General features: G+C 29.0%; 2 protein-coding genes and 1 non-coding gene across 3 annotated transcripts; 2 read left to right on the plus strand and 1 right to left on the minus strand.

The window, feature by feature from the left end:
* The first annotated feature begins 10230 nt into the window (after nt 1-10230).
* On the plus strand, nt 10231-15413 carry LOC119662526 (homogentisate 1,2-dioxygenase). The gene is made up of 8 exons (XM_038072161.1): nt 10231-10307; nt 12375-12644; nt 12721-12904; nt 13295-13415; nt 13483-13613; nt 13690-13971; nt 15003-15184; nt 15266-15413. Exons 1-8 carry the CDS (start codon nt 10293-10295, stop codon nt 15392-15394), a joined length of 1314 nt encoding a protein of 437 aa, XP_037928089.1. The 5' UTR covers nt 10231-10292; the 3' UTR covers nt 15395-15413.
* A 396-nt stretch (nt 15414-15809) lies between these two features.
* LOC119688318 (guanylate cyclase 32E) lies at nt 15810-116335 on the minus strand. Its single transcript, XM_038102996.1, has 23 exons — nt 116183-116335; nt 88146-88279; nt 73540-73651; nt 52583-52657; nt 52406-52513; nt 52220-52343; nt 51534-51683; nt 51315-51423; nt 48898-48982; nt 48620-48772; nt 40600-40743; nt 36609-36790; nt 36255-36375; nt 36054-36120; nt 25977-26074; nt 23719-24029; nt 23408-23577; nt 23054-23237; nt 22699-22839; nt 20783-20975; nt 20333-20539; nt 20047-20199; nt 15810-16483 (listed from the first exon to the last, which is right to left on the minus strand). The coding sequence occupies exons 1-23, from the start codon at nt 116333-116335 to the stop codon at nt 15992-15994; spliced, it is 3666 nt and encodes a 1221-aa protein (XP_037958924.1). The 3' UTR covers nt 15810-15991.
* Trnag-ccc lies at nt 75614-75684 on the plus strand. The gene has a single exon. It is a non-coding gene; the product is annotated as a tRNA-Gly (tRNA).
* Nucleotides 116336-129210: the final 12875 nt, after the last annotated feature.

Here is a 129210-nt window from a genome sequence, read left to right on the forward strand (position 1 = left end):
TTTGTACAGTGAATGATAATGAGAAGGTCGATTAAAAAGGCTTCGTAGAAGACATGAAAAAAATAATAAAATATGAACCTAATTTTTAAACCCCAATATTAACGATTCACAAATTAAATTTAAGAATCGGGAGAAACCGAATAATTTCTCTGTTATATGCCAAACAGATCTTAACAGTTTACGCGTGAAATGAAAATTTATTATTTCCCTACCAGATTTCAAAATGGACCTATTAAAGTACAATAAGTACTAGATAAACACACGAACAAAAATATGATGGATGGGCTAAAAAATATTTATTGTGTCCTTATGTAAATTCATTATATCTCACAAATTCTTGTTCTTGTGAATAATAAAATATTCACAAATGGTTGAACCTATTAGACGGTAAAACTGTCACTCTTTAATATAAAATGTTTGCATTTTAATTCTTATTGCAAAGTTTTTCTTTTAATGAGATAGTATGAAAAATATGGTTCGGATTATAACCGAAATTTGCATCTACAAAATATAATAGTATATAATAATAGTATATAAAATTCTAAATAGTAAGTTTTGTTTCTTTTTTATTTTTAATTTTTTATAGAACTACATTAATATATATACTTATGCGCATATGGGTTATTCTTTTACAAATCGTTAAACCATTAAATAAGAAGATCCATATCTCAGGAAACAATTTTTAAATTTATTTTATGGACCCATATGGGGTTTAAGAATTAGTATTGAAGACACATTTTTAAACGGTCATATCCATATTGAAATTTATTTCGTTTTAAAGATAATTATCTTTAAACTTTTTAGATATAGTTTATACAATCAAGATTATTTAAGATTTAGTTTATGTATTACGAATATGGTGTTGATTATGAAAAGTTAATTGCTGTAGACCGATTAAAATTTTATTCATTTTATCTACGAGTAATATGCACTTATGAGAAAGTTTTTTTTAATAAATTTATTTATTATTGATACTACTCATGTAGATATTTTCGAAAACATATGTATAATTTATTATATTTTGGGAGTAAACATGGAATTTGTTAATTTCTGGTAGTCATCATTGAACCATTGCTTTTCGATTAAATTTTCGATAAAATTCTTAATCTTAACTAATAAAAATTTAATAAAATAAAAGATAGGTAAAATAAAAAATATAAAGTTCTTAAAATTTCTTCGTATTATTTGAAAAAAAAAATAAATATATATAGAAAATTTTTGATTTATTTTGATTTATTTCGTTAACGATTACTTTTATATAAAAATATATAGGTAATATAAAAAATATAAAGTTCTTAAAAGTTCTTCGTATTATTTGAAAAAAAATTAATAAATATATATAGAAAATTCCTTATTAATTGTATACAATTAATATATATATTTATTTATATATTCTTTAATTATTTCTGTTTAGTTTTAAAATTACAATTACTAAAATTTAGTTATAATAAATTCTAGTATATTTGTATTGATTACAAGTAAAATAAAGTTATTAATTAATTTGTACATATTTCATGTTTTTTAAAAATATTTAAATTATATGTGAAAAAATTTATATATATACTTTACATTAAGTATTAAATAAGTTAGTTCTTTAAATTAGTTTATTGAAAAAATATATATAATATATATATATGTAAATAAAAAACATTTATATAATTTACATTTACATTATTAAATTAGTTTGTGCATATTTCATGTTATTTGAAATAAAATTAATATGTATAAAATTTATTTATTTAATTACTTCTGTTTAGTTTTAAAATTACAATTACTAAATTTTAGTTATATTAATTTGATTACGAATTTACATTATTAAATTAGTTTGTGCATATTTCATGTTATTTGAAATAAAATTATATATATATAAAATTTATTTCTTTAATTACTTCTGTTTAGTTTTAAAACTACAATTACTAAATTTTAGTTATATTAAATTATATTTGATTACGAATTAAATAAAGTTATATTAAATTGATTTGTACATTCTTCATGTTATTTAAAAATATATAAGATATATAAAAATATATATAATGAATTTTTGAATTACAATTAATTTAACGAAGCTTAAAAAAAAATTTTAATTGAATTTATAAGTATAATAAGTATGAGTATTCCAACCATATTCCTCCATATCCAAACAATATGTAAAATTGAAATCTGTAGGTGCAGTCTCCATTAAGTTTTTTATGTCTTTGCCGATTTTTTTCAAACTGGTGTTTTTAGCTACGAGTTCCAAAAACATTGAAGGTCCACTTAATTTCATATGTATTTTTAATTTTTTGTTTTTTCTTCTGTCGTCCGATATTCTCAACAAATTTTTAGTGCGCTCGTAACCGATTTCCATCAATATTTCGTCAATTATTGTGAATATAACAGGAACGCCATGGCTGAGAATCTGCTGCTTTTCTAACAGAATTCCTATTTCATTATCCATGCGTTTTGATGAAACGCGTGAATATTCATGTTTAATCACTTCTTCTAATAATTTCAAAAGTGATAGATGATAGACAACTAAATTGGCTCTGGTGTCAGGCATTAGTCTTAGCATTGATTTATCATAGTTATAGTGACCACACATAAGCTTCAGTACCGTACTTAAGCTTCTACCGCATATAATACGGCCAAGTATGTTAAAAGCGCGTCTGACATCGACAAAGCTTTTGAACAATATTCGACCGTGTTGCATTCCGAAAGCGTTCAATATAAATGCACATCTTCTGGATTCTTTTCGTATTATTTCTTCCGCCAATTCATAAATGAACTTCATTCCATTTGTGAACATATCGTCCTGTAATTGCTTCTTCGCGAATTTACGCATTATATAGCGATCAACAGAGTATCGCATTATAGAATTTGTGCATCGCATTGCACTTAATTCAGGCACGGCCATTTTGTCGAAAATGACGTACAACAGATCAATTGGTAAAAGCTCGAACTGCATTCTGGAAGGATATATATAATATTAGATATTATTAAATACAATTTTTAAATTTAGAACTGTTAGTTTATATAAAACATTAATTCATTACCTTAGAATATGGAATATAGAATATATAGTACAATATAGTTTTATGGTAGAGAAAATTGGTAGTGATCTCTTAAGTAGTCGGTAGCTGTTTGTGATATGAAATTGTTTCAGAAAGTAGCTGCTCTTTTATGTAAAAATTTTTTAATGAAATTATAACATCGATATCCTTGACATAAAAATGTATAAAGTGTCCTTCAACATATTAAACATTTTTCTGGAATTCCGGGAAACTAAATCTAAAAAAACAAAAATACATGATAGCGACATATGTTTGTTTATCCAATCATTTTCAACAATCCTACTTTACCTATACCATTTTATGGATTAAAGAAAATGTAATTAGTTATGTTAAATTATATTTTTTTAAAATTATATTTATTCTGTATACCTGCTCAACATAAATGCAATAATCTATTTTATAGACTACATTATAGCACGGTACTACCTGTTTAAATCAAGACTTAAGCGAGTGTTACCATGGGTGAGTTTAATTATGACTCGAAATTATTTTTTAAATAATGGGTGTGTGCTTAAGCAGCACAATTAGCATGGGTAAGTTTAATTGTGACTCGAAATTATTTTTTAAATAGTTTATATTGAAGTCATAAACCAAAATAAATTACTATGTCAGTAATACATTTATTATGGTTCAATCCAAGTAAAGACAACCTTCACACAGATGGTTTCGTTACTATCGTAATTATCTATTTCCAGTCCATTTTACTACTTCTTCTTCAGGTTTAATAAACTTCGATTTTAATAACATATTTTTTCGTATTAATATGAAACCAATTATTTAATTACTTACTGTTATTAAAGAACTGTTTTTATAAAACCCATTTTTATATTATATTGTGTATAAGCTTATATTCAGTAATTTAATGAAAATCTGTAATAGATAAAAATCCATTTAAGTAGTTATGATATTGATTTTTAAGACGATTCCACACCGACAATTTTTCTAAATTTTATGTCAATAGAAAGCTTGTTTTAATGCCTCTCAGGCGTTTATGCCTGCAAATCGGTCCTTCTTTTGGTTGTTCTTTAATAATTTCAAAATTTAAACGCTTTTTATTTTAAAATTTAAATGAATGTTGACATCTTTGTAAAAACACGGTCTATGTCTTATGTTGGATCTCTTAGATACAGACCAAAGCTTATAAATCAATTTAATTGCTCGTTTAAAGCAACAAGTCTTATGAATCGGGATATGTCATTATAATATATAAATTATAAATTTGTCTAGTACAAGTAAACTGCTTTTTTTGTATATCATTAGTTAAGCGAAGTGCTTAAGTGGTGTTTAACTTATTTAATCATATAACACATCATTCAATAAGTCGTGTGACTAACTAAGAAAAACAAATTTTTCCTGCCAAAAATCGATTTTACTCATATAATTTCCTTTAAGGGCAATATAATCTTTCCAACGCTTCACTCACTTCTCGATACCGTGCTTGTAGAAGGATTTGTCTTTTACGGTGGATGAGAAAGCAATTCGAAGTGTAATTCGTGCAATTTTGCCACTATTTTTATTGACTTGTGACATGATGCATTGTCTTGATGAAACAAAATTTTTTTCTTCTCCATATGGGGTCGTTTTTTCACAATTTCTGCTTTTAAACGATCCAGTAATGCCGTGTAGTAGTTACTATTAATGGTTTTTCCCTTTTCGAGATAGTCAATGAAGATTATACCATGTGCATCCCAAAATACTGAAGCCATAACCTTCCCAGCTGACTGTTGTGCCTTTGAACGCTTCGGACGTGGTTCACCGGCTACAGTCCACTCAGATGATGGTCGTTTTGATTTCAGAGTGAAGTGATGAATCCATGTTTCATCCATTGTCACATATCGACGCAAGAAATTTAATTTATTACGTGTAAACATGGCCAAACACTGCTCTGAATCATCAACTCGTTGTTATTTTTGATCGACTGTGAATAAACGCGGCACCCACTTTGAAAAAGTTCATGCATAATTGTAAGCACACTGCCTTCTGATATCTTAATGGTCTCAGCTATCTCACGCAATTTCAATTTACGATCTGATATAATCAATTTCTGGAGTTGGTACTTCATAAACGTCATATGGATTTGACAATAGCAGCGCCATATGTATGTCAGTCACACGACTTATTTCGGTACATGTCAGTAAAAGCTTTTGGATAGTCATACAAAATTAATATATATATTAAAATTTTTATAGTACATTTTCAATAATTCATATTATGGCAATTTGTATATATACAATATTAGAACAGTTTTACTTATTAATAGTGCTATAGTATAGCTTACTGTTGATTTCCATTTGTACTTATAAAATTTTATTAATTACGAGCCGCATTGCCATAGCAAACATACTAGATTAAGCTCTACATAGGTTAGTAATTAATTTCGGAATATAATAGGAAAGTAATGTGAAATGATTATGGTTGTGGATATTATATAAAGATCCACTTCTACTCATGTAATAGTTCAAATAATAGTTTTTGTGCTGTATCCAGAAAAAATCCATTTTGAAATTGAATTGCTTTAAGTCTTAATTACAAGAAATAATGCAGGATTTTTTTTGGGGTTGGTTTTATTATATTATTTTGCGATGAAATAAGAGCATGTTTTTTTTTGAGAATGAATTAGCTTCATTTTTAAGTTTTATTTGTAATTTCAGTCGAAGCAAAATTAATATTAGATCATTTTCTAATCATTGCTATAGGGATATCTAAAATAACGGAGCATTCAAGCTATATTATTCGAACGCATGGTTGCTATCAAACGGGACATCCACTTGTTTGTCTGGAAAAGCTCCGTTTGACTTTGGTAGCTCCCAGCTTCGCAAAAGTGCCCTCGATCTCTTCTGCTTGATCTATCGAACAAGCAACATCGAATCACGGACAAAATTAAAATAATTTTTTACATGCACTACCTCTTCAACGTCTTTCTTACTAAAGTGCATAGATAGTAACTTTAAGCAATTTCACTTAATTTTTTTTTGGACAGTCAAGCTGCTATTAAATCTCTGGGAGACATTAGATTCACATCTCTAATAACACTCGAGAATGCCGAGTGGCATCCTCGAGCTAGCTTGGCGCATCAGTTTTCAACTTACTTAGGTTCCTGAACACAAAGACTCTCGGGCAATTGTAGGCTAGAGAGACTTAAACAAATATTTTTTTCTTTCTTCATGAATTTTTACAAAAAGTGATTTGTAAAAACTACTTTTATCGTTGTTGGAAAAATTAGCAGCAATTTGCTTTACCTATCAAAGCCACACTAAAAACAACAATTTCAAATGCATGTTTGGTTCTTATTGTGGTTAGTTTGGAGTGGTAGCCTTGTGCTCAAATAATGACCCTTTGTAGTGCCACAAGATCAACTTGTGTATATGCGCCAACTAGAGGTCAGCTAAAAGTTACGACTCTCCTATTGAGTTAAAAGAGAACCAGTCTGATAATTCTGTAAATTTCGCTGATTCCCTGATTTTGTAGGATGACAGCTTGGTTAGGTCAGAAGAAAAAAATCCGCGAAGATTTAAATTCTTCTCCTAGCCAACAATAGACACTGACATATGAGGTGGCGCACAATTTCCTCCTCGTCCACAGAGTTGCAAACACGCCAAAAGTCATTGCAGAGTATACCCAGTTTAATACCATAACTACCAAGTATGCAGTGACGCATGAGCACTGATACCGTAGTACTGAATAGGTTACTCCTTTAATAGGAGTTAAGTAGTACGTTCTTATACGAGCACAACTAATACGCCCAATTATCTAATTTAGCTGTGTTCGAATATTTTTGTTTAATTGCTAATTTTGCCATTGCAAGTATCTGAGAAATGTCTGAGAAATAAATGTCAGAAAGCTTCCTTGGCAAGTTTGTCTGCCTTACAGTTACTCAAGTTGTACATGTGTCCAGGAATCCATGTAAACTGAACAGTAACTCGCCTAGCTAGCTCGTTAAGAGAAGACCGGCTTTCTGGAATTGTTAGGGTTGTTGTGATGATGCCTACCATGAATTTAATGGTAGCTGGTTGTCTGTAAGTGGATAACATAAAAGGAATTACAAGACAATTACTGGATAAGTATTGGTTGCATTAGTTGTGAGAGAAAATGGTTTTAGGTATGAGTGGAATTTTAATTGAATACAAATAGGTTCATGATTGAGAAACCTGACCATTGCTTGGGGACTGCTTCACTTTAGTGAGTTGAATATGAAAACTCTTATTTTAAACTAATTTTGGTCTAAATTTCAATTATTTCATTATGTACTTGATTATTACATTATATAAAATTAGATCATCGAAACTGTGTATACCTTATAGAAATTCCTTATATTCCTTATAGAAACCATGCAGAGAAACTGTGTATTCCTTATAATTCTTAAAGCAGAAGTTATGGAAACCCGGAGAAAAAAGAACCATAATAGATTTTCTCTGTGAATGCCCGGCTTTGGTGTTCAGAAGAAATAGATTTTTAGGAAGATACTTCTTTGACATTTTTTCAAACTATTCATCGGTGAAGACGAGAGGCTTATTCTGTATTCGATAGGATGAATTTAGTCTCTACTCTTTTATATTAGGAGTTCATGCAAGCAAGCAAGGTACATAGAAGTTCGTCAATGGCCTGCCAATGCAACCAAACATTATATTACTAATAGTGCGTATAAATAATAATAATATCTATATTATATATGTAATGATAATTCCGATTTAGGGTGTTCTGCTCCACCGTATGCCGGTCTTAAAGACATTAAAGACATTCTTACCTCGCTTGGAAGTTGTATCTTTGAAAATATTTAAATCGTTATCAGTTTTTGGCTGCATATGTCTTACAGTTTACATAGCTTTTTCACATAAACATATATATATAAACATATATTCCAATTATAAATATGTATTGTGTGCATGGAAGTAAAATTCTTAAAATTTGTTGTTTTTATATGTAGATATATAAAAATATTTTGTTTTTATTTGTTGTTTATTTGATTTTAATCCAGTTTCACTGGTAAATAACAAGCCTGATAGTAACTGCGTGGCTATTAAAAATATCTGCTGATAGGTGAAATGTGTTGAGATACAAGTTAAACGCGCGGCGCTGAATATTTATAGAAAGTTTGCTTTAAGGGCTTTGAAGTTATTTATTTTTTCTTTTAAATATGATTTTGTGAGTTGTGCTGAGACTACAATGCTTGAACTATTAGAAAAATTTTAAAAGTGGTTTTAATAAAATCGTCTTACTTATGAGTTTTCCAAACAGTCAGACATTTTATTTTATTTATTTATTTGTTGTTTAAATGCAAATGAGAGTTTGTAATCAGTGCAGATAAACTAAAAACAAAAAACAAAAAAAAAAACAAAAATAACAGGTGTTGTTGTTGACAAAAATACCAAGCCAGTTTATTATTCGATTAGCCAGGCCAGGCCAAGCCGGCCAAGCTTCTCATTATGCCATGCTTCAGAAAAACACGATACACAAATGATTCTATTTGAATATCTAAGAAATGTTAGTCAGTAATATCATTTGTTGGGATAGAGTACATAAAATTTAATTTAATTTATATCACCAATTTCACAAAAATTGGTGAAAATGATGTACGTATTTTTCTAACTGTTAAGACATAATATTCATGATGTATCATTAAAAAAAAAAAGAAAAAAAAGGTAATGAGTGGCTTTTATCGTTCTCGTGTCAATACTTTAGTTATAATATAATTCAAAATTTCTTGGTGAAGGTGGAGATGAAGAAGCTGTTACTCATATTCCAAAAAACTTACATGACTAACCGAGTTAATAAATTCCTGACGCTAGCTGTGGGAAAGTTGACATAACATAGATCAACAATATAGTCTGAACTAACAGCTAAAGCTAACAGTGACATAATAAAGTTAAATGGGAGATATATTTAAGGCAATGTATCAATGCTCTGTAATATGAATAATTTAACTGAGCTTGAATACGTATACATTACAGATTTTCTTTACAGTGTTCTATTCTACAATAATTTCGGTTTGCTTACTTTACAAAAACTGTTTTATCTCTTGAAAATATTGCAACTTTGTTAACAAAAATATTTAAATTGATCAACGATGTTTCTTACAAAAGCGCATTATAAGCTACTGTATAAGCGATTACATATTCCGGGTTGATATATTAATAACGGAAGTCCTTTAAGATCGCATCATTTCCATTCTTCTCCATTCTTCGTGGTATACTATTTCCAATGTTGATTCCATTCACGCCAAATTACTGAAGCAGTATGATTTTTGACAAAGAGATTTTATAGTAATTCTACTGTTAACAGATTTTCACATAAGTTTTGAAATAACTTTTATTTATTGATGAATTAAATTTAAACAGTTTCATTTTACGAATTTTGAAAGGAATATCATAATGCTGTTTATTTGTTGATCTGTGCGATTTGTTGATCTGTGTAGCTCAAGTTGTTTTCAATATTCACATATTCCGCTTCTAAGTACACACTATTCCACACTGTACCAAATCTCATTATTTCATTATATCCCCAACTGTTATAATATTTCCAATTTATTAGTTTGGATGCACTATCTAACTGCTAGGCCTGTCTTGATCTTCTTACAAAGACAATATCATAATGTGTAAGGAATTGCAAGTTTACAAGTTAATTGATTGTCAGAAAATCTGTTAATTACTCAATCATTTGATTACGGCTATAATATTTTACACGATTAGTTGTAGTTTTAGATATTTTTCTATAATTTATTAAGAGACTGTTTGATGATATCATGTGTTGTAATAGTAATGTAAATATAATAAATTTATATTATATTATAATTGCGTTTAATAAAAATGCAAAATTCTTGAAATGTTTCCTAAATAGTTATTTAAAAAAATGTGGTTTTTTATATATATATAGGCATTGAAAACAGATATGTAGAACTGTAATCCACATATAAAAATCGCGCTATAATTAAAACATTTGAACAGAAATATTAACAATAAAAAAAATTTAGTTCTTAAAATTTGTAAATAACTTTCAATAACTTATTTATTGCAGATCATTTTATATAAACACAGTCTCAGGAACTAATTGCACTAACTTTAATTATATAGCGCATTTAGAAGCAATTAGCTAGATCAATTCTTTGACTGGTTATCTTAATCGTTCTTATCCTAGAAACAGCTAAGCAAACTGCTTTGTTTTAGGTATAAAAACAGTTGCACGTCTCACATTTAAGGTTTAATCAAAATAAGTCTTGAAATAAATCTAAAATCGGTTCTCGTCATTATGAGCGACTATAAGGTAATTAAGCCACAAATATCGTGCGTGCTTAAGTGTAAAATATAAAAAAAAAAATATATATGCAGAAAAGATTTACGAAATAATTAGGTCAACCGCTTATATTTTTAATGATTATAATAATGATAATTTTCTTAATATTAATATAATATAAAAATTTGTTTTAATAAAAGTATATGTATATTTATTAAATAAATATTATCGTGTGAAATTCCTAACTGACTTTAATGCGATTGTGTATAAAAATACATGGCTTTATGTTATTAAAAAACATAATTTTTATTTAACAAAAAAAATAAAATAATATTTAATAATATCTGAATACATACACACATAATCATAAAAATAATTTTATCTATAATTAATTTATAGTGTGTATGTATACAAATTTTTTTAATGTTTTGATTAAATTGAAAATAATTTTTTTTAAATCAAAAAAAAATATTGCATTATTATTACGTGACTTTAAAATTTTTGTATAGGACAAGATGTCTATTGCATATATAGTACATTTTGAAATGTGATCAGTTGACCTGTGCTTGGACTTTAAAAATTAATTATATAAATAGTAATATTCTATATAAAATTTATAAATAATAATAAAAATACAAGATTATCCATTTTATGAATCCGTAGGTCAACGTAAATACAACTCATTCGGTGATTGAGCTTTTTATACAATTTTCACTTTAATATATTATTTGAAGTTTGCACTTAAGTTGTGAAATACAAAATCAAACAAATATATTTCATAGAACGTCATATAGTACTGGATCTTTGTGATTTTTTCAATGGCTTGTCGGCCCGCATAAATATGATCACTTGCGTAGTCCTACAAAACTAAAGGTTCAATGATGAAAAATTGAGTAAACTTAGTGGTCAACTCAGAACATCAAAATGTGAACCACACGTCTGGGAAAAACATTTCTGGTTGAGTAGTTTGTGGCACAGTCTTGTTAAAATCACATTTCTTCCACATCTATATCTTCATTTCACGACAAAAAAATTGGTAATAATTTGATTTGATCATTTGAATCATCAGATTTTATCAGAATTGATGGCTTATTTCACACTTGGCTCATTTTCAAAAAAGTACGCATCTATCTATCTAATGTCTTGGGTGATAGTTCTTTTTGATATGTCACCGAAAAAGTGTTGATCATAAAATGGAAAAATTATATGTATTATATATATTATATATAATAGATTTTATTTTATTCCTGTACAGTGCAAAAAGTTCATATGTCTTTAGAAAATGTTTTAATGAATAAAAGTTGAACAACAGCTGATATATCTTATATTGAAATTAAGAGAATCTTTTTGTTTTTATATTTTGATTCGTATTTTGTAATGTAATTAATACTGTTAAACCAAAACTAAAATATAAGATACTATTAGTGATAATGTTGTGACCCGTAGAGGGATCTGTAAAGGAGAGATCATGAAAACAATTACAAGAGGAATACATGGGAAAATATGTGGTTGAGTATTGATTGTGTGAGAGTGAAAGGGATTATTTGAGAGTACGAGTGAATTGAGGTAGGGTGAAACTAAAATTGAAGTCAACCACCAACAAAATATAGATACTCGTCTAGAGCAGCAGCTTCAGTTTTTTACATAAAATAATGCGTTCCTTGCTTAATAATTCTTAATAATTGTCTTAGGCCTATGTTCCGTAAAGCGTTAAAACAGTTCCGTATGTATATATTTCTTTTAAAATGTAGGCACAATCAAAAAGTACACTGCATGACAATTTTAACGTAGTCGTTACACACTGCATAACATGGGCCTTATTAAATAAATATTTGTCAATCTATTAACATTATTAAGTAGTACTACTTAAATGTTTAGTACGAACTGGAATATATATAATAATACCATTACCCCTTTTCTTAATTTAATACAATGTTACTTTAGTTTGTCAATTATATTTTAAAACCAGTCCGACTCTTATATTTGCATAATGGGTGGTACGATAATCGTATAATATGATTCACAATTATCCGTGCCACACTTATTCTTTTAGATCCTATTTTATTACAATTATTTGCGTTAAATTCTATTTTGTAGTACATGAGTGGTTTTGACTCACATTTTTCTTCGGAAGATGAACGTTGTCCAAATGCCTTACCAGAAGCTCAAAATTCTCCACAGAAATGTCCATATGATTTATATGCCGAACAATTGTCTGGGACAGCATTTACTGCGCCACGAAAAGAGAATGCACGAACATGGCTATATAGAATACGTCCAAGTGCAGTGCACGAGCCATTTGTGCCATTTAAAAATAATAAGTTTTTGAGTCATAATTGGGATGAACACGAACCAAACCCAAATCAGGTAAACGAATATTTTCTTTAATGATATACATCCATAAATAGTCTAGTAAATAGTAAATTATTTTTATATTGATTAGATGCGTTGGAAGCCCTTTGATTTCCCCTCTTCAACGGCGAGAGTAAATATTGTGGAAGGTTTGCATACGATTTGCGGTGCAGGAGATGCACGCAGTCGTCATGGACTTGCCGTACACATTTATCTCTGTAATGCTTCAATGGAGAATGCAGCTTTTTATAATAGTGATGGAGATTTTCTTATTGGTAAGACCTTAAGGAAACGTCTCTTTATTATATATTTAATATAATAATAACAATGAATAATATTATTATAATATTATTAGAACAATTATAATACATTATGTTTCATAAAATAATTACATAAATAAATATATATTATAATTGATCGAATAGCCTATTTTGAAATAATTAAAGAACATTGGGTATAATTAAGTGAATAAATAAAGTGGAGAAGTCTTTATTTGACTGGTTAAAAGATTTATTCATTTTTTGTCTATAATTTTTTTAAATATATAATTTCAATATTTAGATTTTTATTGCATTTCAAAGGCGCATTTAATTACATATTTATTTATAACATAAAACAAATTTATTAAATCTAATATTTATAGTTAAACCTTTTCATATTTGTAGTACCTCAGGAAGGAATACTGGATATTGTTACTGAATTCGGTAAAATGAGCGTAGCACCTAATGAAATATGTGTCATTCCGCAGGGCATACGCTTCGCTGTTAATGTTGTAGGACCTACTAGGTAGTATAAAATGCAATTTACCATCTATAAAATTACACAATAATATACTTGTACATATATTTTGTAGAGGTTATATATTAGAAGTTTACGATAATCATTTTCATCTACCCGATCTCGGCCCAATTGGTGCCAATGGTTTAGCTAATCCACGTGATTTTCTTACACCAGTAGCATGGTTTGAAGATCGTGAAGTTAAAAGTAATTAAATTAATTTTTTTTTATTTATTTATTATTATCTTTTTATTTAAATTAAATAACAAATAACGTTTTTTAGATTTTCAGGTGTTAACAAAATATCAAGGGGTTTTATTTTCGGCTTCACAGAAACATTCTGCCTTTGATGTTGTTGCTTGGCATGGCAACTATGTTCCATATAAATATGATTTAGCTAAATTTAATGTCATTAATTCAGTGAGTTATGATCACTGCGATCCCAGTATATTCACAGTTCTTACATGTCCAAGTTCACGGTATGGAACAGCTATTGCCGATTTTGTTATATTTCCTCCAAGATGGTCTGTGCAGGAGCATACATTCCGTCCGCCATATTATCATCGTAAGTGTGGTTTATTATATTTCTGAATTATATTAATTTGCTTTTATCAAATTAATTTTTTAATTTTCTTTAAAATTAATAAACATTTAAATTAGATTAGTTAATAATAAATTTATAAGTAGCACTAAAATCATAAGTAATGCTTCACTATAAAATTATATTAAATAAATCGAAGGTTAGCCATAAATTAACGTCAGGTAAATTAACGTCAGTGACAGCACATTTCATAGAAAATGGGAACGCTTAAAACACAAACAAAAATTTTGAGGTATTATTATTGTCAAGTTAGGGAATTTTGCGCCGCGGTCTAGAGTTCTATTGTACCCACTGCAAGGATTTAGAGTATTTCTCTAAATCAAAATATAATAGATTGCCATAAAAAAAATATGAAAACAATTTAAAATTATTAACATAACATAATCCCGTAGAGATATCAGTCTTGTAGTAGGTTTACTAACAGGTCATTGTATTCTAGGTAATCATGCTAGGAGACTGAATCTACCGTTCAACCATTTTTGTCGCAGTTGTGGTGAGGATGACGAAAGTGCCTCTCACCTGCTTTCTTCGTGTCCGGCACATACACGGCGTCGCCTTAAATTTTTGGGGGCTTTCTTTTTTGAGGATCTTGACGAACTTCGAGAACTCCCTCTATGTAGCATTGTAAGCTTTGTTAAAGGTTCTGGATGGTTTTAGCCCATGGGTTTCTAAATAATACGGTATCACAATGGGCCTATGGGCCTAAGTGGATCCCCCTGGGATCGCCGGTTTAACCTAACCTAACCTAACATAACATAATTAAAAAGAAAGTATTTTTTGACCTATATGGGTCGACCTAATTAATAGTTTTCTATTACTACAGCTACTGTATAAAATAGTGAAAAGCGATCTAGTTCAGTCAGAATATATGTTAATAGATAATATAAAATAATAATAATAGATTTGCTTAATAATAACCATATTAATCCAAAACTATTCATATAATTAACAACAAATGTTTTTTCTTGCATAATTCGAATGGATTTTTTTTAAAGGTAATTGCATGAGTGAATTTATGGGCCTTATTTTGGGTAAATATGAAGCCAAAGAAGAAGGTTTCATGGCCGGAGGTGCTACTTTACATTCAATGATGACACCTCATGGACCTGATTACAAATGCTTTGATGGTGCGTCTAATGCAAAATTGGTACCTGAAAGAGTTGCTGAGGGAACACAGGTACGCAAAAGCCCGTTCTTCAACAAAATTTAATAATAATTTTTTATAATACAATTATTTAAATATATATCTTTATCTAAGGCATTTATGTTCGAGTCTTCGTTGAGTATGGCAGTTACAAAATGGGGTCAAGAAACTTGTCAAAAATTGGATGCTAAATATTATGAGTGCTGGCAGGCTTTAAAGAAAAATTTTAAAATATCAAATTAATATTATTTCTCATTATATATGTTTGCATTTATTCAATTAAAATATATAAATATATAAATTTTATTCATGGTAAATACAATTATAAATAAAGCAAATAACCTAATAAAAGAATATGTATTAAGTTAATTTAATATTGACCTCTACCAAAATTATTACTTCCGAAAATTAATTGATCTTGAAATTTCGCACAATTACAAACGGTTCACAACCTCAATATAATAAATAAAATCTATTCAATTTCTTTGTAAATATAATATATACGTATTTCGCTATACACATATATAAATTATAATATACATACATATATATATATATATGAATAATTATAAGTGTTTCATATTTTTGTATATAATAAAATTTCACATCAATGGGCTAACGTTAATTTTAAGCACACAGATATTTTAAAGCACAACAATACACATTAACAATTAAGACAATAAGAGAGTTACTGATGAAGTGCGTATTTTACTTAGAGAGCGTGTTAAAGAACGCAGCACTAAAAACACGAAAAACTTTAAAAGAGCTTATTTTTTTGTAAATTTTGACTTATAATCTATATTCCAACTCGAATTATTTGGTGTCCGAGTATTCATTCATTTAAAGTCTAAAATCAATAATTGGCGCTGAGCGCGGACCTCTGCTCGTAGTTCGGCTACTGCTGGCATTTAGTCTGCAAATACATAGTTGACTGGTTTCATCGGAGCGTATTCCATGATTATGACGGGTTACTATTTTTTCACGTATTCGTTGCATCTCGATGGTAACATTATCATCGGATCGACGATTATATAAACATTTTGTCTGACAATTACAGCAACTGATCCTAACGTACTTCATGCGTTGCGCATACGAGACATTCAACAAATTACAGGACCTTTGACTCTGACTGCTGTTGAAAGAAGTTAAAGAAACATCTTCGAATATTGTAGCAGATGTGCAAGATATGGGCGTTGCCATGGGTCTAGTTAGTACGCTTTCTATATCCATATTACTAATAAGATCTGGCGTAGAACTGTCTTTAAATGGCATGATTCGCTGATCAGCGTTAGTTAAACCGGTTAACCAATATGTTCGCATATCGCCTTTACCCTGTTTTAGAAAAGAAAATATAAGTTAAAATATTGTTAGCTATTTTTTAAATAGGTTATAAATACATATACTGTGCAATATATATCCGAAATAAAAAAACAAATTTTTAAATTATTTTTATGACTTATACATATATAAGAAAATGATTTATTAAATTTATGATGATATTTTATAAGATGTTGAACTAAACTATTACTCTATTACTCTAAAAAGTTGTCGCTCTTATAATAAACACATGGTTCCTCTAACAAATACTGAAAAGGTTCAAGATAATACTGATATTTTCTGGAATGTTAAAAAAATGCTAATTACGTTTATGGAAAAATATTATATTTTTAAATATTCATTAACCTATATTTATTAATGTTTTGATTGTGTTGAAATGTGTATCAAAGACATTAATAGAATCAAACTTCTGATATGTATCTCGACAGTAAAGCGTTGCATAGAAGCTCTTAAAAGCCTTAAACAAAAAACAACAGGAAACTTGTTTCGACCACCAAAAATAATAACTGTTGTGTCAGCCATGATGGTGCTAATGTGGTTCTAGATGCCTGCCACCCTGTCAAGTTAAGCATCTAGAACCACATTAACACCTTCAAGACTAGTACAATATAATAAATGCAGTCTTCATAAAAGAAGAGGCAAGAAAAGCAAATGAAGTAGGAGATTATGCTATCAGATATTCTACGTATGCAGGCAAGTGCACAAATCTAGTTACTAATCAGGATCCCATTTGTATTGTCAAACAATATAAATCCATACCTTCTCCAAATGATATCATTCTTTGGTGATAAAAATTCTAACTTATCACCAATAAAATCAAATCCTTTTTATTTGCTGGACTACAGAGATATTCTAACTTATGCACATTGATACATTGAAATTAATTATTAAATTAATTTATTAATTAAAAAATTAATTCTTAATAAATAAATTAATTTAATTCCTTAAATGAAATTAAATTTCCTTGATATTCAATGTTGTTAAAATTAATATGTATTTATCTGAAAAATAGAACATATACTATAAAAAAAGAACTTAATTACTTAAGTTCTTTTCTAAAATACATTCTCTTCTATAATAAGTAGAGAAAGAAAACTAATGTATCTATTTTTTTGAAGTGTATAGTAAATAAGTTTTGTGATTTTATTGTTCATTATGTTCATTATGCAAAATAATTTTCATCTACTGTTTTGGATGGATTTCCATATACTTTAACAAAACATATATGTTAGGTGCTGATGCAATGCAACAATTTATAGTCATTAAATGAATTTAATTGTGATATGTGCATTTATGGTGAAATGATGAATAAGATATTTTACTTAATATCCCTGATGAACAAATAATGTATAACAAACACCATTTGGATGCAATGGCATCTCGCATTGCATTCAGCCACGTCATCAGGATTGGAAAATCATACGAGTATCTAAATCATATTCCAAAGTCATTAATATTTAAATGAGAATTAAGTGCCGAAAAGGTGTCTTAAACAATAATAAGTAAATATTAGCTTTCATTTCTGCTTCTCGAAATAAATAAATTGATTTAACACCTATGAATTGGAAACAACTTTATTTGTTTTTGTCATTAAACCTGAAATTAACTTTCAGTGATAATTAAGCTGCCATAGATAATTTATATTACCGCTTTATGAATTTCTTCACATTAAGAAATATCATAATAATAGTAGCTATTGGTATTGAAGGAGAAATTAGCACTGAAATGAATTTTCAGTGATAATTTAGCTGCTATGAAAAATGTAAATAACTAAATTTATGCATTTCCTGACATTTGAGCTCATCATAATAATAGTATCCAGAATGACAGGGAAGGAGGACTATGTTGCTTATGAGTTCCCACTCAGAAGAATCCATTAAAGCGGAATTGCTATGATATGTAAACCTTTTCATTGTAAGCGTAACTGCAACTTAAGAGAAAACACTTGTTAGGACAGACAGACTCATCGTTTATAGCATGACCTCATCGAGGTAAGTTTCAAATTATCGTAGCGCAATTTCTCTCTTTCCCCTTCTTTCTACGTTAATGGTTTCACTTTACAATAGCCAGATTTATATTTGTTTGTTAAAAATGTTGGATGTACTTTTTAAGATTCCTTCATGATAGGATCTATTTAAATTTCAGATTAATATTTTAGAATGAAATATTCCCCAAAACAAACTTGATTTGTTTGCGTTATAAATTTGATCTTTAGTAAGATATGAAAAATTTCAACTCAATCTAAAAAATAGAGTTTTTTAAATATATTATCTGAAACTTAAAATTTAAATGGTTTTCAATTGAAATCATTTTTGCAATTTGGTTTCAGAAGTGAATCTAATGATTTATGTTCAATAAAATTCATTTCATTGGTTTTCACCTTCATCTGTGTAGCGATTCTCTTGCAATATATAGTATTTCTAGAATTGTATGAGCAAATAATGATACTGAGAGACAAAAATTGAGTATTTTTCTCAATTTTTAATGATTTTAGGTTAATTTGGGTTTGTTGCACTTAAATCTGCAGCCCATTATTTTTCTAGACATCTGGGTTTATGGCAAGAACGGCTTAAAGTTTAAATATAGAAGTTTTGAAAGGCTAATTAAAATGTTTAGTTTAAAAGATATGAATTTTATGATTTTAGTAAACTTGCTACGAATAAATATATAAACACTTTTGCATTAGACATTTTTCCCGAAATTCATTTCCTACTCAAAAAGGAATTTATTTTAAAATCCACATATGGAAAAGAGAAGTTTTGTGGAATATTTGAAAAATCCACATTTTGAAAAAAAGACGGCATTGAGTCTGAGTTTCAAATTTGGAAGGGCTCGAATTCGATCACTGATACTTGCAGTCTCAATAATTTATTTACGAATAATTAAATATGAGAACTATATCCAAGGCCACTGATGTTGGGTATTTGGCAATACTCGAAACAGGTGCATGGTCAGCCAAAAATTCAATTGATTAAAATAATATACAATGAATTTTTGTTGTTGTAGTTCATTACTGTTCCAAACTTTGGATTAATAGCTGTTCTAATAGAATGCTGGATCGTATATCCTGTAATACATGTCTATCGGCGCTTGAAATATTTGTTATGTCTATATCCAGATTTGTTTGGAACGAGGCTTAAGCTATTGGGTGCCCCATTTTTTAACACACTCTAAATTTATGGTCCAAATATTTGGTTTTATCAATACATCCGGCTAGCTCTAATATCACTCTCTTATCCACTATTACTAATTGAGGAAGATTCGTTCCGCTTTTCATTTCACCTACCTATCTACCTATGTGTTATTATTTTTGTGTTTCGTAAATATCTCAACGTTTCGTTGAGATATGTGGTATGTTATAATTGCTGGAAAAACTAAATTAAATAAAATAAAAAAATGTACAATTAAAGGTAAACAAAAAAAACACCGCGTTTAAATTTTAATAATTAAAATAGTACCAAAATAAACAGATGCTATTCTCTATAGGTATAAAGTTAATGGTCTATTCGCTCTGCTCTAGATCTTTTGAAAAGAATATTAAGAGAACAATAGCGTACCTTTATATTGATCACACCCCTTTCAACGCATTTATATTTTGATTCCAATAATATGTATGTTTCCTCCGAAATGTGTACTTTCATTGCTTCTCCGGTGCTCTCCATACGTGATGCGGTATTCACCGTATCGCCAAATAAACAATACCGCGGCATCTGTCAATAAAAGTGTGAAATGAAATTCAAAAAAAAAAAAAAAACTATAAATTTTCCACACAGCTCAGAGGAATGCAATCAAAATATGCAAATTCTATTGCAGTATTGTTAAAACACAACATACATATCTGACCTTCAAACCGACCACACCGGCCGCACATGGACCGGAATGTACGCCAATACGCAATTGCATCGTTTCGGTTGGTTTGTGACGTATTTTTAAATTCGCCACTTTTTCCAGCAAAAGCAGTGCTAAGGACGCAATTTCGCCTACGTGTCGGTTGCCATTTCGCAGTGGAAGTCCTGATACGACCATGTATGCGTCGCCAATGGTTTCCACCTGTGAATGAAATATGTATGAAACTAAATAAAAAATTACAAATGTAATTGTATTATTTTGTGTATGTGTGTGTTTGTGCCCGCACATGTTCTGAACCAAATTCGCGAAAAGTGCAAAATGTGTAAAATAACTTTTAATTATTCATTCAATTTATTTAAATGTGAACCAAGCCTTGCAGCGGAGGAACAATGCTTCAGATTATACCACTTTTTTCGTGTTCTACCATTCATTCACTATACTCACCTTATAGACATCGTAATTTGATATTATTGAGTCGCAACAAGTGTATAAATCATTTAACATGGCTACCACTTCAAAGGGTGTGCTCGTGGCGCAAAGTTCGGTGAAACCCACAATATCGCTGAATAATATAGTAACACAATCAAAACATTCCGCTTTCACAGGCTCTCCACGTTTCAGCGATTCTGCGACAGTACTGAAGGAGAAATTAAATAAATAAACTGTGAACAGTAGTCTCTACATAAATTATTTTGAATTTGCATTTTAAACGCCCTAAATCCGGTATAATGCATTTACTTTGATAACTTTAACTACACACATAAAAACATTTCCTTAATTAATAATATTTAATTATTTCAGTGTTTAGTATTTAAATTAGTATTAAATTAAAATACTTACTCTGTAAAGTAAGTTCTATACTACTTTTTATTGAGGCAACAGGGCTTAGAGACTTACTCTTAACCAAGAAGGCGGCACAACAGACCCGACGGCCGTATTGCCTCATCCCCAAACAATAATAATTATTATTGTATTATTTTATAATATTAAGTACCTCACTTTATGAAAAGATCGTATAAGTATAAAAAAACTGTTTACTGCGTTAGGTTTTTATGAAGCATTTATAGGTAAATTAAAATAATACAGACATATGTTATGTTAACTTGAAACTGGAGGTTTGATATTCTGTCCTTTCTATTGCGTATGTGATACAATTTGAAATGTGTTAGTATACCTGTTAAATTTGTCAAAACCGAACTGGCCAGTGATACAAAGTATTCCTAATAATAACGTTAGGTAGTTTCGGGACATATCAAAATACTTGAAATGATTAGCTGAAAAGGCCATACCCTTAGTTAAGTCTGGTCATCTTGAATTAAAATTTTATGAATAATTATACGAATATAATTATAAAATCTTAATCATAATTTTTCAATGGCAGAATATAAATTTAGCAATTAATAATATATTTTGATTAAAAAGTGTCAATAGCCTGTAGTACATAGTATAGTATATAGTGTTATCAATTTTTTTTTATTCTAAGTCGCAGTTAATGGAAACTAGCCTGTAGTATCGCATGTCATTAATAGGACATATTCTAAGTCGTAATTAATGGAAACTGTTTCAATAAAACCTGAACAACATATATATTTTTAGATTTATAAATGTTGTATAGCTTTGAGTATTATACCACTACGATGTATTACTGTTTTGGAAATTATTATGTTCACACTCCAGTTCAATTAAAAATATATATATGGATTTAGTCCCGATATTCGGTCTGGCAAAAACATGAGATTTTTCAGTTTAGTTCCAAGTGAATATTTTTCATATGTTTGTCCTATATATGAATATTAGGTTTATTTAATGATTAATATCATTTTATTTATTCTTTTAAAAATAACTAATGTTCATTCAGCGGCTATTTTAAGTTTATAAACGTCAGTAAACTATTTCATTCCTGTAGTTCAATATTTATATATTAGTTAAGAATCATATGACTTAGTTTATTTAAATTTCGTGTAAAAAATATATGTTTATAATTGAAATAATTGAAAGATTGGTATTATAAACGAAGTAAAAAATGGCAATTGAATAGAAATACCCATGAATCAAGTTGTATGAAAATTTGTTAACCGTGAATACTAATTTTTTCGATTCCGATTAAAAGTGTTTTTTTAAATATTACTAAGCAAGTATATTAGCAAACAGTGTAGCACATATTACATTATCAACATTGCCGACTTTATTTTTTACAAGCAATCTTTTTGTTTTCAATATAACTGCAAAAGTTGTAAGTTATAGGACATTGAAATGCAAAAATGTTTTAAATATTGAATTAAAATTATTATTTATCTGCATTGTCGTTTTTTAAAATATTACTATAATAAATATATTATCATTTTATATTATATTTTTACCGTGGTAGCATTTGATATAACAGCATATCGGTCTTCTTCTTTTCTTCGTATAATAAATTGGTTCGTTCTTGGACAAGACCCTCCAGATTATATGCATATTTTTCCATAATAGATAACATATTATCAAATATATTCGATTTTCTACAAAAATAAAATGGTACGTTATATTAACATATAAAAGATAAGTATAAGAAATGCTTGATTGAAATATATATATAAATATATATTCCGGATCATGTAAATTGAAAATGACAATGATGTGATATTTGCATGAATTGAAATATGACTTTAAATATTTTAGATAAGAAATTTTACTGAAATCATTAAGTTGATTTAAATATTATTAATTACTTACAGTCCACTTTGCAACTCCTTTAACTTGATGCGTATCAGGCGTATGTCGGGACGAGTTTCGGGATCCTCTTCCCAACATAAGCGCAATGTTTGTCGCACGTAATCTGGTATATCCAATTGTGTGATTGAGGGACGTAAGTAGCCATGATGCAGTAGCTCTGGTTGTTTAACAAACTTCACAATTTCTATTCAATAGTAAAAATAGTAAAAAATGAATTCATAAATTTTTTTATTATCATTATTCCATTCATTTGTGATTGTATTTATATCAATAAATACTTAATTTAAAAAAAAAACTGTTTGTGAAGGAAGTGTTAGGGAAATATAATAATTTCATTTAATTTTGTGGTTTTACCCTCGTGAGTGTAGTTGGTTTCTCCCCACGGTCCTTTTCTGCCAATTATTTCATATAAAACAATACCAAATGAATAGACATCGCCCTTTTGTGTTCCGCGTGGTAAATGCGTTGGATCTCGTAAAAGCTCTGGTGCTCTCCATAAAGCACGTTTCAAATTCAATTCTCTTCTTTCGTTCGTCAATATGATGTAGACATGTTAAATAAGAAATTGCAAGTTATTTTCATCATTATTGACATAGTTATTTGACTTAGAAAAAATATATATGTATATATTATAAAAGCAATGAATACATTTATTGCTTACGTACTTGCGTGGTTCATCTTGCCCGTTTTTAAATTCATGCAAACCGAAGTCACTTATTTGGCATACCCAGCGCGAATCAATTAAACAATTACTGGAACGCAAATTTCCATGCGATATTATATCGGAATCATGTAAATATATCATGCCTTTGAGTATGTCACTTACTAACGAAGACACAAACATGTGATCCAAATGTAAGTCGTCATTAGCCAATACATCTTCTAAGCTGCCTCGAGCACAATAAGTAGTAAATATAATAACTGAACCATGATCTATAGATACACCAATGAAATTAATTATATTCTCATGACGGATCTGTAAAAAATTTAAAATATTTCATCAAATTAGCAGAGACATTCGTAAGAAGATATAGAAGAAGGAATATGATTGATTTTAATCTTAAAAGTACCAATTAAAATGAATTTTAAATAGAAAAGTGCACAATATTTTTATATGCTAACAACATAAACTTATTTTAATTTAATTAAATTAATTTTAATTTAATCTAATTTAATTTAAGGCTAAAATATCAGCATGAACAACCGTGGCTTTATTAGGTAGCTTAAGAGAATTTTATATAGCTGCAGAAGACGAGAAGATTCCTGGTCCTACCTCGTAGTTCATTTTTGAGTCATCCATATAGGTTGAAATATTCTTTTCCATTCTATAAGTTGAATGGTTCAAAAGCTAACCATTTAAAATATTAACTTACAAATAATAGATTAGATAAAAAATAACGAGCTGTTATAGTGAATGAAATAATAGTGTTTTTGTCTATGTCCAGTAGTAAGTATTTTGATAGTTTTTAATTATATCAAAATAAAAAAAATGTCCAACGGCAAAAAATTTTGATAAAGTGTTACACGTCAGTAGGTTTGTTACAAAAAAAATTTACTTTTGAAGTAAAGAAAACTCGAAGCCTATTTTATAGCTATCAAAGCGCCCTTACTATACCGTCACTGGCCCTTCAGATTTATTCTTTTGAAAGTTATTTAAACTACACTGGATTGCTTTCGATTTTATAGTAAAGGTGCCACATGGTATACTGTAGGCACACTCTTTAAAGCAAGATGATTAAATTATCTCCAGAGTGCATCGGTCTTGATTAAGACGTCTTCATGAACGCAAACATTATCTATAGGTATAGGTATAGGTTGGAGTGGCGGCCTTGTATCCCAAAAAGCCCACTTAAGCACAAATAAAGGCCCGTTGTGGTACCACAGGAGTTACGTTATTTGTATATAGATTTTAATCAGTATACATTTAACGCCGAAAGAAAGGTAACGACTCCCCCATTATGCAAAGGAAAACCAACCTGACAGTTCTATGAACTTGGCTAGGTCCCTAACATTACAGGATGACAACTCAGTCAGGTCAGTTAGAAAAGGAGATCCAAGGATTTTTAATCTTCTTCTGGCTAGGGAAGGGCACTGACACATGAGATGGAGTACAGTCTCCTCCTCATCCTCAGAGCCACAGCCTCGACAAAAGTCGTTAAAGGGGAGACCCAGTCTCATAGCATGCCTTCCTATTACGCAGTGTCCCGTCAGCACAGATACCGTAGTGCTGAGCAGGTTCCGTCTTAGTTGAAGTAGCTGACGGGTTCTTTTCTTGTCAAAGTTCGGCCAAGTCAACCTAGAAATCTGACATTGAGGTTCGTCAGCCCAGTATTGCTTGGCTATACTCAGGTATTTTTGTATGATTACCAGTTTAACTGTAGCAAGTAGGACGCCTATATCAGAGAGGTTGATGTTAGGGAGAAGAGCACCTGCCTTGGTTAGATTGTCTGCCCTACAATTTCCTGTGATATCCTTGTGACCAGGAACCCAAATAAGTTTGACCCTAACAAACCTAGCTAGGTCATTTAGTGAAGCACGGCAGTCTTGAGTTGTGATTGATGTGGCTGAGGTGCTAATCAGTGATCTGATGGCAGCTTGGCTATCAGAAAAAATTGAGATTGGTAAATCGGATGTTCGATTGCATAGAACCCATTTTACAGCTTGGTGAATTGCCATCATTTCGCCATTATCTATAGACTTTAAAAAAATTGAACTAATTTGCTAAAATTGTATTTGTTTTTGAATTTGCGTATATTAACATTTTATATACTCGTATATCTTGACTAATAATATTTGTATATTTTTGTATTTATACTTTTTTTTTGATATTTAAAATCATATTGCCGAGAAGTGATATTAACTTTTAATTAAATTAATTGTTTTTTTTTAATAAAATGTAAAAGATGATGAATGAGAAACTCACCTCACGCATTTGTTTAAGTTCCTTTCTTATGGCTCGTGTTATATCTACACTTTTTTTATGAACCTTCTTCATGGCTACAATATTTCCACGATATAAACCTGTAATTAAAAAAATTTAAATAATTATAAAAATATATACCATTGCGTATACTAATAATTAATGGAATATTATTATATATATAGTATTATATATTATAAATATGTATTATTATATATTATAAATATATATTATTTATATTATTAATATATATGCTATAGTTCATAACAGTCTATACGGCTTAAAATAAGGAATAACTATTGTGTCTAAATATCTAGAACACAACCTAAAAAACTATTTTCTGTTACATAGAATACTTTCAACACAATAGACCAGAGTTTTTAAATTATGGTACTAAAATTGGGAAATACAATAGACTTTAAATGTAATGAACCTCAATTTTACGAAAGTTCAATTTTACTAATGTCCACTAATGTTACTATTACTATTGTTATTATTAATATTTTTAATAAAAATATTAATAATAATAAAATTTTTATTATATAAAAAAAAATTAATAATAAATAATCAAAAAAAAAACAATATTCAATTCTGCTTTATATAGAATAGTCAATTATTTAATGAACTGTAACTTAAGAGAACAAGCAAAACAAATGGATCTTGTCGAAATTAGAAAAAATAAAGTTTTTTTGGTTAATAAAAAAATTTTCTCAATGCCTTGGGAACTACGTCAACAATTGTAAGTTTTAATTACTGAAAGACTGTGTTGGGAACCAGCATAACTATCAAAAGTGACGTCAACCTTAAGTCTTCACGAAGACTTATATCTTTTGTCAAGAGATGTTATTTCGGGTAAAATAGGCAATTGAGATATAAAGCTATTTCTCGACAAGCTGTATGGTACAGAAGCTAGGGTAAAAATCAATAGAGAACAGAAAGTATCAGGAGCTTTCGAAAGAAAATTTTTTTGAGAGATCTGTGGTCCCTAACGAGTTGGTAACTAGTATTGAATTTTATGAAGCGATGACCTATATGAGCTATACCATGACATTGCAATAGTTAAGGATATAATTATTCAGCAGCTTCGCTGCTTAGTTATGTCGTACGAATTAAAAAGGCTCCGATTACAAGTGGTGTTTGATTTAGTAGTCGTTGGCATTGGACACAATCAACTGACGATACAGCAGGCCATTGATCGGGTTGGTTGGAGGAGGTTACTGTACGATTCACGTCTGTAATGGCCAATTAAGTAAGTAAAAAAAAAACAAATGTAAAAGGGAATCTCTCGCTGAAATAACATTTTAAATGTTCGACAAAAATGTTGTGGGGGTCTTAAGGCTTTAACACTTCTACATTATTTAAACAGAATTATAACTGAACAGCTGAGAGGTATACCATATATTTAATTTGTTTGAAAGTATTTGTTTGTTGTATAGCAAATCTCGAAGTTCTACTTATCTCTCCGTTGCAATTACTTTTAACACAAAACTATTATCTCCTTAATAAAAAAAAATAATTCCAAAATGCTGCTAATCTTTTCCAAAAACAAGTAAGATTTTTTCTAGAACCTATTTAGCATATAAAAACAGAATAAAGCTTATTCTTACTTTTTTATTTTACAATGTATTTTCATGAGTTATTATGCTTTAAGGTTGTTTACAACGATTGTTTTTTTTTGTGCCTTGAAATACCATTCTCAGTAATTTTCACTTTCAGTGGTAAGTACTTTTTTGCTTCAAACTATAAAATAATTTCTTTTTAATAAATGCTTTTAAAAATAGCTCTTGTTTCCAAAGTATTTGCTGCAATTTATTTTTTAGTTTTATTTCTGTAAATGTAAGTAGTCCCTTGAGCTCTGGAAACACCGCTTAGACGTTCATTTGCATGCTGGTTAGTGCAATATAATCCTTGTATCTTTTTCCGGAACACAACTGCAGTTGAGTGATGTTTTGTAAAAAATAAAGTTATTTTAAGTAAAATTGCACGAAGCAGAGTCTCTATTCTGTCTCTATTGTATTTTACAATTAAATTTGTTAACAAAATGTGTTTTATTAAAGTATATTATTTTTGCTTAAATTATGCTACTTCATGGATATAAAATGAGATTTATTAAAAATATCGTTCATTAAAAGTTATGAAAGAATTTCCAAAAAGAGCAAAATAAAAACTACTGTTTTTCATGCTTTTAAGTAATTTTTTATATATCTATAAACCTAAATAGATTACCTTAAATGAAATGAAATTAAATTAAATCAAAAAATAACCTGAGTTAATGTCGGATTATTGACCGGTTACTGTAGGTTGAATAATTATAATCACCTATCGAAGTTAGAAATTCAATTCAATTTTGACGGTAAATATTGTAGAGAAGAGAGAGAATCTGCATAATGCCCTGCTTGGGGAGTACCCGGCACTGATGCACAAGCGGCAGAAACATCTTCCGCGGAATATTTCATGGATCATAAAGATCCAAGACTAGGAAAGATAGGCTCTATACTGTTTTTCATTAAAGAAATTTGATTTGGAGAAACACTAAGAGATTTTTAGGTCGCAGTGCAAGATCCCTTCTCTTTAATAATAATAATTATAATAATAATAATTATATTTTAATTTAGTTAAATGTTTATTTAACTTTCAACTATTTAATTTATTTATATATTTAAATAAATTTGATTAGCTTCATAAAATCTAAATAAATAAATTTCAAATCACATAAAATAAAAATTAAAGTCGTAAGGATAATAAACACTCCTGACGTTTGCTTCAAATTTGACACATCCAAAATTCAAAGCCTGGCACTTGAGTCCAATAATTATTGCATATGCCGACTTATAAAGCCAACAAATATTTCCAAAGACCACTTAAGATCAGTATTTCATAATATTCGAAACAATTGAAAAATTCAGGTCAGCCACAAAAATTCAATTAATGGAATATGTAACAAATATACCGCGAAATATTCAACGCTACAATTATAAAAATTTTGCTGTAATTCTTAAATTTTTAAACGTTTTTTACGTACATTAAATTTTACTTATCTGCATTTACACAATATGACTACGTAAAGTTTTATTCATATAATTTAAAGACTTAAAGATATATTTGCATAGAAACAGAAAAAGCGCTGATTGACAGACAGATATCGCTAATTAGACTCCTCTTATCAAACCCGAATACAGATTGCATTCTATGTAAAACGTTTTCAAAATTAATAAAAACAATAGCAAAATATTTTCTCAATAAATCAAAATGTATTTCGTCAAAGTAGACTACTTCAAATGAAATGACCAAATCCTCCATATATTTGGGGTACGAACTCAATAGATAGATTTGGGCTTGAACTTCATCTCATTCAGCGAATTTTCATTGTATGGTCAGCCAAGTTTCAATAAATTAACTAAAATTTTTGTCCTTGTCTTTTCTTTGCTATTCGAATCCGTCTAACTTTTAAATATTATCTTTTCGTCATAAAGACGCATCTCTCGCGGCAAGAAAAGATTAACATTAAACATGAAATCAGTTTTGCTATTACAGTGGTTATTTCATGTCGTTTAGTGCTTTATGCAAGCACTATTATTTCAATTGAATGAAATTAAAGTCAACGATTTTATCGATTATAAATTATTTTAATGTACTGCGTAGATATGATAGAATAGTCCTTTTTTCTCGATGAGTGGGCCTCTGATCCCTTCATCATCCCTCTCTTCAACCGTGGCTCTCTTGACCTTGGTCACAGAGTCTACCGCTAGCACTCTCGCACTTGCACAATAATACCGCCCGCTTCACTAACACCCAATTTCGCTGCTTTACGTCCGTGCTTTCTGGCTTAGATGAATCTAGTCTGATAAGTATTAAGGTTCCATTTGGTCCAATTCGAAGTTTTATCTCTTTTTTTAGTATAAACCTATTCTAGACTGTGCGTCGTCACAGTCTACGTCGTCATAAATCCAAACAGGTACTCATGTTTGACCATCATTTGAGTAAGATAGTAATTTGAGTCTTCCAATTTCCGTTTAAGCCAGATGATTATATTAGATATCAGTCTAGCTGTCGATTTTTTTTACAGGCTATATTGCATTAACTCTTTTGCCATATTGTTATGGTTTGATCCTGTTCTTCATTTGCCAGTTGATGAGTATAACAGTCGTTTATTTTCTTATCAACAATGGTATATAGACAAATTTGTTTATCTTTAATTTTTATTGCAAAGTGGACATCGCGGTCACCACAAATTAACATTAATTTTATATATAATATTGTAAAATATTGATGTTAAACCAATTTATTAATGTTCAAATAAATAAAATAGGAGGACTATATTTGTACGGATGCACGTTAAAGTTTTAGGCATCACAACTGTTTAATAAGATACAACTCTTGAAACTATCAGAAAGTCTCCCAAAGACAGAAAGCCTCATAATAATTGTTATTTAATATTGGATTTAAAATTATAGATATATTGATGAGTTGATTTACTTAAGTGTACGCATAAAATCTATATAAATTTCCTTATTTTCAATATCCTTACATAATTATATTTATGTTGCTATACTAAATCCTTATGAAATTGATTGACTTGTGAGCCTCAGCTTTCATAAAAAAATTGCTTTGTTTAGGAAGCTTTACATTAAGACCGAAAAGTTTTCGGAAATTCTCATTTAAAATTCGCGCGCTGTATATTTTTCGATATTTTAAGTTTATGTAGTTTGGCAGCACTGTCCTTAATTACTATGCCAAAAATGAGCGCGATCTGTCAGACAGTTCGTTTACGGCAGCTGTTGAAACCAGTTCACCTCAGTAGGGCGTTGCGAAAAAAACAATGGAAAAAAATATTGAACAAAGAGTTTGCATCAAATTTTGTGTTTCGAACGAAATTTCGTGTGCAGAATCGTTGCGAATGCTACAAAAGGCTTATGGGGAATCAGTTTTATCGAAAACTCAAGTTTATGAGTGGTACAAAGCCTTCCAGGACGGTCGTACGACCGTCGAAGACATTTCGCAACGCACTACTGAGGTGAACTGGTTTCAACAGCTGCCGTAAACGAACTGTCTGACAGATCGAGCTCATTTTTGGCATAGTAATTAAGGACAGTGCTGCCAAACTACATAAACTTAAAATATCGAAAAATATACAGCGCGCGAATTTTAAATGAGAATTTCCGAAAACTTTTCAGTCTTAATGTATGTTCTGTTTCATGAGAGCTGATGAATAATAAATTAAAACATTAAAGCTGAAGAGCAATTGAAAAAGTTAACCCGTGACGTTCCTTACACAATATTTCTGTCATAATATTTATCTTTGCAAAAGGTTGCCAAGAGTGAGAAAAGCTGTTTGTATGTGTAGGCGTATATCCTTGAGATTAAGCTAAAGTTACAAAGATACATCGAAGAAGTTAAAGCAAACTCGTAAGTGTTTTCTATTACATATCGTCGGAAAGGGTGTATAAAGTTTGATGCAATATTTGTGATATTGTGATATTAGGTTTTTTGCGTAAATATTATTGATGAAATTACAGACATACCCTCGTATCAATCTATTACTAAATATTTTTTTTTGCTTATATCTTAGTATCTATTTGTATGGAAAATTATTTATAGATTTTAAGTGAGTAAAACAAAAATTTTCATAGATACTTTGGTTGATGTGACTGTCAACTATCAACGTGACTATCTCATACGAAATTCCTTCATTGTTAATAACGCCATGACGACAGAACCCGAATTACAATGAATATTCATCAAGTTTTGCACTCAATAATAGAAAATATCTTTCGCAATATTCTTATGTTATTTATTTTTAAATATACCATAATTTTAATACACCTTTCCGAATGATGCTTTTTAATTTCCTTCACCCTTTCAAATTATGTATTGTGCCGATGTCTTAAAAAAATATTAATTTACAGTGAAAATTAACTTTTTATTTGTTTAGAATTTATGTTCTCCAAACTAAACCTTGAACTTTGAATACAAAAATTAATCACTCCAGTTGAGACCTGAGTGACCAGGGAAACTCTGTTGCTTATTAGTCAATTCCAAATACATATCATGAACTTCTTAGTAAAGCAATAGCATGTTTCAGTTATTGTACGACCCCAATCATTGTCGAGAAAATCAATCAGTTACTCGCTTTTGATATCGCAAAAAATAGTAATAGTTTTGTATATATAGTATTAAGAATATCTATAGACTATATCACGGTAGAAAGCAAGTTTTCGTCATCTTTGGAACTTTTTTACCCTTCCAGTGTATTACTCTCTTTATTCTGTATTCTCTTTAGACTTTATTCTTTTCACAGAGTAGTTAAAGATTCGTGATCTATAAATAGTTAAAAAAATATGTAAACAGTGACGCTTGTTCTACATAAACTATTCTAAATGAGGTTTAAAAATGTTTAAGCTATGGAATTTTTTGTGTTAAATGCGGTATTCAAGCAGTATTCGTATTTTTCATATATACACAATCCAAACATTCAAAGCCTTAGTAAGCTCTCTAAATTAAGTTTTTCGATTACTCAGTACCACTGGTACGATTTATTGCTGTTTTCATTGGTAGCAATAATTTTTGATTACACCGAATAAATTTTATTAACTTTGTTGATACGACTATGCTTAAAGACAGACCCTGATTAAACCTACGTTTTCCTTTTTAACTATAAAAATGTAAGATAGGGTTGTATGGACATCATAGCGAAGGTAGTCTGTAAAGAACAAAGGGGTAACAAACACTTATGATCAACTCGTATAATAATTAATTAAATTTTAATTATTTTAATTAAATTTAATTATTGAGGAACAGCAACTCAAATTCTCACAAAAGTACAAACAAATGTTAATTCATATTTTTTTCAATTTTTGCAAGGATTTAAAGTCGGTCGATTAAATAAATTATTATAAATCATTTTGATTGTGCTAAGAATTGATCATTTTCGGGATTTTAAGAAAATTGTGCAGCTTTGTTATAATACCGATATATAGTGCAATATTTTCTGTCGAAGGCATCTTTTTATATTCGTTATATAAAATATTACCGCTGTATGTATCTTAGCTAACTGGGAGATCTTCAAAAAACTTTAATCATATATATATAATATAATCATATATAATATAATATTGTGCTTCAAAGATAGTCTTGTGCTTCAAAGATAGTCCAAATATATTAGAAAAATTTGTTTTGGAAAATGTTTGAAATAAAAAAAATACAACGCTCTCAAGACTTCGAGTACGACTAGATTACATCGTTTAATGTTTATAGGAGATGGGTATTACTTACAATACATAAATAATAATTATGTTGCTCTATATAAAGGGTACTAATTAGACTCGACTAACTGATAATTTGATGGCTTTGCAGAAAGTCTAATGTTAATTGTTCTATTGTAAAATAAACCTACAACAGCATTCTTAAAGCGAAATCCTTGTTGATCTCCTAGCAAACTGTGCGGTTAAGACAATTTATTTTTACATTATTTCATTTTTTTAAAGCTCTGATTATTTTTTATTCATTATAATTTATTGTATTTATTACAATCTCTTGTTTATTCCCTTAGTAAGTATAGAGATACTTGTGCACTCCAATTCCAATTTCAATGAAATAAACTCACATGTTCATATCGGAAAAATAAAATTACGGAAGGATAATAATTATTCATGACCCGTTGTGGAAGTAAGCCTTTGTATCGTATACATCGATTTGTTATTAATAGATTTATTTTTGATTTGAATTATAATTTTATTCGAATACTGAGAAATACGTATTAAATTTGTTTTAAAACCTTCAGCGAGTTTTTAAGCACAGAATTTGCAGTGTGTAATTTAAAGTAGGAACCCCGGGATTCGTTCATTAATTATTCATTACACATTCATTTTGCGGCTGATGGAAATACATAATTTTTGTATAAAATCTTATTAATTGAGTCTAATAAGGATAATGATTTTTTATTATTGTTAATGAGTTTTGAAATTGATGAAATGAATTTGTTTGCAATAATTACGTGTTTTATGTTATCATTTTGCGAATTATTGAAGGCATTCATTCTCATATTGATTTATTCATTCATATTATATTGATTTAATAGTATTATTAGTATACAGTAAATTATTTTATATTAAATTTTATTTTAACCTCAGTTATGACGGTTGTAACTATATTACTATTACTATTAAAATTATTATATTTAATAATTTTAAATAGTAATAAATTGCAACAATAAAATTTATTATTATTTTTTTTTATCAGTTGAATGTTTAGCTGACCATACAGCTGTTTCGAGTATTATTCATAAATAATTTTTTTAAGACTGCAAATATCAAGGGTGGAAAATATCAAAAACCCTGTCAAATTTGAAGCTCAGAGTCAGTGTTGGCTTTGACTTATGTATTTGGACATGGAGTTTTTTGTTAATTTGCTGAGAAAATTTATTAACAAATTATATATATATAAGTTATATTAGAACGCCAAAACTTCTAGTTTTCGAATTAAAAAGAATTGGTCGGTTAACAACCGAAATTGATCTATGGTATATATTTAAAAAGGTATGTGCCGAATAATGTGACTATTAGAAAGAGAGTTGCACTGCCATATGTAACATATAAGCCTTTAAGGTTTTTAAAAATAATTTATCCATAATTATATGGATAAAGTTTATTACTTAAATCAAATATTTAATGCGTTGAAAGATATCTATTTTGTAACAAAATGTCCTGGTGAACTGATATCATAAAGTGTGAAAAAATGGTAGTAGATTTTAAGTAATGGAAAAAAGAAAATACTGGTAATTTGCAGAAATGTTTTGTAAAAATGAATATTAAAATCTCTCTATCAGAAATATCAAAACTCAAAATTTGCAAAACAAAAAAAAATATTATAGCCAAGTTAATAAATTGAAAATTGACATAATAAAGTCATACAACCGAAGCGTAGAAAGAACTTTAAAAAATTCTAACATTCAGACTAAGTGTGGCAACCGACGCGATATAAGCTTTAAAAAATCTCATCAAATTAAACATTCTTCAAGCATGGACGTTATCACAAAATAATGAATCACCACTGGAGGTTTCCGAGAGAAAAGTTTTTCATAAGATCCTTCAAGCATGGACGTTATCACAAAATAATGAATCAGCACTGGGGGTTTCCGAGAGAAAAGTTTTTCATAAGATCTTTGGTCTGCTACGAGTTGGCGACAACAACCGCATCCGAATGAACTACGAGCTGTACGAGCTGTAACACAACATTGATATAATTCAGCGAATTAATATCCAGCGGCTTCGCTCGATTGGTCATGCCGTGAGAATGGCTGAAGATGCTTCAGCAAAAGAGTTATTTGAGGTAGTATTTAAAGGAAGTCTCTTGTGAAGTGATCAAGTTGAGGGAGTACTAACTGCACTTGTTGTGGGAGACTAGAGAAGAAGAAGCGCAGCAGAGACGTCTGGAGAGACATGCTGCGCCAGTTCGAAACTTGGTAACGGGTTGTTATGGCTAAATAAATAAGTAAGTAATCAAATTTCCTTAAGCCAAGTTAAATGATTTTTAACAGCAGCAAAAATGTATTTTCTATTCCTTTTTTATGTTAAATAAGTGGGATCATCTAATATATTTAAACCTTTATGTTATTCTTTGTGGATCTTTAATTGCTTTAATCAAGTTTTTTATGGTTTAAATTTACCATGGTATTTTTATGAATTTTAAATAAATAAACCATTCCGTAGAAGCCGTAGAGGTAGACTGTAAAACCGGTGGAGGGATCAAGTTGAGTGAGATAGATGCTGCATCAGGCCGAAAGTTGGTAACGGGTTGTTATGACCAAATAAGTAAGTAATCCATTGTATATATTTATTATATAGAATATATGATTCTGATGTACTAAGAAAGACACGTTTATATATTTTGTGTACTATTTTGACAAACGCAATTTGTATTGGATTTTAAAGATAATTATTAAATAGTAGTTAGTTGGATGAATTGAAGCCAATAATAAATTTTTTAACAAAAATATTGAAAACATTAAATATTAAATTATTTCTTATAATTTAAAATATTTTTTGTAGTATATACGTATGTTATTTAGTTTCACTCACTTACCAATATTGGTGTAGGCTTTCTTGTTGGTATCTCCGCCCATCAGGATACTTTGTCTACATATTTGAAACTGCGAATTACACAGAAGACAACAATAAATTAAAAATTTTTCATTTGAGAATATACAATAAATACAAAAATATTAAAATTAAATGTCATGGTTACATGTTATATTTATCGGTAAACACATAATTTCATACGTACAATGCTTTTATTCTTCATGAAATTGTTACATTCCGTATTATTATCAATATTTATAATTGTGACATCCTTCATATCAACCTTCCACAGTAGTCCCGCCAATGTTTGCTCATAACGATAATGCCTTCAATGGAATAAAAATTAAAAAATTTAAAAGACTTTAACTTCTAAATTTTGATACTCGTAGAAACGAATATTCAATATTGAACATTGAGTTATTATGGTTAATGTTTGTATATAAACTTGCTTAATAGCAAATACATATATATTGATGTATATATGTACATTTCGAGATATATATGTATAGCTTTTAATATATCAAAAATAACATTAAAAAATCAAATGAGCCTTCACTACTTAATGAGAAAAATGCCAGCCACGATGACAACAAAGCCAAAAAAGCAAGCAGCCACTGTGTAACGCCAGTCCAATTTACGTGTCGGGCACAATTCACCATGGAAGCCACAAATGGGCTTTGCTAATGGAGGCCGCCCTTTGAGCCATTGTATGGGGCGATCATTTTTATAATAACGGAATTCCTAAAACAAAAACATAAATTAAATTGGGTAATTATTTTTTTTTTTTTTCGTTTACACCAAAATAAAATATTTTTAAAACGTATCAAAATTTTGTTCGGTACATAAATTTTTAATTTGTTTACAATTGCGTTCAAAAGTACCTCAAATATATCAAAATGATGATTGACTACATTAACTACATTAACTACATATATTTTAGGTACATTACATTGCATTATGTTCTTTTAATATAAAAACTCTGTGTAGATAAATGAGATAAGGAACCATAAGGCAATATTCTTAAAATTCGTTTGAATAAAAATTTAACAACCATTGTTAATTTATACTCGTATTTATATTCCAGAACTAATTACAAAAGGTCATCCATTTTACGGCCCTGATTTCGGAATATTGTTTGTGTGATATATGGCAATATAGATTCCCACTTTTGATATGCGTAATAATTTATTATTATATTTTAGAACTGTAAAAGTTCATCTATTTTATGGTACTGATTTTGTAGAATTATTTTAGTGATATATGGCAAACAGAATTGTCATCCAAGGTTATATACAGGGTAAGACGATTGAAGTGTTACTAACTACACACAGGTCGGTCTATCTGTCAAAGTGATATTTTCAACTACGTGAAATCCATACGAATGACAGGTCTTTATATTGTGTACAAACTACTACAAGTATTTGTGTCTAAGTTTTATGGAACAAAAGTTATTCGAATCGGAATTCAAACGTTATAGTGTGATTGCGTTATATTTGACTGGAAAATCATAACCAGCTATTATTCGTGAGCTTAAACACAACAATTTGAATAAAATGTTTGAGTATCTTGTCATAAGTTGTTATTATAGTACAGGCAGCAACCTAAATGCTATGATGGTGGACGAAAAAAAACTACAACATCATCTGACATAATTCGAAAAGTGAAGGTTATATTTGAACGAAATCCACGTCGTAGTGGCAATCATATGAGCAAAGTATTGAAAATATTCCAGCAAATCATCTGATGCATATTCAAAATGAGCTTAAGATAAAGTTTTACAAGTCCCAAGAGGCCCAAGATCTTACACCAAAGCAACAAAAAGTTAGACTCGAAAAAGAAAAGGAATTACTGAAATAGCAAAGAAAAACGTGACAAATTTCTGAACATTTTGTCCTCTGGTAAAAAAAAATTTCACCATTGAGCAGTTCATAAACTCTAACTGCGTGTGGTTACTTAACTGAACACACTGACGAAAATTTGTGACTACAAGTGGCCACTCGAAGTAATTTTCCATCTGAAGTAATGGTATGAGCAGCTGTGACCGCCAATGGACGTTCTTCAATCGTTTTCATCGAGTCTGGTGTCAAAATCAATGCGATTTATTATCGGGAAATTGGAAAATATTTTGGAAGTTGATTAAGAGCCGTGGGCATGCAAACATTTCGGTTGTAGACCATGGACGTTTCAACAAGACTCGTCACCGGTTTCGGTTTCATAAAGATCGTGTCAACCAACAATGGTTAAAAAATCATGTTCCACACTTCATTTCGTCCACACAATGGCTTCCAAATTTGCCTGATGTAGACTATTCCATCTGTGGAATTGGAACTTGTAGAACAAGATGAGATGAGGAAGATTTCATTTGTGAAGCATGCAACTCATTTGTTAACCGTTTGAGGGCCATAGTCAAGGCAAAATGTGACCCCGTCAAGTTAGAGTGAATGCTATCTGAAATTTTGATTATTTTCACAAATTTTTGTAATTTGAATTTATAAAATATAATTTCATATAGGTAAAATATAGTTCAATTTACTAACCCTGTATATTATTACCTGTTGTCTAATTTGCTTCTGGAAAAAAGTATACGAGTAACACTTAAGCAAAAATAAATGGATACTTGATACTTTGCGATTTTACACAAATAATTTTAAACAATTATTAAGTTTATTTTATTTCAATTAATATTAAAATTATTTTAAATTAGAAATGAAATTCCGACTATACAAAAAGCATTTAATTTTTATTTAAATACTTAAAATAATGCTGAAATACGATATTATGGGCTTAATATTTTTTTAACTTAATTTCCAATTATTTACTTTGACCGCAATTACACTTTTACAAATAATTAATTCAGAAATTATTGTTTATAAAGTGTTTTTTTAACATCGATTCATAAGATATACAAAAATGTTTTTATATGAAATGTATTTTTAATGTGAATGGAACTTTTTCGTTATTAAATTTGTGCAGAATTAATTTAAATTGTTTTTAAATTAAATTCACATTCTGCATATGCGTTGAAAATTAATGAATGGCTTAAGTAAATTAATAGAATTAAATGATTAAATTTCATATAAAAAACAAAATAAAAATTAAAAAACAATTTCAATAAATTTTTTATATTTTGAACTTTGAAATGCACCGAAAAATGTTTCGCGTAATGTGAGGTGCACGGGACGAAAGTATGAGGACTGAAAAGTAATATGGTCACATACTATAAGGTAAGCAACTATCTTTCGTGATAGCTAACAGAAGACTGATGTTTGGAGTATGTTATGACTCCTAATGCAATATTTTTGTTATGCACATCAAATCTTTGTAAATCTATACATTTATTTTGTGCTAAGATAAATATTTATTCAAGTTTGTAATTCTCCTAAGTATATTCCAATACGATAAATAAATAAATATTCCATGCACGCGTGAGAATATCAGCTGCTCCACATATATCTTCGCAGTATCTCTACAATATACTAAAAATGACCAGTTGTTTATTTCTAGATGGTAATCACTTGGTAACACGTCTAGACTATAAGGTGAATGCATAAGAACTTCCCAACCAAGCTTTCTCAACTTTTGGCGCGTCATTATTGTTGTGTCTGGCCTGGAGTTGTCCTGATGGAACCCAAGTCCTCCTCTATTGCCCAAAACTGGCAGTGTATGGGCGATTGTTTCTTTCATAGGGCCCAATTATTGGGATATATAGTATAATTTCGAGTTAAGAGTTTTGCCGTAGGAGAACAGCTCGTAGTGGAAGATTCTTTGCCAATTCCACTAAACATATACCGACACCTTCCTGGTCATCAATCCTGGCCAGCCGGCTAGCCGCAATGCGAACACGATCATTTCTGCTTGAGGTTCTCGTAAGTCATCCACGATAAACTCAGAAGTGGGTCAATTTTGTTACGATTCAGCAGCGATTCGTAGATGCAAACTCGGCCCATGTGGTTTTTATGCATTATATCGTGTGGCAACCATACATCCATCTTCTTTCCATATCCAGCCTTATTCAAATGGTTCCAAACGTGCAATGACTTTTTGTGCAATCTATAGCTCTTGAGTAATCGAAACTGTACTTACATGACGGTTGAACTCGACAATTTTTATGATTTCATCGACATTTTCAACATTTGGTCTTCCGTGACAATGTGTGTGGGGCATCTTTGATATCAAAATTACTGGAATTGAATCGACGAAATAGGACCATAAACAATATTTATATTTTCAACCGATATTCTCTTTGATAGATGGACATTTCTGCGCTCAAACAAAACTGGGTCAACCATTTACTAAATTGTTGAAAGTTATTTTTTGCACGAAAACTTATGTTTCTTAATTTAGCTTAATCCAATCGAAATTAAGGAACGCGGTATATAGATAACTAAAGCTAACTAAAGACAACTTTTTAGTACACCTAATATTTGGTTTACTTTAAAAACCAAATACTTAAAAAGTTTTATATTGCTTTATATGAAAGGTTTTTGTATTTAACAAATAATATTGTTCATTAATATAATATTAATTGAAAAATTTTCATTTATACTTACAGGAATGGGAGATTTTTTATTGTAAACAAAATATCCAACTGGTTGCATAGACATTTTAGCCAAAGAAGATCCTGTATTGGCGTCACTTTGCAATGTTATTACTGTGTAATTACCTTCCGCATCCCCATTAGCATCTATATGAATCTAAGATATTAATGGAAATATAATTTTTAGATGTAGGGTATTACTAAAAGTTAATTTTTGTAAATTAAATTAGTTACTTTATTAAGATGAATATTATTATTATTATTATTAATGAAAAAAACTACACTAATACATTTATTTTGTTCTTCATGATCTTTAAGAAAAATATCCTTAATACCATTTATACAACTTAGTAAGATCCTTAAAAATTTTGAGAGAATTTATTTTACTATTTATTTTACTATTTTTATTATTTATTTTACATATATAAAAGGTTAAAAACCTGAAACAAATAACCGTATGTTAATATAGGTTTTTCATCCCAATATGTATTATTATAGAGCAATAACTTTCGTATTTATACTTTAAATACTTTGGTTGCTTTAAAGATTCTGTGTTTACTCCAAATCACATTAATAACAGCTTTAGACCGTTATGTATCTCAAAAACGTAATATTTTCTCTGGATTCTTGGTTACAGAAATATTGCAGACAATTGAAAGGCAAATAAACTAACCAGGGTAAGTACATTACCAATACGTCTGAAACATCGAAAAGATCTGGATATACCAGTAGCAGTCTATAAAGAATTTTAAATTTCTAATATACCATATAAAACAATATTTACAATATACAGAATCGGTTTGCAAGTTGACTTCTCTTTAATAGGAAAAAAATCTAGTAATCTCAATCCATAAAAATAAAATAAAATATAGATTTTATAATAGAAAAGTCATTTAATCTTTATTGGTTAGAAAACCATGGTGGGTTATTAAATATTCGCTTAAATCATTTTCACCGCTGCTCTAGTGGCGACTAATGTACATTTTACTTAATTTGACAATATTAAGAAATTATTTTCTACAGTACCCAAGCTAATGGACTTAGCTCGGGTATTTAAGTTTTCATTAAAAGCGGGAAATGGCTTTAGACCTCCTAATAGACGATAATGTAATAGGATATTAGATTGAAGTGAACAGTTAATAACCCATCCTAATAAGGGATTCTGTTTTAGGTTCTCATTATTAAATTTTGTATTTGTTTTTTGATCTGGTTTTTTAATAATTTTTTTTATATATTTTATATTCGGCACAACAAACGATTAATTCAAAAAAGGTGACCTGTAGCTGGATATAAACTATTTGTAAAATTTTTTTTATTTTTTCATTAAATTTTAAAATTATATATCATGTATATCAAAATGGTTACAGGCTCCTCGGGAAGGTATACAGATCTGTGGTCAATTATTGCTTAGTCTGATGAAGTGATAAACAATAATCTGTCAAGGTGTAAGGAGGGGTTTTGAAAATACTGCGAGTTAAAAAAGAGTATAAGTGCTTAAATACACTAGCTTAAAACGGCTTCAGCATAATAATTTGATATATAGTTAATCAATAAAAGTAAAAAAAAATTATTGTTGAAAATATTTGAAAAAGTAGAAAATCCATATACTGAACTTTCTATAGATGCCATGGCCTTTTTGACGTTAGTAGTGAACTTTCACTGACCCAGGCCTGAAAATTTAATTTGTTGACATTTGCACCAAAACAAAAATGAGCCTCATTACTGAAAAAATTTAGTGCAAAAAATATAATCCGCGTATATTCTACAGCCAGATTCTATAAGTATGGAAATCCAAGTTCATATGCAAAATACACTATAATCTGTAATAATTGAGGAAATATCCAAATGTTAGAGTTGAAAATGCATCGATTCTTTCACTTGCTGGATAGATACAGAATTTAAAAAATCAGAGAGTTTTTAAGTCGATTAGGGATGTCTACCTGTGTCGTATATTATTTATAGATACTTATTTATGTAAAAAAAAGGTTTTTTTAATAATTAGAAAACAGAAATAATTTTGTCATAAAATCTGTGATTTTAATTTATTCTATAATATATAGTCTTTAATAAAGTAATTAATTACAAAATTATACAGGTATAAATTTCAATTTATCAGTAATATACTACTTAAGTTGGCCGTCCGCCGTCAGATACACAGGGGGATAAACACGTACTTTGTGTATGTGCCGTAACTGTTGTATACTGTCGGTAGTGTGATTACATCCTCTACGTGGGGGCGGCTAGAAACAGATCCATAGTATGGTCATGTCTCAACTATGGATGCTGGCTAATTGTAATCGGGCGGACGCAAGCAAAAGCGTCTTAAATTAAAGCTCAAATCCAACGTGGAACAGCATATGCCGAGGGATGAATGGCCATGGATAGTTGGTCCTTAATATGCGAACTCTGGATACCTGTCGACCTCCAGTTTAAATTAGACTTCCCACGATAAACGGGCTATGTCGTGGGTGACCTCTCTTCCCGAATATTAAACTAATTTTTCATGGATAAAAATTCAAATAACATTGATGAGCTTGATGTCACTCTAACGGCATCTCCAAATGATTCCTTTACGGAACACTCACCCGTGTACGTGCCGGCCACTGGGCTGGAAGCCACCACCCATCTTGACAGCGCTACTGTGTGCATCAAGATGGATCCGGATGGGCCACCGTCTTTTTCTCCGCTCGCGGAAACGGTGATCGTACCAGGTCAATCTTCGTCGCGACCTCAAGATAGGCGGCAGGAAATAATTGAAGTATTGTCTTCAAATTCCGAAGCTGCTGATTCTTGCGAGTCCGACAACGACAGTGTGGTCTCTCAGAAGTCCGGTCTAACTGTCGTTGGCTCCAAAGTTGGTAACCTCACTTTGGAGTCTCCTAAATTCACTCACCTCAAAAGAAGTGAGAAAAGAAGGTTCAAGGCGGCTATGGCATCAGGTCTTAGCAGAGCAGAAGCTCTAAAAATCGCCACGCAGTCTTCAACTGCGATTAAGCGGGGCAGATCGGAGGAACAATCTCCCGGTTTGACCACCGTTAAAAAAACTAAGGTAGGCCATGTGGGACTTGCCAAGCCATCGTACAGCCTAGCTGTTAAAGGCGTACGTTTAGGCTTCACGTCGGCTGATCCAGCTGGCACTTCGCTCTCTACAGAGCAAATAACACGTCTCCAGGAGGCGATTATTGATGTTGCCATAGAGCACCAATGTGAAGATATGCAGCCGGAGTTCGAAGGGTGTTTGCCCAGAACGGGGTGGCTACTTATCATCTGCAGTGATGCCAAAACCGCGGAGTGGGTCAAGCGATTTTCTGGTCACATAGGGGCCAAATGCGGGCTCGCCATTAACGTGGTTGAGGAAAAGGATTTCCCACGAACTCATGTAGTTCGTGGCTATTTTCCCCAAAGTTTGACTTTGTCAAACGAAAAAGTTTTGGCTACCATTGGTTCTCAAAACAAATTCTCCACCAAACGGTGGAAAGTGATACGCAGACTGACGCAGGATCAGATGCTGCATCTTGTTTTCGTCATTGATGACGAATCCATGAGGTCGCTGTCCGAACTAAAAGGTAGGATTGCATACCGGTTCGGTCACCTGAGACTGATGCTTAAGGGTACCACCCCCGCTCTTTCTCAACCCATGGATAAAGCTTCAAAGGTGGTTAAGGATGACAAAACTACCCAGTCATCCTCGACTCCGGCAACATCCCTTACGGACAGTTGCCCAACGGTGACTATTCCTGTGGAAGAGGAACTAGACGCACGTCCATCTACTAGCAAGGCGGTTGGCACTGCTAGTGGGCGTGCTGTTCAGATTCCCACCTCAGGAAATAAGTCCACAATGCCCTCCACGGGCCCGATTACGGTAGCAGGTAAACCTAGGACCGCTATCTTTAAACCACCCTTACTCAGTAAATGTTTACTGGAGCAATCAAAGGGTGCCAGAAACAAAGGTTCTCGACGAGACAAACGTGAAAGTCTCGTCCGTAAGTCTCTTAACGAGACCTAATGAGCACTTTAAAAGTGCTCCAGGCAAATCTGCACCATGCAAAAGGAGCATCAGCCACCCTGTGCAGAATTGCCCAAACCAACAACATTGCTCTAGGACTTATTCAAGAGCCGTGGGTGTTCGGTGGCCACATTCGGGGTCTTAACTCTAAATCAGGTAAGCTGGTTTATGACCGTTCGATAGCACTGCCGCGTGCAGCTATCTTAATCGGTGGAGACGTAAAACATCTTCCGTTAAATAACTTTATTTCTAGAGACCTAGCAGCGGTCCTTGTCGAAGTTCCAACATTAGGAGGGGTGACAGACATTGTCGTGGCCTCTGCCTACTTCCCAGGTGATGAAAATGCAGTTCCACCAACGGAAGTCCAGCAGCTGATTAGCTTCTGCAGGTCCACTGGGCGGCAGCTAATCTTGGGCTGCGATGCAAATGCTCACCATACGGTGTGGGGGAGCAGCGATATTAACAAAAGGGGTGAGTACCTATTAGAATATATCATATCAGCAGGTTTGAATATAGCTAACAAAGGTAATAAACCCACATTTATTAACGCAATTAGAGAAGAGGTACTAGATCTCACTCTATGCACCAGAGGTATTGAGGAATCTATATGGAATTGGCATGTGTCGGACGAAGTGTCCCTCTCTGACCATCAACATATTAGGTTTGAAATTCCCGGTATATCCGCACAGCAAGAAAAAGTTTACCGACCCAGAAAAACCGACTGGCATAGGTACAGGGACTTAGTGTGTTCCGCAAACTTTTCCATAACTAGGCCTTTACAAACTGTAGAAGAGTTAGAGTTAGCCGCTAACCACTTAGGTGAGGTATTACTAACCTCCTTTCATAACAGCACGGTTGCAGGCAATGCCACAATTTTGGGTAAGGTTCCTTGGTGGAACTCGCAACTAGCTAATAAGCGCAAATTAGTAAGGAGCTTATTCAATAGAGCAAAACGCTCAGGTAGGTGGGAAGAATATAAAATTGCACTCACAGACTACAATAAATCAATCAGACAGTCCAAACGGACTAGCTGGCGAAGCCACTGTGAAAGTATTGAGAAGCTGCCCGAGGCTGCCAGACTACACAAGGCATTAACTAAGGTCAAAAATAACGAAGTAGGCCTTTTAAAAAAACCCGATGGATCCTTCACCACTGGTCGTGAAGATACCCTTGAGTTTCTGTTGCAAACACACTTCCCTGGCTCTTTAATCGGAGCATCAACATCAAAATCAAACAGAGAAGTAACTGCTCCTACACGTCAGGAACACGCACTTTCTGGTGTTATCTTTGACAAGGACAAGGTGAAATGGGCGATCAGCTCATTCCTACCATTCAAGGCGCCTGGTGGCGACGGTATCTTTCCTGCTTTATTGCAGAATTGTACTGATATCATTCTAGACCCATTAATCAAACTCTTTAGGGCATGTTTCATTATGGGTTACATCCCTCACTCCTGGAGAGATGTAAATGTGATCTTTATTCCCAAATTGGGTAATAAACCCATGGACCAGCCAAAGTCCTACAGACCAATTAGTCTTACTTCCTTCTTATTAAAAACTGTCGAAAGGCTAATTGATCTGCACATACGGGAAAAAATGGGACAAACGGTTCCACTCCACCCCACACAATATGCCTACTCAAAAGGCAAATCTACGGAGGTCGCGCTGTATCACTTGGTCAGCAAAATTCAAAGCACCTTTCAATCTAAAGAAATTGCCTTATGTGCATTTCTGGATGTAGAAGGTGCTTTTGACAATACATCTTATGAGTCCATATCCAGTGCATTGGCCCGGAAAGATATAGACTCCTGTACAATAACGTGGATAGATAGGATGTTACGTGACAGGAACATATCTACCAAGTTAGGTAATACCACCGTTAGCATTAGTGCAGTACGGGGTTGCCCCCAGGGTGGGGTTCTCTCACCATTGTTATGGACGTTGGTAGTAGACGATCTACTAGTCAAACTGGAACAATCTGGCTACCATGCCATAGGTTATGCAGATGACTTGGCAATCATAGTTTGCGGTAAATATGAGGCCACAGTTACTGACGTAATGCAGGCGGCCTTACACAAAGTTTCGAGCTGGTGTATAAAAGAAGGCCTAAGTATTAACCCAAAAAAAGCAGTAATTGTACCATTTTCCAGAAGGTACAAACTGAACTTAGGGTCCCTATCTATAAAAGATACGGCTATTGAATGTTCCGACGAAGTTAAATATCTAGGAATCACCCTAGATAAGCGTCTTAATTGGAACACTCACCTGGATAATGTAATTGGCAAAGCCACAAGGGTAATGTGGACATGCAGGAACGCATATGGTAGGACCTGGGGCCTTAGTCCCAGAATTCTCTCATGGATCTACCGTACAATGGTCAGACCAATTGTATTCTATGCAGCTCTTGTTTGGTGGAATAAGGCACAACAAAAAGCTGCAATACTCAAATGCAATAAACTGCAAAGACTCGCATGTATCGCTATGACGGGAACTATCAGAACATGTCCCACATCAGCTATGGAGTCCATAGTGGGTTTTACCCCTCTGCACCTCTTCATTAAAAAGACGGCAGCCCTGAGTGAAGCTAGGCTACACTCTGGTATCAATATGCACGGAAGTCTTGACAGTCAAAACTCTATCTGCAGACTGGTTCCTGGCATAGAGATCTGCGATAGGACAGATCGCATGAACATGGAACTTCGCTTCGGTAGAAAGTTCGAAGTCCTCATTCCCGATCGATTGGATTGGGTAAATGGCACCCCTGGAGCAGAACCAGAAGTGATATCATGGTTTACCGATGGTTCAAAAACCACGGAAGGTGTTGGTGCTGGAATATTTGGTCCTAACACCAGAATCTCGCTAGCGCTGGGTATATGGCCCACTGTCTTCCAAGCAGAGGTTCACGCCATCGAGGTCTGCGCTCGTATCAACTTAAACAACGGGTTGAAAGGCGCCCGCATCTGTATTTACTCAGATAGTCAAGCGGCAATCAAAGCTCTATCCACCTGGAGGTTTTTCTCAAAACTTTCATTAGACTGCTTTGATATGTTGCAACAGCTGGCAAGCAGAAATAAGGTGACGCTTTGCTGGGTGCCTGGACACACAGGTATAAAAGGAAATGAATCTGCCGACAGCCTTGCAAGGGCAGGTTCTGCAACTAAAATCTGTGGACCAGAACCCTATTGTGGACTAAGTTGGTCAACAACTAGTTATCTAATTGATAAATGGATCTCAGCCGAGAGAGGTCGCTACTGGAGTGACAATCGAGGTAACCGTCAGGCAAAACAGCTGGTTCATCCATATAGTTATGGCAAGGCATCCCTCCTCAGCAGATCAGATTTAAGGTTGCTGGTGGGATATTTAACGGGTCACCATGGACTGCGTTATCACCTTAACAAAATAGGTCTGTCCGAAGAGATAGAGTGTCGACTCTGCTTAGAAGCAGACGAGACTACGAGCCACATTCTCTGTGACTGCCCAGCCTTGATCTGGGCAAGGAGGAAATCACTGGGAGGAGAGGTGCTCTCTCCTTCTGACATTAGGAGGTCCTCAACGGACGACATTCTGGCCTTCATTCGGAAGGCGGAGTGTCTTCTGTTCAATTAGGGTCAGTTACGGCACAAAAGATCAATCTGGTCGCAGTGCTCTGCTCCAGTGGGAGCTAGTACCTTGTTTATTTCTATTCTATTCTACTACTTAAGTTGCAGTATATAGTAGTAGTAGTAGTAATAGTAGTAGTAGTAGTAGTAGTAGTAGTAGTAGTAGTAGTAGTAGTAGTAGTAGTAGTAGTAATAGTAGTAGTAGTAGTAGGAGTAGTATTTTAGCTTTATTTTACTTCATTTTAAATTTGTTTTATTACATGGAAATTTATAACAATTGTATTATATATATAAAGCCTTTAGCTATGACATTTTAACCGTTTACCGGTAGTATATATATAGAGATTAGCTATAGTATATACATATAGTACTATAATAATTAGTTTTTCGATCATTCATATTGGCATGAAAAAATTCTATTATACTTACATCAAAACCCTGTATTGAGTGATAGGAACGATTAAATATTTGATTCATAACCAAGCGACCATCGTAAATATCACCACCCATATTAAGCACATCCGTCAAGGCTCTGGCGTAGACCATGACACTGTCGTATAAATGTAGTCCATAAATTGGCACCTTGACGCAAATAAATAGAGTAATATAAAATTAATAGCTTAACTAACTGCAATACAAATTCCTTAAAAATTAAAAAGGTCATAATACACTGTCAAATATATTGTCTTACAAAATTTTGTACTTACTGTTATGTTTTCAAACACACGCTCGTGGTAGGGCACCAAAAATGGGCTCCTCCTGGCGTATTCCTTAATTTTTGTACAGAAACTGCTGTAAAAATGTTTATAATACGTTTACTACCACATTTCACAATAATGTGTTTTTCAAGTGTAGCTGTGTTTGACAATTAATCAATAAAGTATACATAAAAAAAATTCTGGATGTTTTTTTAATAGTGTATACGTATGAGGAAAATAATTCGTTATACGCATATATAATAGTACGTACGTGTGTAATGTGAGATTCGAAAATATTAACAATAGAATAGCGGAACCACTACTCTTTGTTTATCTTGTCATAGAGAATAGCTAATTGAGCCGAAATTAGAAAACAAATAACTCATTGTTTGTCCACAACTACGCCCAACATTAGCCAGAATACTGTTTCCAAAATATTTGACTCTGGAACAGTGCATAGTTTTTGGCAGGAGGAAGGACACATTCGCGTTGTTTGTCAAATTCATAAATTTTGAATTTTTTATGTTGCAACTCATTCCTAGATGGCTTATTTGCTTAACGGGTATGAACAATTTTCATTTTGGGATGAAAAATATTTAAAAATTAATTTTGTGTTATTATTTCACTACTCCGGCTAAATGGGACTTATGGCAACTTGAACACTCTACATGACTTCATTTGAAATTGTCGTCTTTTAAGGAAGGCGTAAAATCCTTTTAATTCATGATTTATTTGCTCTTTTTTTAATTTTTTCTTAATTGCTTTCTGCAATTATTTCTTTACCAAATAAATTAAAAAAAAATTTAAACTAAAATTGTTTTGAAATTTATTCAAAAAAAAATTTTAAATTTTAAGGTTAAGCATTCGCAATGGTTCGTATTGAATAATATATATTACGGATATACAATCTTCAAAGCAAATATAAATTGTGTAATTTTTAAAAGTTTGGGAATTTACCGAGTAAAATTAAAATACAATCCCTTCGTTCAACATTTTTAAAATGTGTAAAAATAAAATTGAAATACGCATTATAATGCTTAATAAATGCTCTTGATAATGTCAACTCAAGCTTAATATTTATTTAATTGGAAATGAACAAGCAGTACGCAATACTTTTTTAGTGAATTGTGAAAAATAAATACAAATTATATAAAATTATTTAAGTGAACACAAATTAAACTCATATCCAAGTGAACACAAATTAAACTCATATCCAAGTAATTTAAAACTTCAATGTAGATTATTTTCTAACGACCAAGTGCGAATATACAACCCGTTTTAAGCTAGTTAGCTTAACAGAAGGTTGAAGAATAATACCCAATATATTGATATATCGGCGCATATATTTTTCTCCTTCCACCTTCATAAATTTAAAAAATAATATAAATAAAATTATTTATGACAATTCAAGGAGGTAAGAGGCAAAAGCATGTAGTCCAATGAAGGAGTGATGCGAATATACAGTCTAGTCTTCTTCTCAATTGTCAACCTCACCTACCCATAGCGTATACTGTTTTTCACATACGAGGCTCTGGCGACCGAGTACAGGTAGTATAACCTGAAAACATATAGTTGAGCGGAAATTCTCTAACTACTTAACCAATCCTGTCTGCAGGTTAGCAAATAAGGAGATCTGACCCTCTAGGTAGAGGGTGCAGAGAAAGTGTTTAGTTGCTTCTCTTTCTTATTCTTCTTATTCTTCATTGTCTACTAGCTTAGCCAACTCTATCTTAGCACTCTATAATCTTAGTCTTGTTAGATCTAAGTATTTGCAGAAAAAGTGTTTAGTTGCTTCTTTTTCTTATTCCTCCCTGCCACTTCTGCATTTCCGGTAGACAGGGATGTACAATTTTTTGGTTACCCATTGTCTGCTAGCTTTGCCAACTCTATCTTGGCACTCTATATTGTGTTTATGTTGTTACAGTTCATGAAAAGAGTTAATATCTGATATTTCAATGTTATAAATTTGGTATATTTATGTGCAATAAATCATATATAATCAAAGAGCATTGATAAGTTCCTATATTCGTTAAAAAGTGTTAAAATTTAAATCTATTGAAGTACTTGGAATAACATATTTCAAATTATATGAGTATTTAATCTATTACAAATTTTAATTCTCAAGAAACAAACGTTAAAATAGTTTTAAATTAAAACTACAAAAATAACAAATCGGAATATTTTATCATTGCGGTAAATGACTAACGGATAAAAAAATAAGTATATAATAATATAATTATATTTCAACTACAAGTTATGTATTGCTCATTCTTAAAAGAATTTTTGAATGCGAAATAAAAAATTTTGTAACTCTTAAAATATCTAATGAAATCTATACTAAGTGTGTACGTGTTTACTTAAGCTTTAAAAAGTATTGTAAAAATAAACATTTAACATTATAAAATAGTAAACTATAAAACTATTACCGAATATTGGGGTACTGAGGATATGACATGCTTATTTTAATTACTGAACGAAATGAGTGCTTATCCAGTGATTTACTCTTATCTTTTCTAATGTAAGGATCTAAATAATCTGCAAAAGTAGATATTTTTTAAGCATGCAATAAGATATATTAGATTAGCGTTTAATAGAAAGTTATCATATATTTATGATAAAAAATATATAATATAATTGTTTCTTACGTCGTTCCATAATATTAAAACGCAATTTGGAATCATAGATTTCATCATCAACCGATATTATTATATAGTCGCCATCCTGAAGGAGTTTACGGTTTTGCATGCAGCGCACAAAATCCACCATCGCAAAATGCTCTCCAACGAATATGTAAACTATAAGCAAGAAAAATATATTTTCAATATGTGTGAATATTTACATATCACATGATATTAAAATATTTCAGTAAAGAACTCTTGTATTTATTTTTGTGCTCAAACCTACAGTCTCTCAAATTCCGGCTGGACATTTGTCACTGTCTTGCCTACATAACCAAATATTGTTTACAAAGCCATGTCCACAGTATAACGCTAAAGAGCAATACACCGGACATAGTGATAGTGATTTACATATCACATGATATTGAAGTATTTCAGTAAAGAATTATATATTTTTTGTTTAATTTATTTAATGTATAAAATTTTTTAGAACCAAAGGCACCTCTTCTAATGTAGTAACTGCTTTCTATTGTCAGCTTTCTTATTGTTTTTATTTTTAGTATCTTTTCTTTATCATTTCTAAATTTATAGTTAACAGTTTTATAGTTTTGTTATTAATGATTTCTTATGCCTATGTCATAGTCTATAAAATTTTTACTTTCAATTAGTTAATTAGTTATATGCAAAAATATATAAATAAAGACTTTACTTACCTCTTGTTGTTCGAAAGGTTTCTTCTATGATTTTTTGCATTTTAGATACAGTTTTATCAATTGGTATGTAATCAGTTATTTCTTTAAAATGCGTTATAGTAAAGTTATTAGATACAGCTAACTCCTGCAAGTATAGAAAAAAAAAACAAATTTTAAAATTCCATTAATCGTAAATATTTTTATTACCTGTATGGCACGTGCCACTTCCGTACTCCATATTGGTCTTGAACTTACAATAATAGAGAATATTTTCCAGTGGAACGCATTGAGCAGACTTATCACACTTTTTGACACCTGCGGGCAATGCAAATATTTTCCGTTTTAATTCTTTGTGATATCCTAAAGCATTAAATATTTTATTACCTTTGAAGCAGGTGCGAGAGTACGTGCGAATGTGTGGAATATATCCTTATTGGAAACAATTGAATCAGAACATTTCTAAAAAATAATCAAAAATCAAAAAAAAAATAAATAAAATTAATTACTTGAATACATATTCATGAAAATATATGTAATTTATTTTATATTTTTAACAGCAAAAGTTTTTTTCAATTGCATTATTAAACCTCATAAAAAATATTTCAATGATTATTTATAAATATATTTTAGGAATCTATACCATACATATATTAAATAAATATTGCAAGTACTCTAAATTAAATATTGAACATTTCGTAATTTTTTTTAAGCTTAATGTTAATAATATTTACTAAGCAGAAGTGAAATATACATGAAAATTTGTCACTTTTAGTGATTTCTTCATACAAATAGTTATGACCCAAGTAAATTTTTGGTACTAATTCACTATATGTATACTAAACTAGAACTCATTTTCAATAACTTTGAATGAAAATTACTCTATATAACTAACCAGTGTTGTTTTAGACCTGTATACTCATAAAGTTCTATTCGTTTAATCCCACAATTGAGAGTTTATTAAACGACAAATTAGATGGAAAGTGTTGAGTCGAATTTTCTACTCAAGCTGATAATTAAAGTATATGCTATATATGGTCTTTAACGTCTTTTACAGTACAGTACAAACATCTACATATTCCTTATTATTAATATTGTGTGCAGAGTAGTATAGGTTTCATCTACTTGCATACTACTTGATAATAAGGGTGCAGTTGGTGCTTTAAATTTCTGGTTGATATGAAAAGTGCAGTTGGTGCTTTCAATTTCTACTTTATATTAAAAGTGCAGACAAGTGAAATAGAAAGTGATGTCGAATTTTCTGCTCATGTTGATAATTAGTATATACACTATATATGGTCTTTAACATCTTAACCGTACAATATACAAATCTGTACATTCTTTATTGTTAATATTGTATGTAGAGCAGGATAGATTATATCTACTCTCACACTATTTGATAATAAGAGTGCAGTTGGTGATTTAAATTTCTGGTTGATATAAAAAGTGCAGTCGGTGCTTCAAATTTCTGGTTGATATAAAAAATGCAGTTGGTCCTTTAAATGTCTGGTTGATATAAAAAGTGCAGTTGGTGCTTTAAATTTCTACTTTATATTAAAAGTGAAGTTGGGGGTTAGAACTTCACTCATTACATTTCTATATTGATTCTTTTTTTGCTTTAATAATTATACTGCAATAAATCATTTAAAAAGGATTTTAGTAAACACTTTTCAAAATTTTTTATTGTGAATGTGTTGAAAATAAAACAAATATATGCATAAAGGTTATCGAATTACTTCAATGCACTAACAATACTGAAATACTGAAGTTTGTTGTGATTTCACATTGAATGAAAATTGGTTACTTTAAAATTTATAATATAGTTACAAACTTTATTGTAGAGAAAATGTTTCTTAAGGCAACATATAAAGTTCATAGAAACTTTTTCATCTATTTTTATTGTTTCAGAAGAGATATTTTAATATATTTAAACACAAAATTTATTACTTATATATAAAAAATCGATACAATGTTGTTTTGTGGCAAATTTTGTGCATGATTTACATAAAAAAACAATATTTTTAAATAACAAGTATTTTGTATTATCCTCTGCTAAAGAGAAAGTAACATGTGGCTGCTATTTGATTTTTTTATTATTATTTCAATTTGTTGTTATTGAGGACTTAGTATCGGTTATCAAAAGTATCTATATTTTAAATTTTTGAACAGAGATAAGAATATAATGTGAATCATAATACTTATCAACATAATTATCGACAATTTATCAAAAACATTGTATTTTGAAACAATATTTAAATTGTTTATTTATTTATATCACCTCTTGACAACAAAAATTTATTTAAAGATGTATAAACAATAACTTTTGCTTATTTAATGCATGTGAAATAAGACAGAATATAGTTTTGAATATAATTTCTTACAATTACTTTTTTGAATAATATTGGACTATACAGACATAAAGAGTCCAATTAAAATTTTAAGAAACAATGAAGAAAAGAATATTTATGATATTAAATTAACAGAAAAAAAAGAAATTAAATTAAACACAACACATTAATATCTTTAAATAAAATATTTCAACGAAAGCCATCTAAAAAAAAATACATTTATTTTAACGCTAAAAATTTAGTTAAAATTTGGTCCACGGTGCGTATGAGTAACATTTGCAAATGCATTTTTTCCAACCCAAATTTATTTTTTCAATAAATTTCATAAAAAATCTGGCATTTGTGTTAAATTTATTTAAGGAATATGTAGCTTTCGTTGATGAGGATCTGTTAATGAAGCCTTTTATTTAGCTCTGATCAGGATTTATTACAGAATACGATGAATTTACATACATCTGGTGCAAATCATGTTCTTTACGATGTTAATTATTAATTTTTGGTAAACATACTCGTTTCGTATCATAAAAACGAGCTATATGTATTTATACGATTCAGATGAAACTAACAATTTTATTTTATATCAGAAAACAGCACAAAATTTTATAATATGTCTTAGATAAGAGCACTGCATTTGGTCCATATCAGATATAAATATGAATTATGAGTGAGTTGAAGATATCGTGTTTGGTAAGAGTATTGCATAAACAGAAAACAGTTCACAATTTTGTACTACGTCTTTATAGGTAAGATGCTAAATTTCGATTACATTTCAAATGAAAAAAACTTATCACATGCAGTACAACATACGAATGTTAAGTTACTTTGATAAAAAACTGCGTGGAGTACATATATTAATTCGGTTCGCAGAACTCTAATTAATGCAACCACAACAAATTGTTTTTAGGATACTTTTACTTAAAGAAACAACTTTTTCTAAAGCATATTACTCTTTTTAAAAGATATAATATTTTCTTAGTTAGTTAGTTGTGGTGGAGGGAGGACGAATCCTCCTCAAATAGCTAAGGATGAAAGCCGTTTTGAGTCCACAAAAACCTCGTAAAAGTGGGTAGTAGATAGAGGGTCAAACTAGAACCAACCAGAGGTATTAACAAAGGCAAGAATCTGGCTAATGCTGATGCTGGAGATATCGCTAAGTGAGTTGAAGAAAGGGGCCCCAAGAAACTTAAACCTAGTTCTGGCCAGACCTGGACAAAAACACATCAGGTGTTCTGGTGTCATTTCTTCAAGTGTTGGTAGACACGCACTACATGAGGTACCACAGGAAAGGCCAAGTCTGGCTCCATGCCGTCCTATGGACCAGTGACCCGTAAAGATAGATACTAGCTTAGAAACCTCAGATTTGTTTCTACAGATTAAGTCAGAGGTTCTATATTTGGAATAAATGGGCCAAGTAGCCCTTGACCTGGCTGCTGACAGAGTAAGGGTCCACTCACTATTTGCCTTTCGCAAAAAATGGTCACAAATCAGCCTACGCCCGTAGCTGACAGGGGCAGGGATCGAAATAAGGGTTCCCGTGGAAGAGGCGCCTAGCCTAGCAAGCTCGTCGGCGCGCTCATTTCCCACAATATTAGAATGCCCGGGAACCCACACTAGAGTAACCTTGGACCTCTCACTTAGTTCAGAAATAATTTCCTTACATTCTTCTACTAATCTTGATGACAGACAGACTGCTGATAAAGCTTTAATAGCTGCCTGACTGTTAGTTAGAATGCAGACCTCTTTTCCGTGAAGGCGCATATTTAAAGCAAGAACACATGCCCTAAGGATGGCAAAAACTTCAGCCTGAAATATTGAGGTGGAATCTGAGAGGTGGTATGATTTACTAATCATAAGGTCCGTAGAAAAGATTCCGGCTCCAACGCCCTCATCCATTTTAGACCCGTCGGTGTAGATCGCTATCTTTCCTAGAGTTGTAGGCAAACCCGCCTCCCAATCTCCTCTTGAAGGAATTATGGTGGCGAAGTTATTATCGAATAGTAACCGAGGACATAGGTAGTCTGAAACCCTGGCATCATCTATCGGATAGAGTGATGCGATATTACCATGTCCTAAAGCACTCGAGCGCCAACAGTTTAGATCATGATATTTTCTTAATGTACCGTATTTTTATTGAATTTTGTTTTGTTTTGAGCATATTTATAAAATCTACGAATAAGTAGTATTCACTTGGGCGAAATGTAACAAATATGGTGAATGACAAGATTAGAAGTATAATTCAACATCTTGTAGTACCATGAAGTATTCTTGTTAAATAATATCTGCTAAGTTATAAACGACAGCTGTAAAAGTTTCGACTCCATCAGATATTTGGTTAGGTTATTTGGTTTGATAACTGAAATATTGCACCTATTTCATTGGTGATTTTTTATAAAATGGGAAAAATTCCTCTATTTTAAGGAATGAACAATATGCAAACAAATTGGAAATGGATTCTATGTACGGCAACCTTGCACCATCGTTAATAACAATAAAATGCTGTAAAGCTGAATTTAAAAGTGCTCGTACAAGTCTTTTTGATTAAGAGTGTCCGGGTCGTCCAAAAGAGGTCACAATTAAAAAAACCCACTAATTGTGTTTGATGATTTAAAAATTAAATTTCGTGAGATAGCAAATAGCAGAGATGACAAACATATCACATACATGTGTGTCGAATATTTTACATGAATATTTGGGTATGAGAAAGCTTTCAGCAAAATGGGTGCCGAGTTTGCTCATCAAAATCCAAGGAATAAAAACGACAACGATTTCGTCATTCAAAACATTGTTTGGAAATGTTTATATAAAATCTAGCTAACTAACTGACTGTAAGCGTCATGGATCTATTACTTCATAACTAAGGGAAACAAGACAACAAACCAGAGAATGAATAGAGCCCAAGGGTAATGCTCCCAAACGACCATAAATTCAACAATCGATTGAAAAAGTTTTGACTTCCGTATTCTGGGATTCAAATGGAATAATTTTTATAGTCTATTTGGACTATTAAAAAGGAAAAACAATAGCATCAGATTACTATTGCATATTATTGGATCGATCGATTGAAGAATTTAAGAAAAAACGGTCATTTGTCGACAAAAAAATTTTGTTTTAGGATTACACACCTATCAACACGTCAATGAAGACCATGTCAAAATTAAATTATTCTCTAGATTTGACTCCCAGTGACTATTACCTTTTGCCAAATTTGATAGGTTCAGGAAAAGAGATAATGATGTGGTAATTCCCAAGTATTTTTAAAGTTATTCACATTTTGATATAATTTGTTTTTTTTGTAGTATTAAAATATTTCTTATAATATATATGAAGTACTAAAGTGAAGCAATGAATTTTTAGCATCAAATATATTAACTTTATGACTCGAATATACATAAAGTAGTGAAGAAATAGAAAAGTTAAAATTTTTGAAACAAAACTTCTAGGTAATTTTATTTGCTGCTGTAAATGTATTCCATAACCTTATGGTAAGAATACTCCACACATATGAATTGTACTGGAAGTACATGAAAGTACGGAGGTGTGAAGTATTTCATATCCGAAAGGCAGCATGTTCATTAGTTCTTAGTAAACAAGTAAATAAAGAACTTCAACATAACTGTTGAAGACTGAGAGTAAGCCTGATGGCTATTTGCACGATATGAAGCAATCAATTACAGTAAAAATATTAATTAGAATTCCAACACACTTCCAACACTGCATATGAAGTTGCAAAATGCAAGTTATTTTCAAGCATTTAGCATTGCTTTAAGGGATTTATCACAACTGTACATTAAAGTTACACAGTTGGTTCAAAAAATGTTTAATAATTACTTTTACTCTTCTTCCTTACAACACTTGCATTTCTTGCTAAAGGGAAATGCCTAATTTTTTGGCAAATCTATTGGACAATCAATGACGCCACAAGTTTTGTCACTTTATTCTTAATTCTAACCAGTAGGATTTTTGTGCTCCAACATGGCGTTTCATTAGTGTTCTGCTTAAAAAATAAAAATTTTTTTTAATCGACATGCTTGAGATTTGAAATACAAGCAAATTCCATATTTATAAAATAGGTGTCACATTTTGCATAATTTTTCACTGATTTCTGGCACCTAAAATAGGTATATAAAATAGAGTGTGACGATTAACTGGTTTTTTTTTTGATCTGCATTATTTAAGTACTCATACGAAAAATTTTATAGAAAAATCTAAGTACATTTCTTGTAGATAGCAGATGGAAGTATAAAGTCTATAAAAATATGTTTAATGTTATTCACATTTTTTAATTATTAAGATGTTTTTCGTAGTGAGCTACAATAACAAAAATTATTTTTATATTATCATAATTAATTGAGTTTTTGGCTGATCATACAGATCTTTTGATTATTGCCAATTACAGAAAATACAGGAAATATTTCCTGTATTTAATTGTTTGTAAATAAGTATTTGAGATTGCAAGTACGTGGAATTAAACGCGTACCCGACAAAATTTAGAGCTCAGACTCAGCGTTCATTAACCCATTATTTTGGTGTTTTTTCTAATTTGTAGTGAAAGTTTATGAGAGTAGGATCAAAACTTAGTAAAATACTTAAACTGGAAATAGTAGAAGAAGATAGAAAATCTACTTTATTGATCAAATCCGGAAAAATAGCTCGTAAAAACCTTATCCGTAATTAAGTTCTAAATTGCTCTTTTCAAAATACTGCCGATCTTAATTATGGCGAGAGAAAATATAACAATCAGTAAAACTACTGGAAATTCAAAATCTATTTGTATATTATCGGTCATTCAACTTTTTTAATTTCAATATTAATATTCAAAAACAAAAAATAACACAGTACCTTCTTCTCAAAAAAATAGATTATAATTTCATCATTTTTAATTGATGGGCTATTACTGTATAATTTTCGAATATAAACTGATAAAATACGTTTTTGTATTTTTTACTTTTTTACATCCACTCTGACGAGAATAGGTAGCGCCTAAGTAAAATACGTCAGTAGGAACTTAAAAAGGACTGGAAGAATTACTTTTATATGTAATATGAAGGTTCTCTTAGTATATAAGAAACGGCTACGAATGCGGACGTACAAAGTCTTGCCATTTTATCTACTCATTTCTATTTTTCATTTATATATATTTAATATTACTTCATATATTTTTTACATTAATTTCTATTTTTTAGTTATTTTAATGTTCATTTTAAGTTACATTAGTATCCTTTTTAGTTATATTATTAATCGTTTTTATATATCCATTTTTATTTTTCATTTTTTATTTTTTATTTTCATTTTTATATTTTTATATATTTATTTATATATTTTATATTTTATTGTATATGGGGCATTCCTTTATAAACCCGACCGATTTTGGGAAAAAATGACCTTATGATCTCCGATTTGGCTGAAATTTCAGCGGATGCGGAACTAATTTAATATTTTAGTATAATTTAATACATTTAATTTAAACATAAAAAGCAAACATTTTTGTGTTGTTTTTCTTGGAAAATTGATTGAATAGTGTTACGGTGCGTATGAGTGACATTTATAAACCGTTTGATAAATTATTTCTTTTTAATTACATCTAAATGCCACACTGGAAATATTTATTTTTCAAGAAGAATTTATTGATTAATCAGAATTAAAACTAAAAATTAAAAATTTGTGTGACATATTCCTCTTTTTTTTTTTACTGAAAAATCGTGTGTAGGTGTTTGGTGTGATGTGAAAAATAAATTAATTTTTTAAAGAAACTTCTAAGGACAGTCCTGAAATTTTTGGACTTCATGTAGAATATTATTACTAATTGAAATCAAAAATATTATGTAAGAATATTTGTAGTATATTCTTTAAAAATTTATTTAATGGAAATGTAGTACGCATGTGCTTGATGTATTTTGCGGGAAAAAAAATATTACAAAATTTCAAAAAATAATGGGTTCCTTAAAATTTATTTCGCAGCAAAATTTAGAACTGAATCTAAATAAAATATAAAAAATGAAAATTTTTTGTACATGTTTTGAGAAAATTTTTTTCTTAAATTTAACGGTTTAAGTACTAATATTGTACTTAAATATAAACAGTTTCAATAATTTAAACAATTTCTTAAAAGTTTAATCAATTGTCTTTAAAACGCAGTAAATTTCAAGTTTATACCATTAATAGAACTTGAGCCATTTGGTAGTGTATCTACAATGCCAATTCTCAAAACCCCTTCGGTTCATATCTTCTAGGAAAAAATTGCAAAATTTTTTCCCGAGATACGTGTGTTCTTATTTTATAAAAGGAGTTCATAAAAAAAATTTCAGCCACATCGGAGATCATGAGATCAAAAAGGTGTCCGATTTGTAAAAGAATGACCCATATGTATTTAATTGTATATATTCACTATCATTTCATTATTGTTTAGTTATATTTTTATTATCATTTAATTATTATTTAGTTATTTTTTTAAATATCATTTAATTTTTATTTAATTATATCTTTATTGTTACTTATTCATATGTGTATGTACTTATATTATTTTATATTATTTTCATATAGTAATATTTATCAATTTACATTTAGAGGTAAAGTATTTCATCTTATAGATTTTAATCTGTAGGGCTAAGTAAACACATTTTTTTCTGGCGTATCTCCGGTGGCTAGCTTTCACCGTATTGTCATTAGACAATACACTGATTGCATGGATCTATAATCATGAAAATATTTATGAAGGCATCACAGCTCCAGTTAGTAGATAACTGGAGGTTCAGACTCATGAATAATAAAATCTGCACAGCTCTGGCTTTGTATAGTTGAGTAATTAAATATGAATTAATTTATATCAATTTTATTTTTGTCATCAGTTAATTATATAAATACATTGAAAAATATTCTAACAGAGTATATATATTTCAAATATATATAATAAAAATATATAAATATATAAAAAATTGTGTATGTGATGTATATTAAATGGAATGTAAGCAAATACCAACCGTTAATTGATTTATATATGAGTCTTTTGTATACATTAATTATCAAAGCAAGGTGTAATATACACCTATAAAAACGTAAGTACCGTGAATATGTGAAAATATTTATAATAAATAAATTTACCAAATAAATTTCAAAGCTCAGTAATCTGACAAATAACAAAAACCGCATTTTATTTTTATAATTTAAAATTTTTTGTCATAACCACTCAAGTAAATATTAGCAAACGCTTACTATGTGTTTGACTTTTGGTACTGAATCATTTATAAATATAACAATTTTAGCAATTGAAAATCAATTCAATTGTATTTACTTCGAACCTAAAGTCTCATAGATTGCAATTGAAAAAGCGAAAAAATTATTTTTGAAATTGGCAAAAGTCACGTATCATTTTTATCAATTTTTAAGCAAATAAAACAATTATTTTCTATATAGAAATAAACTGAAATGCATTAAATATAATTGTTGTTGGTGTGGTATATTTCCACAGCTTTCACATAAAAGTTAAAATCTTTCACATAATATTTTCTGGAGTTTCGTGAGTAATAAAGTGTTTTTAAACAAAAAAACTTGAAATATTTAAAAAAAAAATAAAACCCGAATATTTATCTAAATATTTATCTTTTTATTTCAGTTCCACACATTGTCATTTTTACAACATTTTTCTATTAAAATGTTGTGATATTATACACAGTATGAGAAGGAAGCCCACGATATATAAATATCTATTGTTGAAATTTAATAAATATGCAGTGAGAGTATCAATAATAGAAGTGCGGAAAGCACAGCTGAATATAAAATTGATGAATATAAAAATGAATATAACTAAATAAATGATCTCCTAAACGATAAGCAGATTAGTAATACTGACTAACTGAAGAACTTTGTACCGTGCGCCAATCTATTCAAAATTTCGTATTCGATTTTTAGCTTAATAATATTTACACAATGTATTGTATTACATATGCATCTAGGTCAAACTTTTAAAAAGGTGAAAAAATGTTTAAAACTTTTTCCTAAAATAATCAGACTCCTTAAATAATATACATACATACATTTATAACTGTTTGCATTGTAAAGATAATTGCACGAACCTTTTGCATATAATATAAACCAGTATATTTCTATACGTATTTCGACAAAATCGTTTTTTTACTAAAAAATAATGATCAAAATAAGAGCTAAAATTATTCAAAAAAAAAAAAAACGACTTTAAAATATATAATATCCATGGACAAATTCAAGTTATTCGCTGGGATCTCACTTGTTAGAAAATAAGCACAAAAAACACCTATTTCATAGCCTATTTAATGTACCTATGTACTTAAACAATTTTATATATATATATATATATATATATATATATATATATATATATATATATATATGTATATTCTATATGCGAAAACCGACAGGATGCCCTACTAAGCGCTATCTAATCTCAGAGTAATCACTAACCGCACGGGGCGGCACGCAGAACTTATATCAATCGAATAAGCACGAAGATTATGAGGAATACTTAAATTAGTCAGTGAGATGGATGGGACTCTGCAGAAAACCCCCTAATTAAGAACATTTTCCTTAATTTCGTTCTAGCCTTAAAACTGAATTTTGTATGAAAAGAAAAACAAATTAATTTGGCTGAAACGAAGATGAAATTAAGAGTTTTGTGAAATTAAGGTGTGTCTGCACATAGTGTTATTGAAATTTATTAAAACACTAAAACATTTCAAACAGCACTATTTTTAGAAAAAGTTTTAGGAATTTGCATCCCACATAATACGTATATGTACCAAATTTCGATTATTATACCACAAAATTTTTAATATGTATTTTATTTCTCATTCTGATTTGCTGTTAAAATTTTATATTAAAATACAAAAGTATTTTTAAAATTAATTAAATTTCCATACAGATACCAGAAAAGTATTAAGTTTTCATTTCTGATTTGTAGTTATCATGCAATTAGAATAAATAAAATATAAATTTGAATTTTATTTTTAGAAGTTTCATTAAAAAATAATTGAATACTTGATACAATAAATACGTACAAAATATCAATAAAATTTAATTTTAAAAAATATACTACGAAAATATTAATATTAATAATTATTTTTTATATATTTTACATCCGGTTATAGGGCATCAGTGCAATATAGAGAACGGAAACAAAAACATTATGAATGAATATAGATTTAATTAATATTAATTAGTGCTTACTAATTAGTTTTTTATGCTGATGATGACATTCAAGAAGAGTTGAATTATAGATTATATTAAAATATATTAAACAAACGTTTAATTTTAAAAAAAGTGACCTGTAGCCTTTATATAAAATATATTGAGAATATATTAAAAAAATTTTGTAGAATCGTTCAATTATATTGCCAGGGAACTTCACAATGTGCTGTTAGAAGTACTGCATAAAATTTTCTCTAACGTTACTTGCATATAAGTTCAATTCAATTTACTTTTTCTTCACAATTTGCTGTATTCACTTTACTAAATATTTATTTTGTTTTTGCATTATCCGTCAAAAACTGTCAATTTTCATGAAAGCAGTATATCAATCCACTAAAGTCAAAATTCAATACATTCATTTCTTTACAGATACTACTTTATCAAATTTGGGTCATATTTTGACATGTAATGAAAACGCATTTGACACACCAGTCAATTAAGACAATTGCTTTAGTCATTCAATATGACACAGTGAAAATAATATGACATAAGTAGTGACTACGTGGTACACTACGTCGGTATAAGTTAATATTGTTGAAATAAAAAACAAATAAAAACAATAAAAATATAAATCCAGCATTTTAGTACAATAAAAACATTGAGTAATGAATACTAAGAGATATATGAATAAAACAAGACAATTATAGAAAATATAACAATATTAAAATTACAAATAAAGTAAGCATTTTTGAAAAGTAATTTTGCCAAATGTATCTATAGAATTTTCATTTTTTATATTTTATTTAGATCCAATATTAAATTATATTAAGAAGTAAACATTTTCAGAATATTATTTTTTAAAATTTAAAAAATAAATTTTTTTTCCTGCAAAACACATCAAGCACATGCATACTATATTTCCGATAAATAAACTTTCAAAGAATTACCTACAAAAATACCTAAATATTATTTCTGATTTCAATTTGTAATAAAATTCTACAAAAAAAACCAAAAATTTCTGGACGGTATTGTGCTTACAAGTATTTTTTAAAAATTAATTTATTCTTCATTTCACAACAGACACATACACACGATTTTACGATTAAAATCAAAGAAGAGGAACATACCAGAAAAATATTTATTTTTAATTTTTGATTCGTATGAACCAATAATTTTGGCTTAAAAAATAAATATTTCCAATGTGGTATTGTTTTTATCAATTTTTAAAAAAATTGATTTGTCAGGCGGTGCAAATATGTCACTCATACGCACCGTAACACCATTTAATCAATTTTCCACAAAAAAATGACGCTAAAATATTTACTTTTTACTTCTGAATTAAATTTAACACTAAATTTTACATAAAAATAAAGCTTCATAGAACGTTATTGTTTACAAAAATTTTTGTATTTATTGACAAAACACCATGGGTCCATATCTCCTAAGAAAAAAATTTCAAAAACTAATCTAATATGAATGTTCAATGGAAATATGTTGGAAAACTCCAGTCATCTGTTTAAATCTCATGAGCATTTCGTTTACTAATAACCTCAAATACATAAATAAATTAATTAATTTAAATTAATAAAGATAAAAATGCTAACCATTACTATTCTAATATTTATTTTATTTTTTTTTATTTAAATTAATTAAATTTCGGTGTACAATTTTTATATGAAAAAAAGAGATTGTACACAATACTACAAAAAACATATATCAAAAACAAGCATTTGAAATATTTTAAAAGTGATGCCAATTTGTTTCAACCAGACTTAATGTTGTTTTTTTACAACTCTGAAAGCAAAAATTAGGGCTAACATAGAATAAATTATTAATTTTTTTTTTGTTTTAAGAAATAAAGATTAGTATTAGTAATATAGACTAACTCAGTTATTTTTCAAATGTTTAAACAATTATTTTTACAATGAAAAAATTTTAAATCTCTATCATTTATTAAGGCTGAGATATTACCATTTAAGAGTTAGTATGAAACTGTCATAACTCCATGGATCCGTATCTTTTAGGAAAAGAGTGCAAAAATTTTTTTTAGATATGGATTTTTTAATTTTAATAAACAATCTCATAAAACATTTTAAGTCAAATCGGATACGATGGAATCAGAAGGTTCTTCTTCTGAATATATGGGCACTGTGTATAAGATGAACATGCAGTTTTATCATTTTATTACTTTGTTCTATAACTTTATTACTTTTACTTTCATTTGCTTTATTTATGACTATAATATTATGAGTAAAATACATGTTATAGTATTTTTTATTACAAATTTGTGCCATTGTTGTTAACATGATTCCCTTGACATAACATATTTACATGAAATCTATTTTAATCATAGGAAAAAACTAAGAACATGGCTCTTTTATTTTAAATATAATGGAAAATATTGCTCCTGTATTGCGCGTATATTGGATTTATCAGTGAAAAAGTGAAATTTTTTTCACCAATACTTCCGCAAAATATAATGAGAATTTGATTTTCATTTTAATTTGCTCGGTGTCTGTAATTAGTAGGTCAGCTCCAACTGGGTGCAAGAGAGAAATAATGAAATACATACACATATACATAAAACATAATTTATAAAATTATGCTGGAAAGAGCAAAAATTTATAAATGAACCAAAATTTAGCAATAAATCCTATGCGTACCGCTTTTGAATACTTCTATATTCAGTCGCCGTTTTCATTGCATTTAGTAGGGATTTAATTCTTTAAATTTCAGTTTTTATGTTTTTGTATTGAAAATTAAAATTAAACAAAAAATTACAACAATCGAACAAGTAAACTCAATTTTAAAACTAAAATAAAAAAATATTTTAATGCTATTTGCTTACAAGCAGATTAATTATCCTTCAGAGTTAAAAATATAATTTATATTTGTTTAAAATTTTCATTTCCATTATCTGAAACATAATAAGGTGATTTAGAAATACATATAAATATATATAAATACATATAAAATAAAACAGCATCTAAAATTTATAATACATAAATATAAAGTTCATCTAAAAAATAGAAACATTAAAACATGTTTTTGGATACTAAAGGCTGAGAATATAGTATATATAGAGTAAAATTAATTTTAGAAATTATTTTTATTAATTAGAAGTTTCAACTTTTTTTATTTACAAATAGACAAGATCTTCAACTAAATTTATACGTTAATCACACTACGGAAAGCATATGGAAGAAAGCATATGAGTCTAATCCGCCAACTCTCTTGACTGAGCTTATTATGTATCGACTTGGCGGCTGACTTAATATTGACTTAAAGGTAGCGTTAGTAGTACTGTTAGCAAACAACTGAAACCTTTCAACATGTGGGAAATTAATAGGAGTACGTTTATTGGTGTTAAAGTAAGTGTACATGGAAACGTAGAAATTTATATCTAAATATTTGAGTTTATCAAAAATAGATTGTTCTTCCTTTTCATGATTTTGTCCTAAACATAATTTTCTTGCCATTGTTTGCTTAATTAGTATTAATTTTAATTGTTTTTTCTGAATTTATGTTTACTTTTAACGTAATAAATTTAAATATTAAAATTGTCAAATATTGAAAGAGTCAAGAATTTTTACCACATTTTTGGTTTTTTGTTTTAGATATGTGTTTATATAGGGATGCAACGGACAGAAGTATGTGCCTTAATAGGGGAGTGATGCCAATATACATTCTAGCCTCCTAACAGTCAACTTTACCTACACGTGGTGCATACTGTTCTCGCATACGTGGCGCTGGCAACCGAGCACGACAGTATTAGTTTCCTTAGCAGAAAGGAAATTCTCTAGTTACCAAATACCAATATTATCCCCTCATTTTTGCAGGCGATCTGGTCTTCCAGGTTGTGGGAAGGTTGGTCTTCCAACACCTACTACACAACCTTATTTAAAAAAGAAGGAGGCCAAGGTTCACACTGTACTGTAGTGCCAAATAAGAAGAAGATGATACTTATTTATAAAATTATAATTATTTATAAAAATTAAAATTAAAAAGAGTGATTTTTATTTGAAAACCAAAAAAAAAACATTTTATATAAATAAACTACTTAACCCCAATAATAATAAAAAAATATTTTTCCATTTTATATAATACAGAGGTAAAATGTAATAAAAAGATATATTGTAAATATACTAGAAATTCGAAAGTTCAAAAAAAAAAAAAAATAATAATGCTTATCATATATATTTATATATTTGTTTGTATATATTTTGTGATGTGAGGTTTTACATTTCTCAGGCTTATAATCATATAGATAAATATATTATCTATTATAATAGATATCTAATAATAAAGATATCTAATATCTAATATAATAGATATTAGATATAATAGAATATTAGATATAATAGATATTATGTATATAAATATATTATTATATAAATAATCAGCACAAAAAATCCATCATGGTCGTAGTGCTCTGCTCCGGTGGAAACTAGAACCCTGTTTATTTCTATTCTATAATAAATGAATACCTATATTAAAATTTAAAAGATTTTTACGTTCCTTTTATTGGTACATTAATACTTGAACTTCCTATTGGTTAGAGTGTGTCAGCTGATTACTTACGAGACAACACGTTTTAAGTGTTATTGTCATATATTATGAAATAAATATATAATATCATATATCATTATATGAACACCGCCACTCTTATATTCGAAGAATATGGGTGTGAACTACGCCTAATTTAAGTAAGATGTCTCCTCTTAGTTTTTTAAGATTATAATGACCACTTTAGACTTCAAGAGCTTTGAACATTAAATAAAACTCAGAGTTATAATTGAACAGCGATCATAGATTACTGCTAGGACTATGTTATGCAAACAGTCAGACCATAAACTCAGTCAGTTTTAAGTTCTGTTTAAAACATAACGATGAATGCATGTTATATAGACAGTCAAATCTCATTTAACCATTTCATACCATTTTTATTATTTGAATTCTTTTTTCTTGTGTTTATATTCAAAAAGTAATACTTATTGTTTATATCTTGTCAGTATTCAGAAATGTGCTCTTAAAACAAACAAATTGTAACATTTTTTAGTGAGCAACATTATTTTGAATTTTCTGATGAAGTACAGAAAGTCTCATCATCGTGACTACAATTTAATAGAGTTTCACGCCTTTGCTGTCACTATTATTTTATTGATTTTCATTGGAAGTAACAATAATTAAATATACGACGTGACCGTGACTGACAGCATAACATCACTACTGCACTTGTTAAGCACATTTTGTTTAAATTTCAAAAGAAATGTTGTATCTTGCAGCTTCCACAGTTAAAGGCAATGATGACGTTTAATTTAAAAGTTAAGGATTGACTTTTTTTACATGTCGGCATACGTTCACCGAATCGAACGCAGTCATATGTCATAAAACCACCCATATGCCATATTAAAAAACAGAATTTAAAATAGTAAATATTTTTTGACGAAACATGAAGGTTTTAAATAATAACAAAAAAAAAATAAATAAATCGAATAATACAATATATAATATAATATATAATAACGAAAAACGAAACTAAAAAATTAAGAAAACAGAAATCAAAAATATTGAAAATTCTCACGAAATTAAATGAAATAATATAAAAAAAATAACATAAGATTAAAAAAAATAAAATAAAATCATTTACTATATGTTAATGATCTATTATAAAATTTTAATAAAAAATTAAAAAAAAATCTGTATAAATTATAGAATGCTATAAAGTCTTTCAGCGGTGATATAAAAATAGAGTTTGGATAACGTCAATGTACAATAGTTCACTTATTAAGAGAATTAGTACAAGATGTTGAGAAAGTCAATCATGATTTTAAAACAAAACGAATGAAGAATCTTCATAGAAATGAACCTTACCAGGAATATGCAAAAGTTTATTCCGGTATAACTAAGAGATGGGTCCAGCAAAATAGACGCAGCATATTAATTTGACACACACTTCATTTTGTTTGCCTGACATTAAACTACAAATATATATAGGTAAGTTGAGTCTGCCAAAAACTAGCCTCTATATTTTTTCGTTTAGTCATCATGCTGAATTTTGAGAGAGACAGAGAGAGAGAGAGAGTGAGAGAGAGAAAGAGAGAGAGAGAGAAAAAAAACATTTTGCTTTTCTTATTCAATTGAAAGAAAAAAGCAATTGAAATTCATAATTTGATGGTAGAAACTTATGGTGAACATGCTTCCATGGATTAGAATATGTAAGACGTAGTTCCGACAATATAAATGTAATCATTTTTATATTAAACACAATGAACACTCGGATAGACGTTAAAATTGTGAAGAAGAGCAATTACAGAAGTTATTGAATGATGACCCAACTTAAAAACAACAGCCATTAGCAAAAGTTTTAAACATTTCACAAGAAACAATCAGCAGACGTTAACGCACAATGAGGGAGATCAATAAACTGAGTAAACTCAAAAAATTGCAAAATCACTTCTGATATTCCCCTTCAACGCCACTAAAGATAATCATTACAATAGATGATAAAAAATGGATTCATTTTGAAAAATAGATGCGGAAAAAATTCTCATTCATTCCTGTCTCTATAATCTTCTTATTATTTACTTCGTATAGTGGGGCATAGGACCGCAACGATTCTCTTGAACTGCACTCTGTTAAGTGCTTCTCTGCATATATCGTTCCATGTGTGATGCGGTTCTTTGATTTCTCTTTGAATTGTCTTTCTACAAGTTAAATCCGGTGCATCAGAGCATCTGCAGCCTTGTGGGTCTCACGTCAAAGGTTATTGTAAAATGTATATATTTAGTTTTTGAATTGTATGCTGGATAGTATTAATATGTCTATATGGTAAGTTCAGTATAATAATACATATATATAAAGTCATTAAATTTAAGAAATAAATACGTAATATTTTGACTTTTGATGAATTAAGACTGTTTAAATTTTGGTATGAAGTAACTTGAAGGTCAATGTTAAGGAAATAATACTGTTGCAATATTTGGCAATATCTATTATAATACTGTTATAATGAAAGTGAGTGAGCAGAAAAAACAAAAACAAAAAATTTTAAATCAAAACGTAAGCTGATTTTTACAATACCTCATATGTAATACTAATATATGTAATACCTAAGACCATAAAAGAGTTCAACATCAACAACAGCAACAACAATTTAAGAAGCTTGAACATTAACTTGTAGTTTGAAATTTGTGTTGGTCAACTTGTAGAACCTAAACCACCCAATGGTTCTTTAACAATAAAATATACTAAAATGAATTATATAACCATCACTCACAATTGATTTAAATATTAAAAATTTAAAATTTTCCTACTTGAAGTGAACTTATCAACATGAGATACATAATCTTCAACAAAATACAACTCAAGGTAAATATTTGTACTATAAAGTTGTTGCACTTTGACGTAATATTGCAATTATTTCCGGATCAAAAAAATTAATATACATAACAGGTTGGTATACAAATATTTTCAAAAACTTGTATAACATTAAGTAGTAACTTAAAATTGTGAATCTTAAGGAAAAAAGTAGTGTGCAATGGGCTTTGATATTCCCACAAGATACGAAACTATACTAACTTAAGCTCTAATTAACATTTCAACATAGATATCAGCACAGCATGCGGTACAATGTGTTTGACATCCTTCAAAGGTGCGTTGCTATCACTAAAATGTAGCCAAAGTTTTGTAAAAAGAAGTTTTGTAAATATATATACTTGCTTCAGTTTGTACTGAGTCTGTACTTGATATCTGAGAAAATTTAAAATAAATTGCTAATTATATAGTTTTACCTCATTTAATTTCCTTTCAATAATACTGCGGTAAACTTTAGACAAAATTAAATTGCAAATCTGACAACTTTAAGATAAAAACTTTTTTAGATGAAAAAAATTTTAAAATTTTAAGTTATGCATCAGTTGAGTAACCACATTGGGCTTACAAAATACAGGGTTATTCATCTTATATTGTTGAAAGTAAACGTAAACAAAGTAAGCTTGCGATTCAAACATCTGAATAATATTATTATTGCTAAATGTTGTTGTTATTCCAACTTTGTCCTGAGGTGTACAATACGACATCGTTTAAATGCCATCTATAGCATGTCTAAAAGTGCTAGATATTTTTGAGGAATTTTATATAGTTAACAATAACTCAGTCATAAAATTTTCAAACATCTATAGTTTATAATATGTTCAGACAGCCAAATTTCCTTAATTTCGTAACAATGAAATTAAGTTAATTTCGAAAGTGCTTATACGGCCCAAAATTGAGGAAATCAAATTAAGGAAATTTGTTTACAAATCGAATGTTAAAAATTACTTGCTCCAAATACCATTTGTATCTGGGAAATTTTAAAAGTTATTATTATAACTATAAAGCATGGCATTCAGTAGTTTTATTTGCTTTAGTGGATTTCAGATAAGTGAATTACTATTTTTCACTCTATTTTAAAATAATAACAGTTACAGTTCTTTCTCTATGTTCAAATTTAAAAATTTGTATTGCTTTGAAAATATTTCCCAGTTTTATTAAAGTCAATTGTCATTGACATTTATTTAAAAAAAATGTCACTTTTTCGTTATCTTAACTTTAGCTTTAGCATAAGATTGATCTTATGTGTAAGATTTAAAATGTCCCTTAATTTCAGCCTTCGTTTCAATGAAATTAAGAACATTTTCCTTAATTTCGTTCCAACCGTAAAATTGAATTTTGTATGGAAAAAACAACTTAATTTGGCTGAAACGAAGATGAAATGAAGAGTTTTGTGAAGTTAAGGTGTGTCTGAACATAGCATTATATTATACATGTGCTTCACTATATCTTTATTTAAATTCAAGTTCAGTTTTCATTACAAGATATGTCTAAAATGGCTGTAATTTAATTGGGTCAAAATCGATTAACAGAATTTCTGGTATACTGTGATCAGATATACGAAACAATTGCCTCATCACGCTTCTCAGAAAGAGGGGCTTGTAAGAATTCTATCTGAGGTGGTGTGGTAATCTCGGATACTTCGTATCCGAAACAATATTTTCGTTTGTTACTTCGACCAATACGGAATTGTGTTGCACGTCCTTAGATGCTGTTTCGTAGAGTCCAAATGCCTTAGCTAAACACTTTTCATTGACGATGTGATCAATGAATTCCTCAGAATTCTATCTGAGGTGGTGTGGTAATCTCGGATACTTCGTATCCGAAACAAAGTTTACGTTTGTTACTTCGACCAATACGGAATTGTGTTGCACGTCCTTAGATGCTGTTTCGTAGAGTCCAAATGCCTTAGCTAAACACTTTTCATTGACGATGTGATCAAAACTCACATACTCAGGAACTTTTCCAAAGGACTAAGCCAAACAAAACATATTGTATGGTTTTTGGTAACGTCCTATCGAAAACACAAATATTAAAAAAAGTATATAATTATGTTTAAGTTTTGATAAGAATTGATGGTTTGGTCACACTTTCGTAATTTTTAAAAAGATTACGTGGCTATCACACCTACAGGGGCTATAACAATTAAAAACCATATTATATAGTATACGTTACTATTCAAGACAATTTGTTTTGTTGATATATGCACAAAACAAAAATTGATTCACATCACCAAAAAATACTTGTGGCGAAAAATTATCATCATTTTTGTTAAAAGTTTCCATAGTTTAAATAAATTTAGTAATGGGTGAAATGACAAATGTTATTAAATCAAATAATATGATGCCTTGGGTTACAATTTGATAAGACCCATAATTAAAATTATTTATAATATTACAATTTATTTATTTAAAAATCTAAGAAAGTATAAAAAATATATATAATATTTTATTTTAGTGTACATACGAATGATATCATAGGAATATTCCATGCCGAAGCCAATAAAGCTTCATATGTACAGCTCTCGTCTGGACCAATGAAAGCGACAACGTTTTCCTCACGCATTTGTGTCATAAATCTGTAAATTATGTCAATTAATTACATTTTTGTAAACACAATGTTTTCAATTATTTTTAAATAAATATTTTAGTTTTATTAATTACAATTATTAAAAGCAAATATATAATTTAAATGCATTAAGTGCCCTTGGAGCACACGATGTATATTTGACTCACACAAACCTGCAAAGGCTTGTACTTAGACTAATGTTATTTTAAAATTAATTTAAAACTCGAAAAAAAAAATTTTTTTTTGTTGTTGTAAAATCACACAATGTCATTTACAATTAAAAATAATTAGGAATTAAAATTTTACAAATTGATGAATATTGCAACATGTTCCTGCCATTAAATTTACCACATAAAAACTGTAATTTTTTATATGAACAAAACAGCTGCTTGAAAGTTGCATTATTCAGTGTTTTCATATATTACAATCACATTTTTTTTAAATTTAATTTTTTTTACAGTTATCCGGAACATTTTTACTCATTCTGCACAGTGCGGACTATATAACCCCTTTATTCAATTTTACTTATTCGGTTTTTTAACCTCACAGCTCTTGCATAGCCTCCAAGACAGCCTTTCAACTATGCTTACGGTGTCCTCTCCTTATTGTCATTAACATTGAATAGTCTTGAATAATTTTTTACTATCTACTTAAAAACGCGAATCTATTTAACCCACTGGACTTTGATAAACTTATCATAATTTGTATCTTTGTTAAATGGAAGCAAAAGTTTTGATTTGTTTTTTTTATTAAGTGGCATTCCTTTTAATCTCATATTTGAAGTTTGTAAAGTTCTTATTTTCAAATGAGTAATTATCCATACTATTAGCCTTGTTAATACTTTGTTCGTCATTAGTATTTTAGATTGAAGTTATACCAGTTTAGAGATTTTATAGTCCCAATTACACTCACAAAATACTAGATCATATCTTCAGGACAGAACGTTTTGTATAAAGGTTGAAAGCTATACAATAGCTAATCTTGACAGAATATACCAAACGAGTGTTTGAATATACCAAAGAACACTCGACTTGTCACTTCTATGTTAGCTGATGATACCGCTATCCTTAGTTCTCATCAAAATAGATTCATAACACCAAGAGACTAAATTGAACAACTCGAACTCATTGAAACTTGACTGATCAAGTGACGTATTTGCATAAACAAAAGTTAAAGCATGCATGTAACGTTTACCCTGTGTAACGATACATATCTCCCAGTTAGCCTAAACAGCATCACTACTCCATAATCAAACACCGTATTGTATCTGGGTGTTCATTTGGATTGGAGACTAAATTGACGCAAACATCTTAAAGCTAAGTGAAGTCAAATAAAGCTAAAGGCACCAAAAGTTCTTTGGTTATTGGTTATAGCAAAAACTCCATGTTACGGCTAAATCACAAAGTGTTGCTCTATAATAGTTCACTTAAGCCAATCTGAAAATATGGTGCTAAATTATGGAGCAACGCATGTTCCTCTAACATTGACTTAATTCAACGTGTTCAATCCAATATCCGTATATAGGGGACGATAAGATTCATGAAGTTCTGAAAATACCACTCATCAAAGATGAACCATTTCACACTTCGAGTCCCAAATAATATCATCTTGTTCTTTACTGTCTTTTTAATTTATTTAAGGCCATCGGCTAACCCATGTAGTGTCAATACGCTAGTATGATCGGATACCCAATATTCCTTGGGGTTATTTAAGGTATCAGAAATTGCGTATAGGTGACACTAGGTATTTGGAAGAAGATCCTTTGTAAAATCAAATGCACATATCCATATTCCTTATAAATATTAAAAATTTTATCTATTTTTGAATTTGAAACAAAATTAACCTATTAGTTTTCAATTAGTGAATTAATAAATAATAAAATTAATGAAAAAGTGATCGACATATGCTAAAATTTTTTCTTTTTAAGAATCAGGAATATCCTATATATATATTTTAATTCAATCCTTTCAGAGCATCGGTGGTTTAATGGTAGAATGCTCGCTTCCCAAGCGGGCGGCCCGGGTTCGATTCCCGGTCGATGCAAGTTTTTTATATAACATTTCATATTTTTTAATTTCAATTAGTTGGAAATAAATCGAACAATTCATACTTATTAGCTCTAACAATATATTTGACAAAATTATTAAATTTACTTCATATAATTTAATAATTATATTTTTATATTATTTATACTATATTATTTATACTATATTATTTATTTTAGATTTAGATTTAGATTTGCCTAAACTTATATTCACATTAATAGAAAATCGCACTTACAAAGACACCAGAGGACTGCAATAATTCATAATTTTAACACTCAGAGTACACTCATGAAAAATCAAATATAAATGAGTAAAAATATTTTTCTCACACATTATCATTATGCATTTATATTCGCCGCAGAAATGATTTAAAAGTATATTCGTTAAGGATAACCGGTGCTAACGTATCAGTTTCACAAGAATACATACTCATTTCTAATTAGAGTAGTACCTATAAGTGAATCATGAATCATAGCATATACTCAAGTGAGTGTGAATATACTTATCGAAAATAAATGATTGGAATCACTTGTAGCATTCAAAAGTGCTGTGTGTGACCGTTGTTGTTTGCTAAGCAAAAAAATGTGTGATATTTTGAAATGTGAATAAGAAATAAATATTTTCCTGGATATTAAAATATATTTTTTTGTAAGAAAACTACTCGTTATCACGTTATTATTATATTTTCTTAACCATCATTAGACCCCAAAAAATGCAAAACGAATGAAGTTCATTAATATTCATAAGATGAGTAGTCCATTCCTATAAATCTATACTGTAAAAACTTTTGAAAAAAAATTTTTCTGAATCTATTAACATACAAAATTTTGCAGAAACTCTATGTTTTATTTGTTTCGAAAATAATATTAAAGAAATCAATTTTTGTAGAGAACCTAATTTGTTTTTATTTCAGCAGTTTCGAAAATTTTTTTGTTATAATAGAGATTATTTTGAATCAAATGCATATATTATGCTGGATGATCAACTCTTTTTCACGAAGACCAGATGCGGGTTCACACGATATATGGTAAGAGAATATGGCAAATTTGGAATCATACAGATTCCGATGAAACAGAAATTTCAATGACAGTGGCAAGCATCTGCCATTAAATATGTGATAAATGAACTTCTCTATGGATATATGCAGAAAATGTAAATAAAGGAAAACCTAGGTATGAAAAAATTCTGAGATATTAAATGAAATACATTTTTTAATAAAATTTTTAAATGAAATAAAATAAAAATAAAATGTTTACAATAAATAATTACAGCATAAGTTGAGTATCCTTCTTATTATACTACAAGTATTAAAGTACTTTACGAAACAATTAATTTGTGTTTAATAATATGAGTATTATACTTACTCTAACTTATTCATCAGTAATAATTTCCTTGATAGATAAATTTATTATCAGATATTGCATCAACTGAGTACCACGCCATCTATTGAGTTGGGCCTAATGCTGCACCTAATGCCACATAATCATTAAAGTAAACAAATGTCACCATTATCTACTTTTAAACTTAAAGGTTGCTTCACAGTGGAAGGCTAGTGAGTATGGAAACGGCTTCGTTCTAAATCTTTTCAATTTTACTTCAAATAATATTGATTACATCTTACCCATTCTCAATTTCTTTGTGAGATGTAATATAAAGTTCCTTTCTAGAGACAAAAACCTGTCAGAAAGTTACGAATTGTACCCTTGGTACTTGCAGTCTCAGAAAATTATTTACGAATAATTAAATATAAGAAATAATTTCAAGACCACTGATAATCTTGGTACTTGGTAATACTCGAGACAGCTGTATGGTCAGCCGAAAATTCAATTAATTAAAATAACAGAAAACAATTCTTTATGTTTAATTATAATTTTCTTAATTTTATTCTTTGATTTTTTAGTTTCATTTTTTTATTTTATTTTCTGATTATATATAAGTAATATAAAATGTTTGCTAATTTTGATATTTATTTTTATGGGCACATAATATGATTCTTTTTTGTCGTGATAAAAATTATATAAACAACACCTTCATATGTGAATACATTCAATTAATTAAGAAGGGTATATTCTTTCAGTTATATAAATAACCTTAAACCCTGGTATCAGAACTTTATTGAAATCATTGATTTTCGCATGTGATAAAAACGGTCACTTTTTTTGAACTGTTTTGTCCATATTAGGAACTAATATTTGTTAAAGTCACCTATAACTGATACAACACTACGAATCGTTTAGGATTTGATTAAATTTCGACATAGAGCACAATATTATTTGATACTATCTTGAGATACTATCTGAGATTTTAATTTTCGATTACTTAGTATTCATATTTTAACCTCAAAAATGAATTTTGAATATTGTTCCCTAGTTAACTATATTAAAATTTTTAAAATTTGTGGAATTAATTTATTGTAGTATTTAACTACTACTCATAATTTATAATGGTACATAAGAGTACTGTTTAAAACAAATGTATCTCATATTTTTATATCATATTTACAAAGGCAGTATCCAATTTTATGTGTATGGACAACGAAGAACCGCACACTTTAAATTCTATATTAAAATTAACACTTTATCCAATTTCTTTCAGTTATACTTATAAACATATTTATACAAACCAGATAAGAATTATAATTCTCAATAAATCAAATCAACTTTAAAATCAAATTGATGGGAATTATAATATTTATATTTTTTTGTCGTATGTTCCAAAATAAAAATGCATTTATTTCAAAAACTATAATATTTAAAAATACATTACAAAGTAATTTCTATGAAACCTAATACCAAGAACTTAGTGCTTACCAACTGAAAATTAATGTGAAATTAATATAAAAAATTGACATTCTCCGCTTAAACCATACTTGACATATTTTTTGACATATTCTGAGATTTAGTTGGCGCTCTTAATAGTTTTTAATTTTTAATCAAGAAAAGTAGAACACATGAATGTTCCCTGCAAAATTGATCTATTTCTGATAATGTCATGAAAATTCAGTTGTATCTTAAACTTTGTAGCCTATCTTGTTAGTTCTCACTTTTTAACTATTAATTGCTGACCCCATGATAGAAGTATGCAATTAATGAATAAATGATCCATCGGCTCTTCTACTTCAAACCATTTGTACGTATATTCGTCTGACGCAAAAATGCCTACTGTATGGAGGTGTAAGTTGCAAATGTAGTATCCTGTGTCGGCTTCATATTGGATTCTAACATAACGTCAATTCAATAGTAAAATATTTGTATACACTATTTATATACACTATTTTTGTTAAAGAATCAGAATTACCTTAAAGTTATAATCCTTAATATTCAGACAAACATAGATAAGTCAGTACGGTAATACATTTTTTTTTGGAGTGCTATTAAAGCTGTGGGCTTGTAATTGCTGTGGGCTTAATTTTACCTATTTGACTTGGGACTAATATCCCGCTTCCAAGGTAATCAAGCCTACGTCTTGCAACCGTTGGGCAGTTGCATAGAACATGTTCTGATGTTTCCTTCTCCTCATAACAGAGTCGACAGGAGTCACTTTCTACCACACCTATAATCTTCATGTGGTAGTTAAGTCTACAGTGTCCTGTAAGTACGATGAGACTAACAATAAGTTTTAAAATTTTATCTCTAATTACATAATATTACAATTTTTTATTTCAACTATACATTGTATAATATAAAATAGTATAAGTAAATTTCATTGGAATGAATGTTAAGTGGTTCATTAAGAAAACAATTGAGCTTTGTCAGATCACTAAGAAAAGAATGGAGTTTTTACTTGTACCTATTAAATTTTAATTAATAGCTGTACGGTCAGGTCTTTTGAGCGGGAAGTATAGAATAGAAGCGATAGATTCTTTGCTAAGCATTTGATTATATTTTTTTCTTATATTATCAAATTCTGCCTTAACTAAGGGAATTTGTAGATCTCGATGGATATTTTCATTCCTAATATACCATGGCGCACCAGTAATTGTTCTCAGTATTTTTGACTAAACTTTTTAAAAAATTTCAATATTTGAAACACTAGCAGAACTCATTCTGTCAATAGTTGTTGGTATATTATTTTATTTTCTAGTAAGCAAAAATCAGCAATTTATGTACATTTGCCTATGAAATATATGAACACCACTATTGACATCAACAAAATCATATTTTGACGTTTGATAGGCAGTGGCGGAGCTAGACCAACTCTGGACGTCGGCGACATCAGAAATGCTTCTTTTATTACTAAGTTATAGAAATAAATAAATTACATTTATTAGTACGACGAAGCATTCATAAATGATTTATTGCTAATCAAATTAAAATAAACATAAATTAAAACAAATGAATTTTCCTACTTTAAGTCTCACTGAAGTTTTTATAAAACTATATCATAATTTGCACCAGGTGCTATTTTTGTTTCAATTGATGCATTTACCCCAAGGCAGATATTCTCTCTTAACTCATCGTACTTCTCAAGTGGGTCTTATTCAATTTTAACTTTGAGAAAGTTCTTTCAGCAGAGGCTGTGCTGACTGGAACTATGAGCATGATTCTGGGGTAATTTTTTTCAATCGAGATGTTCTTTTATTGTTCTTTTAATGCACTTTTAATGTGATTTTATTTTCGATTGGTAAATCTCGGGCAAAATGTATAACACTTGAGATTAATTTATAAGACATGTTTTGCCAGAGTAACAAGATTACCCTGAAATTAACAGCTGTTTTATATAATTTGACTTTTAAACTGTGATTTGATTCGATATGTGTATAAGTGAAAAATGTAAATGTCTAACAACACTAGCACAAAAGTGTCAGATTACTCTAAAAATGTCAAACAAAATTTTTCAAATCGAGAGTACATCTAGATTAAATCCAGATTTACCAATCGAAAACGCCATATATAAAAATTCGGATATACTTTTTCTAAATTATTTTCTTTAATAATCTGAATGAATTGTTTTATATCATTGATTGAGTCTACTAAGCGACTGTAAAAACTGCAGTTCCTGATACAGTTCAAAAGAATGAATACCGGTGTTTGCACGTTCTCGAAGTATTATACCTAAAGTGTTACAATGTTTGAGAATGTCTTTGTGTGATATACTTTTCATCACATTAATCACATGATTAATGTCATATATGAAACCAAATTTACTTAATACTGTATATCAACAGATTGGATGGATTCATCAATATGTTCATAACTGAACAAACGTTTCTCTTTGCTATTCTGTTTCCTTTAACAAACAATTGAGCTTGTTTAACGCTTTTCTAGAATCATCAGTTTTATTTCTCTGGCCATTTATGCATATCATCTATGGTACCACAATGGGCCATTATTTGAGCTCAACTGGGCTTTTTGGGACACTAAGCCGCCACTTCAACCTATCTACCTACCTATGCATATCAGAACATTATCAAATTGCCAAAAATTTTGTTCAGAGATAGATTTTTAGGTCATTTTTGAAAAAACTAGATAGATCTTACTGATAAACCGTTTTCGCTGTTGTAGAAAAATTACCTGCATCAATCAGAAGCAAATTCTAACTTTGATACCCACAAGACGTAAAAACATTGAATATATACATTGTTAAGAAATGTTTTTATATACGTAATCAGATACAAACAAAATAGTTTCTTCTCTAGTAAGTGTATTTAAGATTTTAAGAAATATATAGAACTTCTTGCAAGGTCATAATGGGCGCAAGGCCGCCATTGTCACAGCATCAAATACTTTTTTTTTCTGTTACATAATTCTAAAAAATATAAAATTGTATATTAAAAAATTCAGTTACTGCAGAATCTACCAATTTATATATAGTAAAAAAAAATGAAAGATACTGAGAATTACAATTTCTCTTTAATTCAACTAATGTAATAAAATTTTAAATTTTTAATTAAACTATAAAGAAATCAAATTTAATTAGATATTTCTTTTTATTTTATTTTTAGTTTTATAAAACAAAAACAGAACTTAATTTCGTCAAAAAGGCAAATACCGCCAAACTTTCATAACTCCAAGTACCATTTTGCATAAAAATGGTTCGACTTATGAAGACTTCGAGTTAAAGAATTTTTTAATTTGTCAAAAATAATTATTTACGAATAATTAAATACAAGAATTATTTCCAAGACCACTGATGAAGGGTATTTGGCAATACTCGAAACAGCTGTATGGTCAGTCAAAAATTCAATTAATTAAAATAATATAAAAAATAAAATTTTTGTTGTTGTATTTCACAACTGTTCGAAAAAACCTCTTAATTTTTTTTTTGAAAAAAAACTAGAGTTACATTTTAAGCCACAATTGTATTTGTTTATTTGAAATCAAAGACAGCATAGAAGTTGTGGTGTAGTAACATATTGACAAACTAGGGTTTGGGATTTTAATTTTTTTTTATTAATTTCAGTAAAAGGAGATTCCAATTTATTCAAAGCCTTATAGTCAGTTGCAGTGTTTAGAATATTTAATTTTTTTCTTTTTTATATATATATATATAGTTCAGCTGCAGCCAAGGTCCTTAGAAGAATATTTGTATTTCTAGCTCGACTTCGATTCGCTGGGCCGCTTGTCGATCGTATTTCTATGGTCTCAGCTTACGTTTGAAATAAATCCCTTATTTTATTTCAATCGGTATATATCATTATTATTCTTCAATAAACTTGATGCACACGGTAATTATATATAAACAAAATGTAAGAGTTTAAATCACAAATAAGAATATTAACAAACGTAGCTATATATTTAAAGCACACAAATATTGTATAGACACAGCTATACAATCCGTAGACGCAACTATTGTTCAAAGCACAGTAATATTGTATAGACAAAGCTATACACCCCGTCAGCGCAACTAATATTCTGGGCACAGTAACGATATGTAGCTATAAGTATTCAAGGCATAATAGTGATGTCTAGATATAGCTAATATTCTGGGCACAATCACGATATGTAGACGCAGCTAGTTCTGTTTAATGCACAATAATGATATCTAGACGCAGATAATATTAGTACGTTTTAAAATAAATAGAAGATTGTAAGAGTTATTTTTTTGCGTGAAAAAATAAAGGATATAAAATAATAATTATTTTTGATAAATATAATAGAAAGCAAATTTAATTATTATTTTTTGAGTTTTATTTTCAAATGCGAATGATAACAGTTAAAAGGTGAATTTTATTTTTTAATGAGAACTGTTACGGTTCTTGGATCAACCATATAAATTCAAATTTATTTTTAAACAAAATAAAGTGAACTTAATGAAACAAGGAATAAAAATTAGTTAAATTAATATTATTTATTTATTTGTGAGTTGAGGACTGCTAGATATGTTACTTCGCTCTGTGCTTATATTCATGTTAAGAATTATATTTAAATTTTATTTAATATGTCTTTGGATGGATGTAGGTTTATTAAATTAATATTATAAAATATATTTAATAAGAAAACAAGACTTGTTGTTTCTTAGAGTTAGAGACAACTCTAAGTTGTTTTTTAAAAATTACGGATTTATTCAATTCTGCGTGTCATGAAACTTTTGTTAAAAGTCCTTCATATTTTTACGAGTACAAGAGTATAAAGTTTTTAACTGAAAAAGAATTGCGGTATTTTATTCCACGAAAGTATTTAAAATAGAACTAGATGCTGTCCTTCATATTTTTACGAGTATAAGAGTATAGAGTTTTTAACTGAAAAAGAATTGCGATATTTTATTCCACGAAAGTATTTAAAATAGAACAAAATGCTGTTATTTTGTTGAATAATAATGTATCTTATACTTGAAAAACAAAAGACATGTTAACTTATTTTTACGGGAGATCAAGTACGTTTACATATTTCGTAATAATGAAGTAATAAGCACAATTTTATATACGAATATACAATTTTAAGTCACAAATGTTTGGTGCTTAAATAAATTCTGAGAAAATAATTATTTCAATTTAATATTTTAATTTTGGTTTGACAAATCTAATTGAAAACAAATATATAAACCCTTATCAATTATACTGATATTTAATATGTATTTGGCAGCACTTACTTACATATCAAGTTATATGTTTTCAAAGCTTACATAAATATATTGTTAAAATAAATCTATTATTTATACATGTGGAGCTCTTATTTGAATCTCAATCGATTTGTATAAAATTTAATTAAACCATTCAAAGTAGCTTATATAAATACAAAGTTATTTTACAATTGCTTGCCGGTGTTGATACAAAAATTTAATATTAATTATACTAATTATAGTGCAACCGGCTTATATTTGAAAAGTTATTTGTATAGAATAGTTTATTTGTTTAGAATAGTTCATGCATTCCTTCACTTAATCCAGTTGAATTTACGTAAAAACCAATTAATAGTTCACATTATTTGGTTTAATTATTTTATCAGAAAATTGCCAATAAGCAGGCAGGCACAATAACACACGATTATTATTCAATCTTCTAGTCAATAGTTTGAGATTGAGATTGAGAATATAAAAAGAAAAAATTAAGAGGAAGAAGAAAGCAAGAATGATTGGCATATATGCATGAGGATGGAAGAGACGCGTATAAATTTCTACCGATTCGCGAATCAGTGCTCCAAATGAAAATTATTTTATTTAATTTTTTTGGATTTAACAACAACAAATCTTCAATTTGTCAAATGTACTTATATTTATAGAACACAATATACAGAATTTTGTTAATATCGGTTAAGACTTACATATAACTGTCACTTCTGCCGATTTAGACAGTAGTTTGAATCTGTCAGAAAGAAATTCTTTTTTTTTTTTGATATGTACTTTAAATATGGAACTTGAGCATAATTTGAGTACGTAACCAGTGTAATAAAATAAGATTGATCAATTTAGATCTATATATAGCTCGCAAATAAACGAACAATTTTGGTATATATTTTTCTTACAGGGCAAATCTGGCAAAGATCTTTAAAAGTCTTTCGTAAGATCTTTGTAGGATCGACCGGAAGACCGGTTGTAAGATTTTAGCTGGTTCTAGCAGTTTATGGTAGCATCGATACCGAAAAAACCACAATGGTATTGATGCTTTAAGCAACTTTGAGGAATTAAGGAATGCAAAATTTATTGTTTTCAGAGTTTTCAGTCTTGCACAAGACTGCTGCCTGAATACGAATAATCTTTCATACAATCTTCCGCAAGATTTTGGAGTGTGGTGAACTGAAAGATGGTTGCCAGAATGTGAAAGATTTTTCACACAATCTTCCGCAAAATTTTTAAGTGTGGTGAACTGAAAGATGTTTGCCAGAATATGAAAGATTTTTCACACAATCTTCCGCGAGATTTTTGAGTGTGGTGAACTGAAAGATAGTTGCCAGAGTGTTACTCTGTTAAAATAACTTTTTCATTTTTCAATGTATGTATTTCATTGTATATTATATATATATCATATAAACATAAGAACTTAATATAGATTTAAAATTTTGTGTTAAGGGTATCAAAGTTTCAGCACAACCAAAGCACAACCATCTTAAATTGTTTTTTTTTTATTTTGTATACTTTTAAACACATTTTTACCTTTTTTTAAGAAAAAAACGATAAAATATGAGTATGTAGGCTAAAATGGTCTTTTGTATATGCATAATATGACATGTACGAATCCAAGTACTTCAAAAAAAGTATTTTCAAAAAAGAAAATAAGTTGAAAGTCTACTACTGCTTCTATATACATTCAACTATAATATATTTTTTTTACGTTACTAATTTTTCAAGTGCTAGTAGAGCACTTAGAAATCGAAAGAGATTTCAGAAGTCGTAAACTATTAATCCTCCACATTTGTATTGCATCTATTTTTATTTTTTTTATTGTTTTGTAAACAACGTCAAAAGCAATTCACAACTTCATATATGGTATGTACTTCACAGTCAGCAGAAGAAATTCTTACTGGTACTTTAGTTAACAGTCAAAATGGATATTTTATGAAAATAATTCATTTAACCAAAAGTGCTGTATTTCACTTCTGTTTAGAATTTGTGAACTCAACATTGAAAGATTTTGTTAAAATCCATTTGAATAAAATCCGAAGTCTGCAACAAATTATGGAACGATGTATCCACATCGACAACGTACTGATACCTTTCAAATTGTAATCAATAAAACGAAATTTTTTTTATCTTGATTTGTGAAGGTTGTATGCTTCTTAAACTTAAATTGAGAATTTAATTAAAAACAGTTTAGTCGGTTGAAAGAAGTATACGACAATATTTATGAGGGAATTACTAATTGTTTTGAAATTTGCACATATAACATAGATATCTGCTTTTAAGAATCAATGCGCTTTCAAAGTTGAACATTAAATTTTGTTATGTGTGCCAGTCTTCTTCTTTAATTGTTTATTCAAAAATTGAATGTTATACAATTATATAAATTACAATATGTTAGAAATAATGGTTTTTAAGTTCTCTCTGTCTCTAGCAGTATGTACTAAGTCTCCAATCGTTCTTAACCCCGTCCGCTGTCGGATGTTCCTCAACAAAAATAATTGTTTTCTTTCCATACCGTCTGCCTTCCACAATCAGTTGTAGCAATTCATATTTTGGACTTCGAATGATATTATCAAAATACCTCGTTTTTCTTATTTTGATAGTTTTTAGAAGTTCTCTATCTTTTCTTAATCTTATTAGAACTTCTTCATTTAAAACTTTGTCCGCCCAAGCAATATTCACAATACGTCTGACCCACCATATATCAAACGCTTCGATTTTGTTCATTATTACGATTTTTAAAGTCAGATTCCAAGCCATAGAGTAGAATGGATCAGACATAGCATTTAACATAGCGAATACGTAAGTTGATGCTGTTGTTGCTATTGCATAGCACTTTTTTTAAATTTGTGGATAGGGGTTTTAGTCATCTCTATTCGAAATATGATTTCTTGATCTGATGTTCACTCTTCAAATAACCCACAACCAAGGTATTTAAATTTAGCTACTCGTTCAATAATTATCAGTTTTTTACTGAAAAATATGTACTTGGTTTTTTTAATACTCATGGATAGGCCAAAATCTCTACTCTCCTCATTAACTTTTTCAAGAAGAAAATTACAGAACATATTTTATTCATATATTCCAAACAACTTAGGAAGGACTCAACATAAAAAAAATTGTTATATACTAGCACTTTAATTTAAAAAGAAAATTACAAAATAATTTTGTGCTCAGTAACAGTCCATCATCCATTATTATTATTAAACTTAAGGGACAGTTGAGGAAATAGTAACTAAAATCACAAAATAGTTTTGCGTTTCTAAAAGCTCAGTAAAGGCCCTGGTATGAAGAGTGTCTCGGGCACGGCATGAGTACAATTATTGTTGTTTTCAATGCAAATTATAAATTTGAGATTGAGAGAAAAAATAATATGTTGGTTCAAATTCCGGCATGAGAGTCAGCGTAGCAGTGTTGTTTAGTTATAAATAACAGATTTTACGCCTTTTAGGAGCAAATTACTACAATTTTTATACGTTTTGGAGAAAAAAGCGGTAAAAATGGTAAACATGGAGTGTTGGTATGTAACTAACATCCAAATCCATCGGAACCTTAGGATAATTCCGGTAAAAGACGAAGTAAGAAAGGTACCCGGAAAATACCATGAACCGATGTAAATTCATCACAACACTTTTGTTTTGAATTTGATGTCCCCCTCAAAAATTTTTATGAGGCTGAAAAGGGAAACGCCGCTCACTTAAAAAAATTATGAACGTATGCATTTATTTCTGTGGCCCTCTAAATTATTTAGTGATTTGTATTAACCCGCGATCGCATCTGGTCTGTACAGCCCTGTGCTAGATAATAGTAACGTTACTCCAAGATAAATGACTTTTACCAAGACTTCGCGTTTAAGAATTACTATTTAAAAATTATATGTCTTGGAGTATTTACATTACTACAGCTCCATAATTTTTTTAGCATTAACATTTAAAGTACAAAAGTTGAACCTAATGGAGTTGAATGATTCTCATCATACAACAATAACTCAAACAATTTTCTTATTCCAGTAAATATTCAAAATTTGTGCAAACAAAAGAAACTTCTAGCTGGAAATCAACAAAGTATCTTATAAAAATATCTTTATCAATATTTGAAAATATAAATAAAAACAGATACATTTTTTCAGTAAATAAATCCTTTGTTCCACGAAAATTGTATTACTTCATCTGTAAACCTCAAATATGATTTATTTGTTATTTAATATTTTTATATATATAATAAATTTGTATTTTTATTTATAAAAACAAAAATTAAGTGAGTGTGGTTTTATGAATAATTTAAAAATATTTTGTAAGCATTTAAAGGAAGTTTTATATCCGGTTTGCAAATTTTGCAAAGATCCAAACATCTTTTGCAGACACTTGAGCCTGTACCATTGTATTTAGCTTAATATATTTTTTCAGTTTTTATTATGAATTTTGAATTTTTTGAGTAATTTATAGGGACAAATATTCTTACCTTATAGTTTGGACACGATAAGCTGAAATTGTTTGTCCAATGTCAAAAGCTTTGAAAGTTAATTTTTTGCCAGGCAACAGCTCAGGATTTTTGTTGATGTTTTCTACGGCAAGTGGCAAACCTCCTAGGGTGACCTAAAAATATTTTACAATCAATAAAAGTGCTTATCAGGAAATTTGTAAACATATTTTCATTTTCAATTGCAAACAATTAAAAAGTAATATGCAAATATTTTTTGTAATTTAATTTTTTCAATTATTCTTATTCATTTATAACTTTTTAGTTTTCAAAAAAAATTTTTTTTTGTTACGACTATATGCCAAATATACTAGATGGATTGATAATTACCGGACTTCACAACAGGAGGCAACGTCAGAACAAAAACAATTATATTTTATATATCTGACATGTTTTAAACGACAGCTGTAAAAGTTTCGACTTCATCAGATGTTTGGTTACCTTTTTGGAAATTATTGAAATAGTGCACCTATTTTATTGGGAAAAAATTTAATAACGTTCAATAAAAAAATTTCTCCATTCGAAAGCCATGAATAACGATGCAATCAAATTGGAAATGAATTCTGTTTACGACAACCTTACACCATCGTTAACAACAATAAAATATTGGAAAACTAAATTTAAAAGTGGTCGAAAAAGTGTTTTTGATGAAGAGCGTCCGGGTCGTCCAAAAGAGCTTACAACTGAAAAAAACATTGATAAAATCTACGACATTGCGTGTGATAGTCAATACCAGAGATGATAAACATATCATATACATGTGTATCGAATATTTTACATGAATATTTGAAAAAGCTTTCAGTGCCGAGTTTGCTCACCAAAAACCAAAGAACAAAAACGGCACCGACTTCGTCATTCAAAACATTGTTTGGAAATATTTATGTACAATCTAGCTATATGAGCATCAATTGTCGAGTAGTGACAATCGATGATATATGGATCCATTATTTCACAACTAAGGGAAATAACACAACAAGCTAGAGAATGGATAGAGCCCGTGGGTAATGCTCCCAAACGACCACGAACTCAACAATCGGCTGAAAAAGTTTTGGCTTCCATATTTTGGATTCAAGTGGAATAATTTTCATAGACTGTTTGGACCAATAAAAACAAGAAATAAAAACATCAACTACTATTAGATATTATTGGATCTTTTGAATGAGGAAATTAAGGAAAAACGGCCAAATATATTGAAGAAAAAATTTTTATTCATGAAAGATAAAGCACCTGCTCACACGCCAATGAAAACCACGATAAAATTAAATGAATTACGGTACGAATTGCTTCTTCATCCAACGTATTTTCTATATTAGGTTCCCAGTGACTATTACCTAGTTGTAAACTTAAAACGATGGCTTCACGGCAAGAGATTTATATCAAATTATGAAGTGGAATGTGAAACTGAGGTACATTTTGGAGGACTTAATAAATCGTATTATTTCAGAGGTGTCCAAATGTTGTAACAACGTTGAACTCGGTGTGTCTAGTTAAAAGGCGACTATATTGAAGCATAAAATATATTTTTCCAAAAAAAAATGCATTTCTATTACTTCGGTCGGGCATTTATCAACCCAACTAGTATGTATCATGAATATAAATTTCATAATATATATTTATATAATATATACGGAATAGAACTTCTGTTAATTTTTTCTTGCCAAAAGTGACGCGTCTAATGACGACAAGAAACTATTTGAAAATTGGAAAGAGAGCGATTAGCAATGAAAAGACAAAGACAAAGATTTTAGTTAATATATTGAAATTGTAGAGTCAGTCATATGGTCATATTTATGTTGTTGTCTTTTATTTCTAAAATATTTTACTTTTTTTTTTAAATTTTAATTAAAAAGAATTAAAAATTTTATGCGTATTTATATATAAGTTATCAATATCAATATAAAATATGCATATTCTGGTCTTAATTTGGCAGAAATATTTTAGTGGCATATATCTGCCGCAATTGTCCCCCTATGCATTACGTGCTTAGCTTACAGTTTGGCATTTTACAAAAGGGAACGGCTAATAACCACTGAATGCTTTTAAATTGAGAAAACTTACTACAAAAACTGTGTTTCTGTAGTTTGTACATTAAGTGCAATAAAAGTAGGTAATAATTGACATAATTGCCGGTCTGAGCTAACAAGAAGCAAAACTGTGAACAAATTTGAGGAAATTGTATCTGCAACATATGTACATCATTGCAATGAACGCGCTGCCGAAAATATTGCCGCTGCTAGTGAAAGCGTCGAAGAAAATGGAAGTTTATCCACTATACGACGTGTAAATTTTTGAACCTACATTACGGTAAATTCCGCATTTGAAATTTCATTTTCATCTACAAAAAAATACATTTAACACAAGAACTTTAGCCGATAGCTGTCCCAGTATTGAGTAGAACACACGCTGATTTGATGCTAGAACAATTAGTGTTCTAGCTATTGAATCAATAGTGTTTGAATGACGATTGCAGGCATCGAATTTTCTTCAATACTGAGACTCATTTCTGCTTCGAGGATTATAGCCAGTGAGGCAGTGAAAATAAACGAGTGAATATCAAGAGACCGTTGCAACCACCGAAAAGTCACTATATGATGATATTTGCATGAAAATGTGAGTGGTGCAACACGAATCGTCAATTCTAATTGCTACGGTCATCTGATTACCAGTTTCTCATAGATTTTGTGTATAATTAAGGATGATATGCATTTATCGATTACTAAAAATATCAACGAACTGAATTATAGTACTTGAGGCAATGAAATTTCATTAGTAACTTTGAATTTACCATTTCATTCACAAAAACGCATTGTACGGTGTATCAGCTAGTCTAGAGATATAATACATACATATATTTTTAAAAAATAACATTGATGTGGCATAAATTATTATTTCTAACTACTACAATCAAGTGATTACTAACTCTTTTCGGTATGAAATCAAAAATGTGGATGTTAAAGGTACATGTTTTTGACAAGATAATATCAAAAGCTACACACCACATCATATTTTAAGTTTATTAAGCTAAAAATATATCCGCTGTAACACAATTATTTCCATACCAACAATGATTTTTCTTATTTAAAATTAATATCTCACAAATAATCACACGAATGTGTTTTTCTAAACTTGATATCTTAGTAAGTACTTAATACTCGTATAAAGTAATTTTACCTTTTAAAATAATCTTTCAGACTAACATAACCCAAATATCTTCCACTGATTTAATAATCGAGAGCTAAACTTACGAAGCATACACTTTGAAACTGCTGGCATGGAGTCTCATCTCATCTTTAGTAAGTTTTCTACTGTAAATTCATTTAAATTTTAAGTAAAATTAATTTGATGCACATTTAAAATTTTCCGTACCTGCAACGTCTATGCAGAGTTCAAATTGAATTTCTACTTGCCAAATTGCCAAAGTGCAAAGTTGCAAACTATAATATATCAAGCATTCCTATAGATAAGAGTCTAAGCGCTATGTATGTACCAACACCAAAGCTTTTATACTATTACGTGTATATCGCGAGCTATTATATTTTTAACGTTGTGATATCTGCAACGAAAAACTAAATAATAATATGAAAAAAAAAAATTAAAATAAAATTTGAATAAATTCTAAATTGAATAAATTAATTTGTGAAGACTTTTGATGAATGCAAAATCTACATCTGACATTCTATACTTGTGTCAAACTACAAGTAAACATTTAATGACATAATGTAAACAGTAGACTCTTTGAAGTCAAGAGTTGTAATAAACAAAAAATTCATATGAAATAAACAGACTCCGTGAACATCCTTTGACTGCGAGTTTATAAAATTGTTACGCATTTGATACTTGGATTGTTATGTATGCACTATAGAACTGTAGATCTTTTTGAAAAGAATTTATAGTACACAACGTTATCTAATATCTCCTATCATCATCCTATCAGTTGAAAAATACATTGAAGATCGTGCTCTGAAACTGTTCAATACAATTGACAGACACAATGATCCAACACTCAGTATCCTAAAAATACAGCGAAATTTGATAGACATAGGCAGATACAAAGACATCAGATCCATCATATTATAAAGCCCCGTAAAGCCCCGTGTTTAGTTTGATTTAAAACTGTCCACAGATAAAATAGAGTAAAGGTGCTGATTCACCAATTCAGACATCTGAATATCAATCCTATCAAAAGTTTTCATTGCTGTTCTGTTTTACTTGATTTTGAAATGAATAAAATTTTATTGTCCTTCGGCAAGAAATCTGTTTCGACTAGAAATAGATCTAATAGCGAAAAAATTTCCACATTTAGAAATATTAAATTTTTAATGAAGTGAATATAATGATAATAATGAAGATAATGCCAAACATCAATAATAATTGGTATGTGGTAAAATCTATTAGATCAATTCTCTATTTATTTTTTTTGAACAGTATGTATCAAGAACTAAACCCTAAAATGCCATAACTATGGCACGATTAATTGCATCTGGTAAGCTTTTGTTTTCGTTATTTATTATTATTGTTAGGGGATGTGGCACTGCGACCATCGGGTCTATTGTGCCCCCTTCTGGATTTGGGGTAGTTCTCTAAGCCCTGTAGCATCAATTAAAAGTAGTATAGAACCTATTATACAGAGTTTTATCTCCTCTTCCGTAAGAATATACATTCGCAGGAGTATATGTCGTATGTACATGTATGGCCGACTCCTCATTTTAGGTATTTTAGTTTACAGTGACCTGTTAGGATTCCTGTGATGATTCTATGTTTTTCTTTTGATAGGTTCATACAAACCTGGTATATCTTATTATTATAGGTATCAATAAGTGGTTTGGACTGTGTTAATCCTGGTATACTATACCAGTAATTGTCTTCATTAATGGATAATAAATTAAATTTTTATATATTTGATAATTTTATTAAGTTATTTGAAAAAATGCTGCTCAGGTGTGTGAAAATATCTATAACAGTTTTCTATCCCCACCAGGAGTCTAATAGTCGTGCGCTCACTGTTATTCTCGATATTTAAATATACAAAATAGTCCACACTCTTGTCGATATACCAATGAGAGGATCGATAAAGTAAAGGATATCATTCATTGGTTATAAAATGAAATTTAATGATACCTTATGAATTAAGTAGATGAAATTATGTGGCCTGAATATCAATTCACAAAAAACTATTTAAACGAAAAGAAATCGAATCATTTAAAAAAAAAAAAACAAAATCTGATAAAAAAGTGGGCCAAACAATTATAAGGACTAATTTGGGGGTATGTTATGATTGCAGTCCCGACAATTGTTGTTTGTTTCAATTTAGAATGAAGTTAAGCTCTCAGTGTTAAATTTTTGTTTTGAATTGAAAGCAACAACAATTGCAGTCACGTTAAGTATGGTTAACAACAAATATTTGAGTTTTTATATGTTTCTAAATATACCTATAGTTCTAAACTGTATAAAAATTTCAAACCGAAGGCAACATTTTTCGTTGGAATTAACTATATAAATAAATATATGCTAAATATTAAAATTAAAAAAAATTATGTTTTAATAAATAAAGTTCATATCAGTATTTATGTAAGTAATGTAATCTAATATTATTATATTACTTTTAGCATATTTTCGACAGTGTTTGAAATTTTTAGTCCTTCAGGACATTCTTCAATGAATGAGCTGTTAAAGCCGTGTTTGAAGTCACCTACCCATCTCTTTGTCATTGCGCATAATGACACAGAATCCTCTAACTTAATTCGGTTTCGATTTGCATTAGCCTATATCTTTTTTAAATTCTAATAATCTTCGTGGGACGCTTGGTTTCCCCCATTTTCACATACACTTAAAGTCGGCCTATGAAAAATGTTATTAAAAATTGAAATGCATTTGTTTTTAACATTACAATATTTTGTAGTAAAACATAGTTCTCTTATTAAAATTTTTAAATATTTATTTATATGTTATGGCTACGCAATCTTATTGCAAATAAAATAAATAAAAATAAAATAAATAATAATAAGATTTGTTATTAAAATAATAAACAACAACAGAACCTTCAATAACCTTCTGAACGCTCTATAGTGCATGTAAACAATATTCAGTATTTAAGAGGACAACATGAAGCTATTAAAGCTTTGCAGGGAAGTTTTTCAGACATGACTTTAAGCAAAACTGGAAAATAAGTGAATAATAAAATTTTTCAAACACATTCTAGTCTATTAATTTAATGGAATTTCTATAGTTTATTAACTATAATAATAGTTAATAATTTTAATAATTTATTAATAAAGAGGTTTTCGAACAGAAGTGAAACAACAACAAAAATTTATTTTTTTAAATTATTTTAATTAATTGAATTTTTGGCTGACCATACAGCTGTTTCGAGTATTGCCAAATACCCGTCATCAGTGGTCTTGGAAATAATTCTTGTATTTAATTATTCGTAAATAATTATTTTTGAGACTGCAAGTACCAGGAATCGAACTCGGGTCCTGCCAAATGTGAAGCTCAGAATCAGCGCACCTTAACCAACTGATCCAAAGCCGTACTTGACTTTTTTGTTCGCATATTTTTCTGGAGTTTTGTTACTTTTGCTATGAAAGTTTTTATTAACAATTTTACTTGCTGTATTTATATTAGAACGAAATCATAAACCAGCTGTAGAATAATTGAATTAATTAATTAATTATATTTTTATTTTTAATTGTTAAATTTCAATACTATTCTATTCGTAGAGGCATTATTTGTTGCATGATTTGTTCTTTCTTATGTATAGAACCTAATCTAGGAACGTAATGCTGAGAAAGTCATGCTAATGTTACTCCACTAGTCGCACGGGCGAGAACCAATATTTATTGGCGAGAACCATATTTTTGTGAATAAGTTGTAATTTAACGTCAAATTTTCCAGACGAAAGTGACTATTATAGTTTTAATTTATTAATAGTTAATTAATTGTCTATCACAAAACATTAATGTTTTAAATTAATCGATTAAATTAAATCAATACTAGTTAATATACAAACTTTCAATTTAAATTTAAAAGACGTGTATATATACGTGTATATATATTCTATTTCTTCCTAGAAAAGCAGATTAAAATTGTTTCATGTATATATGCTACAATGAGCGCTTTAACCAAAATTCATTTAAAACTTCTAATACCCTCTAACACCCATCTTCTAAGGCATGTTACCATAAGAAAATTTTGAATGTCATATAATTTTCCTTTGCAAGAAGTTAAATTTTTCAACGTTTGGATTAAGTTTTGAAAAAGTTTTAATTATTTGAACCACCAAACCTGAGTGTTTCTCTTACAACTTTTTAAATACATCCCATTCCAATGATTGTTTCTCTTAATATAGAAAATCCTGTAATGACAGTTCTAATCAAATAGGGAACAAAACTTGAGATAAATTTATTTCTATGAAATTGCCAGAAATTATCGTAAAGCTCAAAAAAAAGTTTAGAAATTGATAAAATACACAAATTTAATATTAAGTTTTCTTTTACTTCTTATTGTTGTGTATTTCACAAAGTATATATTTACATATTTTATGTGTGAATTTTTAAAACTAAAATAACCACAAAATTTTCCTATAAAATGTATTGAATTTCATATAGTAATATATTTTTTGTTATTTTCTTCTATAAAAATATACATGTGAGGAAATTTGTATCTTTCTACTGAAGACACATTCTTTAGTATGTATGTATGTATGTATGTACACACTTAAGTAAACGAACACCTGTTATAATGTAATAACACAGATGATAATGATTGATATCAAATTGTAATAAATAAGTAAAAAAAAAAACTTAAACTTTTTCGTATTCTTTGGTTAAAAAATAAATATTTATTTTTAGTTTCCGTGCATATTCCAGTGCACACACTGAAAGAGCAATTAAAGGATATCCCACACAGCGCATCCATTCCCATTATATGTATGTGGCCATAAATAAGTGTGGGCCTGTGGCGTGCTTTTCTCTTCATCGCAGTCCTATACGTTAGTCAATTTTATGTGCCCCCACATCACATCAAAAAGTTTCTTTATTAATTCATCACCATAAACACGGACATCACCGCTGTCATCCCAATTTGTCGTCATCAATTTTGTTTTCGTCGTGTTTAGTTCAAAAAAAATTCTAATTTCTTTCTCCATTAGAATTGCTAATTAAATGCCTTAAATCATTGAGTCCTGTGCTTTTTTTACCAATTTTGCGAGAATCGTTAGGTCTAATTAATGAAATTCATGCATCCAATCAGTTCACACGGCCCGGAGCTTAAAGTATGCAGTTCTCAATGAATAAACACTCATTCCAGGAAATTTGTTTTTTATTTTCATATGCAAATTTGAAATAAACATTAACTTTTTGTATTTGTTTTACTCTGTGTTTTGCTCTATGTGAGTACATTTCTATATAGATGTATAAACAACTGAATATATAATTAGACATATATACAGGGCGTATTTGGCTTAATCGACTTAAATGCAAGAAACATTTCCTTTGGCTATGAAATAGAAAAAAATTCCATAGAAAGGCGAATGTATTTTCAATATTTACTAAGATACAGAGTGTTTAAAATATCTATCAATATCTAATCTAAACTATTAGAAATGTATTTGAATGTCTAAACCTTTAAGCATTTCTTAATCTATCTTATTCCAAATCAATCCACTTTTATACTTTTATTATACTTTACACTTTTATAGGTTCCAAAATTATAATGGTTCAACATTTTTTTTTTTTTGTAGCATATTTTCAATTATTTTTCTATATTATATTATATTATATTTTCTATATTATCTATATTTCTATATTATCTACACAAAATTTTTGCAAAAAAATATTTCTTTTTTATTGCGTCTACCTATGTCTTGAAGATTTTCCCTAAAGTCAGACCACTTAAAACAAATCACTGATCAAACCGTACTCCAGCAAAAATATTCTTAAATTCTCAAAAAGTAATTTAAGGCTGTTAGCGGATTTCATTACGGGCCATAATGGCCTAAAATATCACCTACACAAACTTTCATTATCTGCTAATTCGAAATGCAGATTATGTCTCCAAGATGAGGAAACAACTATGTATATTCTTTGTGATTATCCAGCTTTAACAACGTACTGAAGAAACTTGTTTCATGTGCAATTTCTGTCATCAGTGAAGATAAAGAGTTATTCTCCAGATTTATTTCTGGATTTTTTTGACAAAGCTGTAAAGGGATTTGTGTAATTAAAAGTGAATTTGGTACAATAGGATTCTTTGGACAGCGCCTTTTGACAGCAGTCTGTTGGACGAATTCACGACACTAGTTTTAATAACATTAACACCTATGGTATATCTTATGGTCTTATTAAAATTTTCATTTCACCAAGCACCATACTGCTTTGTCAACAACAATACACAAATTTCCAAGTGCATATGAGTACTAATGAATAAATTTAAATCAATTTATATTATAGAAAAACTAAATTAATTAATTAGTGAATTAGTCACTATTAAGATATTAAAGGTTTTTGAACTGGATTGTTTTTTGGTGTAGATCCCTGACCAACTGGATTTAGACATTCTTGGACTAAAATACTATTTACCGCATTTATGCCAACTAATTCGGCAACACCCTGTATATATATGTATGTATTTAATAATATTGAAAGTGAATGAGCATTTAATAAATTCATTTTCTATTTAGTGTTTGTATTATCGTTAAATGGCATTTAGCAAGTGATTTAATAAATTCAGTAGGAAAGTATTTAAATATATGTACAAAATTATATTTACAAATTCATATGTACAGATGAAATATTCAAAGACGGAACTAATTTTAATTTCTTTATTATATTTCTGCTACAAAATCGTTTAAAATTAAATATTGAGTTCATTAAAAATAATAAAATAAATTATTTTAACTATGGACTTTATTAGTTTACTAATTAGTCAACATTTGTTTTTTTAAAATTTAATTAATATACCAGTAGGAAGTGTGTATTAATATTTTTAATTTTTTTGTAATAAATTATTTGTCTATTTTTATGAACATTTAAATATTTAAAAAATTTAATTTTAAAATATTTTTGTTAATTAATCGTTATTATGACCAATTTACAATACGTTTTTTGAATTTTCGCAGGCTTTGGCCGTTAATTTAACACATAAAATTATAAATAATTACACTTATTAATTTGAGTTAAATATTTTTAATTATATTTTAATTTTTATACAAAAATATTGAAACAGCTTTATGGTTAGCCAAAAATTCAATTATATAAAAATAATATAAAAGATTTTTTTTTATTGTTGTAGTTCACTACTTTTCGAAATCTCTTTAAAAAATATTTACTGTACTGTAAATGTACACTGCAGTTGGTCTACAAAGTAAATCGAAATTTTTGTAATATAAATATATTTTTCAGAAATTAAAATATGATTAAAAATTTTAACACAAATTAATAAGTGTAATATTTTTGTAATTTTTATATATATTTTTATTTTTATTAAAATATTTTTATACCTTTTTTTCCTACTAAAATAAAGTATAAAATATGAACAGTTAATATTAGAAGCATTAGCAATCTTTAGAACCCATTATTATTATTACTATATTATTAGGCGTTAGCTGAAAGTTTCGTTTTAAAATTTAATATTTTTAAAGTTTAATATTTTCAAAGTTTGGAATATCGACCTGTTTTTTTATAATGGTTTTTATATATATATTTCTTTATCCAGCTATAGATCACTTTTTGTTTAATAATTCAAACGTTTGTTTAATATTTTTTAAAATATTCTATATTTCGACTCTCCCAGAGAATTATATCTATGTCATCCACTTTATTCTATTGTCTATATTGCACAATATAAAAAAAAATTTTTTTAAAACCATTATTAAATATTGTATAGAGAGAATATGTTATCATTTGTACGCGACTTGTCTTATTTGTAGTAACTTAAAAATCTCAGTAAAAAAATAAAATTAGTTCTTAAAAGTTTATATTATGATTTCCCGTTTTTATTGTAGATTGTTAAAACACATATGCTTTGAAAAGCCTTCTCTCAGTTATGGCAATAAAGTCCCTGCTCTCACAACAGTACAAAACCAATCTAATAAGTTTGATCACAAACCAAACTATTCGAGGATTATCTAAAATCAGTTGTTTTCCTAGAAATATAAACATTTATTCATTATAGACATGTATTGGATTTCTTATAACTTGACAAAAGTTCAAAAATCAACATGTCAATTGTATATAAGATTATGACATATGTATAAGATTTTGACAAGTGACGTATATTAGATCTAAGTACATGACTCTGATACTAAACAGCAGTCAAGAAACAGTTCGAACAAAACTTGTTCAAGCTTTTTTTTGGAGAATTTTTCTCCAAAACTGACCGCCGAGTATCAATAGAGCACTGTTGAATCTTCTTCATTCCATTGCGTTCCCAGGGTCATGCACTATTAAATAGTAAACTATTAGTGCGACAACATGTTAGTGGAAGCCCTTATATAACATTTTAAAAAGTATTTTTTTGACCGAATTTGACAAAACATAACTCGGAATATTATTAATCCTTTATGATCCCAAAAGCACATCATCAGATAGGTACTTCACCTTTAAAAGAGTCATGTAGATCATTTAAGTATAGGGAAAACAAAATCTGACTGAGCAGATATCCTTGAGTGACTTTACACGAATAGCTTCTTGCTTATATAATAATGAATGGAATATTTATTACTTAGTGGTCATACTTAATTGGTACAGTCCTCTTTTTTTTCAATATTTCAAATAAGGTCCCTTGTATTTACTACTGAACTATGTTTCCTAACATAAATTCGAAATACATAAGAGTATACATAAAATATACTGTATCGTGATCCAAACTTTGCTTTCGACGTTTTTAGTGTAACAGTAGTGGAATAAAATTTTAATTAATTAATATACTTAATATCCGAACAAAAAAAATTAATATTTCCTTTTAATTAGAAAACAATAAGCAATACAATACTAAATGACGGCTAACAAAGGAAACAGTTCTATTTTGTGAATTTTCTATCATTTCAGGAACGCAAAACCATCAAAAAAGTTCACTAAAATGTCTTGTCCTGAGTAAGTAATAGTAGCTTATCGGTGTTAATCAAAGTTAATTTGCTTACTAATTATTTTTCTAATTATCTTCGGTAAACAAAGGGTTTCTATCGAGCAAGCAACAAATTTATATCCTGTCTGAAAAGTTTTTGTTTATGTGAACCAAAAGAAGCAATAAAAAAGCCGTCCTTTCCCGGAGGGAAGTTATGGTTGTTTTGTAGGAAGTTAAAGGTGACGATAAAAAAACAATATTAAATAAAGTAAATTATTTAATGTTTCCTTTTACTTTAAATGACGGTAATTAAAATTCATCAAAATAAATTTTGTAAAAATGTCAAGGTTCATTTTGAATGTAAAAGTTGCTTTTTTACTCATAATTATATATTAAACTTTATGCGAAACAAAATTTCAAATTCATAATTTAAAAAAAACATTTTTAACTGAATTTTGTTATTATTAAAGTGTATCACAACAGTCGTCATAATATACAACTATATTTTTCTTATTCGTAACTTTGGAACAGTTGTCACACAGTGGGACAGAGCTATGTAAAAGCCAAAGAAACTTTCTTATATATAGAGCTTTATGTTAAAGTTCTTAGTTTTAATAAATAATTAGAGCTAAATGCTGCAAAAGTTTTTTTCATTTAATGAATTCATTTTAAAGCATCAGTTTCATTTTAAGATCCGCAAAATTCAAAATTTTAAAATGCTTCGAATAGAAATGAAAAAACAACAACAAAAATTTTACTTAATTTATTAAAATTTGTCTGACCATACAAAGTAGTTTTAAGTATTGCAATGAACTCATCATCAGTGGTCTTAGGAAATATTTGAATATCTTGACTAGTTTATCGACCATATATAATTTTTTCAGACTGCAAGTGCCGGGCTCTTATAACTCGTGCCAGTCAAATTAGAAGCAATTTTTTCAGCTTATGTAGGCTTTGGTACTCAAAGCCGTCACTTCAACCTAAACCAATACAACTCAATGATATTTTCCTGTTTCGCAAGAAAAGGCTACTATTGCATTCAAATAAAATTATTGTAATTTTTAACTCAAAGCTGAAGCTGCTGAAGCAGTATAAAAAAGACTGTTTGTAGCGGTATATAACAATGGATGATAATTGGATCCACTACTTTACTGCAGAACTGAATCAGCAGTCAGTTGAGCGGACAGAAGCCGGCGAACCAAATCCTGACAAGGTTATGGCGTATGTATTTTGGGATGGAAAAAGACCAGACCAGACCTTGAAAAAGACCAGACCATTAATAGCGATTGCTACATGCCATAACTATTGGTTTGAAGGAGGGAATCGCAAAGCAATCGTACCATATGAAGAAGAAAAAAATCTTTGCAAAAACTAAACTTAAAAACTTAAAAAACTAAACTAGACTTGTTAAAAAAGTTGTAATAATTTTTTTTTGTTTTGTTGTTTTAATAAAAATCCTTTTAATTGTATTTTTTAAGTTTTGTAAAATTCATTTTGGATCATTTGAATAAATACTCTGTAAATTCCCAAAACTGAACTGTAGCAGACTAATCTATCTACGGCACAGATTTGTTGCCCCTTTAACTTATGAATCAAAATAAGCCATCTAATGTCCTAAAAAACTTCATGATCGGATTAAACAACTAGGATTAGTTATTAAATGTATTAAATTAAATATTATATATTTCTAATTTTTATTCAAATAAATACAGTTTTAATTTAATACGATTATATCATATTTTCCTGTTTATCCCACTGTGTACCATACAATATATGTACAAATTGAAGCACAAAAAATAATTAAATTAGTTTTTAATAATGTGCTGTCACTAAGAATGAAATAGCTTTTAAATGAAAAGCATTATTTAAATCAAAAACTAATTATATATTTTTATATGCCATGGCAAGAATTCTGGTATTATCAAATCCAACAATTAAATGTTTAATTAAGTGAGAACTTATGCGACCATACAGTTATTTCAGATAGTGACAAATCTCAATCACTATTTGTCATTGGAAGCATCTAATGGTTTAATTCTACTATAACTATATAATATTTTGAGCTTTAAGCAAAAATAGGAAATAGGATAGGAATTGAACTTCATTAAATTTGAACTATAGACTCATAGACGCAAGTTTTGCCAGTTTTTGTTGTTAATTGTTGTAAACAACAATTGCACTTGCTTTAATATGTTTAGAACTAAAGAATAAACCACAGCTATATTAATGCACATAACTAATAAAATTTGTTGTCTTACAAGTTGATTAAATTATTTAGATTCGTACTAAGATTGATAACTATCTTTAATTTGCTTTGACATATCACTATGAAAAGATATACAATTGCACAGAGTATAGAAAATTTATTTAAAAATAATTAATTATATTATCAAAATCTATTATATTTAAATAAATATATTTATTTACAATAAATTTATAATTTCTCTGCTTAAATATGTTTATTTTATAAACATAATATATTATTATATTATTATTATATATATTATTATTATTATTTTCCGGCAAATGGCAAAAATGCCATACCTGTAAGCTTTATATATATTATATATGGTAATTGTTATAAGTTTCTATGTAGCACAACATATTTAAAATGAAGGAAAATAAAGCTAATACTACTACTACTTCTATTATTATAAGTGTAACAGATAAAAAAACAATAAAATAAACAATAATTTATCATATTATGTTATTTGAATTCATTGAAATTAATATTCATCTATTTGAAGAGTAGGAAATCCATATACCGTTTATAAGACATGAGTATAACTAATAAAATTAGCAGTTTGGTGTGATTTATGGTTAAGAGGTTTATACCCTCAACGTAAACCAAAATAAGAAGTCACTTTCGATGATTATTAAATAGATGATTTGTTAAGTGATAGACGATAAGTGGTATCAACAATATGGCACAACATTCCATATATCTCATGACACAATCAATTTATCAAGAGAAAAAATTCAAAACATATTACTTTTATTTGCACACAAAATATTTTATTATTTAATTTAATTATTTATTTAAAATTTATTTTTTAATTTTATTATTATTTATTTATTACTTAATTTGTATACAAAACATTGAAATGTCATTCAAGTTCTTAAAAGTGCCACTTCGACAAATCTACTCTGACATCAAATAGAATTTCAACAAAATATATAAAATTTTTCTCTATTAAAGTATTCTTCATATTTTTTTATTTTTATTCTTTCATTAGTTTATTTATTGAATCTTTCTAGATAAAAATTGAGAATAATTTTGCAAGTCTTGAAAAACTAACATGTATGCTATTAAGCTAAGGTATTCATCTTCATCAATGATTTTCTTTTAATGCGATTTATTGCAATTACAGAAGATAAGCATCGAGGACTTGGATGCGACTTGAGCCTCTTTCGAAATTTAGATATATATTGGCGAATAACTTTTTCAGCTGTTGGTAGAGTTAGATCTTTGTGTAGATTTATTTGGTTTTTGTCGAATAATTTTATTTTATACTCTCTGGATTTTTTCTATATTTGCGTTACACGCTGAACACCACTGTTCTATACCACAATTCAGGTCTAAATTGGCTTTGATATTGATTTGTAAATTAACAATTTGTTATCGAGACTGAGTTTAGAGTTGCGATTTAGAAGCCAGTTAAATTCCTTATATTTATAATTTAATTGACATCTTTTGGGTATTCTTTATATGATTTTTTTTTTACCTTCCCTTTTGGTTTTGTTGAATTTTTCATTATTAAGTATTTGAATATCAATTGGTCTATATTGAAAAACATTGACTATATCCATTTAACTGTATTAATCTAATAATTAGAATATAGTTATAATAACTATGTATGAATGATATAAAATATGTACCTAATCACTTAGTAGCATAAATGCTAGTAATAAGATATTATGTATTTTATATTAGAAAAACTTTTTACTTCACACAAGGGACTTTTATATTCTCTATTACTTTTATATTTAAAAGTAGATACCTCCATTAATTTCTTCAATGAAAAAATCATCTCTCCAGGTAAATGCAATTTGAAGGAAAAGAATTTGTGTATATATTATTAATATAATTAAATATTTTTATTGAAATTAATAGTTTTTTTTTTTTAAATATTAAATTTAATTTTGTGAACTTTAAGAACGAACTAAACACAATGCATAATACCGTTAATATTAAACCATTCATCGTCTAGAAATTCGTATTAATTTATGAACTTTTGTTCCTTTTTTGTGAACTTTGTGGCTTTTGAGCACGTTGTAGAAAACTTGATGAAATATGAAATGCAAATGAATACGAATGAATGTCATCAGTGGCTTTCAACTTTGAATTGACTTTGTTTAACTCTTTCTGGTTGAAAGCCCTACTAATTGGTACATAATCTTTACCTCTGTTGAGGATTTCATGTTACTGAAACGTAATCTCTTTTCAGTTTGATTTATATTGATTGCTATTTTGGCTTTATTTACCTGCTTGAACGTATCGTTTCAAATTCTCAATGTCAAGTAATGTTAAGGGGTTTGTAAATCCCATTTTAATCTCTTGATTTCAAATTAAACTTGTACAAAGTATCACTTTAATAACCGCAACGACTATATTTCGAAAATAAATTTCGATTAAATAAAAAAATGTTAATAAACATCTTATTAGAAAGAACTCCGTTGGCAACAAAATAAGTTATATGTTTGGATATAACTTTCTTCTTATTGAGGCACGAACTCCATTTAAACCTCTGTTGTTCCTTGGGTGACAATATCTGGTTAAAAATGCAAGACCACATTTAATGAAAATATAAATGTAAACACTACCATATTTCTACGTTGATTTAGGTGTTCACTACATTCTTCACTATGAGGCTCCCCTATAGAGTCAAATCAGACTCCAGGATAATGGAAATTGCTGGCACCTGGATCCGATGATATTAGATTTTATCTCAGTTGAGGTGTCGCAAGCCCGCGATTGGAAACCCTCATGTAAAGAAGGCAATCATCACTAATAAAAATTTCTTTAACACTGAATAAAGATGTGATATCAGTTATAAAGATATTAAATAGTAGACGAACTAGTACTAAGCCCCATGAATACTTAGTGGTAAATATAGCAGATGTAATTTGAGGAACAGAAATACATTCTGAAGTGCGTGTGAAGATTAAGCCATACAATATAAAGAAGCAGAAAGTTTTTTATATTTCATTACTTATGTAAAATTCAACAGTCATTTTTTCCAATCATTCATTAATTTTGGCCTTAACTATCTCTAAATTAACTGAACTAGAATTTTTAGCCAAGCATTCGAATGTTTCACTGGACATGGTGTTTAATTTTAATCGTGAGAGTGCGCTGTGAATATATATACCACAAATGAAATACATTTTTCTAGTCATAAAAATAAAAAATCTTGAACTACTGAAGTGATGAAATGGGTTTAAATGTTTGCAAAAACGACTTTAAATTGAGAAACCTAATTATTTTTCATTTGGTTACTTCTTGAGTCTGAACTACCTTCTACGGGTTGATGAATTATTAAAAGTAAAATTGCTATGTTATTTATTTGAGAGCTTTGAGGAAATTAACTAATTTCACTCTGCAACATTTGCAAATTTTAATTTGCAAAAACTCAATTTTATTTTTCAAACATGTTTTTGATAAAAAATTTATGCTTTCATATCTTGACAAAAAAAAAACCAATTATATGACAGCAGTAGTTCTTTGACTTTGACAGTACAAGCAAAATTATATGAATTTAAATTTGAAATTTAATTTTGGATCCAAGTTTAATGAAGCAAATTTCTTAAGTGAATACCACTTAAGAAAGCCAATGTCTGTTATTTAAAAGTTTCTGCTAAATATTTGTAGCTTTCTTCTTTCATTTATTTATCGAAATGTCAAATGAAAAATATTATTTTTGTGTTGCCCATTTCATTCCTTGAACGCTACTAGCATTCTAGTAAAACGTTCCTTGTTAATTTATGTAAAGGACCGACAAGACAAATGTTTGCTTAAGTTTATACTACAAACTTTGACGGGTACAAGAGTATAAAATTTTCCTTAGTTAGTTAACTATTATTAGCACTAACCATGTCATTTCATTTCAGACAACCAAACAATTGCAAGGAATAGAACAGATTAGCAAGCCACCTCTAATTAAGTGTCGTACTCATTCGAAGTCTATGTACTTCAAAAAATTCCGTAGGGCATAGTTAAAAGAAATTTATTTGCATTACTAATCAAAAGCTTTGATGTTGTTTACGGTTTTACCTAATCGATATTATTTCAGTTACTTCAAATGCTTATAAGAAATAAGAAATACATTACATATACTTATTATAGTATTACATCTTCCACTAACTGAACCAATGAAAAAAGTTTAAATTGCCCGACAACTAAGTACCAAGTGCAATAATACCCCAAAAGTTTTAGGATTAAATGTTTATTTCACTTATTTACTTAATTAAAAAAATTTTAACTTAATGTACAAGTTATACAAAATCAATTAAATTTAATCACAGTTAAATTAAATATTTTTTTAATCCAATTATATGAATTTTATATATAGGTCATTCTTTCTCAAACCACACGGATGTTAACCTTATTAAGACTAATTTCAATTAAATTTGTTTTTTAAGATTTTTTTTAATTTCATTTTAGTGTCAATATGACAGAAGCAACTATTTTTGCTTTAATAGACACTGTGGTATGTAATAGAGAAGTTTCGACCAGTAATGAGCCAGAACAACAAAAATTCATTTTATATTATTTTATTTAATTAAATTTTTGGCTGAGCATACAGCTGTTTCAAGTATTGCCAAAATCCGCATCATTAGTGGTCTTGGAAATAATTCTTAAATTTAATTATTCGTAAATAATTCTGCAAGACTGCAAGTACTTGAAATCGAACTGGTGCCCTGCCATATTTGAAACTTAAAGTCAACGCTCTTTAACCAACTGACCCGAAGCCGTACTTAACTTTTATGTTCGCACATTTTTCTGGAGTTTTGTTGTTTTGCTGTGAAAGTTTTTTAATAAATTCACTTGCTGTGTTTATATTAGAACAATATCATAAGCCAGCTGTAGAATAATTGAATTAATTAATTAATTATACTTCATTTTTAATTTTTAAATTTCAATAGTATCCTTATAAATAATGTCTCTAATTATTTATTTTTTTTTTAAATGAAAATAAATGTATCTAGGATAAAATTTTTTAATTTATTAAATATTTGAATACTGAATATTTTAAAAAAGATCAAAGAATTATCTAAATTGTTAAATTAAATTTAAATTATTTTTGCTTGAATACTAATATTAACAGAAAACAGAAAATTCTTTATAACATTACTTTTAGAATTATTTTTACATTATACATTATTTTTGCATTTGCATTAATGCTTGTTATTGTTATTACTTGATCGATAGCAATGCCACCAGCAAAAAAATGATTAAAGAAGAATCATATAAAAATTATCATAGGCTTAAAAATTTGTGAAGAAAATCTCTCAGTTCTTATATTTTATTTTAATTGACAGGGTTATTGTTGTTTTTGTTCTTGTTGTTGACAGGTGAAAAGTAGTGACGGAATGGGTCTGGTTTTGTTGTTCAGGCTTCATTATGTACAGACAGTTCGGTGAACTGGTACTTTGGGTGGGTTTGTTTTTAGAATGTACTTAAAAAGCCATTTTAATCCGTTGCCCTTATCGCCATTGAGTAGAGGTGTGGTCTGATGTATGTTAATATTCTAATATTATTATAAATATTAATATTTATATATGTTAATTGTCGATTATTATATGTCTAGCGACATTTGGTTTTAATTGAGGATTTATTTTTTTCAGTGGATTTCTGCTTCTTTGAAGGAGGTTTTTTGCTTTTATGTGGTTCTTCAATTCCTACTGATAAAGGTTTCATTGTTTGTCTAATGTATATTTTGTTGCAGGAGCTGTAGTTAATCTTGTATACTCTGCATCTTTCTAAGTAGTCTATTGAATCTTTTGTGAATTGTAGTAGATTTTCGAATTGGTGTGGCCTACTGGAGTAAACTAGGTCGATATTGAATTTTTTTATTTGTTGAAACTAAAAGTAACAATTGAAATAAAAGTTCAAATTCTAAAAAAACAAAAACGACTTCACTTTATATTAACTCGACTGAACCTGTGCAATCGAATGTGCAATTTTAAATGAATAGGTTAGTTGAAAATTCTATTGTGTAAAATACACATTATTTAAGTTAGATTGCACACAGTATAGAGGCATATTTTTTAAACGTTTCTTAATTCCTATAAGAGGAATTAAAAATCTGCTGATTGTAGATATTAGGGTTAAATGATAAGCGATATATTTTAAAAATATTTTTAATATAAAAATTGATCAACGGAAACTGTATTTTTAATCATAATATGCATATTTAAAATATTTTAAAACATTCCATATTTTTAAATATTTTTTAATTCCAAATAAAAGCATTTAATATCAACCGAAAAATATCTTCACATGCTGCCATTAGTATGTGAAAGTGGGGATTGTGCAGAAAATATTTTAAACGTTGAAATAAAGTGCACAAATGCACTATGCATAAATACTCAGATTGGGATAAAGTAAAATGTGCAGATTATAATTGCGAAATTTGTGTTTATAAATTCTTCATTTTCGCGTTTCTTTACCGTGCACAATACACAATCCATAATGAATACCCCCTCCTTTCTCTATCCCATAGCATTATTAGTGCATTAAATACATTTTAATGGAATTATTTATTTTCATATATATACACATACATAAATATTTTTTATAAAGAGGTTTTTTCGAACAGTAGTGAAATACAACAACAAAAAATTTTATTTTCTTATATTATTGCCAAATACCCATCATCAGTGATCTTGGAAATAATTCTTGTATTTAATTATTCGTAAATAATTATTTTTAAGACTGCAAGCACCAGGAATCGAACTCGTGCCCTGACAAATTTAAAACTCAAAGTCAGCGCTCTTTAACCAACTGATCCAAAGCCGTACTTGACTTTTTTGTTCGCATATTTTTCTGGAGTTTTGTTACTATTACTATGAAAGTTTTTATTAACAATTTTACTTGCTGTGTTTATATTAGAACGAAATAATAAACCTGCTGTAGAATAATTGAATTAATTAAATATTTTTTATTAATGAAGTTAATTTCTGTATAGTCAACAATTTTGAAGAGTACTGTAATTAAGTATACTTTTGTTCCAATAATTATCATTCGATGTACTAATCGAATTATTTACTTGTATGTGTATTTCGATAATATTTTATTAAAACGAAAGTATTTCATTATGGATCAATATTATAATTGTTACCAATCGATAACAAAATTGACTCTTTGAGATGTATTAAATGTGGAAACCAAAAATATGCTTCCATAATCAATTTACAGGTATCGGTTATTTAAATTTATAATAAGATATTCCATGATATATAAATGGCCCCAAAAACCATTTATATTATTAATAAGCATAGCATGACATACGATTGGAGTAAATCAATCTGTTTTGAAAACTTAAAAAATGTTTTTATTTTCCATGGATGTGCTCTAAGGTAACAAGAATGGTAAGTAAATCTCTATTGAAAGCTTAAAAAATGTTTGTATGTTTCAATGATGAGCTCCAAGCTTACAAGAATAGTAAAGAATTGCATTGTATATATTATATTGGTTCCAGACACAAAAATGAATGATAAATGGTGTATGAAAAAGAGAACACAGAGTTTAAATCATTGCAACAAACGAGCCCATGCATTGATGACATTACCTGATGATGAAAGATTCTTGAATACAATTAGTGAACACAATTGGATATTATGTTTATACATATTGGCAGTGATTCATCTACTATGAGCTGCTCCTCTACAGCAAAATTATTAACTCGTAACTGTCCGTCTGAACAATTGGCCCGTCTGAAGGAAGCAATTGTGTAGAAACGACTTACTTTGGGCAGTAAGAGTGTTTCACATCAGGACGACGCCAGGTCACATATCGATAATGACTTCACAAAATCTCGGGGAGCTTGGTTGGAAAGTTCTTATGCATCTATCTAGTTGATGATATTTTGCAATAACGTGACAGACACAAAACACTTAAAAGTATCGCTAAAGTTACATATATGTGCATAAGTCATAAATATGTTTTGTGATATATATTGTATTTACATTTCTATTCCTATAATATGAATATTTATAGTCAATATATTAAGTGGTATTTAATAATTTACTCCTTGTAATCAATATGGCAAATGAATAATTTTAACTTTTTCAAAAGAGGGAAAGTGCAATTAAAAAAATTATAAGTTTATTTATTTATTTAAAGAAAGTAAAAGTATCTGGATTTCAGAAAATGTGAAATATTACAGCTGCTTGTGGTTTTAGATACAAAATAATTAATTTTTGTTTGTTTGAACAATGTTAAGTATGTTAAATATATTCTGATTTATTTGTAATATTTCAGCTGTCTAAAAATGGATATCGTTTTTTTATTTTAAATTATTCTCAGTAAATTAATTAATGATTAAATTTACCTCTTAGTTGTGAAAATATTTGTTGTTGTGTGTGATGAAGAAGAATTATAATATATATATATATCTACTCAAAATGAAGTTTCATAAGTTCAACAATAAATTTATCTTTAATTTTCGCATCTTAAATTACAAGCATCACAGGTCACACTGAAATAATACTGCATTTAAAAAGTTCTTAATTAATATTAAATTTATTTATGCAAATTAACAGATGCATATTCAAAAAGTTCTACCTCCTGCAAGTACAAATTGTATGAAAAATTTAATTTGAATGAAAAAGAAAAGGAGTTTATTTAAAATTAATATTGTGATAGTAGCAATATTTATAAGAAATGCCTGAACTAATTTCCTTCTTATCTACTTAAGTTTCAAATTCTTTAATCTTTAAACTAAAATTAAAGATAAAGACAATGGATTATTTCACATGTTCTTATATTATAAAGTTATATATTTCTGTTTATAAAGATATATAAAATATATAAATAGAATAGGAGAAACAAAATTTTTAAATCCAAAATTTTTTAAACACCCAGTTTCTTTGGATCAACTGGATTTGTTTGATATTTTTAGACATCACTTGTTAGCTGCCAAGTATGAACCATCGACTTGAGTATAAACACACAAACCCAAAGTCAACTTAATTAATGTTAATTAATTATTTTAATTTAAAATTATATCAATTTTTAACAATTGTTTATTGAATTTAAATTCTGGGAAATAAAATTAATTTATTATTTAAAGCACAGAACTTACGGCACTATGTGGCTTTGTGAAGTATAGATCTATGCTATTTAATTAATGGCCTTTAGTTTGGAGAAGTAGTAAGCCCGCACATTTTTTAAAATGACGAAGATATTACACAAATTATCAACTCTAAGATTTGTATTCCTTTAATTTTAATGGCTTGCCTTATTACTAAAATAGTGGTGCAAAATAATTTCTAACAAAAAAATAAAATTCCCATCGCAATAATGTTTTTATAATGATTTTTATTATGTTGTTCTGACTTATTTGTGGTCATATAGAGCATATTCCATTTGATGCATAACGACTACTCGATTGTTGATAAGAATCTCTAAAGTTTTTGCTGTACTAATATAAATTTTTGAAGTGGTGGTTTTATTAAGAGTCGAATAAACGAAAAATATTAAAACAATTAATGTAGATTCTGTAGTAGGGTTCTCAATTCGAAGTTTCAAGCAGTTGCAGTAGGACATTCGACTACTACATTCGACAGAGATTTTTAGCCTCAGCTACCATGAAGTTTTAATGCCTAAACTTTGATTTATTGTTTAAATTTATAAAACATGAGTACGGCACGAGGCAGGACTCGAGTTCGATTTCTGGTACTTGTAGTCTCCATAATTACTTACGAATAATTAAATATAAGAATTATTTCTAAGACCACTGATGAAGGGTATTTGGCAATGCTCGACAAAGTTGTATGGTCAGCCAAAAATTCAATTAATTAAAATAATATAAAAATGAATTTTTTTATTACTTTTCGAAAATTCTCTTTAATTTATAATACGCTAATAGTTCTATTGACTTGGTAGATTCCATCAGTTTATATGGTAAAGTTGTCATTACTCTCATCATTACTACTACAAAGCCTACTCACTCACGTCCTGCAAAACATTGGTTACCGTTGAGGATAAATGATGTATATTTCAATTATTTATATAGTTTATTATATAGTTATTGTTAAACTTCTTATGCTATATAATTAACTTTATTAACAAGAGAGATACTTTTATATAAAAATCTTAATAGAGGTACCACATAAATTGAGCGTACAAAGGAAAGACGTTAAATGAAAGCGCTATTCATAAATTATGTGTGTAATATCTAAATAAGTACATACAGTACAGTACAGTACCGTACTATGTACTTACTATACTATCATAGTATAATTATTTTATATTGAATTTTCGAAAAAATTAATAAAAATTCTGAAAAAAGCTAATCATTTAAATTAGAGTTTAATTTAAAAAAACAGTTATAAATTTCAGTGTCTAAATTTTTCATCGTACCGGTTAAAAATTATATATTGCTCTCTTAATTGTATAACGAAAATATATATATATAAAACATATAGTAAAAGTTGTAAAGTAATAAGTTAAAATTGCTAAAATAAAATATGAAAGGCAATATTACTATTACTATTGAAATTTAATTTAAAAGCTTTTCAACTACAATTACTTTTTATGAAATAAATTACTTGCTTAATCAATATTAAAATTTATAATTAAAAATATTTGTTTTTAAGTATAAATTGAATATACAAGTATATGAAAATACTTTTTAATTTAATAAGTAAATTAATTTAATTTTTTAATTTAATAGACTTAAAAGAAATAGTTAAGATAATTAAATTTATTTAAAAAAAATAATTATTATATGAGTTGTATCTTAAAATATAACGGATGAATGCGTTTAATAATGAAAAATAGATTATGAAAAAGATAATTATGCTGAAACTAAAAAAAATATCTACAATAATAGAATTCATTTTTAATAGTGCTAATGTAGTTTACAAGATATGGACTGATTGTCAAAATGAAAAATATTAATATTCTACTTCTATTCTATTTAGTTTTTTATTAAACATAAAATATTTTATTAAAGTCCAAAACCATTTTTCAAAACAAGAACTTCAAGAACTCAGAATTTGTCCTTGTACTCTTAATTCTATAATCTATATACAGCGAATTTTCCTATGAAATCCTGGACGTCTGTTTTGATTTTTACTAATACCATTAGATAATAAATACTAAAGAAAGTACTGATCTTATTGCGAAATATAAACTTCGAAAAATGGAGATTCATAGAAAAGGGAAAGATAGAACAGTGAGAAGATGCTATATAATTAGGTCTAACTTTTGACAAAAGATTCAAAAGATTGGTTAAAAAAAATAAGAACAAAAGAACTAGACTACTATGCGAATCTGAATGTCACATATACATGGTAAATTGACATATTTTAATAGAACAACTTTATTTACTAGTCTTTAAATGAACTTAGCTTACTTCTCGAAATTTCAAACTTAACAGTTATAAACTTTTTATATAGATTACAGTAACAAAAATTACAGATATAATCTGGCATTAGATATTATGAATACCCATATTTTCTTCACTAATATCTTTCATAAAAAAACTAAATGGCTTATTGCCTCATCACCTCCAAAATGGCTAAAATTTATTGTTATAAGTTTCATTTTTAAAATTAAAATACCCATATATTGAGAAAAAATTTTTAAAATTGCTTTCTAGGAAATACAGACCCATGCGTTAATTTTTAAAATATCCAATGAAAATTTTAATTTTTTATTTTTGATTTAGATTAATCTTAAAATTTTTAAAAGAACTAAAAGTTTTGTAATGGCAGGTAGGGTTCGAACAGTAATGAAGAAACCACAACAAAAATTTTGCTAAGTTTATTAAAATCTGGCTGACTATACAACGCTGACTCGTTTAAAAGAATAACCCATATGCAGTTTTTATATAGTTAACACAAACAACGGATAATGATGAGTAGGATTTTTAACTTGTTGTTAGTGAGTTTCATGTAAAATCTTTTAACTTTAAAATCAGATACCTAGATAACTAAACTATGTAGGCAGGCATAAAGCCAATAACTATACTGAAAACAATTGATCAAAGTAGTTATATTTACTAAAATCCGTTATCGAATTGCTAAGCCCAAAAAATCGAAATCTTGCCAAAACTTCTTCAAAAGCAAGTTATTAGATCCAAAACTGTTGTATGGTTCATCTACCATTAAAGAAATTAAAATTTAAATATTACGCTTACTGTCTGAATGGATAACAGCCTGTGTATGTCCCATTTTTTCACTTCCTTACTTTGTTTGCACAAGTTATTTTGTCAATTATTTTAGTCAAAGCACTTAAAAAGGCATTTTGCATAAAAGCATAACCTTTTTTAGTGAAAGTTTGACAATATTTTTTTTACGCTCGCTCTAATTGCTTATGCTGGTGATATAAGCAACTTTTAATTTTGTTATTAAATTAAAATTAAATTTTTTTTTTCGGATTTCTAAGTATTTCTATGTTGGGTTTTCTTTTGTCTTTTAGTAGGCGTAACTTTAAAACGCTATGAAAAGACATACACACTTAGAATGTATGAATTTAAAATGTTTAGAAATATTTTATAGACAAAGACCTTCAATTATTTGATACTGTTCATACTAATACTATTTTAAGGTTTCTTAAAACAAATATAATTTCTATTCAAATGGTTCACATGGCTTAAACATACTCAATTGAAAAGAATTAGCTGTCCCAAAATTCTTCATCACCTCCAACTGCTATTCAAAAATTAAAATCTTAATGCTACATAATCAAATAATTCGATCATCCTTTCTATATCGATATCTAGAGTTCAGGAAGGGCTCAAACATTACTATTCGCCAGCTAGAAATTGCACTAAGCTAGACTCTGAGAAGACTTTTCAAGGTACTATGGTACATTAGGACGAATGACATTCACAGAGATCTCAGAATTGATCCGATTAAAAAATACATAAAGGATAGAGCACTGAAATTATTTACGACAACTGACAGGCTTGCCAACACCGCGTTATTGAATCTCAGAATGTTAACAGGCTCCTCGGGAAGATATGCAGATCTGAGGTCAATTATTGCTTAGTCTGATGAAGTGATTAACAATAATCTAGTCAAGGCGCAAAGAGGGGTTTTGAAGAAATCTCGCAGTTAATAGAGAGTAAAAGTGCTCAAGTGCTCTGACTCAACTAGCCTCAACATAATCATGTGTTAAATATGAAATACTTTAAAATATACTTTTAGAAATTTAATTGAATAATTTAGTGTAATATGCAATTTGATCTTATTATCTATTACATCCACTCTTGCTTTAGAGACACCAATTCGTGCTCTATGAATCAACGCAGTTAAGTTTCACACAATAATTTATGTTATCTCTGTTCAGCGTTAATATCAGTTTTTTTCCACTACTATTTACTTTAAATTTGAAAATTATATTATAGAAAAATCATTTTTTATTTTATTTAAATATTGGAAATTGTTATTTCATATTTAAGAAGGGACGATAAACTTATCGTCCTTACTCAGAACTCATATTTAAATTCTTTATAAAATCTAAAGAATAAATGAACAAGTAAAAATAACTAAAAAGAATTTTATAAAAAAAAAAATGTAAAGAATGAAACAGAAAAAAAAAACTTTTTAAACAAATTCACAATTTGTCACACGTAGCGTATGAGTAACATAAAATGCAAATCTTGATTGCAGCAGCAAAAATTTGTTGCAATTCCTAATTTTCAACTTTTGTCGACATTATCGACAGCAAATATTTTTTCTTATGCATAAAAATTTCATAATCTGAATACTTGACTTACTCGCATTTGTGAGTATTCAGCAAGGAATGCGATTTGCAAAGTATCGCCTCCACGAATTGTTGCATTTTTGTTGCGCTGTGCAGCATCTGAGCTCCACACCAGGCAAATACCGCACGTTAACAAGAAATTTTGACAAAACTTAGCAGAAGTCATTGTGGACAGACCATTTATAATAATAGAGCTTATTTAAAATATGTGTCTTTTTAAGAGCTCTTTGAATTTTAATGTAAGTATAATATTAGTTTTTTAGTGAATAATATTTTTTATTTTAAAATATTATTTTTTTTCCGTCACTATAATATTATTTTTCTTCAAAATTTATTTTTAAATATATTGTATAATTTATATAAATACAATAAAAGATATATCATTGTCTTTCTTTCTGGTCTTTTTCAGTTTTTTAAATTTTTTTAAATAATTTAATTATTTTAATTTAATTTATTTAATTAAATTAAATAATTTAATTAATAATTTTACATTTTTATTTATACTTTAAAATAGATGCTTCAGTTCAATAATTGCAAAAAATTTATTTTATGTAAAATTCTCGCAATTATTTATATATATAATATCAATTAAAGCAATATCAACATTTAAAAATTTTTTATTAAATTCGTTTAAAGTTTAATTTAATTTCAATTAAGTTTTTTCAATACCAAAATTTTTACTAAATTCGTTTAAAGTTTAATTTAATTTTAATTAAGTTTTCTTCAAAACCACCTTATAATATATTTCTTAAATATTTTTTAATTTAATGTTTTTACTTTTTTAAATTATGCCAATTAAAGTGTCACAATGTAAGCTATCTTTTTATTAATATTTTAAATTTTTAATTAATTAACTTGATAGTACTTAAGTGTTTCTGTTTTAGGTTTCAAATTTTCCACCACTTATCGAATAAACAGTTCAACCACTTAATAAAATTTAATTTCATTAATTTAATTAATTATTAATTAATTAATTAATATTAATTTTTTCCATTTAATAATAATTAACAACGTCCTATGACAAACTATATCACTTGTTGCGAGCACAAAACATTACGTGTTACTTGTTGTTCACTTGGCAAATGGCAATTGGCTGGATATTTCTAGCTGCTTGCATGTTGTGCACTCGTTGCTATCCTTTCGGCAACTACACGAAACTAGGAAGATACTGTGCTTTTATATGCTGTACTCGTTGCTTTTCTCGTTGTGGCTGACGGCTTTGCAAACGGTCTATCGTGTGCCATTGTAGGTTTCGGATTTTGTGTGCCGCGATGGATTTTTATTTTGTCTCTCGGGTTTCCTGAATTTGGTGAGCTTAAATCGGTTGGTGTTTAGGTAGTACCGAGCGTAGGAGGAAAGGTTTGTTTACTTAGTTGTGGAGCAAACGACAGCATCATTGCTGTTATCTTGATTTTTGCAACTTATAATAGAAGTTGTGAATGTGGTTGTGGTCACCTCTTCAGAGGAAGCACGTGTGAAACTAGAGACTATGAATGAAGTTGTCAACTTACAATGCTTCTTAATTTGTGTACTACACATTTTCGATCCAAATATTTAAATCTTGTAACTAAAAAGTGTGTAAAATACTAACAACATTTTGTAATTAATTTCTAAACAGAATCATTTGAGTGAAATTTTAATGAAATTTTGAAAATAAACACTTATCAAAATGATTAAATTTTTGGTGTTAATAAAATTTGGTGTTATTAAAACACCAAAGATTAGATATTAGGTGAAGTTTGAAGAAATTCATTATCTCCCAACAAATGGCTTTAATTATCTGCATCATTCGTTGTATATAAGTCCGGTCAAGTTACGCTAGATGGCGTTAGAAAAAAAATTAGATGTGGCGGCAAACAAAATTAAATAATAAGTAGCTAACTTAGTAGCTGAAAAAACCGATATTTTTGCCGGAACGAAAACTGGAACCGAACCAATATATTTCATTTGTTTTGAACCGGAACGGAAAAAAATTCCGGTTCGATGCTCTGGTATAGATGTCAAGAGGTCTATTAAGAATTAATTAATAAACTTGTTTCATTCAAAATTTATGCCACAAAAGCCATAGAGATTTCATATTAAAAAAACTTTTAAGAGTTTGGTAATTGGTTGACTTAGTTTTATTTGATTGCGCGTCAAAGATGGATACTAGCGAAGAGAAAATACCCTATATCTTTAATTTCTTCTTTAATAAAAGTAAAACCGCAAACCAATCGGCTGAAAATGTAAATAGTGTTTATGGTCCTGATACTGATATTAAAACAGTTTTGACTTTGTCGATTTCGTTCCGATAATTTCGATGATGTAGATGCACCATGCACCTTGTCACGTAAGGCCAAGTGTCAAAAATATCGATGAAATCATGGAAATTGTCGAGTCTGACCGTCATGTAAGTACTATTTCGATTGGTTAAGAGCTAAAGATTGCGCAAAAAAAATCCAAAAACCGTTGCGAACTATTTGAATAAGTCTGAATACAAACAGAAGCTCGATGTATGGGTACCGCTCAAGTTAAAGTAAAAAAAATAAACCTGGACTAAATTTCTATTGGCTAATCGTTGCTTAATCGCAACAAAATCGACCCATTTTTGAAGCGACTGGTAATGGTGACTGGTGATGATAAGTGACTGGTAATCACTTACGACAAAGCCAAGTGAAAACAGTTGTACTCTAAACACGCTGAGTTGGTTAAAACGGTGGTCAAACCAGTATTGACGGTCAGAAAGATTTTGAGGAATTGGCAAGGAATCGTTTACTATGAACTGCACTCCTATAAGGAATCTGTCTGAATAAAACAATCGTCCAGAAACGGTCAGCTTTCGACAATAGGAGAGGAATTATGTTCTATTAGGACAACGCTGGTCCATTCACATCAATAATGACAAGCTCTGGCAACTGGGTTTCGAAGGTGTTATGCATCCATCATGCATTTTTATTTATCATGATTGTATGACATTTATTGTATTTCGACTATTTAGATATTTTAAAATTTATCTTATGCAGTTTGTGAGTCGATACTTTTGGCTTTGGGTATTAGACCTTCAAAATTTGATTATGATAAGGATTCGTATTCAAATTTATAGCAAGCAATTCCATAATTCTCGATATTTTTTATTAATAGTTTACATTCTTCAATTTTTTTGGATTTTTATTAAATTGAAATTAAGAAACCTCTTACTTTGAGTTTATTTATCGACTTAAAGTTTTTGTGCAGTTTTTCTATCGTGATTTTTTAATTATTAACCATTCTAATTAATTCTTATTGCTAAATAACATTTTTTATGCATTTTCAATATTTAAATACTTTTAAATGTAAATTATGCAATTTATATTATTGTATTTGTTTTTCTCAGTATCTTCAGGGGTAATAGGTGTAGTAAAAAGAAATCTGGATGAAACCTGAAAAAAATTGCAGTTATTAAGATTCAAGTTTTTAAAAGTTACTTTTACAAAAGTTACAATTGTTTTAGTGGAATTTTATGCAGAAGTTATTACTGCGGAATTGCGTTTATCAAAAGTTTGCAGTTAACAAGAACTCGCTAATTGACTTCAATATAGTCGGTGGGGTAAAAAGAAATCTATTATTTTCAAATAAAATTGAAGAGTAATTTTCCATAGTTAGAATCATTCAATTTATGTTAAATATGCACCGTTTTGTTCGATAATTTGTTGCCATTTTGAAGGTAATTTCATTATACCTCTCTCATAATCATAGAAGACCTCGTCCCTATTGGTAAAAAATTGAAACAGTGGATTTAAACAAACGTCTCTGAAAACTATTTCTCACAACGATTTTTGGATTTTTTTGCGCAATCTTTAGCTCTTGAGTAATCGAAACAGAACTCACATCACTCATCGATATTTTCGACATTTGGCTTTCTGTGACAATTTGCGTAATGCAACTTCGACATCGAAATTATCGGAACGGAATCGACAAAGTTAAAACTGTTTCAATTTCAGTATCAGGACCATAAACACTAATCACATTTTTAGCCGATTGGCTTGCGTTTTTGCGTTTATCAAAGAAGAACTTGAATATATGGGGTATTTTCTCTTCGCTAGTATCCATCTTTGACGTGCGCTCAAACAAAACTAAGTTAACCTATACCAAACTCTTAAAAGTTCTTTTTAGTATGAAATCTCATATTTTCTAATGCCATCTAGCGCCACCCGATCGGACTTATACAATCCAGGATACAGATAACTAAAACCAACTATTATGAAAATAATGGATTTCTTTTTTCTACCTTTTCTAAGGTACCAAAATATTACTTATCTTCCTTTTTCTCTTTCGCTATACTTAATTTTCTCAGAATTGATTAGTCTATCATTGATTTCTAGTAATACAAAAAAAAAAAAAGATGTATTTTACTTCGCTGAAATTCTGGTACGACTAAAATATAACATTATACATAAAAGGGCTTAACACCAATGAAGAAGTCATATACAGAATCATAAAAGTCACAAGTTTTTAAGAAAATCCCATTATTAACTCAACAATATTTATTAAATTTAAAAGTGAATAGATTGATTATTTTATCTGCAGGCTAATTCAGAAAATTATATCATATCCTCCATTCCAAACAAATAAAAATAGTTTAACTATAACTTAAAACTTTAAGACTATCATCTCAAAATGTTTTACCCAAAATATATTTTAAAATAATAGAAAACGATTTAATGGATGTTAATTAGTGGTTGTCATGGCTTCAACGCAATCGATATGAACATATGCATCTGTAGCATGAATTTATATTAAATTTTGAGAAAGTGATGGAACCAAATCATCTTTGCGGTAATATAATAGCCTGTAAGGATTTTTTATATTAAAAATTTTGTTTCGCAAATACAAAATGCATGATAAATCTAATAAAATGCTGTGTTATGCATTAAAGTGCATAATATGGGAAACAAAAACAAATCGTTACTGCAAGATACTTCCAAATGCTCTCTTCGTCAAAAATAACCGTACCAATCTGAGTGTGTCAATAGGGCTTTTCCAATCGCCTTTGAGGTTGATTAAGAATATTGAAAAATATTATAAAACTAAAAACACTTTTGCAGTTGATAGAAAAACTATTTTCAGAACGCGTTTAGAATTTTAAATAATTCCACAACTAAGCGATACATTCAGTATCGAACTGTGTAGTCGTATAAGCACAGGAGTAGATAAAAGCTGAACTGAAAAGCATTGGCAGCTGATTTGCATAACAATGAAATTCTGTATTTATTAATTTCATTTTATACCGGAGCTTACAATTGCAGTAGAGAATTTCTCACTCTGAAGTATTCCTTTATTTTATTTAAATTTTAATTTTTTACTTATTTAAGATACATTAGAACAATGTAACCACATTGTATAAAAACCATATACGAGTAAAACTAAAACAATGAAATAAGTCTACACTTGATGAGTTAACAATTACTTCTCTCATTGCAGTACGGAGTTTTGTCATAAGTAATAAACCTATTTAAGAAAACTCTGCAGTTAATAGTAGAGTTTAATAATGGTCTACGGAAATATTAAAAATACGTAGCTAAAATTTAATGTGCTTAAATAGTTTTAATGAGTCCAACTCTCCAATACAAACAAGTCTTAGCTTCGGTGTGGACGTATGGAATGCAGTTATGGGGATGTGCACCAAAATCTTACATTTAACCAAAATCAACCAAAATTTGCAAAACAAAAGAATTTAGTCAACGCTCCATGGTTCATTAGAAGTATTGACCTCCTTTAGTTCCTTCAGCGAATTCTCTTTTACCGATTCAATCGACTCAAATCTCTTACCATGAAGGGGCAATTTAAGTTTCGTGAAAAGGAAAAATTCACACGGATCCAGATCTGGCGAATATGGTACCTGAGCGATGACAGTTGTGCCGGGTTTAGTTAAAAAATCGCGTACAACTAGAATTTTCCATAGTAAAAATCGCTAAATGCACTAGAGGTAGTATCACATTAACAGCTGCTGTAAACAAACTAATTGACAGATGGCGCTCAAATTTGTATCATATGTCAAGAAAGGGTGTACCAACATGACAAAAAAATATTTTTGAATTTTTGAAAAAGGTCTATTACTTAAGGAGTAGTTACAAACAACAAAATCCGGATACTTTTTCACATAATATTAAAATAATAGATAATAATAAAAAAAATTAGATCGTGAAAAGAATTAGAAAAATTAGATCGTGATCCCGATGATGACTCTTAAGGAGAGTCAAAATATAAAAAAAAAATATCTTCAATAGCTCTACAAAAATTATTATGTCAGATTATCATTAGTCATGATCTCTGCTAGACTATAAGACCCTCTTGCTTACATTGAATTAAGACGAGAACTGTCCTCTGTTAGTTTTTCATATATTATGCTTTCTTAAGTTAATGAGTAAACTAGGTAATGTGAAAGTTTAAAATTTTTTGATAAAAATTTCAATAATCAATTTTTCGAATATAAAAATGAATAATTTTTTATTGCATTGCAAATACTACATTAACGTCTTCGTATTTCAAAGAATTAATTAATTAAAATAATTGACAAAACTTTAACAGATGTTGCGCTTCTTCTACGTTCAGCACTTCGTTAGTGGTAAATTCGAGGTGTTTAGTATTACGGAAAAACCAAATTACCACATTTCAATTAAAAGTTCTTCACGAAGTACATAGCATTACAAATACCACTTAAATTGGGAGCAGTATTGGAGCGAAAGTAGTGTGCAATCCTTCTGGAAATTCATTTGTTTTAGACTTACCAACGCTGTTGTCCTTGGTGAAATCCTTTGGAAACTGCATTGAACTTTGCTATCATTTTTTTTTTTCATTTCCACAACGCAAAATAAAAGTTCAGTGATAACTGCAATTATGAAAATATATTTAATGGGAAAAATTAATCTCAAACAAAATGTTAAAGCAAATTGCACAAATTCATGCGAAAGCAGAAGTGGTTATTTAAGTACTGCTTTAAAATATTTTACTAAACAAAATAATTATAATAAAAAAACTGCGAAATAGTATTTCAAAATTTAAATGAAATTGCATAGAACATTATTATTTAATATTAATTTAAAATTTGTTTAAAATTTTTGTTTATTTACCAACAGCAACTTTAAAAACGCAGCGAATCAGTTTTAGTGCTTCCATCAAGCATAAAAATGGTAGTGAACATCAGCGTTTAAAAGGCTTCGAATGCAATAATGAGTGAATACGTGATGAACATTTTTGTACATACTTCAAAATTTGCTTAACTTTCACACAATAAAGTGTGAACATATGTTTTAGTTTAAATGTAGAAACCAAAATGTTTTAAATTTTTATGAAAAAACTTTTTATTTTAACTTTTGTAGTTTATAATTCGAATATATATGCATCTATAATTTATCTCTTTAATAAAACATTCAAAAATCGCAATTAAATACAAAAATATAAACTTTAATCTAAAGCCAGCAACGGCATCAAGTGAAGATAAACCAAGAACAAGCATACAATAGCTGTTACTGAATATCCTGTAATACTAGTAATATTAGATTTACAATATATATATAAAATATACAAACATTTCAACTTTTAAGCAAATAACGTAATAAATAAATATTTAAAATAAATACTTAAAACATTGTCTCCTATTGTTTAGAAATTTATTTGCAACAACCCAGGACCAACCATAAAGTTCACCCTAGCAATTAGGGACGAACCAAACTTGTCGTTACACACTGAGACCTCACTTATTAGAAAATAAGGGCCAAATATTTTTAAACAAATATATATCTATTTTTGCATTTATTCAATTCATTATATATTCTGCCAAAGATACATGAAGTATATTAAAATAAACCTATTCTTAAATTTTGTGGTTCCTACCAAAACCAAAAATATCATAGTGATCCTTGGTCAAAAAAAGGTTAGGAACCACTGATCTATATTGTTGCTAAAGTGATTATTTCAATTGACCAGAGACAATTTAAATAATTTCTAAGAATATTAACTTGCTTTTCTTTTTAAGTTAAATTTTTTTAAATATTTAATAGTATTATTTGGAAATAAATCGTTATAGTAAAATATTAAAAGTTATTAATTTATTTTTTTACTTTGATGTACTGGTCAAATTGCATGACATATAAGATTCAGTGGAAAGGATATAAATGTATTTACGCTTATAAATGATTCCGTAGAGAGAATATAAACGCATTCACGCCTATATTAAATTCAGTGGAAAGAATATAAACTTATTTCCGCTTATATTGGATTCAGCGGAAAGGATATAAGCGCATTCACGCTTATATAGGATTCCGCAGAAAGAGAAACGTATTCACGCTTACATGGAACTCAGTGGAAGGAATAAATGTATTCACGCCTATATAGGATTAAGCGGAAAGAATAAAAACGTATTTCTGCTTATTTAGGATTCAGTGGAAAGATACAAGCGCATTCACGTTTATATAGGATTCCACAGAAAGAGAAACGTATTCACGCTTACATGGAACTCAGTGGAAGGAATAAATGTATTCACGCCTATATAAGATTCAGTGGAAAGAATATAAATTTATTTCCGCTTATATTGGACTCTGCGGAAAGGATATAAGCGCATTCACACTTATATAGAATTCCACAGAAAGAATATTAACGTATTCATGCTTATATAGAATTCAATAGAAAGAATATAATTCAATATATATAAAATAAAAGAAGTGTTTAAGTGTTTTTTATATTTAGCTCCGCTGGTGAGATCCCCTGGTATACGTGTATTGTCTTTGAAATTTAATGTCCAAGTCCTCCTGTATACTTGTGATATCTTCGACAGTAAATAACTGAGTCCTTCTGCGTGCTTGCGATGTCAACCTATTTTAGGTTAGAAATAGGTAAAAACATTAATCTTTACAAGTAGACAAACTCTAAGCTAGGTATCCATACCTGTTAAATTTGCAGCTAATGTGCGGTATTAAATAGACACAAAGTTTAGAATTTTGGATTAAAAAATTTGATACATCAATATGTATATCTGATTCACCTATTAACTAAAAAACAACTAGCAAGTCCGTGTCATATGTTAGGCGTTATATCTACCTTCTGTACCACTGATCATGTCTGAGTTAAAAGACTCTCCCAAATTATTAACCATCAAATCTTAATAGGAAATTATAAAACTTCGTTCGATATTAACGAAAATATTCAATTATTGTGCCCAAAAATAAACATATTGATTATTTATTAATTGCATAACACTTATGCTATATATAATTTTATTTATAAAATATGATATTTCATAATCGATATTATATATAAAATTTATTAAATTGTAAACCATGATATAATAATTTTACTTGAAATTATATGGGACAAATATTAGAATTCATAGCTAATACGATTCTATACTCGTAGCGGTATTCATAAATGAACTTTACTTTACATTAAGATTTTAAATAAAGATAAGAGTGACTTATCTTAGACTTACCTTTCCCAGATCAAAACCGAACACATGCGAAAATTTTGACATAACATCTACATTACTTCCATATACAGATGATATTCTGTCTTCTTAAACAAACCCATATTGTTAAAATTAAATATTAAAATTAAATATTAAAATTAAAAAAATTTATTCTGCAGTCTTGAGGAACAACCTGCACTTTATACTGAATTTTGATGCTAAATTTGAAAGGATTGGAGCAGAAATTGCAGTTATAACGGTATTATTGGTGGATTCAAAGAAACAAATCACTACCCGGTTTTTGCATATCACTTCTGTAACCACTAGTTTCCAGGAAGATAATGCCTTAATTGTTGCTCAACTATTTACCTATTGAATAGTATGTCAACTCTCATGCACCAATCCTTTAGAATGTTTTGGAGCTATCAGTATATATGCAAGCATGTATAGACTTGGGTTTTGTAAATGGAAAAAACTAGTTTTAAAATACTTTTAATCGCATAATTATCTGATTTCACAACAGATGACAACGCCAGAATAAAATCAGGTGTATTTTGTATGTCTGACAAGTTTTAAACTACAAGTGTAAAAGTTTCGACTTCATCAGATGTTTGGTTAGCTTTTTAGAAATTATTGAAATATTGCACCTATGTTATTGGGAATAAATTTAATATCGTTCAATTAAAAAATTGCTTCATTTGAAAGCCATGAACAACGATTCAATCAAATTGGAAATGAATTCTGTTTACGGCAACCTTATACCATCGTTAACAACAATAAAATATTGGAAAATTAAATTTAAAAGTGGTCGAAGGAGTGTTTTTGATGAAGAGTGTCCGGGTCGTCCAAAAGAGGTCACAATTAAAAAAAAACCATGATATTGTGTTCGATAATTCAAAAATTAAATTTCGTGAGATAGCAAATAGCAAAGTTGTGTATCGAGTATTTTACATGAATATTTGGGTATGAAAATACTTTCAGCAGAATGGGTGCCGAGTTTGGTTACCAAAATCCAAAGAATAAAAACGACAACGATTTCGTCATTCAAAACATTGTTTGGAAATATTTATGCACAATCTAGCTAACTAACTGACTGTGAGCGTCAATTATCGAGTAGTGGCAATTGTTGAAGTATGAATTCATTGCTTTACAATTGAGAGAAACAACACAACGGAGAATGGGTAGAGCCCGTGGGTAATGCTTCCAAACGACCACGAACTCAACAATCGGCTGAAAAAGTTTTGACTTTCGTATTTTAGGAATCAAATGAAATAATTTTCATAGACTATTTGGACTACTAAAAATTAAAACAATAACATCAGACTACTATTGCATATTATTTGATCGTTTAAATGAAAAAATCAAGAAAAAACGACCACTTTTGTTGAAGATTAAAAGGATAACGCACCCGCTCACAAGTCAATGGTACGCATTGCTTTCTCACGCAACGTATTCTCCATATTTAGTCCCAGTGACTATTATCTGTTTTCAAACTTGAAAAGATGACTCCAGGGAAAGAGATTTGCAATAAATGATAAAGTGGAATGAGAGGTATATTTTGGAAGACTTGATAAATCGTATTATTTAAAAGATATTCAAATATTGGACAATCGTTGGACTCAATGTGTCGAGCTAAAAGAAAAATATATTGAAGCAAGAAATATATTTCCCAAAAAAATATATTTAAACCTTAAATTTTTTTTCTCTTTTCTTTTTATCATCTTTTTTTGTTTGCAATATTTAATTATATGTTCTAGATTCTTAATATTAAATTCTTATTTTTAATGTGATTTGAATTTCTTTCAAAAATAAAAAAAAATAAAAATATTCTCTAACTCGAAGTCTCCATAAGTAGAACCTTTTCTTTGCAAAATTAGACTTCGAGTTATGGAAGTTTGACTTGGAATACTCAAGTGATTATAACGCACAAACAGCTAAATTTTTGTGCAATAAACATTCATTTGCTGCAATTTATTTTATCAACTAAACTGTGGTTAAACGGTAAAGATAATAGACCTATAAAAGACCCAAATTAGCTAAATTTTCCGGGATGGATTTAGTCTCTACTCTTCTATACTAGGTTTCTTGCGAGGAATGTGGTAGCAAAACGGCGAAAAATCGTTAATTGAGGTACATGTAATGACCTACCACTGTAACCAACCAACCAAACTGTGGTGCTAAAAAAGCTAAAAGTTTTCAGAATGATTTTCGGTTGATTATTTTTGATTTTCATTCGCATTTTCATTTAAAACATTATTATTTTCCGAAAAACTATCTTTAAGCCAAAGTCTTCAGTTACATTTGCAAATAATAAGCTTATTAGGATATCAAAATATACCACAAAACACAACGTAGTCCGATTGTATTCATTATTTTTATATAACGTAATTTGTATCTTTTCATGGAAATTCACCAAATATGTGGTACTGGCTGCAAATATCAGTTTCATTGGAAAACTGAATAAAATCTGATTATAATGAGATTTAAAATGTTTGTAAACTAATTTAATAATGGACTCTCACGTAACTTCAGCATATGTAATTCAAATCTTTACTAAATAGTATAATCTTTTTTGTGGCATATATGTTTAACCATTTTTTTTTTTTTTTGAATTTTAATAAGAATTTAATTGCATAAATATTATTTTGCAGTATTTTCCTTATCTCCATAGTACATGTGGTACAAGGACATGTACCATAATTCAACGACAGCCAGACTAACTTCATACCACATAACCACATTTGTTGCGTGAGATATGAACACATGTAACTGACTTGATGACAATTTGCATCTCCATTGAAAAGTACAATTTGGTTAAAATAAATAAGTGTATATATCTATTTTACTTAAAATTAAATTATTCTGAATGATTCATTTAAATCTGTATTTTTAAGTAAAAAAATATGAAATTTTTTCGGTTACAAACGGTAAGTTTATTTGGTTTTCCATTCCCAGGTGCTTTTTAAAACTCTTTAAATAAAACTAAAAAGAATAAACATATAAAAAAATAAATAAATAAAGAATAATAAAATAAAGTTATATAAAATAAAATAATAAACAAAAAGATTCATTACACAGGATCTTTATTTAATAGATACCTTTTTAATTGTAGCGACACTCAAACAGCTTCTTATTGATACACATGTCCAATAACACCATCTTTTTAATTATTAATGTTAGTACGTTGAAACATCATGATGATTTACCTACTGGCGTACAAGGAAACGCATACGCGGACAAACTAAACAGGAAAGGAGCAGCCCTACCGATGATGGGACCGATACCTTTTTGTGGACTAGGCCATAGTACGCACTTCTCTTTTATAAAAATAAAGGAGAATCAGAATAAAAAGGATTACCGTGATAATATACCAGAATTAACAAAATCCAAATCACGTATTGATACATATAACAATAAGAGATACCTGAATTGTATGAACCTATCAAAAGAAAAACTTAGAATCATCACAGGAATACCAACAGAGCACTGTAAACTAAAATACCACCTTACGAGACTGAGTGTATATACGGATGCAAACTGTAGATTCTGTAAAGAGAATGAGGAGTCGGTAACACGTGTGCTGTTAGAATGCCCTACGCTAATACACATATGGAATAGGCTCC

Source organism: Teleopsis dalmanni, chromosome X (assembly GCF_002237135.1).
Source record: "Teleopsis dalmanni isolate 2A chromosome X, ASM223713v2, whole genome shotgun sequence".
In the NCBI taxonomy this organism is placed as follows: domain Eukaryota; kingdom Metazoa; phylum Arthropoda; class Insecta; order Diptera; family Diopsidae; genus Teleopsis; species Teleopsis dalmanni.

Bases quoted from the DNA above. Each gene is read 5' to 3' on its own strand.
- LOC119662526 (XM_038072161.1), top strand. The intron at 13,416-13,482 runs GTAGTATAAAAT...TATATTTTGTAG, and splicing joins AATGTTGTAGGACCTACTAG to AGGTTATATATTAGAAGTTT. The intron at 15,185-15,265 runs GTACGCAAAAGC...TCTTTATCTAAG, and splicing joins GAGTTGCTGAGGGAACACAG to GCATTTATGTTCGAGTCTTC.
- LOC119688318 (XM_038102996.1), bottom strand. From the start codon at position 116,335: ATGACTTCTGCTAAGTTTTGTCAAAATTTCTTGTTAACGTGCGGTATT. The intron at 52,658-73,539 runs GTATGTACACTA...ATTATTTTTTAG, and splicing joins ATATTCCTATGATATCATTC to AAATGTTCTGATTCAATTGT. The intron at 52,344-52,405 runs GTAATAAAAATA...CTATACTTGCAG, and splicing joins AAGTGGCACGTGCCATACAG to GAGTTAGCTGTATCTAATAA.